Source organism: Melopsittacus undulatus, chromosome 1 (assembly GCF_012275295.1).
Source record: "Melopsittacus undulatus isolate bMelUnd1 chromosome 1, bMelUnd1.mat.Z, whole genome shotgun sequence".
NCBI classification, from domain to species: Eukaryota; Metazoa; Chordata; class Aves; order Psittaciformes; family Psittaculidae; genus Melopsittacus; species Melopsittacus undulatus.
In genome coordinates, this window is record NC_047527.1 from 112,034,052 (window position 1) to 112,178,230 (window position 144,179).

General features: G+C 39.9%; 1 protein-coding gene across 5 annotated transcripts; it reads left to right on the plus strand.

The window, feature by feature from the left end:
* The first annotated feature begins 1,404 nt into the window (after positions 1 to 1,404).
* Positions 1,405 to 116,843, plus strand: NRP1 (neuropilin 1). Of its 5 annotated transcripts, none has more exons than XM_034068387.1 (18): positions 1,405 to 1,519; positions 1,687 to 2,187; positions 5,431 to 5,605; positions 48,012 to 48,193; positions 54,414 to 54,641; positions 62,520 to 62,675; positions 65,371 to 65,537; positions 82,865 to 83,020; positions 85,920 to 86,064; positions 87,503 to 87,834; positions 92,402 to 92,546; positions 95,485 to 95,589; positions 98,212 to 98,271; positions 105,386 to 105,523; positions 109,295 to 109,569; positions 110,072 to 110,165; positions 111,744 to 111,803; positions 113,051 to 116,843. In XM_034068387.1, the coding sequence occupies exons 2-18, from the start codon at positions 2,121 to 2,123 to the stop codon at positions 113,338 to 113,340; spliced, it is 2,775 nt and encodes a 924-aa protein (XP_033924278.1). In that variant the 5' UTR covers positions 1,405 to 1,519; positions 1,687 to 2,120; the 3' UTR covers positions 113,341 to 116,843. The 5 variants fall into 5 exon arrangements, with proteins under 5 accessions (XP_033924278.1, XP_033924285.1, XP_033924290.1 ...); XM_034068394.1 differs by having other exon boundaries at positions 109,298 to 109,569; XM_034068399.1 differs by having other exon boundaries at positions 95,485 to 95,568.
* Positions 116,844 to 144,179: the final 27,336 nt, after the last annotated feature.

Here is a 144,179-nt window from a genome sequence, read left to right on the forward strand (position 1 = left end):
GAGGATGACCCTGCCCCCAGCAAAGCCAAACTCTTCCCTCTGCATCCTTCAGAGAGATTCCCTGTGCTCCAACAGGCCTTTTTCCTGATAAAGCGTTAACAGTGTTTGCCTTGCTATGCACCAGTAACAGATTGTTTTCAAACTCTGCTCTGGGAGATGAGAGTGGCTGACATACACTGTTGGCTGCAGGTCATTTTCCTAGCTCAGACCCATCTTTGGGGACCATTTAATAGTGTTTCAGCTTTCAGCCTTTGAGCTTTTCCTTTAACTCCTGCTCCAGTGACTGGATTTTCTCCACACAAAGGAAGCTCAAAGCCATCCACATAAAAAAATGGTTGGGTTCATCTAGGTAACCACTTCTCAGTACAAGGATAGGTGGTATGGCAGGACAATGGGGCAAGGAAAGGACAGACCCCATAGCTGGTGAGCATCACACTGTTCAGCCAAAAAGCAGGATTCAGAGCTCACTGTGTCCCTGCTTTATGCCTGTCCCCTGGTGCTGGGAAAATGGGGATAGAGGGACTGTTCAGAAGACACACACCCCCCAGCAGGGATTTCATGCCACATAGCCTCCATGGAGGGCAGAGCTGGCCCAGGGGGACCCCAGCAGCTCCTCAACCCCTCAAGAGGCTTCATGAGAGGCAGACTGGGTGGCAAAGCCACAAGGGAAGCTGAGAGAGGCAGGAATGACAGAGGGGTTAGGAAGGGTGGTAGAAAGAGGGTCTGGAAGGAGAGGGTTCAGGAAGGTGCCCCAGAGATGCAGAAATGCAAAGGGAACAAGGGTGGTGGGTCCGGGTGACCTGCCCCCTGGGGTGTCTCCACGGATCATCCTCACAGCCCACACCAGCACAGCCAGCAGCCCCTAGGATCACAGGGGACGGTGGTGTCCCACTGAGGGACAGCTGGGACTCTGAGGGACACGCGTGGGGCTTGGCTGCATATTCGCACTAAACAAAAAGAGTGGTTGCGGAAGAGCCAGGAGGGGATGGGGTAGGGTGCTCGCGGGACACCGCGGAGCGAGCAAGCCGGGACGCGGGCATGGTGCCTGTGTGCCGTTCAGCCTGCGGAACCGGGACGGTGGGGGCGGCCTGGCCGGGCCGGGCCGGGCCGGGCTGCGCGGGCCCTGCGGGGCGCAGGTGGGTGCCTCCGCCCGGATCGGCTCTACCTGCCGTGGCTGGGGACGCTACATCTCCAGACCCGTTTCCCCCTCCGAGTGCCCCAGAGCCAGCCCCGCCTCGGCTGGGTGTCAGGGCTGGGGATCGCCGTGTTTGTTTGTTGGTTCTTCCGCGCTGCCGATGTCTTGGGGGGCTGAGGAGGAGGAGGAGGAGAAGGAGGAGGGCGTGGAGGGGGAGGGGACTGGGGCTTGGGAGACGGCGGCTCCTCGGCCTCTCTTATTGCCGCTGAGTTGCGCTCCTCTTCCTCAGGCTGCGAGCAGGAGCTGCCTGGGCGCTTCCCCGTTCCCCGTCCGGCCGGGAGTCCCTGCGGCGGCAGCGCGCTCGCTCGCCTCTCGCCGGGGCAGGTGAGTGCCGGGTGCCGGGCACCGCCGGGCAGTGCCCGTTACCGCCGCCCCGGGGCTGCCGTCCCCGAAGGAGAGCGGGGCAGGCGGGGGGCGACGCAGTTTACCAAACTTCAGCGGCCGGCTGGTCCACGCTCACGGCCGCTTCCCTTCCTTATCTCCTCTCGCAGAGCACCCCCGCCCCGTCTCCCGGAGCCCGCCCCGGCAGAGCGCTCCCGAGGTGCCAGCAGCCGCGAGGATTTTTGTCTGTCTTGTTTGTGTGTTTGTTGGTTTTCGTTGGGTGTTTTTTGTTTTCCCCCTCGTTTTCATTTGGCTTTCTAGTCTCGCTGGGAATGGCAGGGGCAGCGGCGCCTGGAGAAGAAACAAGTGTGGGGAAAGGGAAAGGGAACCGGAGCTAAATGACAGGATGCGGGCGACTTGAGGCGCAGAAAGAAACCAGCCTGCCCTGCCCCCGAGACTGCCCTTGCGGGCCGTGCCTTCTGCTCCTGACTCCGGCCGGAGGATTTAAGACCTAGGAAGAGTTGTGCCTGGAAGGCTTTCTTCTTTCTTTTTTTTTTTCCATTTTTTATTTTTCTGCCTCCTTCCCCTGCTGTCGGAAGGGAAAATGGATTGGGGACTTCTCCTGCACTGTGCAGCCCTCACCTTCACCCTCGCCAGGGCTCTGCGAAGCGGTGAGTGTCACGGGGACGTCTGGTCTCAGCTTGGGCAGGCAGCTGCAAGGCTGGTCTCGGGGCTACCTTTGGGGTCGGGCAGCGGGTACGGAGGGGGCTGGCACGGCACAGGCACTGGCCCGGGCCCGGAGGGGGGAACTTTCCTCCGGGGGTGGCAACAGCACGTCTCTCGCCCCAGGATCGCCCGCCTGGTAGCGCCTTCCGACTTTATTTTCTGTTCTTTTCGGTAGTGGCATAAAGCAGGCTGCTCTCTCTCACTACATCAGGACAGCCAATTATCTTAATAATGTTTCCTCCCATTGCAATTAAATAAGTGTCGCCTTCGGTATTTGAAAGCTAAGGAACACTTTAAAGGGAAGGCTACCCCCACCGCCCTTTCTTTTTTTTAAAGCTTAAAATTTCAGATTCCTGTGCCTTTTATAAGCTGTGCGTGTACCTGCGGGTACTCTTTAAATGGAGAGCTCTCTACGCTACCCCTTCCCTAAGTCTGCAGTTTACATGTAACTTGTACAGTGCCAAGAGAGAAGCTGAGCTTCCCTGTGAAGGCTCAAGACTCCCTTCCAAGAGAAGTAATCCCTTGGCAAATTACTGATGTAGCTAGTTTACTATCAGGCAGTCCTTGAAAACACAACTAATTAAAAGCAGCACGCTCCTCCTTCCCTGAACAATGCCAGGGCACCGTGCATATTTCACTGCATGATGCATTTTTAAAGATGGTCTAATTGTGGGACTGCTTGACGTTTAGCTCTCACACATGAAACAGATCATGTGAGTTTTCCTTCCCCGACAAATCCTGAGCAATTATTATTAAGTAATTATCAAATATTTACTTTTGCCTGACTGGGTTTTCAATCAAAGTAATTAAAAGAAGAGAGCACCCTCCACTTACTCTGGTATATTGTTTTAATAAGGGACCGCAAGTGGAGTGTCGTGGAAGAGAGAGTATTAAAATTGCATGTTTTATGATGGAAGTTAATCTCTTTACCAATATGTTTTGAGGAGGCAGCTTAATTTAATCAGGACGAGCTGCCTCCTCCAGTGCTGTGGCGCAGGAGTGAAAGCACTGGAGGTGTGTGCCAAGCCTGCCTTGGGGATGCTCCGAGACGTGCGCTTTGCTCATCCCCAAGCCCCACATGTGGCTCCCACATAAACCAGGACTGCCCCTAGTCCTGCATCCGCTGCTCTTGTTGATCATTTCTCCCCAGTAAAAGAAAGGGTGTAGGGTGGGTTGCTGGGCAGAAGCCTTCTTTCACAGTTAGCAGTTAATGTGTGGCCCTGCTGGAGTCACCAAGGCCATTAACCTCCTCTGAAACCTACCAGACCTACTAATGCCACCCTCACCTGCATGCAGTACTAGTGTCCGCTAAATTAATTCATTAACCCTATTTAGAACTAATGGTCCAAAGTCATTAGAAACTGCTCTTCTTAATCAAGTGAGAGAGAGATTGCACAGAGCCAGGGAGTCTAGCAGACCGTATTATCTTATTACACTGTCACTTTCCCAGAAGTCACAGATTAAGGAGTGCTGGTGGTAGTGAGTCCACCTCAGCGTCCTCTGAAGTGACTCTGTCAAGTGACTGGAAGCAGCACTGCTTTATTTCAGGCATTTAACAGATGCCAGACTCTGCCATGTTGTTTGCAGGGCTGGAGTGGGCTTAATGATATGGGATCACTTTCCGAGTGTGCTTACACAGGGAGGAAAAGGCAAGATTCCCTGAGAGCCCCAGACAACGGATTAGCAAGATCACCACTGACAGCTTTTGGGCTTTGAGTCGCAACACCTTTTGTTCTGGTCAGAGAAAAACAGCCCTTTTTGCAAACACAAGGCAGAAATAAGTAATAAGATAGCCTTTCCCAGCAACATGTTTAGCAATATCTGGGTTTTGACCATACAGCAGAGTATGTATCATCCTCTTCCCTCCTAATTTATGGAAAATAATTTCTATAAAGAGTGTAGCTTTATGCATTTTTGATGTGCATTTCCTCATTCATTTCCATTTGACCTGCTTTTCCTACAATAAAATCCTGTACACTTATAAATTCATGCTGAGAGCAAAGCATGCCGTTTTGCTTTCACAGGGAATGTTATTAGATACAGCACTGCAGCCTATGTATACTACTGTTGGGATGTAGTGATATACAGCCTTTCTTTTTAGTGTGGACATTTCTTCCTGTCTGCAGTTTACTGTTATATTTTATTGCTCAAAATTAAACGATCAATGTCTGGAGAAAGTTTTTTTCTCCCTGAAGGTCTATAGAAATAAATCCATAGTAGTAAAAAGTGGTAACACAAACCTGCACTGGACAGTGAAGTGAGTGACTGTGTAGGCTGGGTTTCTTGTCACTTTTTCTTTTCCTGTAAACCTTAAAATGCAACTCTGACAATGCTGGCCAAAGGAGCAAGATGCAGCATACCACATTTTACAGTCACACTTGGTGATTCTGGAAACTTTTACAACTATTTAGCTATTAAAAATAGATCTTTGTTGTTGTTGGGGGGAGGGAGGGAAAAGGATGTTGTTCTGCTCCATTACTTTGATGCAGTCTTCAAGCATGAACAAACTTCCTTGAAGAAAAACATAGTGAATGATTTCTGCTTCACTAAAACCACTTTGTTCTCTGCTACCCTGGGTTTGAAGAGCACAGATAGTTTCAGCCTACTTAGATTTATGGACTGATAAAACAAAGGGAGGGTCTGCCACAAATGAGATTGGATCCACCAAGGCAATCCCAGTGGTCAGTGAGTGACACAGACCAGGCTTATCTCATAGCTGGGCAGGGGGTCAAATAGCATCCTGTTAGCTCTCCTCCCAGCTTTCCTTAAAACTTCATACTTCAGAAGATTATACTTCTTAGAGACAATTGTGTCCCAGATACCCTTCTCAGGCAACATTAGCGCTGTTGTGAGGATGCAAGGTTTTAACGCTGTAAGGGACACTGTTAGCTCAGGGCAGGAGACTTTTTGAAAGAATGCTGTTTAGAAATGAGGTATCTTCTGCTACTTGCTGTCTGTCCAGCTGCTGGACACGATGGGCACCGAGAGGCAGGCCTCACCCTGGCGGTAATATGTAGTAAGGACGCCTTTGTGTTAAAAGCAGATGGATGAAGCAAAAGTTTGCTTGAAGAAGGCTGCAGCATCCCCCAGCACTGCCACAGCGGTTGGCTGGTTCACTGCTGCAGGCTGAAACCAGGTGCCTGCCGGAGGGAACTGAGAAAAGCCAATCTGTTTGCTTCCACTTGCAGATAAGTGCGGAGACACGATCAAAATTGTCAACCCCGGGTACCTCACGTCTCCCGGCTACCCCCAGTCCTACCACCCCAGCCAAAAATGCGAGTGGCTGATCCAGGCCCCGGAACCCTACCAGAGGATCATGATCAACTTCAACCCCCACTTCGACCTGGAGGACCGCGACTGCAAGTAAGTGCTGGCGCCGCGCTGAGGAGCGCCACGGCGCCACCTGCCGGCCCGACATTGCCGCCGCCGCTCGGGGCTCCGCGCCGCGCCCGGGGCCGCGCTGCTGGCAGCTGTTGGTGTGGGAAGACGCAGGAGGCGCTCAGCGGAATATCCTGCGGGTCTGGGAGGGGGGTTGGTTTGGTTTGGGGGGTGTGTGTTGAAAGGATCTTTGCAGCTTTTTGAGCTTTATAAAGTATATTTGAATCCTGTCTGCCTGATGGGCATGCGGGTGGGTGATGGCGATGACACACGTTATGGGGGTGCGATTCATTCTGTGTTTGCTGGCCTGCTTGCTCTTTTGAGTAAGTCTCCAGAATTTTTTAAAAATAGTTCCCTTTCTTTTGAATCTCCACCGCTACAAATACCCTATAGCAGAAACAGGCAATTATAAATTGCCAAATCCTCTTAATGCAGAGTCAGTTTGGCTTTACTCTCACTCATTACAGCGCAGTAGACTGCAGGACTAACTGTCATATTTCCCCCTTTCTCCCTTTGCTGCTGATTTATAGCCAGTAGCTCTTTTCCCCTCTCCTCCTACTCTACAGTAATGCCCTGAGAGGATGAAGGGGATCACTGAGGCTCCCTTTGCTCCCCTCTGCTTCTATTCCCTTTTACCAGGAGTAAGAGGGGACTCCGAGTCTCCCAGAAGCTGTTCTCCACTTTCCCCCAATTCTGTAAACCACATAGCATAGCTTGCACAAGGCAACACATGGTCAGGTCATTGCCCTCTTCAACATGCCCTCTAAATTTAGCCACTGGCTTCATGAAGAAAATATTTTAGTGATTCATTATTAAAAAAATTCTTGAGTATCATGGATTTCTCATCCCCTTCTGACAACTGCAAGAGAGAGTTATTGTTCACTAATGCTACCAGTCAGGGTTTTCTCTGCATGTCAGAAAGATTAAACTCAATAGCCACTGGTGTTTGGCATTTCATGGGAGTATTTGGGATTTTACAGGATTTGGTCGTGTAAAATGACGCTCAGCATCATCAGGAGTGGTTGTAACAAACCATGAGGTTAGAGTGTTGGCCTTAGAGAAAGAGGGCAACTGTACTCTAGCACTTCATTTTTACTAGGCACATCTCTGTTCCTGTTATCTAATAAATCATTTACTTAGACCACAGTTATTGATTTCCCTTAAAAATGAAATTCTTTAATGATGCAGTATGGTGCTTAGTTGTTTGGTTTGTTTTTATAATCTCTTCTATATCAGCATTTCAGTATCACAGTTGAGTGATAATGCAGGAAAACCCTATGCTCATAAAACTAAACTGACTCTTCATTAAAATGAGGTTTTACTGTGGTGTTGGAGCCACAGCTCATATTCACACCATATGTTCACACGCTGACTTCCCGTTCTTTAATTTTTAATTTGTCATGCTTAGGCAGTGATTCACTTCCTTGTGTCTTCTTGATACAGGTTTTGCTTTCATTCTGTGGGACAGTCCTAATGCTTTAAAATGTTTGTCTGTCTCTCCTTGTCTCTTAGATAGAGATTGGGAAATTGAATCAAGCATATTTCAGTGTCAAGTCCTTTTTGTTCCTGGATAGAATACGTGTTTTTCCAATGCTGTAAAACCAACATGGTCTTTGACAGCAGTGAAATGGTGTAGAGCATACAATTATTTCAGGAACAAGTAATCTTTGTGGCATAGTGTTGTGCTAAACAGTGCTAGACTGAGCTGAACTGAGTCCAGGGAAGGGATTCACTCCCTCCCTCCATTGCTCCCTTCTCAATATTCATTGTCCACTGTTCCCCCCTGCATTATTTCTTCCTCTGAAAGGGGACCCAGTGCAGTAATGAGATGGTAGTGGGTAGAAGGGAGTCTCTAAACAGGGTTGTTTGCACTGTCTTTGCAGTGCACAGTGGTGATGATTTCACTGTTATTTGGTCTATACTGAAATACTGATCTTCTAGATTATGCTAAATTACTCAATTGCTACTTCACTTATATTGAATATTGCTCTTTTGAACATGGGAGGGATTGTATTTGTGCCAAAAATCTTAGGATCAGAGTAATAGAAGATTATTTCAGCAACAGGAATTTGTCAGCCATCTCTGTGGTTTGAAATTTCAGCGTCTACTTACAAAATTCACATTCCTCGTACCAAATATTGGATACAACAGGAGATTAATGAAATAAAGCATATCACAAGATTTTTTGGTTTTGCAGCTAAGTAGTCAGATTTCCTAACATACTTAGTTAATAGCAACTCAGTCTGAAATCTAGAAGTGTGCAATTTAGGTTACACTCTGGTTTATTGAAAGGTTTAGCACTGGAAATTAATAAGCACTTAAATATGAAATGCAGATAGAAAAAGAGAGATAGGGGAATTCATGTCTGGGAACAAAAAATGCCCCATACAATTAGAGTAGACTGGAGGAGAAGATTAGCTTTCTGGCATAACTCCCAAAATCTTCTTTATAATGCTGTTCATTGCATCTTGGACCTTAGTTAGCGTTGAAAACAACATTAATAACAAGGATCCCCTGAGCCCAGGGAGGGAAAGTATGTGACTTTGGAAAGGTTACCTTCTTGTTCTGTAGTGCCAACAAGAAAATCAAGTAGCCTTATCTAACTTTAAAAAATGTTATTCTGTGTAGAGGGGTAGGAGTATTGAAATGTAAAACTGGTGAAAGGTTGATTCTCTGAGGAGAATCAAAAGCAGCAAATTTAAGCATTAGCTGTACTGAAGCTGTTCCCAGTTAGTCTCTTTGTATGTTAGGGTTTGGAATTAATTTTAAAAATATGCCCTTGATTCCTACTTATTATGCTATGCTTTAATGAATAAGTATTTCTCAAATGACTGCTAATATAATTCATATATGTATGATTTTCTGACAATCAGAACCATTTGAGTTGTTTTAAATTTCAAGCAAACATGGTAAAAATTCTTGCTTCTCTGGAGCTATTCCAAAGGTCTCAACTTACACAGTTTTGAAGAATAAAGATACGCAAATAATTAAAAATATGTTCACACAAGCTAGGTTCAGCTCATAAAAAACAATCTAGCCAGAAATACTGAACCAGCATAATGGAAATGCTGGGTCTCGACGGGAAGTAAATAGTCATATCAACCACAGATTGTTATCAAGGACATACATAATGAAAAAATACATAGTTTCTTTTTAACTTTTAACTTTAATGAGTGCTCTGTCTCCTCTTCAGAAAGCCAAGAAAGAGAAATAATGTTTGTACTTTAAGGGAAAAATAATTCCTGTTTGCCGTTTTGTCTTTTCTCAAGCAAGCCCCAGTAATAGTCATGCATTTTTTTGAGTCAGGAACATGGTTCAAATGAATAGAAGAGGCAAAACATATGGCTACATATTAGTTAAAATGCTCCAGTGTTTGCTGCATGTGGTAAATGCTTTTCAGCACTTAGTGCAAGCTGTACGAGTCTTGTGTTGCTGAAGTATCCTAATGTGTAAATGTAGCCATCTTGAATCTAGTAAAACTTTATACTGAGATAATAAACACGAATGTCACTGATACAGTACTTTGAATTTATGGAACTTTTCCGGTTTCCCAGCAATGCACACTATCAGCATGATAATTTATAATGGTTTGTGACAAATGTTGCTGAGCAAAGAGGTGTGTAGTTACATTCAGATCAGATGTCATTATCTAGGGAGCAATAAAAATTTCACAGACACTAGGTTAAAAACATTAAGAAAATGAATGTGAAGCTTCACAAGGAAAGGGCTTAAGAAAGGTGGAGGACTGAGTAGAGAAAGACCAATACTGATTTCCTTACTGACAAATTATTGACTTTGTTGCCAGACTTGACTATATTGTTTTACAGGGTTTTCACAGATACACCACACAGCACAATTGGTTTATTGTCCAACATTTATGGTTGTAGAGAGTAAATATCATCCTTGCTTAACAATTGTAGAGTATATACAAGAATGTTGTCAAATCACCTGGAATGGAAAAATCACCCATTTTGGAAACATTCTACTTGTAGAAGGAGAAATATCATAGATAATTATTCTTTATATTGCATTTACTAGGGATTAGTTACAAGATGATATTAGAGCTGTATAGAAATTGCAGTATGTTGTAGAATATGGATTGAAAATACCTATGATTTTTTATACAGAAGAAAACAAATCTTTAGATCCCAGAGTAAGGAAGAAGTCATACCTGTCCAGACCTACAGAATGAAACTGTAACCCCATGGAATATAGACCCTAATGATGTTAGAAAGTCATCCATCCATTTTATTTCTAAATAATATCAGTGGGTTTATGCTATAAATCTGTAGGTATAACAAACTGAGGCTGGTAAAATAAACAGAAGCAAGGCAAGCCATGGCACAGCCTTTCTTTAGTTTCTGCAAAGTTAAGATTTCATTTGCTTTTGTCTGAATCCTGAGTCCTACTCTTCCATGAGGTGAGGGCTGCTTTGTGTAGGCCTTATGCCTTGATTTTCTCTTGTTCAGGGGCAGTTTGAGCCCTTTGGTTTGAGCCAATGGAGGTAAGGGTGCACGTGTTCTTTCTTCCTGCCTAGAGAACTGCCTGTAAAGGACATTACTGGGCTGTATGTCAAGCCCTGCCTGTCAGAAGGGTCCTGTCAAAGGCTGCACACGTGGTAAATGCTTTCTGACTGCCCAGAGGTGCAGCTAGAGTCTGGCTTCAGGCTTACCAGTCCTGAACTGCTCCCACAAACTGCACCAAGGGCATCTCAGATGTAATGGAGGGTCCAGCCCCAATATTGTTGGAAGTAATGGGGATTTTGCCCTGTGCTTCCACAGAGTTGTCTCCTGTTACACTTTAAGGCTGTGAGGAAGGGTGCAGCACGGGCCCAGTAGGGCTGGTTTAAGACTGTATCAGTCATTTTGATGGTAAATGTCAGTGAGAGCTTCCCAGTTCCCTGTCCCTCCACCACTGTTGAGCTCAATAGGTAGTGAGATGTGGGCAGCTGACAACATGGGGTAAGCAGCAGAGCTACCAAAGGAGCAGATTCAAAGGAGCAGGCCTGTGAGACCATATTTGCCTGTAGCTGAACAGAGAAGTCTGAAGAAGCCAAGGCCTCTCAGCTTTCAAATATGGTATTAATGGCCAAGCCCTGCTCCTCTAAGCATCAGCATTGGGCTTTTAATGGGTTGGCTGGGGATGAGGTACCCAGGAGAGGCGGGCATGCCTACTGTTCACTGCTGAGGGCAGCTGTTTGCTCTCATTTAATTAATTCAATTGCCCAGCCCACACACCTTAGCCACCCCACTGTGTACTTCACTGCAGGAGCCTGGCAAAGGCATGAAGCCAGGCTTGACACAGCTATGAGTGGTATATGGGGTCCAGCACCAACCTGCTGGAAAGGCTGTACCTACGCTGAAGGAGAGACACCTCCACCCCACTGTCTCCCTCAAAACTCTGCCCCTCAGAAACTGTTTGGGGTTAATGACTATTTGGGAGTACTAAAGGGAAGAAAGGATCATCCTCCATTCTGTCCCCAAACCAAGAAACAAATGCTTTTAGCATAGCTTAGAGGATGAGTCATTGCAGTGGATTTGGGGACCATGTGATATCTCATGTTTCTGGGTGCACTTCAAGGGCATTTCTCTGATTTACATGAAGCACACAAAAGGCTTTCTCAGAGAGTATGCTGCTAGATTCCAGGCAGCCCTGATGGTGACCACTGCTATTTGATACCTTCTGGAAAGCTACAGTAAACCTTGTCAAGGAGGGGAATCAGCCCAGGACCTGGGTAGAGTCAGGGAAGCAGAAAACACTTGTTGCAGTAGACATGGAGCGTGTTACCTCTCCTACGCACACACACACACATATACACACACTCAAACAAAACAGAAAACCCGCAACTTTTTTCCTTAACTTAAACATTCTGGATCATAAAAGTATATATGTGTCCTTTGCCGCAGGATTCAGCATGTATCCACACACAAGTATCAAAACATAATGCTGTTATTTTATTGTGCTTTAGAGAGTAAAGAAGAGTAGAAATAAGTTGGAAATTATATTGTTTTTCTGCTTACACAGTGTAATAAACCAATTCTTTTGTTGTTCATCCAAGCACTTAACTTGCGAAAGTCTCTATTGTCAAACTGTTTTAACAATTCTTTCTTTTAGAGTAGCGGTTTGAGTTTGAGTTTTCTCAGGAAGAGGTGTTAGGGAAACCATTACCAAACTGCCTGATCACAGCTAGCAAGTCTGTACTGGCCAGCATTCATGGCCATTCATTGCCCTCTGTGTATAGTGCATTCCCTGGCAAAGCAGAGTCTTGACTTGGATCTCTGTACAGTAGCGCATTAAAATTACAATAACAATGAGTTGCAGGTGTTTCTGTTAATCCAGACAGTTAACTGTGAGCAGAATTCTGTCTTGATGTGTTACAACCAGATGCTCTTCAAACAGAAAAAAAATTGAGGGTCAATTATGGATTCTCATAAGCCTGTCCTTCAATCTTTCTGTGGACAGAGAGACACAAATTCAGAACAGAGGGCTGAGTCCTTTCTAAACTGAAACCCATGGTGGTTGGCATTAGCTCCATGAAAATCTCAGTATGTCTTCAGTCAACCCCACAGTGCTGTCCTTTCCACACACACCCCTCCTGTGCTAATGTAATTAAACAAAAAAAACTATGTGTTGCTGACAATTGTTTTTTAATTATATCTTATTGCAAGCTATAACACTGGATCATAATTTGATAATTAGAATATAGAGGGGTTTATACATGCTGATGTAAAACCAACACAATTATTTTCTTCTGTAGTGTTTCCAAAGAATGAAATTATGTCTAAACCCAAGATATACATGGTCTCACATGTATGTGTCTAGACTTACATATCACGCAGAACTATTTAGATACAGGCGTAAATGTTATATGCACATCTTTAAGACCATGCATATATAGACACATTTATGTAGATACTATAGATTTCTTAGTTTATTTAGAAGTTCCTAAAGTAAATCTACCCAATAAAGCACTAATACCCATCTTAAAGCTGATAATTAGGTATAAAGAGAAAAAAGAGACAGGATTAGTGTTCAGATCATGTTCCAAATGCCTCTTAATTGGGTGTTTGTAATCAATCCTGATTGCAAGAGGCAGTGGCTTGGCAGAATAAAGAATGAAAAAGGCTTAGCCCTACTATTTTCCTGTTAGTTGACTTGGCTATAGTATTTAGGTCAGGATTTAGCATCAAATAAGGTAATTTTGTCAGCCTTAGTGGTCCTCATAAAACATATAAAAATATTTTCTAATGATATTTTTTCAAGCTAAAAACTCTCTCAAGCTAGAGTGTTATGTTTATCCAGAATATTAGAAAATGTTTTCAAGTGAACCACAGAAAAGACTTTGTTCTCCTGGCCTCCATCCACCACTGACTTCTGAAATCAGGTCTGAGTTCACTGTGGGTCTTTCATTGCATTGACCTTGGCACTTTTCTCGCCAAGCCATAGTTTTCCATCACAAAACCACACAGCTTGGTATAATGATTATTTCTTTATCCCAAGTAACCAAACAATTTTTTAAACAGGGTGACAGATTTCCTTCTTGCACTGTGGGAAGCAAGCACCTGGCTATTTCCAAATAGAGTTTTAATGAACTTCCTGAAGGAGATTTGAGAGAAGTTTAATAAGTCACCTGCCAACTTCTTGGGAGCACAGGTCATTTGCTTTTCTGTAGGAATTCACAAAAATGTGAGAGTAACCCCCTACCCAAGGCATAAACTTCCATGGAGGAAATTGATTTTCATGGGCAGTATCAAAGGTTTTTAGAAACGTAACCTCAAAAAATAAATTTCTGGTTGTTTCTCACATGTAAGGTACTGTGAAACTCTGTGATACATAAAGCTGGTTCTGAACTGCCTGAGCTTTATAATAATTCATTGAAACAGGAAAGTATTGTGCATATTAAGACTCATCTTGCATGTTAATAGTATTAGAAATATTTTACGTAATGCTATAAAATGAAGAATTTAAATGGCACAAAAGGACCATTGAGAAAATATCTCCATATGTGGAAGAGACACCCATTTGACGTGATGATTTCTTCCAGAAGAAACTATGAACATCCCCAAAGCACAATAACCAGCTGTTGTACAGGAGAAACTGGGCAGTTATCTGCTGCCTTCCATGCTGATGTAGAGCTGCAGTAGCCACATGCCCCATGCTTCCCCTAAACAGAGACAGGCCGAGCCTCCCACTGAATGAGAGTCTGGTTTAATGCCTTTCTTACATTTCCAGCAGCTTGGGCTCTGTTGCATGTTTGCACTGTGGGCTGCTCCATGCCCCCGTGAAAGACACAGCCCATCAGACCTGTGGAGTGGGAAAGGGTTGGAGCACGCCACTGTGGGTGGGGATACTCACTGCCATTACATCTCAGCCCTGTGCTGGGGCCATGCCCTACTGCTTTTCATGTTGGAAAAGATGATACAGGTAGTCCTTTTTGTTTCTTTTTCTTCTTTTTCTTTTTTCTTTTTCTTTCTTTTTCTTTTTCCTTTTTCGTTTTTGCAACACTTTTGAAATTGGAAGTTGGTAACCTAAAGAAGGATAGAGAGGTCTGTTCATACCCATGTGATTATTCTGTCTCAGACTTTGAGAAATGCGCCCTCACAGCCAAAGTTTTGATCATTCATATATACAGTCCCACTGAAGTCAATTAAAACAACAGACTCACTTGTGCAGGGCTAATAGCTAGAACGTACATTTATGGCACTACACAAATTAATAAGTACATTTTATAACAATGTATTTTAGATGCTTGCTGAGTAATTTGCAATAGAGTAGAAAAATAAGCTGCATTCTTTTTTGTGCCCTCAATTCATAAATCACCATAAATAAGTTATCGTTCATTCTCCAAAATCTTAGCTCATAATAGTGAATCTTTGGGTTGAGTTGGTAAGTACATGGGTGAGAATCAAAGTTTGTCTTGCTGTAGGATCTTGTTCCAATCTGTCATTAAGCCAGACAACTTCTACTGACTTTCCCCAATGTATTCATCTGTAACAAGGGAAGCAGATCAGCAATTTAGAAATGCTTTAGCTTGATCACCATGCAGAAACGTAGGCTATGCTGCCTATTTCCATAGCTATCACTCCACTTTGCCAGATGCAAAATGAGAGGCTTACATCCCTTATGCTAAAAACCCTTCTTAGAGGAAATCCTAGGCTGTCGCTCCATTTGAATGGCTTTAGTTAAGTTTGGAAAAATATGCAAAGATAGCTCTTAAATAAAAGCTCTTTTTTTCCTCTATTTCACAGCCATCTCCATAATCTGTTTTGGAGATAGAGGCATAAGGTGTATTAACATGGCAGGCAAATGTTCTGATAGCTGAACATTTTTTGACATTCCCACAAAATCCTTGAGACTTTGTGTCACAATTCTATAAACTATATCTATTTGTATATTAATATCTGGGCTTAAATCCAGAACTTATTTACATGCATTTACAGCAGACAATTTAGGTTCATCTCCTTGTATTTTGGATGGCAAACAGTCAGACCAGATGTACATACTAATGCATTTCAAAAGTTTTCTGTTGTGTTTCAATAGCACATATGCTATATAATATAGTTATATAACATAGATACAGGATGACACTGAGCTGTGAAGCAGTGAAGACAGCTCCACTGGTGTCAGTAGTGTTGCACCTGCTCATAGCTCAAACATCCAATGCCATAAACATATCATATTATGTTCCTTACTGGTTTCCATTTTCATTTATCCTCGACTGCTATATGAGATGATGGCCTTCAAACAACATAATAGTCTTCTTTATCTCATTTCTCTGACACCGTTTTCAAGCTCCTTATTACTTTTGAACACTGCAGCTACTAGTGCCCATGTTGCTTCTCATTCTTCCCATCACAGCATGTCATTATTCAAAAAACCAGTGCTCTTCAGCCTTTCCCACATAAATAGGTCCCTCCCAAACTAAATTTAAAACTTACTTCCAAGAGGCAGTCTCACATTTCCTGGGCAATTTGGCTTCTTCTACTGGCTATTACAATTTTACTTTGCAGATTTTTACCCTTTTTAATTAAATGTACCTGTTGTACTCAAGACTTGAATCTTTGTTTTCTGAAGCCTACTGATACTGATTCATACATTGATTTTTGTACCAATTTAATGATTTAAGTTAAGGTTTTGTTTGTGTACAGTTAAAACAATTCAGCGTGCACTGGGGGATACATGTGTTCTAGTATAAATATGTCCTATGTCAGTACTTTTGCAGAAATAAACCTCATTAGTGCCAGCGGTTTGTAGCAGGGACTGTACTGCCTTTTCTGTAATGGTTTCTAAACTGGTATAGCTAAAGTGGCTGTTAAAGCAATGCATAGACCTACTTCTGCCTTACATGACTAGTCAGAAATGCTAGGAGAGGTTTTTGGATACCATGTTAGCTAAAGTTGTTAGCAGAAATTAATTAGATTGCTTTCCTGATTGCAAGCTGCAAATTGCAACATAAACACACATACATATATATATATATATATGCATACTGTGGGACTTACTGACACATCCATTTTCTCTCAGCTTTTACTCTTCAAACAAAAGCTTAGGCTAAGTGTCAAAGCTAAGCAGTTCCTCTGCCTGCTTTCCAGGAAGTTTTTTTTGAACTTGCCTTGCTAGGCAGCTGCATAAATTACTGTGGGGTGACCTTCAAGCTCCCTGCATACTCCACGGAACTTTTCTATATGCACACTGCCACTCCATGATATTCTGTATAATGCTTATTCCTTTTCTTAGTTATTCCTCCCCACACCTCCAACATTACAAAGTAAAAACCTTCTTATAGGTGTAACCAAAGCTCAGATGATCAAACTCTGAGTGCTCTGAAAATAAACGTCTGATCACTGGATAACTTTTGCATGTCCCCATATGCTCAGCATAGAAAAGAAAATATATCCTTCCTTGCCACATCCCAGCTTCTGTTCTTTCTCATCCAAAAGTTATCAGGTAATTTTGATTTAAATACCTGAAAAAAAAAGAAGCTGTTTTTCATGGGCCATATTCTTAATTTGTCCAGAGATCATTGCACTATAGTGAAGCACCAGGGATTTATATCAGATGAGTGAGGAGTTAATTCTACATTTCTGCAGTTCCCTAGAAATTCTCAGAAGAAAGGCCCATATTGTAGCTGAAATGGCAAAAATTCAGGGTGAAGTCAGTCAAAGTTTTGCCATTCAGCAAGAACAAACTTCAGTACTCATGCAGAATGGGTAGGGGCTTCTTAAAAGTGGGTAGAATAAAGATCAGTGTCCTTCTGTCATGTGTACAAACCTTTCCTTCCACTAACAGCTGAAAAGAAGTACACAGAATTGCTGTTTACAGTGCTAACTCTCTCATGCTTCTTGATCTTGAGCCAGGCCATCATCATCCTTGTGCCTCAGTTTCCTTAGAGGGGATAATATTTCTCTGGTTTGCAAATATCTGAGGATGCACTTACTAGTGTTTGTGAAGTCCTTAGAGACTATTGGGTGGAAATGTAGTGCAGTGTAATAGTTATTTCCTATTGTTTTCTGTTTATTCATCTTCTAGCTGTTAATTTTTTTTAACAATATACTGCTGTGTAAAAATGCATGTGGCAATCTTTTGACATTCAGAGAGAACTGTTATCCAAACAAAAATAAAAAATAGGACTCATGCTCACAAGAGACGCATTATCCGTGATGAGAAGAATCTATAACAGACAAGGCACTAACTCAAAACTGAGCACCAAATAGCATCCAAATGCAAGCAATTTCGAATGTGTGCATATTGCCAGTACAAAACCAGGCCATTCTGCAAGCGTAGCATCCCCTAAGGAGTAGTGAACCTAGCAGCAGCAATGCTAATGGCTGTCTTCTCATGTGCAGTGAGGGAAAACAGCACTTCAGAGACGCCTTCAGCAGCTGTTAAGTTATTCATTCTTAACTTACTTCTATAAAGCTGTTACTGGGTGGAAGCAGATGACACAAAGATCTTGGGCCTGCACTGTCTGCTGTGGGGGGAGCATTCCCCACCCTTACACACAGGGTGAAATTCTGGCTTCCTTCTAGTCAATGGTAAAATTTCTCCCCAGTCTCCCTTGGACTGAAATAAATTATTTTTAGGCTCCAGAAATCTCTTTTTTTTTTTGAAGAGCCAGTGTATCCCATAGAAATTTTCTCAGTTTGGACATTACTTTCCTTTTGGTGCACACAGTGCTTGTAGAGGAACAGAGGGCCATGAGTTTCCAAATGCCTTTGTACTGCTAGAATAATGATGAAATAAACAAATAAAAAAATTAGAAAATAATTTTTTTATTGTTAGAGTACACACAATGCAGGAAGTACTGTGCTAGGTCATCTACCTTGATTCTTAATGTCCTTTCAGAACATTGCAGGCTCTTTTGTGGATCACTTGTTCCACCTTATGGAATGGCTTTCCCTATCTTCACTCTATACATATGAAAACTCACATTCTCCTGAGTACAACACAGCAGTTTTCTTTCTGAATGTTGTCCACTCCAAGTTTTGGACTTCATAAGTCAAGCCTCAGAAAATTGAGAAACTTTATAAAAATCCATGTGTATCAAAATTACTGTTGATTTCACCCCCATTTTCTATATAGTATGTCTTCGGGAATTCCCTCTGTTATAATAATAGAAAACTCCTTCACCTCAAATGAGAAGTTTAGCAATACTATGGTGTCAGCAGCTGACACTTTAAAACATGCAATCAAACTTCATGATACTCATGATAAAAATCATGAGAGCTGGCAAAGCTGGATTCTTGCTAAAGTCCTAACTTCCCATTGCTGTTTCTGTTCTCAGTCACAGCAGACTTATAGAAGAAAAGTAGAATTGAAAATAAAATCAAAAGGAAACAGAGGTATTACTTTATATTGATTTCATTGCTTGGCTATATTTCTTTGCACCTTACTGCATGATCAAAACTTTCAGAAAGCAAAACTCATCCCAGAAAAAAAATCCTTCTGAGTTTTACCATCCTTTTCTCTGAGTACACATAAAATAGCACTAGGAGTCCTATTGCTATGGAAGCTACATGTCTTCTTGGCTTTAAAACAAACACCAATGAGATGAAAATTGATTGAAACCCATTGAACACAAGGACATGTGGACTTTTGGCTCAGGAAGATCCTGATCTGCAAACTGTTGTCATGTTTGGGACAAAGATCATGTTGGCTGCAGTCAGGATCCTTACAATGTCCCACTGCTGTACACTGGCAGGCATGTTGGAGATAAATGAGGTGGACTGACACAGGAAAAATCTTTCTTATGCCATGTTATTTTGTGTGTTGTGCAGGCTTATGTTTTTAGATAAGTATCATAAGATAGTATGTTTAGATACTACATAGAATTACTGTGCAAAGCAGCTAACATTGGCACTAAGCATTCCATGCTCCACCTAACTACACCATTTTTATGTCTACATGTTTCTAGTGAAGTCAATAAAGTTGTGATTGACTGTTTTGCATTTCCTTTACTATTTGAATCCTTCCCTGCTGCAGTTACAGTAACTGCAGTGGGTCTACTTTAATGTGCACAAGCTGAGAAGTGGCCATGTAGCTCTAAACTCAGGGGCTGTTCTGAGGACAAAACTAATTTTGAAAACATTTTTATAAACTCATGGAAAACTTAATGTCTTTATTCTGTTATTACTTTAAAATAATAATCCCAAAGTGACCTGGGAGCTATTACTCAGTGAGCACTGGCCCCTTGGAAGGATTCAACTTGTCAAGTTTAGCTATTTTTTGAACGCACAGAGGAAGTCATTAAGACACATTGGGCTGCTGATTGCTATTAAACTCTGCAGAGAGTTCTGTGTAAAAATCAATGCCATAACAGGGCTACAAGAATCTGAGAGGCAGGAAAAGAATTTCTTTACCCTCTCATAACTCAAAAATGGATTAATAGATTTTTGTGAAGCTGAAAAAAAATCATCTATGAGCTAGGGGCCAAATGCAAACCTCTGTGACAAAATAATACAGCTCAGAAAGGTCCTAGTGCTTGAAAATGGGATTATAATGGAACTCTCACTGCTGTAACCTCAGTTGTATGTTTCTGTGCTGCAGAAATCTCACACATCTGCACATATACGCATGCATGTGCTTATTTATTGTGTCCAAGGAACATCTTTTTTTACTCTATTGCCACTAAGGAACCTGGAGAGAAAATGCTTCTTTAGTAAAGTACAATGTTATATAGCTTCTACCAGAAAAGTACTACAAAAATTTTCCAGATGGGTTCAGTCTTGGCACCAGAGAAAGTGTTTCTTAGGTGGCTGGTGGGTTTTGCTTGTGTGGGAACTGCACTCAAAACTGCAGGACAGTTTGCACTAGTTGAAGGCCTTTGTGGAAAATTAATTTTTTCCATAGGAAAAAGTAGTTTAAATCATATTAGGAAGTTTTATTGTAAACATGTATGTAAACCAGGAAAAATCCATTGTCTTAGCTCTGATGCCAATTGCTTGAATTCAAACCCGTCCAGTTCTTTTCTTCTGAAAGCAAAGGGGCAGCATTCAATTCAAGTTTTGGCATGAATTTCATTTAATTTTTGCTGATAAAATGTTGAAACGTCTTTTTAATTTGGTTGTTTTTCTTTGACTCCTATATGAAAATGGAAGTTTTACTGAGCTGTATTAAATTTGCTTCATTCTACCATGGGATCATTTGGATTGGAAGGGACCTCAGGAAATCACCTCATCCAACTTACTGCTCAGAGGAATTGTGTTTTATATAATACAAAAGCTAAAATGAAGCAATTCATGGAAAAACAAATGTTTCCATAAAACCAAAGAAGAAATAGTTAAGGTGCTTCAGAACTTTTATTTCACAACCTATCCCACCCTTTCTGCTCAAGTAATATTCATTTCTCACCAGCTCTCCTTATTCATTTAGAGATTTTAGATTCTGTGCTTCTATTGAAAAGAAGGTTCCCTTCTGTGTTTCCATTGTAAGATGGATGGAAATATGTATGGTTGACCCACTGTAGAAGGAGGGCTGAAGGACAGGGCCCCAAGCATGTCCCTGCATGGTGGTTGCAAGGCCCCACTGGGTCATGGTCTCCCATCTCAGCAGAACACAGAAAAGACCTTTTAAAGAAAGAGCATGAAGTTGAGCTGTCTCAGTATCAGGGCACAGAGCAGGCAGAACTTAAGACCAAAATAGGCAGGTTTGGTCCAGGTGGAGGCAAATTTTGCCCAAAGCTCACCGATGCTGAGGATGTCTTGACAGTTTCCACCATGTAGAGGAAGCACCACTGTGTAACCCCCCAGGTCCATGGAGAGAGCATGTGATCATGGCTACAGCCAGTATGGCAAACCTTCCCAGAGTATATGGGCCCAAGACTGAGATCTGGAGGAAAGGATCAAAAATAGGCTTTCTGTTAAAGGACCATATAAGTTGCAAGCTTTTAACAAATGAGTTGTTAAAGCCTGTTTTAGTGCGTATGGTCTGGATAAAAGATGTAGTGAGGGGACAGATTGCAGACCATTTCCTCAGCACAGTGTTGGGGAAGGAGGCTGCTATACTCTCATTATAGGGAGGAAGATCCACTTTTCTTGCATGGATAATTTGGAGGCTATGAATCAGCCTGTTGTTTTTATTTCAGTGGAGTACAGACAAGAGTTGTGTAAAATGAGGCTGCTGCCTGTCTGTCAGGCAGCTGTAGTTTTTTGCCCTGCAGCCTCTTTTAATGTGCATTCTTGGTGAATTCTGAAGAGAAGCAGTCACAACTGTGTGCTCAGATGTTAGAGCAGATCTTATACCCTAGTCATTGAGCCAGGAACTTTACTCATACGTCTTCCTGCATTTGATACAACCATTGAGCATCTTGATCCAGTAACCAGAAAACTGAATTGGTGTCTAAATAAAACTGTAAAAATATGCTCTTGAATTGTCTGGTTTTGAACAGAGATTAGTATTTCCTGCAGTGTATCTACTTTTCCCAGGTGTTAAATAGACTGTTTGCCTAGTCTGCTGGTTTCTAGGGTTTTTTAAAGAAGGGGTTAGAGGTTATTCCAGCCTAACTCTCTACAGGGTTTTAAGGCATGAGAGACAGTTATCTGCAGAAAAATGCCCATCACTTTCAAATAATTAGGAATTATCTGTCAAAAAAGTTTCTGAGCCAACTAAAGTAAGAAAAACACTTTCCATCTTTGCTTTTTTTTTGTCTCCCTCTTTCCCCCTCCTCTTCACTTCCCTCCCACCTTTCCCCCAGCATTTTCTGAGCAGCTTTTGCCAAAGGAAACACTGATGAAAGTAACTTTCAGTGACTGAGCAGTTCCCTCTGTCACCTCCTCCCTGTCCACCCCCTCTATTGCAACAGACATCTGCCTTCGTACACACCATGTCAGAGTCCAGAGGAGATATTTTATATTCATCATTTCTCCAAAATAAATAAAAGCAGCACAGAATATGCGAACTGGCTGTAGACATCCCATTGCTAATAATGGAGCTATGTTGGTAATTGCCAATAATGATTCAATTTTTCAGCAGGGGAACACTGTAATGTGGATTGGGCTTGAATAAAGTGACACAGATGGTAACATTACTGCATATTTCTTTGTAGCAGAAGCTGAAATTTTACTGTGGGGGAAAAAAAAAGAATCAAACATTCCTACATTTCCTTCCAGTTACTTCTTTAGCATTAGCAGCACTGACATGCTTGATCTGTGAACTGTGTCCGTGCCACCCAAGGAACTTAAAGAGGAGTCTGTGAAGTGAGGAGAAGCAATTGTTTCCACTTAGCAAAGGAAGCACTTAGATGCTGTTTGACAGAATTACATTTGCCTCCCTTGGCAGGGATGACCCATTTTGATCACACGCAATGACCAAACAACAAACAGCCAATTTGCAGTAAATCAGACTTTAAACATCTCTGTAGCTGCTCTCTGAAAGACTGGTTCTTGAGTCCTCTATCATGAACCAGAGCTCCCACATCTGTACCTCAGTCATCTGGGAGTGCTTCACTGCCTTTTTGCAGGCTACAGACAGCAGGAGCACATGGTTTGTGGGCTAGCTCCTGGGCTTCAGCTTCCTTCAATGCACACAAAGCACATGCTTCTCCAGGAGCGCCCAGCATCCTCCGTGCTTAAGTGCACAATCACTTCAGCATCCTGGTGAGCCAAAACCAGTGGAAGCACACACTGCTACTTTGGCCCAACTACAACATTTTCTTTGAAAGGTGTTTGTAAAGCTGTGGCAGCATGTCAAAGATAAGAGAGGCAGGAATTGGTTGTATTTGCCAAGCGCCTGCTTTGTTGGCTCTGTCCACAAGAGCAGCTACTCTCACTTTTGAACTCTGAATTTGCTGCATGTTCATCTACAGAAATTGCTAGCTCACCCAGACCTAGAGTGTCAAGGCCAGAGTTTTCCTTCCTGCAAGATTAGGTCACAGCATTAGATCAAAGTCCTACTGTGCCATTTTACACCACGTGCATGCTGCAACCAGCCAATTTCAAGTCTCAGGCACAGGTGTCTAGTAACTGTATGACGCACACATGAAAGTTAGAGCCAGAACCCAAACTTACAAGCTAAATTACATCTTTTCCCACAAGATTACACCTTTCTCATCCACCCTAATAACTACATTCTGAATTAAATTTCAGAAGATCACTGCTAATGTCTAAAATTTTCTAAAAACCTGAAACTAACTTTTCCTTTGCAATTTCCTCTCTTCATCTGGCAATTCAAAACTGAGCTTGATAATGCTCTTTTAGACAGTTGAGGAAGAGTGATCCACCAAAGAGACTTCTTTCTGGCAGAAGAAGTGCTGCACAATGTTAATTACCATGTGGAGGGAGCATGCAGCAAAAAGCAGTCTTGGCAAGTGTGTAGGAAATAATGTAGGTGCAGAGTTGCCATGTAGCTGGTAGTGCAAAGCATAAGCAGGAGTGGTAAGCAAGAGACATTTAGAAATAATTATGAGAAAAACAGTGAGAAAGTACAGAAAGAGCACCTAATTTTGCCTTATTCATGCTCCAAAACTGGATGTCTCCTCTAAACTGGATATGTGGGCTTCTCCTGTGGCTTATGGTGAGGGAGATAACTCCAGCAAAAATATATGCCACCTTAAGCTGATCACCAGGATAAATCATTCTTTCAAGGTACCTTTATCTCTCTCCCCAGGCTACCAAGGGATAACTAGCTCTGGGTATCTCCCTTGGTTTTGCACATATACTGTAAGGTGAAATAAATTCCACCCAAAGTCCTCAGAAATGGCTGGCCAAAGTGAACAGGAAAGCTGGAACATTTAGCTAGCTGCAGAAGCTCATTTTTGTCATAGTGGACACAGAGCTGATTGCCAGGGTTAGTACAGTATTGACCATGTCAATGAGGTAAAATATCTTGCAACTGTTTAGAAATTGTTTGCCATGTCCCAGGCTTAATGCAACGAGCTGTATAATTGGTTTACAAGTAAAAATGAAACCAGAAAATGAGCCCAAGACCTTAATGTTCTGTTCATACAGAAGTAAGCATTTTCTTTGAGAATGGAAACTGTTGTCTAAAATATACCACATGTTGATGTATTTACAATGTAAAATTACATTTGCTTGGGCAGAGTTACCTGCAGTTTCTGTGGCTTGGCTCAAAGCCTTTTTGGGTCTCGGTGGGGCAGCCTGACAGACCTGTGCTTGCTGGTTTGTGTCATTCAAAGTCACCCCTGCAGAGCACATGCACTGCGGGAGCACACTGGTCAGCAGTTAGAGGTCTTCTGTAGCAAAGAAGATACTTGATAGGACATAAGGATATGAGTAACATCCTTAACATGGAAGGGAATGGAAAAGAAAATACCAGAGTATAAATGCACACAATGTAGACTGCCTAATTCAGCAAATGCAATTCATTCAGTTGAGCTTCATCACTCTTTTCTCAGTACACACTCAGCCCTGTTTAACATGTGCTTGAACCCTGCTTAATTTAATGTAACCAACAGATGCTTACGATTAGGCACATGCTTAGTAACGTGACTGAAATAAGGCCCAAATATTCCTGCTTCAACATATGAACAAGACTGTTTCTGTTAAGATGGAGCGTTGCACGCTAGGATGTGTGATTACTGCAGACCACACCACATGGATGATGAGGCACTACGAAATGCTTCTGTTCAGAAGACTGTTCTCATACTTCCATTTTGGTTCAAGTTAAAAACTTTTTCTTAATCAAGGTCAAAGCAATGCCTGTCTTAGACCAAGTTATGAAACCCAAATCCTGAAGTTCCTGTTGCTGCAAAACTCCCACAGACTTGAAACATGCAAATCGGATGCAGTTCATAGACTCCTGGCAGATTGTCAGGGCAGTGTCTTTAAGTTTCTGATGTTTTGCTAAATTATAACATGTAGTTCTGTAGTTTAAAATTCATAGGACATAGAGGACACTGCATTTTTACTTACAATCTGATTTGTGTCTGTACTATATGTAACTAAAATAGGATGGACTTCGGCAGCAGTAGGCTAAGCGGTAATGATGCCAGCATTTTCTTTTGCTGAGGCATTAGCCAAGCTAAGGACACAATGCTGATATAGAGTTGTTTCTCTTTTTCCTTAAATAATATTTTTATTGAGCAACAAATGGATGCCAGAATGGCCTTTTGATCAGCTAAAAACAACGTCTCCAAGGGGATCTTTCCTGTTTATTGTGTGCTGCTGCATTTGAAAAATGCTAGCCTACAGTAGAGCTAGACTCCTTAACATACAAGAAGCAGGGCAAAACAGGATGAGGCCAAAACGGGAACTGTATATCACAGGAACTCAGAAAGGCAGGAAGTAACAAAAGAAGTAGAAATTCTTGATTAAAAGTCTAATTGTACCAGCTTGTGCAAGAGGATAATGACTTTCAAATGTCAGCCTTTGTGCCTGTTCATAATGATAAAACTATTAAACCATATGTACTGTTCTTAATTCTATTTCTCATAGCAAGTCGTTTAAGATCCATAACCATTCTGTCCACTAAAATCTAAAGTATTTCTTCAGCAGTGTATTAAAACAGTAGATTAAAAGGAATGCTAACTAGAGCAGTACCAGCCAGGGCTGCTGCACAGTAGCCTAAGACATTTTGGAGATGCTGTTATAAGCCCCTACTTTAAAGGATTTAAATGTCAGCCATAAAAAAATCACTCCCAGGATAAAAGTCAGCCAAAGAATGAATATTTAAACCTAATTCATTAAAATAAAATGGCATAATTTTTGTAGTTTACAAGTTTTATGTGTAAAAAGGAATAAGGTCTTAAAACATATTTTGTATCTCTGTAACTGAAAAGTGAATTTATTTCAGAATTTATCTCAGTAAGATATTAACTGTTAAAGCAGTAAATGGCTGTTATTTCAGAAAACTAGTTATAGCAGTGATAGTCCCAAACAAGCTACCAAGTTGTAAAACCACTGCTGCACAGCTGACTTGGTCCAGCGCTGCATTGCTAGTGGAAAAAAACCATTTGCTTCAGTAATAATTAGATCAAATGCTAACTTCCTCATCAGGAAGTTAGATTCTGGAAGAAGAAGTAAAAGCTGAGTTTGGCAATACTTAGTAAAATGTCTGCTTATAATGTCAGTAAATTTGACTCCAAGGACAGGAAGACAAATGTTGTGCTGGCGTCACTATGGGTGCTTTAGCCTTTGGTCAGAAGGCCTTTAGCATTTTGGTCTGAATGTTAGTGCCTCTGATCCTAGGCCGTGGGATGGTGTTGCTTCCAGGCTGAAGCTGGTAATAACATGTTTTATAATTACAGACACATGACAACATGAAAGCTATAAAATAAATTGTCATTAACAGATGTTTTAATGTTTCGGGGGGGAAGATATTAGCAGAGAATTCTGCAGCAGCTTTCACAAGTCCCAACCAGCAGGTGATATTTATGGACAGTTTACAAGGTTTTCACATACGGCATTCCAAAGAGGTTTGTAACTTTTATGCTCTGCCATCCAGCTTATTTATTTTACAAAAATTCCGCTCCAAAGGTCATCCATGCTCTGTCTGTCTCAGCAGCTCCAGGCCTAGGGTAAAATGCTGAATATAGTCTCAGCATGGAGTAGTGAAACAAATGTGCTTTAAACATGGTGGAGATGGTTTTGTACCTTGTTCTCATATATCTTAGGCCCTGTGTCTCTTGGCTTTAGGCATCATTTAAATGAGAGCACTGTTTAGCACCTCTTTCACATTCAAATGATACATTTATGTTCTTTTGTGTGGAAATGTCTATATTTCCAACACTGCTCAGTTCATATGAAAGCAGATAGGAACAAACCAAGGAGGCAAAGATTATGTCAAAGTGGGTGAATAATAGTGAAGTGATCACGATGCATCTATTCTTCTTTTCAAAATCTTCTGAAGAAACCCTTCTTTCCTTTTTCAGCTTCCAAGCAGCACAAGGAAGCTCATTTCAATCCCTTCCAGCCTGAGTCTCTGCTCTTGGTGTTGGGTCTTTGAGCCTCCTATTGTTCTTCAGATACAGACATGAAGTCCAGACCCAGCACTGACTTCCCTCTTTACCTGGCAACAAAGCAGAATACCCTTTATTTTTCTTATCACACCTTATCCATGTGCCTGAATGGATCCCATGCTAAGTAATGAATTGCTGGTAAAATTAGAATAATGTAAATGCCACTACTCTTGTCTGGTCAGTTCATTTGGCTCGTGCAAAACATGCTTGTATATAGGGAAGACACAGATCAGCCTTTTGATTTGTATTCGAAATATCACCACAGCTGGGACGCATTAGTAACTCAAAGTTATATTTACTGTATGTCATAGTTTAACCTGGCAGGTAGCTAAACACCACAAAGCCACTCTCTCATTTCTCCCCCCACCTCAACTAGGATGGGAAAGAGAGTTGGGGAAAAAAAGTAAAATTCATGGCTTGAGATAAAGATAGTTTAATAGAACAGAAAGAAAATGGAAAATAATAATAATAATAACAATAATACTAGAATTGGAATACACAAAACAAGTGATGCACAATGCAATTGCTCACCATCAACTGACCAATGATCAGCCAGTTTCTGAGCAGCTGCCCCTGGCTGGCATTCTCCCTAGTTTATATGGTGAGTGTGATGCCATATAGTATGTAATATCCCCTTTGGCCAGTTGAGGTTAGCCTGGTTGTGTTCCCTCCCAACTTCGTGTGCTGGTTGGGTGGTGTGACTTTTCATCTTTGAAAAGTCCTTGACTTAGTGTAAGCACTGCTCAGCAATAACTAAAACATCAGTGTGTTATCAACATTATTTTCATCCTAAATCCAAAACGCAGCACTATGTATCAGCTGCTACAAAGAAAACTAGCTGTATCCCTGCCAAAACCAGGACACTGTAGAAGAACAGTGATAAAATTTCAACAATTGATTGAATAGTTGAATCCCTGATTCACAAAAGGAGTATGATTACAGGGCAACTATTATTTATACAATGCTGATTTGTGATATATGTATATGATCAATTTCAAATTATGTGCTTTTCAAACATCAGCTGTATTTTATTGTGAGTTTATTAGAGGATATCTAATAGCCAGTAAGAAATGATGTGTAAGAAATCCATCATTTCTTTTCTGGCAGGCAGGCCTCATAATTCAAACAAAGTCTGCCTACTATATGGACCCTTTGGATCTGATAATCCGAAGCTTTCTGCTGAACCATGAAAACATTCATGATATTTTCATGTCTGCCATAATTAGCCTCTTTTCTGACCAAAAGTACAAAGCAGCCATACAGTATGCAAAAATGGGCACAGCTGTAAAATGTGTCTTAGTTCCAAGACATGAAATAGTGCTGTTAAAAAAAAAAAACAAAATCCATGTTTTCAAATGGAAAATCACAAAATTTTTATTTTCATTAGCTGATAATATCACAACTGCTATTTCTTTTAAGAATACTACCTGGGAGTATAGATTCCCTTTGCTCTTAGGAGTCTGATGTGCAGACTTTGGAAGCAGGATGTGCAGCTGCTCATAGGATACATAGGGAGGTTTGCAATTTCTGGTCTGATTCAAGTTTTGTCAAACCACCACAGTACAAATTCCACATTCTTCACTGGAGGAAGTACACTTGAAACCACATCTCAGCTGCAAGGTATAAAAGCAGCTATATACCTACTACTACATGTTTATAGGGGCATTAATAAGGACTTTCCTTGGGATAGGCCTCAGCAGGTAAAATTGCATCCACTTAAATTAATAGAGCCATGTCAGTTTTCAGCTTTAGCAAAGCTGGAGCAGCAGGACAGGGCACCATGCAGGTCCTGCAAGCATGGAACTATGGGAGAAAGACTTGAACAAATTTTCAAATAGCAAATTTCAAATTGCTCTTTAAGAGCTGAGATTCTTCAATCGGTTACAACTTTTCTTCTCCTGAGAATATTTAGCTCTACCAGCAGAACCTGCATACTGCAGTCCACTCCATACTGCAGTCCCCTCCACTACCAAAGTCTGCAGCTTCACAAATGCCAGGGCAGAGAGTGCAATTGCTGAGTGTAGGTTTTTCGGGTTCCTTTTTGGGTGAGGTGTCTGCCATGGTCCTGTGTACACGATGGCTGCTGTGCAGCTCCCTTGGAGCTGCTGGTTCAGCCTCTTGGAAGGCCATTATGGGCATGGTTTTCCCTCTTATTTCCTCTCAGTCTGGAAAGGGTTCTATTATCTCTGAGAATTTAACTTATGCAGAGGCCGTGGGATCAGGACCATGGCTTACCCCTATTACACTTAATTAACCCTGGGAATTCATTTCCACAACACAGAACTAGGCCAAGAACATTGGTAGCTGTACAGAAGAATATTAAGGATTTGCAATGAAGATGTGGAATATCCACAACTACATTATACATGATAAAAAATAATTAAGGGATATAAGCTATAATGGTTCATAGCACAATCCAAGTTCTAACAGATGGGGATACGATGAAACTTCCTCATGGGAAAGTGATTTTGTAATTGTAGAGGTGGGTGTATTCCATTTATTTCTGTATTTATTTTAACTGTGTATTTATATTTGTATAAACATTAAGAAAAGCCATCAATCTATAACCTCTGGGTATTTTTAACATTTCTTTAAAATACACAAGTAATTGCTGCATAAAAGGAGAAAAAAAAATTAAACCCCTTGTTTTTTCCCACCCACACATTTCTTTTCACTTCATACATCGCAACCCTCAGATTGCCCCTCCCTCTGCAAAAGCCTGGGAAAAGATTCACAAGCACATGTGAAAAATGATAGTTTCACATGGCTGTAGTAGGTTCACATCCTTATTATGTAAATGAGTGGTTTTGGTTTGGGCGTCTCTTTTGTGGTTTTTGTGCAGATGGTTAAATACTTAAACACAGTGGGCCAAATTGTTCCTACTGGAATTTCACTGGCTTTGGCTAAACTACACCAGGAATCGAAATAGGCCGTGGAACCAAAATCTACTTCTGCATGTAATGAAATAGCCAAATGGGTAATAGAATTGCTGCACAGTAGCAGAAAGGAAGAAGCAGCCACACACAGATTTCCCTTTGTCTGCTCTGTAATTAATGAAGTACCTGGTGAATGATAGATCTCAGAAAAGTTGCTTTGCTCCTGTGATCTGCACTTCCTCCAGACAGGTAAGTGCAGAGATGTGTGTGCTGGAGACTGATTAATTAGCCCAAGCCAGTTGTAAAATCTTTAGGAAACAAGTGGTGTCTGTTTTCTTTTGCGCAGGATGCCATGAGATGTATTTAAAGTGTGAGAGTCAAAGGTCAGTTTGACAACACGTACTCTAAGAAAGAGCCCACGCTTGTATCCCTGTTTCATGTTAGAAATACCGTCTAAAGCCACAAAGCTATTGTACTTGATGAGAGAAGGAGTGGGATTAATCTGCAGCAAGGAACATTTAGGTTAAATATTATGAAAAATGTTGTAACTGTGAGATCACTTAAGCAAAGTAGCAGGCTGTCAAGGGAGACAGTCAAGACTAGAAGTGACACTTTTCTATCAGAGCTGGTTTGGAGAATCATAGAATAATTAATAAGCATTTCTCTTTGAACAGGGGGAGGGGCACTGACTCTGCTAGAGGCCTCTGCCAAATCAGATGAGCTTCCAAATCTCATAGGCACTACGGGAGTTAATGCCTATATGCAGATAAAATGGAGCTCTCTGAAAGGACTTTTCCAGCCTCCTCTCAGCTTGTGTTACTTATTCTAAATGTAAATGGAATGCAAATACTTTGAGCTGTTTGCCACAAAGCAGTCTGCAGTGTCCTACGCTAAATCTGATCCACTGGAAATTTAAGGGGCTATAGTGGTGGCTCATAGAATTATCCCAAAACTAACTGGATTGCAAGAGCAAAAAAAATGTCTTCTCCAATCTCTGTGATTTCTTATGCTTGTTTCATATTTATTATCACAAATTTCTTGTAATAGTTTAATATTTCTAAGTTTGAACCAATCTTTTCCACTGTCAAAGTGAATGAATGAGTTAACATGGCATTCAGTGAGAAAATGCCTAAGCTAGATGTGTGGCTCAGGTTCTACATATTCTGCTAAGGTTTTTATCTTCAGATTGTTCAGGCTTATCCGCCTGCACTGAACCAGCAATAATAAGGTATCTTTCTTTCTGTCTTTGCTCTGGAAAGATAAAATTTGTCATTTCCTAGCATTATATTCAAGTGCAGCAAATTACAAAACAAATGCATTACCTCTATGTTATTTTGGGGTGCAGTGTGTGTTAAATTAATTTTCAAAATCAGATTACAGGAGGTTAAATCTCAGTTCCTAATTTGTGCCAACAAAATTGGCAAATCATTTTAACAGAAGGCCAAAGAATTATTGCCTTGATAATAACAGAAAAGTTGAATTTGGCAGTTTATGGATCGGTCTGTGTCTAAAAAGGTAAAAGATGTTCTCCACCATCTCCAGTAGACTAGTGCTTCATAAAAGCAAACATTCATTGTGCTCACTAACAGGGGTTTTCGCAATTTAAAGGGAGGCATAGGCACCACAAAATTTAATCCATAGCTTTCCACCTACTGCACCCTACAGAGTCACAGCCCAGGGAACCAGAAGAAAGAGATCAAAAGGCTTTAAAAATGTCAGGCAACAGGATCTTATTTAAATTATTAGGTGAGATGCCCTCTTGTTTTTAACAATAGCAAAACATATCATGTAGCCTGTTTTCTTCTCTCCCTTTATGCTGTTTTTGACAGGTTGGTGCAAATTGTGTGTAGAAATTGTATTTCTGCTTTCCAGCATTAATATGGACAACATTTGGAAACATGTTTTTGTAAAACAGTGTAATATTCAAATTTATTTGAATCACGTAAAAGCTGGAGGATTTGTAGCAGGTTCTTAACCAGTATTGACTGAAATAAAAGTAATTTGATTAAAAAAAACAAACAAAACAAAACCCAGAAATTTGCCTTAGGTGAGTCTGATAAACATTTAGGGAATATAAGAAGGCTTATCTGTAATTCTGTTAAGTGATTCAGCTTTAAGAACTGCACATTTCTATTTCACATACATATGCTAAAATGTTTTTTTTCAGTTTCCAACAATTGAGTTTCAATAGCTGAAATCGTTGTAGCCATATAAAAAGAGATTTGTTCTTGTTGTTTATGTTGGCTTTATTGCAGAAAGGTAGTTACTGTCCCAACCTGATATCATACTGCAGAACAGTAAAACCTTTCTCCCAAGCTCAATCTCAACCTCTATGCTGCTAAATCCTTATGCACAAGAAGTCTCACTAACATCATCAAAAGCAGGGCTGTACAATCTAATACTTAAAATGTGTTATGTACGTATCAGTCCTTGATGCTGTTGATTTTATCTCAGATTTTGTAAGGTGAAACATATGGCCTAAATATGAGCCCAACTGAATATTAAACTCCTCAAGCTTACTCAGTAATTCATATTTCTAAATCATACGAGTAGTGGATAGTACCAATTTAATAAAACACCAATCAGCATGGACTTATGTGCTTAAAATGAAATAAATGCAAATAGAAGATCATCAATATACACATGGTTAATGATCACACTTAAAAACAGTTTTCACCATGCCTCCTCATCATGGATTTGCATGTCTCTGTGTAGGAAGGGTGGGCTGAAATGAGAGAAAAGATCTCAGCACCATTCTGTCTTCCTTCCTTATGTTACTGCCTTTGTGAATCTTTCATAGAATAATGCAAATATTACAGATTAAGGAAAACAGGATGGGCTATTTTTAGGATTCATATGAAACCATTTTCACCTTGTAGCAAGTCCCTGATTTCCTTCTCACAATGTTGTCTTTAAGTTAGACAGGCCGGGACTGCAAAATTGAAGTGAGCGGGACTTGCAACTTTAAGGATTAAAAGCATCAGGAGACAAAGTACATGTTGGGGAGGAGCAAGCTTAAATTCTGGCTGTAAAAAAGCACTGGTCATACTGGACAAAAGGCATTTCACATTCAGAAAGACTTGCCTTAGTGAAGTGTTCGCTAATGTGCTTGCTTCTTTTCATGTTGCACCAGGTATCTAAAGAGGTTCCTGCATGGCAAACAGAGGGAGAGTCATTTATAAAGTGAGAGACTCATGCTAAGACTGGCAGGGAATATCGTTAACCTCACAAGCCTTGATGTGACTGAAGAGGCTTAAGATCTGTATGGGAGAAAACTCTGAAAATTAACAGCCTCGTTAATCAAATCACAATGTTTTGACAACTTCATGGTGTGTATGTAATCTATCCTGTATACCATTTAGCTAACGCTTTTATGCAATGAGATTTTTTTTTGCAATAACTTCATGTGAAAAGACTCTACCCCACAGTCCAATTGCTAGATTGTATGCTGATTATTAAATGGTGAAAAAGCATAATCAGCTGAGACTCAAATGAAAAATAGTGCCAGGATTATGAAGGAGCTAGTACATCTCATTTCCTATTCTGTTTTACTGACTGAAGTATAATCACCATCATCAATTATTTAAAAACTCTGGGGAAAGGTGGCCAACCTCTCATACCTGAGTTCAGGTACAGGAAAAACTTCCGCTCAAGGCAGAAATCCTTTGAATCCATTTACCCAGTGTGTTTAGTCAAGAGTGAAACAAGTGTGGATAACCTGCTGGGCATCCTACTGTGACACACCAGAGCATGTCCTTCAGATAACCAGTTGTCCACAGCAGCAGGTGCTCAGCACAGGCTAATCCAGAGTAATTCTCGGTCTCTCAGACATCAGATAATAATTTTCTGCTTAAAAACATACTCTCCCTCAAATCCCTTTTTCTTCAGGCTTCTTGTAAGTACCCATCTTAAGGAGCTTAGAGATACATGGTTACCTCTTTCCACACCTAGGGATTTATGTAGAAGGCTTATTAATACTTTTGAGTATTAATCATGTAAATCCCTGCACATGTAGGCATGACTACATCAGTGAGTATTTCTGTGTTACAAAGAAATGTTATAACTTCTTACAATGTGCTTAGGAGAATCAGGTTTGGTGTAGAGGCAAAAGTAGCAAAATACCATATTTCGCTATGAACATTTTGAAATGGAGATGCAGAAAAAATACGTAGCATTTTAAGTCTCTTTGTCCTTCTTGTTCATTGTCCATTTAAAAAGTTAAAAAAAAAAATAAATCAGAGCTAAGTTTGGATCAAGCCTTGGATGACATGGTTTAGTGGGAGGTGTCCGGGGGGGTGGGGGGGTTGGAACTAGATGATCTTAAGGTCCTTTCCAACTCTAACTATTCTATGACTCTATGAAAAAGGGAGTAAGAATAAAGAACTGTCAACTCAGCATATCTATTTACAAAAGATGTATTAAATCACAAGAGTGTGTCACTAGTACTGTAGTCATCTCAGTTCACCCAGTGCCTTTAAATTCTTTCAGGGAAATGTCAATATCTGATTTTCCAGGTGGGGAAACAGACATGGGGAAGTTAGCTGACACTTGGCTTCAATTTAATAACAATGGCACAGGAGCAGAGCCTGTACTTTCTGTCTTCCAGTTTAGTCTCTGCCCACTTTCTCCCATCATCTCCCTTAATGACCTAAGCAACATCATACAAAGAGCCATCTAGGCTCATATTTGCTGGACATCTGCATATGTGCTGCAGTCAAGGATGTGACTGCAACATCCATAATAGTGCCAAATCGTTTCCCAGTTAGTGGCAAAGCTGTGGTGGCACAGGTTTTATTGTGCCCAGTGGAAAAATTCAACACTGAGCAGAGTCTATGACATTATTAGTACCTCAGCCAGTTACGTAAAAATAGTTCAGATATGTGTCCCTGTGTTGTAATTACATCTCCAAATGCAAGAATAGCAATTTTTGTTGGGGTTTATCGCTGTTCTGAGCAGCACCGTTAATGAGCAATACTGGGATTTTCCCAGAGCATAATGCTGCATAGAAACCTTACTCAGGTTCCTTCCAGCTGATGCATACTTTTGCTCCTGGCATGAGAGGCTCTTCCATGATTTTTATCCCTATAGGGAAAAAAGAGAGAATCATTTATCAGTTTCTCTTATCCCTCTACTAGTTCTGATTTTTGTGAATTCTCACGTGGAATTTTCACAGGGAAAAGGGACAAAGGTTTGAAATATTTCTCAAAGTTGACTGCTGTGGTTGCTACAGTAGACATGTGGCAATCATGCAAGGGCAGGGGACACTTCATGGTATCTGCTTGAGAAGAAATGTGCAGTAATTGAGGAAAATCTGAAATACGGGATGTTAAATGCCAAATACATGAAAATTCAGTTCACTAGAGCTGTTTCAGAAATCTGTTCATCTCAACATGTGTTGGTACTGTGAGTCAGGCAGTATTTTGCCTCTCCAATAGTCTGTTAGTCTCTTAACATCCCTTTGTTCAGAGAGAGAAAGAAGGCCTGGCTTTACAGTGCCCATGAGACAAAATCCAGGTTAAAACTAATGAGGAATGTGTTCCTTTAAATTTGTTAAAGGGTTTTTCTGCATGTTTCAGGAAAAAGGGGGGATTATTACCATTTCACCCCTGTAATAAAAGCCAGGATCCTGTATCTTGGAAATGTTTACAATGTAACAAAATGAGGTCACCTTACATTGTAAAATTTTAAAGGGGACTACGCACTGACACCTATGCTCAACAGCATGAAACACGCAAGCTATTCGGACAGGAATGATATGCATTTTAATATTATGAAAATAACATTTCAGTTTAAGAAAAACAAGCACCTGTGGCAAAATGTTTGAGATTTCCCCAACTACAGATTCTTCTCCTGACAGGTACCAACTGTTTCGTTCAGACTAAGGGATGAGCACGATTCATACATCATCTTGCTCAAAGCTGGGTAGGATGTTGGTTATTTGGGTACCTTAGCACTAAGACAGTAAAACTGCAGGCTTCCCCTTTCACTAACATGCTAGAAGGTGACAGTGTCTGATGTACTGCTGGCAAGGGAGGATGGCTGCAGAAGTGCACCGTGCGACCTGCAGTGCACACCCCAGGAGCTGCATCACCCTGCACACAGCACAATGAGGGTATGCAACATCAGGGTGGAGGCCGTGCTGCCAAAAGGAGTCCCTGGCTCCTGTGCAAGCCAGACATCTCTGTGAGCCAGCTCACGGGGCTCGAAGTGAGGAAAAGGATGGGGCATTATCTCATTTCCTTCCCAGACTTCCTACTACTGTTTTGGGCAATTTATACCTTTAAGAATGCATAAGGCAAACAAACCTTGTTCTCCCTAGTGTGTGAAAGCCCGTCTTTTGCATTATTAAACTGCAAAGGAAAGCATGGTGTTATCTCGCTCAGATTCTCTGCACGTACAAGAGAATCCGGTCCAAATATATTTCACAGCTTGTCTGTCTGGGTTAGTGTGCTGCTTGCCATGAGTGAAGGAGAGAAGAGAATCAATGCTTAATACCACAGAGTCTTATACAGATTGTTCTTGTATGCTTATCACTACCAAATAGACAAACAAAAGTAAAAGCATTAATAGATACCTGACTAGAAGTATAAATGAAACAAAAGCCTTCAAATTAGGATTTTATCCATTTAATTGCAGAGTAGATGTTTTCGTCAGCCATCTAATAGTTTATTGCCTTTCAAGGCTTATTTATTGTAACCCATTAATGAAGACTTAGAGCACCACTCTTTTATGGGTAACAAAGGGAAAGAAACTGCAGCACCATTTATGCTTTCAATGCATTGAGTTACTACATGTCCCCTTGATATATCAGCTAATACATTATTATAGCTCCATGTCACACTGTCCATTTCCCTGAGTAGAAAGCAAGGACAGAAGCCTGACCCATGCAATACAGAAGACAAATCAACATCATTATCCCATGCTTTCTCAGACCCAGTAATAGCTCTTTCCTGAAGACTGTGTTTTTCTGGATCACAGCTGTTGAAGCAGCTGGGAAAAGAATGGGGAAGAGTGGTACTAGGAGAGCATTACTGCTGACCTCAAAAGCATCAATTTCTGTGTGTGTTAGTCCTGACTTAGGTTTTTCACTGCCCTGATTCCAAAGGCAGGGGTCACAGCCATGTGGTTCCAAACAAGATTTAGCCTTCAGTGAGTATAGGTCCAAATGCTCAGCAGATTTAAGAGTATCTCTCAACTAGCTGCACTGATGAGGAAGAAAAGGAAGCAGAAAGAAGACAAACTGGGTCCTATTAAATGAATAATTCCTTGACATTTGTGGAGCTCCTGCTGGGGATTTGAGCTGGTGCACATGTATGCAGTATGGTCCCAATTACTGAAGCCCAAGAGCTGTATATGTATTTGTGTTGTGTGTATGTTCATTACCCTGCTTGCTTTCACAAGTAAGGAAAGTACCAGAAGAAAACTGTGCAAAATTCTTTACCAAACACTTGTGAATTCTGGCAGGTTTTAAACTTATTTTTCCATTTTAAAGTAGCGTGCAGTAGTGCAACTCCACTAAACTGTAAATTTGTACCAGGGATGATACTGATCTGCTGTGCACATTGTCCTTCCTGTAAGTCATTATCACATGCCTCTCTTTCTAAGAAAGACATTTTTATGAGAGGTGGATCACTGGGGTGGGTTTTTTGTATAGCTGGTTTGCCCCAAACTCCAGCTATAACAATGCAGTTTCACTAGGCACTGGGTCATATGGCTGACCTCAGCTAACAAGCTGTTCCTGTTTTCCAGCTACTGGGAATGTTTATTGGCCACTGTTTTCCTCTATTCCAAACACAGTTATTTCTCAAGACCCGCATAAATCATAAGGTCACAAAACTCATAAAAACTGTGACATTCACTGTGATATAGGATACAAATGAACTAACTTCAGGCTTAGCAGCTTTAAACATCTATGGTATATTTTATCATAATATAAATACATTCCTTGAAATTACATATGCTTTTTAGTTCAAGGATACACACCAAATGGTTATAAAATTGCTCAATGGGACAAACTTTTATATACTGATGTTTCAATATACTGGTACAGTTTAACTGTGAGCTCTATTACAAAAATAATGTATCATAACTCTATATGAAAGTGAGTTTAAGAGAAATAGTAATCTGTTTGCAATAAATCTTAAGTATTCATGGGCTTTCTAAGAAAATGATGCTGAGGATGCTATTGAATTTCCTAGTGTAGATTTAAAGAGCAGAAACTCATGGAGAGATCTGTACTAACATGCTGGATTGACACACTGATGTATGCAAAATTCAACTATGCCTATAAGGAAACACACTGAATTATCAGTGGGAATTTTATTCATAATGTCTGTACTGGAATTGGACAACAATTAATAGAAAAGGATTGGTAGCAATTACTACAGTGAAATTTGCATAGAAGTTTCCACTCTGCTTCTCTGTTCTCATTTGCTTTAGTTGTATTGAAATGCACATTTTCCAGGCTGAAAGTTTCCCAGGCTGCTCCTCTGCTTGAGAATAAACTTTGGAAAGAGACAGCTAAAATGATTCATGTCTTTTTGTTGTACAAAGAGTATAAAAACATACACAGAGAAACACGCACACACACGTGCATACACATGTCCCTGTTGCAAAACAGAAGAACCGTGGGACCTTTTTCAGGCAGCTCTTCAACCACACTAAGATCAGAAGGTTGAAATTTGAAAGCACCATCCACGAGTAAATGTTCCTTGCACTTCTCTTATGAAATACCGTTTAGATTTCACAAAGCCAGGGCTTCTTTAATGTTGCCGGCTATGCATATTACTTATGTTGCTTAAGGGTTGTTTGTTAAAGTTGCAATATACACAACCAAATGATTTTGTGCTGAGATAACAGTCAGCCAGGAAACATGCTAACATTGTAAGTAGGTTGATTTCTGAACTAAAAATGCTTCTTATTCAGCTTTGTGTGCTTCCTGTGGCAGAGAGCATTTCTAGATGTTATGGCCAGTCACTTTGTCTTTCCAAGTTCTTATATTAAAGAAGTAAAGAGAGATGGTTTTCATCTTTAAGTGTTACAATGGACTGCTAAAGGTCTTCTCAGCATTATAAGAATATTTAGCTAATAGTGTTACACATTTCACACACTTTAGGACTCCATTTTCAATCCAGAAAAACCTCAGAAGTTTTTATGTTCTTTATGTAATTCAAACTCATTTTTTCCTTGGTGAGACTTTAAGAGAGTCTCCCCCCCCTCTCAAAAACAACAAAAGGAAAAGCTGTAATACATGTACATAACTAAACATTGACATATCAAATGTTTCAACAACAAAGTGGTATTTTTTCTATAACTCCTGTTGTTTGTACCTATGCCCAGTTGTTACATACAGGTTATAGATGCCGTCTCAGCAAAAATCAATCCACTCATTTACATGTGTCACACTTTCAGGCAAGGAAGACGCATAGCAATCATTTATATCAATACAGACTAGGTATGTGAAGACACTAATCCCATAGTGGATTTTTCACTTGGCTGGCAGTCTGCCCAAAGGGAATGTGGTGCAGAAATAAGAACAAAAGGAACAACATTGAGAAATATTGAGTTCCAAGTGCATAACGCTGCATCCTTGATACTCTTTTAATATAGTTCCTAACTGGAAATAAATGAAAATACACATAATTTTACTTCATTTATAGAGCTTCAGGACATGGCTGCCATGGAAGAAAATTGCCATAACTTGTGTTCTACAGCTAATACGTATGCCTGCAATTTCCTCTCTCTTTAGCCTCTTTTAGTTTCATTAATTATGGGTGTTGCTCAGAGAGGTTGTAGACAGCCCACAAGGGACAAATATTAGAGTTTCAAAAGCGTGGAACTTATTTTATGTTCTGAACTTTCACAGTTTCTGTGAAAAGCTAATATCTACCTAGTACTTTCAAAAGTCAAGTTCCCAAGGTTATGATTAATATAACACATAGATCCCAACAGGATAATTACAAATTAATCAGCAGTTCAAAATTCCTAAATGGAGTACTCTAAGGTTGCCATCACTTTTAAGCATTCCTTTTCTACTTTCATGGAAAGAAAAATCACAAAAGATTCTGATCATCATTTGTTACAACTCTTTCTCTGTTCTTTAGGCATTTGAGGAAGCAAACCTGAAGCTTCTGTAACTCACCAATTAAGCAGGCTTTTTAGTGAATTCAACAGTACATGCTAACAGCACTAATTGAACCACAAACCATTAATCTAGTTGGGCTCATGAAAACAATGTTTAATGGATATAGGGGCATGCAGATAGTGTTTGACTCCTTGCAGCAGTGTGACTGTACATACATGCATGAGTCTCTATATGCAAGTAATATAGTTCTTCTACAGAAAGCACAGAAATGTATTTGTGAGACTGTGTGAGACTTTGCAGCCCCTTCTTCCCATCGTTCTGTGGCTTAAGAAAACTTCCAGGTTTCAAGTCTCAGTTAAGAAGCTTTATTCAAGACCACAGAAGCCACTAGGAATCTTTCCCTTATTTCAGGAGTAGCTAGACTGGGCTTTTATATTTAGAACACAGTATCAGGCTATCCAGGCTTTGTTACTTGCTGTTTGCAATATTTCTGGGAGACTGTTGGCACTCACTTTCTCTCTTCTGTCTCCACATATGTAAAATGAGAATGACAACTTTACCTTAGAGGAATGTTGCAAAGCTTCATTTATAAACAGATTGGCATACTTGGATGAAGTTGCTCAACTAACGAGAAGTTTTCTGATTGATGGATGTCTCTTGGGAGGTCATAAAAACAAAACTCTGTAATTGGGTTTTTGGGCTCTTATACAACATGACTGTGCCATCTTTTTTCTCTATCACCTAGAATTTCTTTCGAAATCTAACCGTGTCAAATTAGTGTCTAAATATCAAACTAAGCCAAGGCATAATCCCACACCTGAAATATCCATATGAAATAATATAAAGCTTGACATGCAGACAGAGAGTGAGTAATAAGAAAATTACTTTAACTTCCCCCCTCCCCCTGTTTATTAATCCCGTAGCTGGCTTAATGTAAATAAAGTAACTATGAAACAACTAGTAAAAATTAGACTACATTTTATTTTGTAGAGAACACTGAAAAGTTATCAAGAGGTAAGGTTTTGCAGTGAAACAGGAAGGTGAACAAGTTGTAAATGACCCTAATATATTCCAGATGGCATATTTTACTTGGGAACTGAGTTTAGAGTAATTAGAGGCATGTGAATTTCCTATAAATGCTAAACTTCACCAATTTGACACTGGAAAGCTCCTTAGTCTCTGAAGTCCTTAAGCTGCTAAGTGTTTCTTTTTCCCCCACTTAAAGTGGAAGTCATGGATTTGTAAATTGTCTTATGTGACAGACAGAAACCTTTCTTCATTAAAAGATAGCATTTTTCTGTTCCAGAAAGTTATGAACTCTAATTCCTCAAATAAGAGGTTTAAAATTGAATGTTTCTTCCCAGAAGAGGTTTTAATTTTTATATACCAGGAACATTATAATATAATTTATTGCAGTATGTGGTGAGCAGAGAAATCAGTGGAATTTGACCTAACTTCAAGATCAAACCTTTTCATTTGTAAAATGCTTTTTGCAGATAGATATGCTGAAGACCTTAGCAGATAATTTTTGCTTTTACTTCTCCTAGGACATTGCAATACTAAAATAGCAAAGCCCAGTCCGCAACCTCTGATTCTCCTTTTTCTGCATGACATTGTTACATTCTTTCCCAAAATGAATCCTGGCCTTCACATTTCTGATGAAGGATTTTCCAAGGTTTATTTGCTGCAAATAGAGTAGAAACAAGTAAATATAAGTTAAGATATTCTGTCACCGCTTGCACCCTCTTTAGCCGTTTATCAGTGTAAACTGGCTTAGATCCATGACAGAAAGGGGCTAATTTCATTTGCAGCAGCTAAAGATCTGTCTACTGTTCTCAGAGGAGCTGTATAGATAAAAGTGCAGATAAAATCTTGCTCATTTAGTTCAGATCTTCAGTTCTGTCAGTCCCAGGTATTCCAAAGGCATGAGTCAAACAACCAGAAGCATGTGATAAGATGAAGGATAATCAGATTTTAAAATAGTAGTGAATATTTTTATTGCTTCTGGGTTTTTAACTTTTATTATTTGAGACATGTTGTATTTCAGATTCTTCTGCTCAGCAGAGAATTAAAAGTTTAATTTTAAAATGAAAGGACAAATCCCAACACATTAAGTGATTCCAGAAAACAGTTTAATAACAAAACTGTTGCTAATATTAGTCACAATCAAACTGTTACAGTGGGTAACTGTAGATCTTCATCATGTCTTTGTTACATCTTTTCTCTTTTTCACTACAGCATTGTCTGGCACTAAAATAAACCCTCACTAGTTCATTCTTAATGGACACCCACTGTCAGTTAGTGGCATTAGTAAATTACTGAACAGTGGCCAAATCCCAATGGCCTTATTCCCAGAAATCTCTTAGTTTGACAGGACTTTGTATTAGTAGCTTCAGTGAATTTTGGCCCTGAGTGAAAACCATAAAAACATTAGCTCACAAAAGACCAATGGGAACCAAGGCCCCCCAGACTGATAGGGATTTCGGTAAATTGCAAATTGTTAATTGATTGCAAATTATGTATTTAAATATCCAGCACTTTGGAGAACTGTGGGATTCAGGTTATATGTTGTCTACATTAGGGGGCTTCATCTGCACCACGAATCCAGTACAAGTAAAACCAGTTTAAAAGCCTCCTGCTATGGGCACTCATGCCCACCTCCCACTTTCTCATACAGTTTGCACTGCTTGTCTGATGCTAATACACCTGTATGTGCGTCCACACTCAAATAAATGATCTGTTGGTCTGAAAAGTCGAAAAGACTTCTCCATTAAGAAGAATGTGCTGTGCAGTAGGAGCAAGCAGCCCAGCAGGAATGCATCACACAGGACTCCAAACACACTGGGAAGGGAATAAAAAAGAAAAACCACACACACCTCCCATGCCTTCCAGTGTTCAGGGAGTACCTGCAGACACAGAAGTCACCCTCAATCCTCCATGCTGCTTTCATCTCCATCAAGGTGTGTTTTGAGGCCCATGCGTGAGGAGTTATATACCCCCTCCATGTGGATACCTGCACTGACAGCCCCAGCTGCCTGGGAAGGCTGATGTGTCTTCACAGGAAGGGGCTGCCCATCCAATGCCTATTAGACAGGTCACATTTAGAGATGTCACCTTGCCAAGGTAGGGCACAGGAAGCCCCAGAGAGCTGTCAGGTTGCACAGATGCTCAAATGGAGAGTAACCCAGCAAATGCTGAGATTGCAGGCAGAAAAACAGCTCGTTTGGGGCTGTGATTATTTTTTTATTTTTAACAGGATGTACTTCTTTTTCTTGCTGCTCATAAACTGGGATTAAGGTTGGTGTCCCTTGAGTGCCTGCAGTTCTTAAGCTTTTAGCTCAGGGATACAGACTGCCTTGTGCCACAAGCACTGCAGTAAATCCCCCACCTCTAACCCTCAGCCACTAATGGGGCACAACTCCATGGTGCAGAACAACTTGAAATCTTTTATTTAGATTTCCTCTTTCAATGCTTTCTGTTCAGCTAAAATGGAACCTTGCAAGGAATAATAATAATAAAAAATATTTTAAAAATAAAGGCAAAAGAAAGATACATACTAAGAAGCAATTTCCCATAACAAAAAACAGTCTGTCCAGGGTGGATAATTTGTGTCAGCAAGAGATTTAGCTGCTTGGTGAAAGTGGAATCAGAGTGATAAAAGAAACAGAGAGCTGGAAAATACTTTTATTCCAACAGGTGAATAACTGAAATACTCATAACCACCCTATAAATGCATATCATAGTAGGCTTCAGAAAAATATGGCATATTCAGAGGTAGATTACAGTTGTATATGCTTCGCTGATTGTTTCAAAAGGTTAAATGGCAGACATTTCAATTTCAGCTCAGTTCTGCAGATGTCTTCAGAAAGAATTTTTTTAGGCGAAAGGCGTAAGATCTCACTGCCCTATTAATAGGGAATTGTGTAGATGAAGAGCGTGGCTTGGCAAAGTGGCTGGCTTCAGCAGCAGGCAGGGCTTTCCAGTATTTTCACTTCACTTTCTGCAGTAGAATGTGCTATGGTGCATTTCAGGGGTCGCCAACATATTCAGAACTGAAACCAGACGTAAGCACTGTTATCACCTACTAGAAACTGGAAATAGAAAATTCGACAAAACCTGTATTCTGCAGCTGTTTATGTTTTTCATTGTCCAGAACTCATTTTATATGTATTACTTGGCCTTTTCTTCAAATCCATAACTTACACTCTCCAAAAAAGAGGGCAAGCTTTTTGCAATTCATACAAGAATTTATAGAGGAATTCTAGATTCCCTCATCTTTCCAATGGGAGTCTGTCCCAGACATTGTTTTACTGAACCATAAAATTAGGACCATCTAGCAATGGCATGTTCAGGCGTCAGCTGAAAGGAGCAGGGAGAGTGTGAACTCTGCAGTGCATTTCAGCAGGCTCCCACCTGCGAGCAGTGCACCCAGAAAGCAAACAAAAATGGGATATGGAAAGACCCAGACAAGCAAAAAGGAAATGTTTTTTGCATCGTGGCGTAGTGGATCCATGAACGTATCTGATGGTTAACCCTTCTTTTGCACAGGCATCTCCTATTTTCACACAAGAACACATGCTCTAGTCTTTCACCTTAAACTGCACTCAGTGGTTAGCACCATGTTTATATTTACATCTCTGTGCCATAAACCCTAAAGGACTATAACATTACCAGAAATATTTGCCACACCATTGACAGCAGTAACTGAGTGAAGAATTGCCAAGTGGGAAATCCAAATTTGCAAACTCAGTACTCCGGGCTGTATGCCAAGACTGTCTGGGTGCTGCAGAGGTGACACATTCAGTCTCCTCACAGGGATGTCAATGTGCCAACTGCATCCCTGGCACAGCATCTTCTCCTGACAAACTTATGGAGAACTGCTACCAAGTCCAGAGGGAGATGCAAGCTGCTTCCTAATCTTCCTTGGCAGCAACTACGTTTTCAAGTTGTGACTGTACTTTCTCCTATTTACAAGAACTGTTGTTTGTGATACACAGTGGTCTCTGGTAGGATTTTGAAAAGTGCAAAAATGAAAACAGGACATTGGTTTCCAAGTATGAACTATTCAAATTCAAAATAATGTCACCTCCCTAAGAAAAAAAATGATACAGATACTCTTTTTCTGCAGCCCATATATCAGATGTTGCCACCAGTGTGGGAGAATCCAAATCCATTTGTTAGCTGCCAAGTGAAAGACATAATCCTTAGAATGTGAAAGTTGTAGGCCTGATTTCTAAAGCTTCCCCTTTACAAACTGTACTTCGTACTTATTGTCTCACAGCTAAACTTCTTTTCTGTCTGTCAGTAATGTTTTAAAGCAAAATTTAAAAAATTGGAAAATACTTCAATCTTCCACAGGGCTGCATGACCTATAGCTTGCAAAATCTATTAGAAGACAGCTTTTTAGTAACCAAATTGTGTCATTTGCAACTGCATAGCAGGCAGAAAGAGCCCCATAAATTACAAATCTGTCACTATAAGGGACAATGGAAAGGTGTGGGCAGGCTACTGCTATGAAGAAGAAAACCTAGGAGAATGATAGAATTTAATTTGAATAGGTTTTGCTGAATTTACTTTGTATAATAGCAAAATTGCTACTTGCAGGTTAATTTGTGGGTTAGGATGTATACAGAATGCTTAGAAAGACTACAGAATATTGTTTATTTTTAAAGTATACCAGGACAAAAATAGCTAATTTAAATTTTTTGGGGTATTTTTTCTTCTCTATACATGAAGCAAATGAGCATGTAAAAATTTGCTTTTCATTTTTAGTCACAATTTTTCATATAATTTAATAATTCAGAAATATGGATCTTCATATTCGTTTGAAAATTTATCTACTGTTGAGGCTTGAGCAATTAATGGTGCCTGCAACACTAGTGAAATAACGTCATCATGGGTAGAGGAGCAAAGGCTGTCACTCAGACACTGTGGTTTTGTGTGGTTACTCTTCCTCTTTAATGGGCAGTTAATTACTTGGAGAAAGGTTGTCTTGTTAAAACTACTCAACATTCATTCTTTTTTCCAAAGTGTTAAGACTAGCAGCCTGTATCCCTGAGTACTTCCAATAGGTTTTGCAGGGAACCTACAACCAGTATTCTTAAGGATATTTCTAAACCAAAGAAAAAAGCAAACCCCAATTCTGAGGTCTTTTCACAGCTCTTTTCCTAAATTTCAAACCCTGTTGTACATATATCATAAAGAAACTATAGAAAAAGGTTTACTTTTTTTAAATAAAGGCTACTTAAAAAATATCTGTAAGATATCTCAGAAATGCACATTTCTGCTTTATATTTCCACCAATCTGAAATGGGACAGTGAAGCTAAATAGCTGAGCAATTGCTACTAGAAAAATCAAATGCATAAGAGAAAATGCAGTTAACACAATATTTCACATATGTTAATGCTTACAGTTCCATCAGTGTCAGCTTTATTTTCTACTTGATATACACCAAAGCTGGCACACAATTTTAACTGATGATGTAATGTCATTTTTAATTTAAGGAGCCTTAAGCCATCTTCTTTAACTAGTGATATCATCTTTGCAGTTGTCTCACGGGATTTCATGTAAACATAAGTAATGTGCCCTGGATAGTTTGGAGCAGAGCTGTTAAAAATGACATTGGTCATCATGAAGACATTTTTTTCCTTTGATCTCTTTAAAAATGTCAGACACACTTTATTGTCCTGTCATTTTTAGCTCTTCCTTGTATATTAATATTCTCAGAACATTTCAGTGAACGTAACAGTAGATTAAAGGTCTAAACAAATTAATGGCAACATTTTAATGTCAGTCATAGTAGGATAATGAAAAGTAAATGAGATTGTCTGGCTAACAGCAACTTGTTAAATAAAATGGCTGCATGGCTGAGACACAAAGACACAGGGGCAGAGAAAAGTCTTTCGCTGTAGTCCAAAGAGGCCCAGAGCATAACCCAGGGTTCAAAAGCCACCACTTTTTAGAAGATTAAACTGATTCTACAGGTTGTGTTTCCTTCTTCTTCCTGTCTGGGACTGAGAGAAATAATCTGAAATGAAATGCAGCTTCTGCCTCTTCATGACTTCATTCTGATGTCTATTCTCCCAGCTGGCTCAGTACACCAAGCTGCCCTCTTAAACCAAACCCATCAGAGCAGGCTCTACATCTTTGTAACAAGGCTGAGGAACCTCAACATGACTGTTGCCCTCAGGAAAACTTTCACTACCAATCATTATTGCATTATTGTATGGTTTTCCTTATGAAGTCCTTAGGAATGAAGCAACTACCTAGGGGAGAATTTAGCCCAGCCTGTTCAGTAATCACATGCTGTACAAGTATGAATATTATAACATGCACTTCTTGATTCAAATACCTAAGCAAAGATGATTTGTAATGCAACAAGTTTTGTCTGAGAAAAACCAAGTGCTGTGACTGATATGTGGATTTTGTGACTTACTCTAAAGTATTTGTCCAGTTAACAAGGAAAATAACAGATTTTTCTACCGCTGCTCTGAAACATGGTGGAGTTTTGAACTAAATCTAATGTTTAGGGATTTATTTATTATTCTGTGAACATATGTTTGGAGGACAGCATATGGAAATCAAAGTATTGTTCATAAAGAGCTCCAGCCAAAAAGACATTTTTGAATTCATAACAGAACTTCACAGTTTGAAAAGAATGCTATGCATTATGTATTGATAACAACACTACACAGACAAAGGAACACAATTTAATAATACAGAATTGTGCTCATGAGATTTCCTCTTTTTTTTTTTGTTAATTGGTTACTTTAGCTGACATTGTCTGCAAGCATAATGGACACTATTCTTCCTAATAGTTCCATGTTGCCAGATGATGTCTACAGACATAATGTAGTCCATTTTAATTATTTCATTTTGCTTACATCTTTCAGCATAATACATTTTCCAAGCAAGCTAGCATTTTTCTTGATTATCTATGTTGTGTTATGGTTTCTAAATTAATTAGGTCTCCTTCTTTCCTGGAAGTTAAAAGTTTCTTCCTTCCATTTATCTACCAGGTATGATTATGTTGAAGTGATTGATGGAGATAATGCTGAAGGACGCTTATGGGGAAAGTACTGTGGAAAAATTGCTCCCCCTCCTTTGGTGTCTTCAGGCCCATATCTTTTTATTAAATTTGTTTCCGACTATGAGACACATGGAGCAGGATTTTCCATCCGTTATGAAGTTTTCAAAAGAGGTGAGAATTCATTGTTATATAGCTTGTAACCTGTGATTTTTGCTTGCATCAGAAAGTTCACCATAGTTCTTTGGAATGGTGGGAATGCACGAAAATGCTTAAAGTTAAAAACTGTATTACCTTATCATTCCAAGGTTGGGCATATATTCAATGGGTGCAAATTATTATGAATCCAATGAGTCAGCTCCATCTGAAGACTGACTCCTCTGGGTGTAACATGATAGTTTTCATCAGCTGTTAGTTTCAACCATCTTAAAACCATTAGCTTTCTTCTTTCTTTTTTTTTTCTTTTTTCTTTTTTTTTTTGTGTGTGTGTGATAATTACTGTATGATTTACAATGTTACTGCCCTAACAGCACTGTAACCTTCTGAGTCCCTGACTAATTTTTGTTAGTGCTTTGCTCTGCATTCCCAAGAGATGGCTGTGGGCTCAGAAAGGACCAGAGTACACATGGGCAGCAGATGATGTTGCTGTTGCTTTCACAAATCATGTTTGGGAGGTATAGGAGGGAAGGGGCTCACACTATTCACAGACATGACCTGCTGGAAGACTGTGCCAGGAGTTCTGTACCAGTGAGCACAGACAGCTGTTTGGGGAACATAGAAAGCCCAGAGAAGCAAACAGTCCAGGATTAACCAGACCTATAGCAGTCCCTCTGTGATAACTCTGAGTCAGTAGCTAGAAAGGCAATAAGATCATTCCCCTATAGTTGGATGGAGATAAAGAATTCATATATTATATGCCTGCACCAAAACTCATAATACATAAAAAAACAGTAAGCTGATCTTTATTAAAAGAAAATAATAATATTGACTTCAACAACGTTTAGCAGCTCAAAATCCCCAGTTTCCAATATATGCCACTTCCAGACAGTGCCCCATTTTCAAAACCAGTTCAAGTCCTTTTTGCACACCTAAACCAGAGCCAAATTTTCAGCTGTGTTCAGCACACAGGCTTGGTGGAAGCTATACTGTTAATGAGGCAACACAGTAGTGAAGTCTCTTTTTCTGTTACATGCTATTGCTGCTCTGCAGAGTCCTAATTGGGGCCACAGACCTCTTGTTCACCATCTTCCCTGTCTGTAAATCCACTCTTGGCTCCCAGAAATTCTTTTGGTGACCTTCAGGGTCACATATTTTGAAAGAACTCAGCATCCAAATGACACCAAGCTTTCCTGAAAAAATATCTCTATTTATTTTGATGTCTTTAGGAGGCTGAACTCTTGAAATTGTCTCCTGAAGTTTCTCAGTGCTTGTATATACAAGTACCATCTTTCATGAAGAACAAGGTTGAAACCCAAGAACTGAAAGAATGACCCATGAAACAATATATTTTAGCAACAGGGCATTTTCAAGGAAAAAAAAAAAAAAAGCTTTTATTTGCTTCCTAATAGTGTAGAGCTTCAACTCAGAGCTCTGACAGGAACGTTGTGTTTATTTCATTGTGTGGTCATTTGCATCTCTCGATGATACACATTAAGCATGTTAAGATAGCATTATGAATATGATTTTATGCACACAGAAGCAAGGAAACTCAAAATTATGGCTCCAAGAGCAGCTTTAACTCTAGTTCATTACACATAAACTGTATATTAATGCAGGAAAGTTATCCTCAGGTATTGTGTGAGAAAATGCTGTGTGTACACAAAGAATAGAAGTTACTGTGGGAATGTAGCCCTTTTTAAATTCTGACTTAATGCATATATGCTATTCCAAATCTACATTTTAATATCTGTACCAAATAAAGCTGACCCGCTCACCCTGTTATGCAGGTGAACCTCAGTTGCTCACACCAAACCAATATGTTTCATTTTAGCATATTCACACTTTGCTCATCATTTTCCAGGTATGAGAAGTATTAAAATGATCCCAAGGTACTATGATGCTGAGCTGCATTCCAGCACACAGTGTATTTTCACCCATTATTCCTGTGAGAAGTATCCTTAGGGGTTTTGATTTATTTTTGATTTTGCTTTTGTTTAAAAACAGACCTGCATTATGCTATATGTGTCCTAAGCTGAATTCAAAATCTGACGCTTAAAAACTTACATGCAATAGAAATGGTAAGAAGAGACTAGCACATATAGTGACTGTAATAAATTAAGTATGGGGTTTAAGAGTAGGAGTTGCCTTTACTTCTTATCCAGCACCTTAGCCAGAAAGACACTGAGGCTGAATTGCAGACTAAACCATGAAATGCATATCACCCAAAGTTTAGGCCATCTGAAATGTCCATCATTTTGGCTTCTGCAGCCAGCCTATCCTAGGACGTGGCCTATTGACTGGAAGAGGTTATATATGATTCACATTCAACATTATAAACTATAGTCAACTAAATTTAGGGTGTAAACTGAAAGAAAAGACAGTGTCAACCAAGCAAGCAAATTATTTTCTGGATTAGTGACACCTACAGAGAGCAAATTAAATTATCCCCAATGTCATCTCTTTCTTTGATCTATCACCTCCTCTCTCTCTTTCCTTCAGCTCTTATCTCCTCCTTTACTTCATACACATGCAAACATGTAGTTTCTTCACCTCAGAAGTATCTATTATCTCTGCTAGAACCTTTCTTACCAGTTTTCCGTTATGATTGCCGATGTTGTTCCTCGTAACTTCAGTGCTGGTTTAATTCCTGGAATTTCTTCACAGTGTCAGTAAAGGGTCAATTTGATAGAGAGCATTTCAGCGAGGCAGCTTTTCTGAAAACAGTTTTTGTTTCTTGCACCAGATTGACATTAACATGTTTAAAATAAAGCAAGCTGGTATTGAGATACCATGTGTGAGTGTAAGGAGTCTAACGATTGTGCACTCACAGAGGCAGGATCTGGCTGTATTTAATAAGGCAATAATGATCCTGGTTTACATGTTATATTGCATCTTTTATTGGATTCCAAAAGGAGTACAGAGCACTTTATGCTATGAATGGCATAGCAAACCTATTTTATTCTGGAACAGCAGCTACTGGTGGGAGTGAGGAGCAACAACCATAGTATAACCCTCCCATACATGACAAGGAGACAAGGGAATGACTGGGAGAGAAGAGAAATATCTGACTAATGTATAAGGGGGTGATTTAATTATAGGCAAAATGTAATTTCCCAAATTGGAATGGGTCAAGTTACACGAGCAGTAATATCCCCATCTTCCAAAATATGCCATGAAGTGTTTGGAATATTGATGTGATAGCTCAACTGTTTCCTATCAATGGCTGTAGAAGGACAAAAATACCTGAACTGCATAAATTCATTCAGACCTCTCTCTTGCATACTGAATTTAGCTGGGAGGTGGCCAGATCTCTGGGGGGGAATATGTTTGGCACATTCACAAGGAAAGCATCTTCTATGGTGAAATAAGAGTTTTCATATATGCAACAAGCCACACTGTTATCCTTGAATGATCTTTGTTAAGCACTAGAAATCCTCTAAGGCTCCTGACTATAGTCTCTAAGGATTCTGCACATCCTCATCCAAACTGAAACCTCATACTCACTCATCCTACAGCACAGACCCGCCTGTTGCAATCAAACTGTGTTGATTGTGTTCTTCCTCTACCTGATGTCCAAAGACCCTCATCTGAATCATAGAGTCATAGAATAGTTAGGGTTGGAAAGGACCCTAAGATCATCTAGTTCCAACCCCTCTGCCATGGGCAGGGACCCCTCACACTAAACCATGTCACCCAAGACTCTGTCCAGCCTGGCCTTGTACACTGCATTCACAACTTCCCTGGGCAACACATTCCAGCACCTCACCACCCTTACAGTAAAGAACTTCCTCTTTATATCCAGTCTAAACTTCCCCTGTTTAAGTTTTAACCCATTAGCCCTTGTCCTATCACTACAGTCCCTAATGAAGAGTCCCTCACCAGCATCCCTGTAGGCCCCCTTCAGATACTGGAAGGCTGCTATGAGGTCTCCACGCAGCCTTCTCTTCTCCAGGCTGAACAGCCCCAACTTTCTCAGCCTGTCTTCATATGGGAGGTGCTCCAGTCCCCTCATCATCCTCATGGCCCTCCTCTGGACTTGTTCTAACAGTTCCATGTCCTTTTTATGTTGAGGACACCAGAACTACACACAATACTACAAGTGAGGTCTCATGAGAGCAGAGTAGAGGGGCAGGATCACCTCCTTTGACCTGCTGGTCACGCTCCTTTTGATGCAGTCCAGGATATGGTTGGCTTTCTGGGCTGTGAGCACACACTGAAGCTGGCTCATGTTCATTTTCTCATCAATCAACACCTCCAAGTCCTTCTCAGCAGGGCTGCTCTGAGTTTCTTCTCTACCCAACCTGTAGCTGTGCCTGGGATTGCTCCAACCCAGGTGTAGGACCTTGCACTTGTCATGGTTAAACTTCATAAGGTTGGCATCAGCCCACCTCACAAGTGTGTCAAGGTCCCTCTGGATGCCATTCCTTCCCTCCAGCATATCAACTGAACCACACAGCTTGGTGTCACTGGCAAGCTTGCTGAGGGTGCACTCAATCCCATTGTCCATGTCAACGACAAAGATGTTGAACAAGACCAGTCCCAACACTGCTCCCTGAGGGACACCACTTGTTACTGGTCTCCAGACGGATATTGAGCCATTGACCACAGCTCTTTGTATGCTGCCATCCAGCCAGTTCTTTACCCACCAAGTGGTTCACCTATCAAATTGATGTCTCTCCAATTTAGAGACAAGGATATCATGTGGGACAGTGTTGAATGCTTTGCACAAGTCCAGGTAGATGACATCAACTGCTCTACTCCTGTCCATCAGTTCTGTAGCCCCATCATAGAAGGCCACCAGATTGGTCAGGCAGGATTTCCCCTTAGTGAAGCCATGCTGGCTGTCACCAAGCATCTTGGTTTTCATGTGCCTTAGCATGCCTTCCAGGAGAATCTGCTCCAAGATTTTGCCAGGCACAGAGGTGAGACTGACTGGTCTGTAGCTCCCTGGGTCATCCATTTTCCCCTTCTTGAAAATAGGAGTTATATTTCCCTTTTTCCAGTTGTTGGGAACTTCACCTGACTGCCATGATTTTTCAAGTATGAAGGACAGTGGCTTTGCAACTTCATTTGCCAGCTCCTTCAGCACCCACGGATGGATTTCATCAGATCCTACGGACTTGTGTATGATCTGAGTGACTTACAATGACCTGAATTATCCTACTCAAACTCCCCAGGGCAGCTGCTATACACCAATGCCCCAAATCCTGTAAATCACTTAAATCCCTTAAATTTGGAGTGTCAAAAGTCAGAGAGGATACCTGTGCTGACCTTGTGGGAGGATGTGTGGACAGTGCCTGCAGCTGACTTCTGAGCACACCTGCAGATGTGGGATCCACAGAGAGAATTCCTGAGGGATTTAAACAGAAGGGATATGCAATCTGTCAACAAGAAAAGGACTCCAGTTCTCGTCCCCTGTATTCTCAAAGGCAGATCCAGCTACCTGGCCTTTTATACCCTTGCATCTTTACTGCCACTTTCCTGCTCCTCCAAAAGCATTGTTTGGAGCATCCCATTATGCAATAGTGGGGACATCGGGGAAAGCTGGTATGTCAACATTGACATTAGGTGACTTCTAGCAACACAGCCTGTGTGATTACACAGTTTATCATGCCTGCACTAACAGTAACATTTTACTGGTGCACCTGTGTCAACACCACTCAGAATGAGTCACTCACCCTTGGTACATGTACGAATTACCTTCCACATTTAGTTTGTCAAGGAGGCATAGGTCACATCTGGCAGAGTTACTGAGTCAGTGCTCCAGGAATCTGAAACCACTACTCCCTCTACTGAACTCATTCACCCGCTTTTGTAAAAAATTCTATTTCACCAATAAAAGGCTGTCAGCTGTAAGCTTTAAAGATTTGAGCTTGAAGGAGCTGTAATTATTTCTCTAGGGCTCTGTCGAGATTTCTGCAGCTTACACTTTCATTGTTCCCACATGACTTTGTATTTGTCATAATTTTTTCTAGAGCTGGTACAAGTTTTCATATTGTTCCATACAAACTGAAAATTGGAGATCAGACAGTATATGTGAATTGTGCTTTAAAATCTGACTGTCAATAATAGGAACAAGCTGGCTGAATGATTAATGTAGTGATTAAAATGAGGTGTTTCCTTGAAAAGCCACCTTTGCTTCTGGAGAGACAACGCGACCTAATTTGTTCTCCAGTTAACTACTTTGCTTAGTAGCATAGTGTTAACCCAGGTGATTTTGTTTTCTCTCTTACAGGACCTGAATGTTCCAGAAACTTTACTTCATCAAGTGGAGTGATAAAGTCCCCTGGATTCCCTGAAAAATATCCCAATAGCCTTGAATGCACTTATATTATCTTTGCACCAAAGATGTCAGAGATTATACTGGAATTTGAAAGCTTTGAGCTAGAACCTGATTCAAATACTCCAGGGGGAGTGTTCTGTCGCTATGACCGATTGGAAATCTGGGATGGATTCCCTGATGGTAAGAGAAAAATGGACTGTGATATGCATAACCATTATGCTGTATGGGCTGCAGAAGGCATGTGCTCATTTTTTTAAATGTCACTGTAGAGAGGTCCTTGCTTGATTTATGTGAAACGAGTTGAATTAAAGAGAAATAGGGAAAATGTTCTGTAAATTCATTCAGTAAAGCATATCACAGTGTGAGCAATATTTTTTAATGAAATATGTTAAATTTTGAACGGTTAGCTTGAGGGAAACCTCTGTTTTTAGAGGGAATATGTAATGGACTTCCTACACTAAAATAAATTCAATATGAAGCCTCATAATGTGTCCCCAAACTTTCACAGCTAATATATGAGTATTGTCCAGAAATTTCCAGCTTGCACAAACTGGACGTCAGGTACTAACCGTCCAAGCTGTGGAGGATCTGGGTTACAGACCAGCTGTCAAAGCAGAGAATTTCATTGCCAGAGAAAACGTGGTGTCCATACAATTGGAATCATAGTGACTAAATGATTACCCAGGTCAGTAAACAGCCATGAGTTATTCATTCTGGCATTTTCAGTGATTGGGCACTGCAGGGTTCCTCCCTCTTCGTGCTCTGTCTTCCAGCAGTACAAGCAAATCCAAAGGTTTTATCTTAAATAGATTAATTTATAATCTTTGGTTAGCTGGGCACATGTGTGAGGGTGGGTGTAATGGGTACCCTTCTGGAGCTTATTTCTCTGCCACATCAGTAATTTTCCACTTAGTTGTTGAACACACTTGACCCTGTGCAAATACACTAAGTACATAGCTGGATATTAGCTAAAAACAATAGTGTCAGTGAGCCATCATTTCACCCTGTGCCCAATCTCATATCCCTATTTTACATTGAGACTGATGAGCAAAATAGCTGCATGGTTTCTCTAGCAGTGGTTTTCCTAGCAATGGGTCCACAAGGTCCATGTCCCCTGTAGGTAGGGCAGCCATGTACTAGATCTCCAAGAACCTCAGCTACATAGGCTGTGGCTCTAGCGTAAAAGGGACTATTCCAGCTGAGTGCCTAACCTTTGGTGTGACCAAACACCAGTATGAATTGTGCAAACAGCTATGTATCCAACATCTGCAGGGGGCCTACAAGGATGCCATGGGGAGACTCTTTGTCAGGAACTGTAGTGACAGAGCAAGGGGGAATGGGTTTAAACTTAAACAGGGAAAGTTCAGGTTAGATATAAGGAAGAAGCTCTTTACTGTGAGGGTGGTGAGGCACTGGAATGGGTTGCCCAAAGAAGTGGTAAATGCTCCTTTCTTGAAGTATTCAAAGTCAGGTTGGACAGAGACTTGGACAACATGGTCTCGTGTGAGGCGTCCCTGCCCATGGCAGGGGGATTAGAACTAGATCATCCTAAGGTCCTTCCCAACCCTAACCACTATGACTCTATGAAAACCTGATTGTTTGTGATGCCTTTTTCACTTGTTTCTATTTGTGGCATAAGCTGATAAAGAGAAGCATCTTGAAGCTGACTTCTTAATTTTGTAACTGGCAGTAAATTTCAACAACTGAATATTTATGTTGTTTGTGTTAGGCACTAATTACAACTATTTCAGTTTTCCACTGGTATGATAACCCATATTTATAGACATTTTCTTTGCTTTTATGAGCAGCAGTGGCAGTTCCTACAAATTGGTAATCCTATATTAATATTTCATTTAAATAAAAACATATAACTTAAGGAACATATTTTATTAATGCAGTTAAACTTGTCTGTTTTCCTACATAAATCCCCAATATAATTTTAATTAAAGCTTTTATTGATGCTGCAGTAAATAGGTATGTGCTTTTTAATTTATATTTGGTTTTCTTTTTGGTTTATGTTCAATGGGTTTATCACAGCTCTCTTCAATCCATTCCAATAAACAATGAAGAAAGAGCCATAACAGTATCTGAAAGACTATTTAGTATTTAATGTCTCAGTTAGGAAAACAGTATTGTAACATTGCAATAATGATGTCTGGAGCATTTAATAATAGGTTTATTTGTATATAGGCCAAATCTGTCCAAGCTGAATTCCTGTAGAACTTCCATTTAATCTGACATGTGAAAAGATGATCCAATCAATCAATTTATGGGTAATATTACCAAAGAGATGTGCATTCTTTTTAGTGTCAGAGAGTTTCAAAGCCATAATTTCCTTGTTCAAGATAGTGACTGAGCCATCCTGAAGAGCAATTAACAACAGGCATTATCAGCCTTCCAATTCCCTCACAAACTGTCTAAACCCAAAATGATGCTGACATCCAACAAGAGTGTTTACATGTTTGTAAATATTCACTGAATTTGTAGACTAGAAATAAATGTTCCCTTAGTTACAAACTATTGGAGGTTGTGGCAGTTGTTGGGAAATGTTTGCTGCATCACTTCATGTAGGACAATCCTTAGCCAGCAGTCAGGCTTTCTTGTTTAACTTAACACTACATAGGCAGAAAGAATGTGATTGCTCCTCTATAACTGCATCACAGAATGAGTGGGAATTCTTCTCTCTGACAGGGAGATCTATTTCAGCTGAAGGGCGAAGCTGACACAGGAAACCACTCATATGACCCAGGCATAAACTGAAGATAGGAATTAAAAATGTCTAGATATCAGAAAGAGAGTATCCAGATAATCAGGGGAGGGCAGAGGGGGGAAGGAGAAAGGAAGGCAAAATAAATCTAATTTGCATCCACATGGAAGTAGTAAATTTCTGAAAATATTAGACAGTATGGTTACCTTTGATGAAAGGAGGCTCCCCCAGGGAGTCTTTCAACAGTTTGTCCATTTCCCATTGATCCATGAAAAAATATTCTGAAGCTATATTCACACTACTAAATAAAACAGGGCCAAGGCATGATTGTATGTACTTCTTAATTGCTGGCATACTCTCATGCATCATTTTAGCCTATATCAGTTTTCACTTTCTCAAGCAATTCCTAAGGACAGTTTGGAGGACAACAAAAGCCAGGGGTCATTCCCAACAGGCACTGTGGACACAGGCACATTCAGATGGAAGAGCTCTTTGAGAGTGAGATGTGTCACACCATTAGTTTGGTCCCAAGAACAGCCCTGGCTACTGGCTGCAAGTCCAGAGGGTGGTCCCTGGCCTGCTCTGTTTAGTGATGTAGGAAGCTATTTTGCTTTGTTATACTGCTTTGCTATTCACATGCCCAGCTGTGCTAGAGGTTAAAGCCACCATTGCACTACACTGATACAAACATGAAGTAGAATGAGTTTTTAAATGTTTGGAAAAAGAAATGCCCTGCTCCACAGCAATACAGCTGTGATTTGCTAGGATGATGGCAGTATTTTAATAGGACACAGAAAACAGTTTGATGGAAAACAGTTGTGGCTGCAACCAGGGCAGAATTAGTTGGACAGCCCTCTGAACATGTTGCTCTCACCCAACTCTGGAAACCAGGCATCAATGTTTGAGCTAGGTACTGTCAGTCCCTCTGTTCTCAGCAGAGAACAGCACCCCACTCTGATCTGTCTCAGACATTTAAGGTGCAGTTAATGGAGCTCTGGAGGTTCTTATCTCATTGATTGTGCTGGGAGCTATGAATCACTAACTCAAACATAAACTTTAGATACCTAAGTTAGAGCAAATGAAACCCAACATAAGTGGAAAATTATTTAACTGGAAGATTTGATCAGCTACAGTGAATAGTTAGATAGGAAATTAATTTGCTGGTTCTACATTTGGGGTTTTTTTCCCTTCCTTTCCCAAAAAAGGAAAAAACCAAAAAAAAGGCAAAATGTTCTCTTAAACAGATTTTCACAACAGTGTTTAAAAGGATATGTCAAAAACAGTATGTTTCCATTTACATTTTGCTTCTATGTAATTGCCATTTTTCTGATTTAAAACAATTTTCTGTTAGACAATTTGACAGCAACTGTAGCAGTCATTCACAAAGATGTTAATTCTGAAATGTTCTGTCACAGTCGTGGAGTCCTCAGCCTACCTGGTTGTCCTTTTAGTGGATTGACTCTGGCAAGTGCTGAGTACTTGCGGCTTGATTCTGCAAAACATGCTCTTATCTTTAAAGCATGTGAGCAGTTAGATTTACTTTGAAAGGAATTCACCAAGGACACATTCAGGTCTGAAGTTAAACACTGGGTTAAGTGTTTTGCTGGTTCAGGAGGGGAATGATAGGCATTTAGGAATGCCTCAAACCTGGCATTTTGTTTCTGCATCACTGTATGTCAAGAGCACCCTTCAGCCTCTTCTCTTGAGCAAAGCAGTAAGTGAAACAAACCCTGTTGGAACACATTTGGAAGCGACAGGTGCACGTTGCAAATATGGTACAGAAAAGGAACTATGGTTTGATGGACATAATAAGTGGAGTTAGAGCACAGGAGTGAGTAGATCACAGAATAGAACTATGTGATTTTGCATGAGTAAACTAGACACCAAAATATCTTTACCTAAGGCACAAATATACCTCAGCCAGCCTCAGCTGAAGCAGTCCATTAATGACTTTGAAGAAAAATAACCCACTCAAAATGAGGTCTAGCTTAAGTGATGAATTGCACATATTCATCATGCAACTCTCTTTGAAGGTCTATAGACTGTCTACTAGAGCTCAAAAGTAATTTAAAGAGGTTCACATATGGTTTGAGAACCACAGGCTAAGCGTTGCTGCTTCAGTCAATACCACAAGAGCTTCCACTGAATTACAGAGCACAACAGAACACTTTACTTCAGCCATTAACATCAGTGCAAATGAAGGTTGCTATCAGTCTAAGTGCGTTTCTCCTCCATTGTGGTTGCTTTCTGCAATCTTGTGAGAAGCTATTAAGATACAAGAGTACACACAGTCTCAGTGTAGGTGACTACTGGACTGTGATGATGGGATTCATTTTTCAGCTCTTTTCTCTTTAGCTTTCTAAATTGTGTTCAAACGTTTTGTCAATAACAGTCATACTGCTGTGAAAATGCTGTCCACAGCACACCAGCATACTTTGAAAGGCCAGCTTTAAAAATCAGTAAAATGGCTAGTTAACATAACATTTCTTTTTATGGAGTCTGGTTACCATTTTTTCTTTCTTGTATTTTGTTGACTTGAGTCTTTTTCATTGAATTCTAAAAGCTAAGATTGCAACTGGATAAGCAAATGTGTATTTCAATGAGTCTCAAAATTTCCTGGTGTGTATAATGTTTGTACAGTAGAAAGGAGTTAGTAAGGATAAGGTTCCTGTTTAGTCTTAAACCACCCGCCATATTCTAGATCTTCCAAACTCAGCTCTGTAAACCATCAAACATACATGTTAAAAATAATGAAAGATTCATTCAAGTTCTGGAACTAGATTTGCCATTTTGGGAAAAACTTTCAAAACAGGTTTCTTTGTTGCCCCTCTATCTTTTAACCTGAAAATTACTCAGTTTTCAACAATATCATACTATGCTAGTGGAAAGAGAAGCCAATGTCCCAGAAACAGCTACAGCATGGCCAGTCAAATGAAGTAGCTGGCTAACCAAAATGTCATTGTTCTAAGGGTAACTTAGAAACATCCTTGGGTGAGGACATCTCCAAGTGACTCTCACTTGAAGCCTTCCTGATGTATCCTGACAAAGCAAGATGATGGCCTACAGGTAGAGGCTGCAAAGATCTTTCTGGCCCAATGACTTTTCAGCACCTGGTTCCCTAAAATTCCCATTTGGGACTGTAGAAAATCTATTAAAAAAAAAAAAAAAAAAAAAGCAGTGGCATAATGTACCTAAGCAGACAGCAGTATCATCCCCCAAATGATTGCTTAGATGGTGTTCCCCACATAGCGCTTATTTGATGTGGTGATACCCAAAAGATTTGATAATTTATTGTCATTCAACTGTTTTCAAGACTTGAATGGAAAAAAGAACTTTGTGTAAGAAGAATAAGAACCTCTATTTCATCTGTTTCTGCTCGGATCAATATTGTATAAGCTCAGTAGGCTAAAGATTACATGTGTAAAAACAATTCAATATCACTTTGTGTCATATTCTAGAAGATTTTGCTTTTGCAATTGTAGCTAGCAAAGGGAATAGTACTGTGATAGCAGAGCCAATCTGCAGACTGAAACACAGAATCACTAAATCTGTCTTAAAAATTATAAACCAGTGAGTCATGGGGGACCTTAAAGCCTGTCTGCTTTAAACAAAGTTCTCTACTGTTTGTCATTTCAAAGAGGCTTCCCTACAGGAAATGGGAGGAGGGAGGTTCAGAATGCCGTAACATGGTGGCGTTATCCTCCTTATTTTCTTGCAGTTCGGAGCAACATTGGAAGCTATAATATTGAAAGCTGTCACAGGAATGAGCAAGATCAGAGTTGTTTGCACATAGAAAAGGCAAAAGAAAGAAGAAAAATGTAGCAATTGGAGTGGGGGCAGTATTTTGTGTTTTTAAGAAGCCATTAATAGCAACAGTCTAAACCAACTTACTCTAAATAACAACACTAAAACTTTAATGATTTCTAGGACAAGGAAGAACTCAAGTCATATCCTCTGTGGTGTGTTTCGTTCTGTTAATAGTGCACTGACCTACTCTCGTGAAAAAGGGCTGAACTGGCAGGTATTCTAAATGCCATGGGATTGCCAAGGCAACTGAAGACTGACTATGGCCAGAATAGGGATAGAAAAGCACATGCTGGCAGCAAGAGTTATAACATCTGAGTTCCTTCTTTCTGGCAGTTCTAGGGCTTTACAGAAATGTGTAGCTTACATAATAAAGTCATTCCAAGCTGGAACTGTTTTAGTAGCTGGAAAATGCCAGTAAATGACTACAAAATTACGTTAGCTGAAGATTTTATTTGAGTGGAGAATAATTAGAAAATATAAATATTTTACATTTTAAAATGAAAGTGAAATGGACTTCCTAGGGAAAAGACAAGGTGTTAATTTAAGCCTGGAAAGCCAGTGGTGTAAGCATTAGAACAATGTCTTATGATTATTTTCATGATTGACTCCATGGATGGGTTTTATCATTATCTTTTATATTGTTTGCAAGCACAGATGTACCACCATTCAACAGCCTAGGGACCTATATGTACGGAATGCTCGAGTGCTTGAAGGCCACATATGTCAGTAGTGAATTGAGTAGCTTAATTAAGGAAAAAGATTACCTCACTGCACAGGAAATCCAGAAAAATATCAGGAACTGGTTCTTGCATTATTAGCACTGAAAGAGATCATGCATGTGTGTATATATGCGTGTGTGCTGTAACATAGAGATATACTTAAGAAATCCTTGATCTTTTGAAAGGATTAGGATTTTTCTCTTGAATTATTTACAGTATTCTTTAATATTGAGCATACAGGCAAAAGATCTATATGGGTGTGCTGAAAGCCTAAATAGGAGGTGATAAGGAGTTATTAGTCATATCCTCAATACGAGTGCAAAAGTGTTTTTCTAAATTCGCTATAAAATGAACAGATTATCTGCAGTATTGAGCATGAAAACCTGGAAAGTGCTGTTTGAAATCCTATTCCCAGAGCATATTGTAGAATGGTGGGCAAATCGGGCCATTCAGATGTCCTTGTCATAAATAGGTGCTTCAATCACACTTTGGAAAATGTAATTTTGTGCACCGTTGCCCTTACTGTATACTTTAAAGGAACCTTTTTGAAATCCTAGTTCTTTATATTTTCAGAGGTTTATGGAGTTCCATTTCTGGAACATTTTAGAAGGGTAGGGTAAGCAATTACTAGGGTAGGCTAAGCAGTTACTAGGCTAGGCTAAGCAATTTATTGCTCACTGCTAAGTTATCGATGAAACTGTGATTTTGAAATGTTGCAGAGGTTCACTATTTCCTGCTGAGGGGCTCTCTTTTGGAAATGATTGCAGTAGCATCTATTGCTATACTAGAACTGGTAGTTTACTATTATATCCTGTCTTTTTGCAGTTGGTCCGCACATAGGACGTTATTGTGGGCAGAACAACCCAGGACGCGTCCGGTCTTCAACAGGGATTCTTTCAATGGTATTTTACACTGACAGTGCAATAGCAAAAGAAGGATTTTCAGCAAACTACAGTGTGTCACAGAGCAGTGTATCAGAAGGTCAGTATTTATGTATCCCACAGAGTTTCTTGGAAAATATTCTTTGCTATGTCTTCTTGCACTCCAGGTGTTACATAAAACTTTAAAGAGACCTTAAATAAATAAGATGGTGGGGAAGATTTGCTTCTGTTTTTCTTTTTTCTTACTTTTTTTTTCTTTTAAAGAACAGCAGCCCTTTGAAAAGCAGTGCAAGAAGCAGAATTCTCCTCAATTTTATTCCACAGTATTGCCAGGAAGTCAGGATAATTATTGTGACAAACTGTGCTGACCAAGGAAACACAGGAATGTAGAGCAATTGAACACTCACATTAAAACAATGAAACATTGAACAATGAATGCAAGATCCAAAGCCTCCTTTTATTACATAGAATAAGCTTTGATGATTGATTTCTTGAATAAACAGAACCCTTTTAATATATGTGCTCTTGTTAAACCATTTCATAAGCTATCTAAGCTTTGTTCTGTCTCATTTTTTTTTCCCAGTTGCCCTATTTTCATGCTTACCTTTTGGACAGAGAAGAAAATGAAGTGAGGGTGATGCAGGCAAATAATGGGCTTTGTTAAACGTGTCCTTGCAGATTTTCTTGCTTTGCTTGATGATAAAGTACACACTTCAAATAAAACTCTAGCTCTTTCGTCCAACTTACTGAGTTTTGAGCAGATTCACCCAGATTGGATGTACTTGTTTAGTCAAAGAAGTAACAATAGAAAAATTAGTAAACTGAATTTATCATCACCATTACTCTGAACCTCTGCCTCTTTAATAACTTCCCCATACACACATAGCCAGGAAGAGGGAACAGGAAATACCCTGCCTCTGTTGATATGAAGCATTCTTCATCCTCCATCTCCCTCGGATTGTACCTCCAGCTAGTTTGGCTTCTCCTTATATAGGTGATTCTCCTACCCCTCCTAGCACAGGCCACTTGGTCCCCCATAGTCATCCTCCCTGGGCTGTAGAAGGAACATCACACTGGAGCCAGAATTAACATCTGCTATGCTGGGATGCCTTCAGCTCTTAAACACAGTACAACAGAACACGAGAAGTTAGTGTGTGTGAAAACCTTTTTGGATTACAAGAGAAAACAATTTCTATGACACAGACTTAGACAGAGAAATTATTTACCTCAATTTCAGCCACATTTGCTCTTTGTGTTGTCAACACAGAGAGGGTGACCTCCAGAGGACAACTCAGCCTACTTGTCACAAAGATGTGAGGAGACCCCAGGAGGTACTTGTCCACCTCAGTGGGCTACAGGGAAAGTACACGTCTAGAACAAAACTAGACACCTACTTTTTAGATATTTTAATATGACTCCCATTTACCATGTCTTGCATTCTTTGTAGTGGCTTATAGCTCTCCTGATCCCAGGCAGAAGTTAATTTATTTTGAGACTTGCCCTTACATAATTCAGCTTCAGTACTTTACCCAAGGCCCATAATACATTGAAGCAGCACAGAAATGTGGGAAAGGGTGGTACGACATGGGAAATGCAGTTTGGCAGCAAGTTTAATAATTCAGTTATGGGGCACCCTGACTACTATTCCTATAAAGTACCCTGATAGCGTTTCTGAATAGAAGTTTTTGCATCCCACATAAAATATTTAAACAATTTTTTCAGAATATTTTAATTTTCATTGAAAAATCAGAATTTTCCTTATTAAAAGCTTATTTTTCACAGCTAAGGGATTTTGAAACCTTCAGCTCAGCACTCTTCCCTCTGTGAGAGATACATCAGCTCCAGAAAAGATGTGGTAAAAAGGAGTGTGCACTCCACACACTGGTATTTTACCTTGAACTGCTAAGAAAGGAATGGATTATATTTATATATTATGAAGTCACTAAAAAGAAGTGTAGGCACTTGTTATTTTCTCCGGCCTTTGCAGTGGGGTTGGTAAACTTTTGACAGCAGGGTTCATGAACAGCTGAGTGTGAGGGTCCACCTAAAGCCACTGACCTCGGTTGCTTCAGGCCAGTGCAAGGTTGAAGCCTTTCTTTTTGAAGACTTACAGAAGAATTTAGTCTCCATGCCCTACCAGCCTTTGGATTCACTATAGTGACTAGGATGTCAATTGATTCTGAATTGTCTGCATATATTTTGTATCAACAGAAAGACTGGATGGAGACGATCAGCATTACAGAAGACTTGTTAATTCCCTTAGGTCGTTCGTCTCCTGGCCCGGATTCCAATTTTGCTGATCAGTTTCTTTCCAGTGTCCAGGATCCAAAGAGAATTGCTAAAATTCTAATATTTTTAAAAGATTTTGTACTTTTTCTACTGGTGTAAATAGCTTTAAAATTAAATTATTTTATACAGTTGCCTGGTTTGTCTTTCCAGCCTTTATGCATAATTATGAGTTGAACATACATTGTTTTGTATCATGAACCCACAGAAGTGCCTGTGCCACCCTAGAAATGAGAATTCTATTGTCCTATATTGAAATGGCTACAATGCTGGGCTAAAAATATTTGTATAGCATTATTATTGCAGGAATTGCCATGGCAACTTGAATGACAGTATTAAGAATGCCACCATAAGCCCATATTGCCTCACTCAAAGTTGCTAAAGAATTCAGAGTCACATAAAAATAAATTCTTTAGATATTCATATTCAAAGCAGGAAAATGTTCTCATTATTCAAAGCCTAAATCAAAAAGCTGACCATAATAATGATGGTAATTTATTTTTCCTCAGATTTCCAGTGCATGGAACCACTAGGAATGGAGTCGGGAGAAATTCACTCTGATCAAATCACTGTCTCCTCCCAGTATAGTGCTATCTGGTCTTCAGAAAGGTCCCGGCTAAATTACCCTGAGAATGGATGGACTCCAGGGGAAGACTCTATCCGAGAATGGATACAGGTAAATAGATAACTTTAAAAAAATATTAATAATACTCTGTGGTGAATGCAAAAGAAAAGACAAAAATAACAAAGTAAAGGACTTCCACATAATCTGAGAATCACTGCAAGTGAATAGCTCACATTCCTATTAGACACACAGAAAAAGACTAACTCTCAAAGGTATGAAAAAAGAAAAGGTCAGGAAGATTAATTCTTCTGCTTCCCACGTCTATTGTTTTTTCAGTCTTCTGGGCACAAATAACAGAGATTTCGGTTTAGTGGAAAAGTCAATATTAGTTTAACATGCACTTAAAGTGGAATGTCCCAGTAAACTGAGCATGTGCTATGTCTCTAGCTGATTACAGTTAAGCATTAATACAGCACGGTGCTTTCATGCACTCAGATTTCACCTCAGAAGGCCTATGTTCCTTCTAGAATATGTTACACATCAAAAGAGTTCAATGGTTTCTGTCTTGTGCCTATTCTTCCACATCCTGAAGCACAACATTCATTAGCAACATTGGCTGCCTCAGCTTTGCTCTGTTAATACAGGAGAAATCATGCAATCATTTGTTGACAGAAAGAGACTCCTTGAGTTCAGTCAATCTACTTGGGCTTACTGTTTGCGATTTGTTATTAGGTCTATAGCTTACTGGCACATGACCAGGTTAAGTTTATTCATATGTATTACTATATACAAATAACTTATACCATCAGGCAAGTATTAGGTGGAAAAAAAAGTTGATTTGTCTCAGTTATAGGTTGACTTACATTCTTAGTTGTAACCAAGATTCTGTTTCTGTTGGCAAAAGCTAAGAGAAACACTTGAGCATATTAGATCAATACTGCTGATATTGAAAACTTGTTCATGTGCTTGAAACGTTCCTCCTGCTTCTGTTGTTTTCTATAGGAAATTACTAACTGACATGTAAAAACAATGCCTTATTAGCCATCCTTATGAATGTTCACATTGGTGTTTCCTGTGAGGTTTGCTGTCTGCAAGAAAGCTTAAAAACATGTTGAGTAGTAGTTAGCAAAGGGAAAAAAGAGGGGAAATCTTTCATTTCTGATCCTTGGCACGCAATGGGACTCTCAGGTGTCCTGCTTAGGGGTCCCTACACATCCTGAGCTCTTGGTAATCGCTAATCATACTTCAGAGTGGCAAAAATATTCTATTGATCCTTTTCCTTACTTTGGAATAAATGTAAAAATCCCTGCAGCCTTATCTAAGTGTAAAGCTTGTTATTAATCATTGCCACTTGCAATCCATGGAATGCACACAGAAAAAGGGTGGAATGCATCAGAATCAAATTCCACATGTTTCATCTGGTCAGAGGGCCACCCGCCACTTTTTCTTTATTTCCTTCTTTTCTGCTGTCATTTATACATTATGACTGGATAATGAAAACAAGAGAGCTACTCAAACTTTATTCATGTTTTCTGTGTGCTTATTAACTTTATTAATTTATGATGACTATGTACATATATATATATAGCTTAATCCCTTCACTTAGAACTAGATCTCTCTGAGAAAAAGTTTCAAAGGACTTTTTTTAACCAGTAACTTTTTTAATAACAAACACACAGGAGAATCCAAGCTACTCTGGGATTTATGCTTAACACAGCTCAGGGTACTTCGAGCCTCCTACCCATGAGTTTCCCAACCTCCTTAGCCTTCTGCCATAAACCAGGGTGCTCAGGGGCTGAAACAACCACTGAGCATAACTTTTAGCAGCTTTATGCTGCTTCTAGATACCACATCAGCCGAGAAGCTGGTGGTTGTTCATATGCTATACTCTCATGCCACAGCTCTCACTTACTTCACCCAGCCCCTGATTTTGAAAAGGAAGCATGAACCTTTTCCCTGAGCAACCTAGCCCCAAGGCATCTCCTCCATTGCCCATGGCCCATATGGAGGGACTGGCACCCCCAAGGCAGACTTTATGGCAGAACAACTAGACTGTAGCAGCCTTCTCTGCAGAGCTAGGTCTTCTTTGCATGACTGAGCCTGCAAAGTCTTGCCTGAAGATTCATTGCATTGAATAGGCATTAACAGAAGACCTGTTAATCATTTCTACTGGTCAATCCATGTAACAGAAGCAGCCAAGCTAGTTTGGAGATTGAGTATACCACCCTTGTCTTTTCACAGGGTACAACAGTTTATCTCATCTTTGATTCCATTTGTGTCAGGAGGATATTAATTCTTACACTTATTTCTCATGGCTTAATTCAATACTGACATTGCTAATTAAAACTTCCAAATGTGTTCTAAAACCTTTCCTGTTAGCTTTACTTGGTGATCTTTGAGAAGGGTGCTAAGCTTTTCAGACGAGCAGGCACCTCAACAACAGAGTCCTTGTGCATATGAACCTCCATCTTCTACAAAGTCTTGATGCCATTGGCAATAAGCACGTTGCAAGTTTGTATCTGGATGAAATATTGAAATCCCATATTTCCTCTGTACAAATATTCCCAGGAACAGATGTTCATCTCCAGGAGAGCTTACAAACAGCCAAGGACATGTAACTGATAAAACACTCTTAAATTACCTGTAAGAAAAAAAAAATCACGGTGTTTTATAGGAGGAAGGCTTTTGTATAGGAAGGACTGAGGTCACTTTGTTTTGTTCTACATGCTGTTGTAAACTAGACATTTATGTGAAGTATATGCTTTTGTGCAGTACAGCGTAAACAGTTTTTTGCTGCACAGTGCAAGAACTCAAGAACTCTAGAACATATTCCACAGCAAAAAAACAGGCTGGAGGATACAGCAATGCTGAACTTGTAACTTCACAAGTGAAAATTCCTGCCTACATGCCCTTGTCTCAGAGATTTTGTGTGTATCAATATTCATTAATTTCTTCACAATTGCAGGTTTCCAAACCTGCACACACACTGCAGCTGGTTAAGTAGTGATGTCTGCCTTCAAACTGCTAATATGCATATGAAACTAGGGCATATATATGAGATATGTGCTATCATACATGGGAAAAACAGCTTAAAAATTCAGCTCCAACTGCTAATTTCCTTTGTGCACCGATTTTTTATACAGGAGAAATATTATAGCTCTCCTTTCCTTTTACCCCTGCCTTCAAGGTTAATGTTTTTGCTAAGACAAACAGAAAACCTCAGTTACGTATCAGCAAAGGGAGATCAGCATTGATAAAGGACGCCTAGAGGGCATGTGATATGATTGTCTCCTTAGAGGTGTTGGCATTTCTTGGTCTATTTCACTGAAAATAGTTAGAAATATAGTGTTGGCTTGTTGTTAATAATGGATTTACATGAGTTCCATCTATGGACATGAAACCCATTCTTTGGTGGAAAAACGAGTTTGTTCCTTTCTGCTTGACAGGGTACTAACTCCTGACTTCATCTCAATGCTGCCTGCTTTCATCAGGTTCTGCTAAGTGAAAGCTGCTTTTCCATTCCTCTCCTTAGTTGTTGAAATGTTAAAGCTTATATTCAAAATATCCATAGCACAGTCACACCGTAAGTCTGCACAGTTCTTTCTCCATTTTAATTTTACTCTCAAACACACTTTTGAAAATTGCTCAACTAACATGAGATTTGGAGTGACTCAATAATCAGAAACAGTCACTTCAGATTGAATTTCTTCTTTAAAAACACATTAATAAACTTTGTGGATTTTCTAATATGAATGGAATAAAGATATGCATGAGGCAAGGGTTGCCAAAAATAAGCATGAAATTAGTTTTTTGTCATATGGGACGTTATTAGCTTCTCAACCTTAAGCTCAACCTACTTGTTTATTACACTCGTGTTTCACACACTCAACTGCCCTTCAGTGTGAAATAGCATAATTTGAAATAAAAAATAAAACCAGCCCTTGAATTTAATCAACAGCGGGGAACTGCCATTGCAATGTAAGTCATTGTCCCTCATTAACGTATCCTTTCACAGGAAAAATAGTATAGGGTTTCCATTTCTGTAATCTGAACAACAAACATGTTAATAGGTATCAGTTACCAGCCAGTTGCAGTACTTAGAACCAGTAAGAAGGCCCGTGCAAGGGTTTCACATCTGGTTTTAGTGAAACTGTTCCTGTCTGTGGTATTTAAAATTTAAAGAACTCCTGTTATTGTGCAATTGGGAATCCTAGGGGAGTACAATGTTAATGAAATCCATAACGTGCAGGGATTTTATGATTGCATTTTCAAGGCATTCCTTCAAAAGGGGTGACTGATTTCTGCCATGGCAGCAGTATTTTTATGGAGTAGGTTTAAAGTTTGTATTTAAGAACAGCAGTTACATTTACACTTATCTGAAAAAAAGTAACATGAAATCTTTATGTTTAGGGAACTTTTTTGCATTTTATTTCTGAAGCCACTGAGCCATGGGCTGCTGTGTATGAAAAGCCTTGCACCTCAGGGATGCTCCACTGGGTCATGGCCATCAGCCCTCCAGGGCAGCGCAGGAGCCAGGGGGAGCTCCAGGAGGAGTGCCTGGCTGGATAGGTGCCGTCAGCTACAGACGCTTGAGACCCACGCCACGTGTGTGTGGTTTTGAAGGGAGACTGATTGCCTATTACCAGGGTCACTGGGAACCTGTGCCATCATCAATCCTCATAATAGTGTGGGTTTTCAAACCCACAAGGAGCAACACCTTCTGGGTACTTTTATTGCAGAATCTGTATGTCTTCTATGAAAATGTTTCTTCTGATGCATATAACACAAACCTTTACACTCCCACCAAGCTGGATGATAGCTTCTGGGTGGCACAATTTTTCTCATATCCTATAACACTGAAAGAGACCTTCAGATTGCCCAGAAAGCAAAGCATGTTTGTTAATGACACAAGCTCCTCAGTTCATATTATGGCTGGGTTTGGACAAAACCATAAATCCAACTTTAAGAATCCCAGTCTCAGATCAAAACTTTGCAGCCATAAAACAAAAAAGCACTACTCTCGTGTAAACACACTCTGCCGGTTCAAATTTGTTCCAGAAAGGTTAACAGGGGGTTAACGTAAATAGACATAGTACTCTGGATTGGGTATTATCTGTCATTCTGCAGCTGACGTAAGGCCATACACTAAGATGAACTCCTTATTGTGTATTCTGCCTAAAATGACATAAATGGTTAAGTCAGTCCCAATGCATACTGCTGGGTTTTTCAGCGAGGCACAGATCTGGTATCACATGTAAACAAATCAAGTCAGATGTTAGCACACGGAGCAGGTTTGGTCTGCTCCCTTTTTCCTCTGCCTGCCCATCTCCACCTTGTCCCTCAGCCATCCCTTTGGCACCTATAACTCTTGCAGAGTAATTCTTTAGAACTCTAGATGAGTTGGCCCTAGGAATATCCACTGATCTGCTGCATAATTCTCCCTCTGCATCTTGCAGCATTTAGGGATCTGGAGAAAGGCCAGAGAGGTAAGAATAGGCCTCCTAAAAAAGCAGCCTGGGAGACCCCCCCCTTGCCTCCACTGATTGAAATATCAGTTGTTTATTTAACACTAACTCTCCCATGCAAGGAAAATATACTTCCATTGATTTAAAACACTTCTATGTATACACTACTTCATCAGAATGAGGGGGACCTCTGAGGTGGAATTTTCCTTCCACATTTGTCTTCATTCTTTTACATTTGCAGTAAGCTACATTCTTCATTATTCTCTCCTTTGTAAGCGAAACCCAGGAGCATGCCTTGTTGATGTGAACTGGTATATAGATTAGTACAGATTTATTCCTGTAGCACTTCTGAAAATAATTGCAGTTCATCATTTGATGTCTCTACCTTTCATCTGTGTCATAGCTTATTTCCTTATCAGGTATTCGCTTAAAAATAGTCAGTATTTATACATGCTGCTGCACAGCACATTTGTTTCATTAACAGGTTTATTCTTACATCAGGCAGCTGTCGAGGTTGACTTTACCGAGCAAACTTATCTAAATATTTCACATGAAAGCTCAAGGAAGTGAATGTCGACAATGCCTGTTATTTTTATTCTTATTATTTCTGTTTCTTTTGGAGTTTGATACGGCAGTGAAGTGCATCATATTACTGCATGGAAGAACATGGAACCTGGGAAACCTCATCCTCCCAGTCCTCCTAGCCTTTGAAGGTCTGCCTGAGACCTGAATTTCAGAGACTTTGTGGCAAGGCTTGCCCATTATTAGGGAGCACAGTGACATGAAAGCACAAAAACTGTTAATCCTTTGTCTTCTCTACCACTTTAGAATACAAGTCATGTATTTGGTTCATGTCATTTTACACTTTGTAACTGCACTCCAGAAATTACAACAAGCAGAATTGGCTTTGCATAGAAAAATGTTACAGTTACCTTACGGTCTTAACATGCTTTGCACATGGGCAAAGAATGACAAAAGAATATTCCTTTCTGGAAATCACAGCCGGTACAGACTGTGACACAGCGCAGAACTGGGGTTAATTGACCCAGCAGGATAGATTCGTACCTTTATTTACTGTGACATGGGAATAAATGGTAGAGTTTCACAAAGGCAAGTACTGAAATTAGACAAGAGGGAAAGGGAGAAATAAAAGGGCCCTGCAACCTATGAAGATCTTTTTGATTATTCAAAGTGCTTTAAGAGCTATTTTAGTACCAGAAAGTTCCCAGCCATAGATTTATCACTCTGGGGAGGCTGGAGGGATGCTCAGAGAAATGTGCAAAACCACTGGCAGCCTTATTGCTCCAGAAGTGCAGGTGCAAAATGCAGTTTAGAAGAAAATCCTGTCTACCTCCCCCTGACATGTTTCAGCATCAGCCCTATTACAGACGGGAGTCCTGTGTGGCTCCGAGCAATCCTGCACACAACATATGGAGGAGCAGCAGAAGCAGAGCCCCTCCAAGGCTCCACTACCAGCCTAATCATTATAATAGTTTCAGCTCTTTCAGGGGATCCATTATGCAGAGATCTGAGTAGTTTGTGTATAACTCTGTAATTACCTATGCATCCACTTCCCAGTCCAGGCCTACATCCCCTCAATGGCTGCAAGACAGATGGCCCTTTAGAACTGAGATAGTGAATTAAAAATGTGTCCAGTAAAAACACTGATTCAGCAACTCCTAAAATAATTTTGTAAATTTATCTCATTTTTACTAGCTGGTTCCAGAAGGGAAAGAAATTAAAACCTTTAAATACGGCTTTAAACACAAAATCACAGTTGTTGGGGCTTTTTTTTTAATTCAATCATCTTTTTCTTCTACTTTCACAGAAATTAAAGCCACTTGAAAAAACTCTGTACAAATTATTCCTCTCCCTCTAGTTTCTCTTTCCTTTCACCAGGTTCACGTTTGGCTTGACTCAAAATGTTTGTTAGAGTTTTCTGCTTTTTAAACTGCCATCAAGCCAAAAAATCAGTTGTTTGTGCCATTCTGCTTGGCAGGGTAACTCTCTCCCAGATGGCTTGCGAACCCCATGAAGGATGAGGCAGCCTTGCCCATCCAGCTACCAGGCACTGCAACACATCTGCTTCCACACAGCCAGGACTTTCTGCAGATGTGAAGAATGGTATCTCGGGAGGAGATTTTTCTGAGTCTAGCAGAAATAAATTAATCTACAAGATTAGGCCAGTGTCAAACTGCGGGTGAGGTAGAGCTCGAGGCTAGAAGTTAAGTGACTATGGGTAGTGGCTACAAACACAGCCTTGGGTAGGAACGCACAGCTGAGACAGGTTATAATAAGCAGAGTTGTTACTGAGCTAAAGGTCTCAGTTCTCATGGGGCTGACCCTGGGTTGGAGATGATAGGTGTACTGCTAAATGCTTTGCAGAGGTGATTGTGCATTTTTATTCACTTTTTCTGTGCCTGCACAGTAATATGAAACTGAGGAGTTCATGCATCCAGTGGGCCTTTCCCCACCCCAGCATCCATGATGCATATAACTGAGCTATTATTTACCTCCCCTGTCCTTGTGTCATCCTGATTTTCTATCCAAGTTTCATTCTGTTCTGCCCCTTAGGTGATGTTTTCACAGCAGTAGCAAAATAGGTAAAGTGGAAGGATAAATGAGATTTCTTCCAAGTGGTAAATACCTGTCCTTCAGAAAACAACTTGTCTTCTTCCCACATGAAAAAAAAAAATATATATATATATATCAGCAAGTAAATGCTTCTTGTTTTGCTTTATCTCTAATGTTTTCATTCAAGGTTTTCAAAAATGCTTTAAAAAGGCAGAATAAATGCCATAGCTGTCTAATAAACAAAGCCTACTAGGAGAGAAAATATAGCTGACCAAACATTAACCTGAGGTTTGGTTCCTCTGTTTTCAGGAATAACTGGCTTCTCGTCAGAGAAGCACTGTTTATACATAATTTCCACCAACCATCTGTACCTATGTAGTCTGGTCATTCTCTTTGTTGCAGCCTCCTCTGTGGAACACTTTGGGCCAAACTAATTTCATGTGTTGATCCTTTGAAGCTGTTGAAAATATCAATTTGTTCTATTGCATATAACACCAGGGCATATTTTAACTGGACATATTTAGGTTATAGATTATAGTACTGTAGACTAAGGTGGCTTTCAGCCTTAACAGAGACCGAGCCAGCTTCTCCATTGCAAATCCTGTTAAATTCAAGCCACAGGCTGAACAGGTGACATAGTGCAATTTTAAACTGCTCTTATCAGGCCCTAAAAATCAACTGTCCAAAGGAGTGTTTCCCCCTTTCATGACAAGCTTAACTAAGAAAATGCATTCTATGATTATTTTTAAAAGCCACAACACTTAAAAATCAATAGCTTTGCTCTTTACATAACTGGAGGTAGAGCAACTTTTAGGGAGGCAAAGTGCGGTTACACAAATCAGGCATCATTAGCTGGCCAAAGAAACCCTGGAAAAGAAATCCCTATGGTTGAACTTCGAGTAGAATGACAGAGCTGGGGAAAGGCAATCTCCCTCATTTGCTTTAGTACCAGGAGAAAGTTGTCAGGGCTTGGCAGCCCCCACAATCCTTTCTGCTGTCTCACTTTGTCCTCCAGCAAGGGACGAGAGCATCGCTCACAGCAGAGAGAAGGTCTCCCAAATCACAGACTCAGAAGTATTTCATCTACACATGTGCATTCAGGGAGCTATGAGGGACATAGCAAAGAAAAAGCAAAATGATCTTTGAAAGCATAGTCTTTGTCCCTCATTTTTCACTGCACATTTACAGTACCCTCACCATGCCATCTGACTGCAGCTACCTGACGCTTTTTTTGAAAGCAGCAGAAACTCATATTTTAAAAAAGCAGTGACTTGCTTGGTGACCCAGTAGTAAATTAAAATCATCATACACAATGTGTATGAAATAGAAAATCGAATTCTGGTGCAACAAAACTGACAGTTCCATTTAACAGAAAATAAATGAATGCAGGCTCCTGTGGATGAATGACTGATTTAAAGAGGCTGTGCCGATTTTCCAAGATGAGAAACCCAATTGCAAGAAAATACATGTATGTCTATGTGACACAGGTTATACACCTATTCTTATTGCCAGTGAAATTAGGCTTTAAAGGTTTAAAATCTTAGACACTGACACTTTTTTCCTCATTTTGTTGCTATTTTTTTAGAGAAAACCCAAAGCCTGAACCTTAAAAACACCTAAGTTTAGAAAATTCTAGTGATTTCAGTGGAACTCTCCCTGACATAGTCACTGCACAGTCAGATCTATCTACACCATCAAGGTGTGCTGTCTGAGACAGCAGAGGTTTAGTTCTACATAGTATATCATCCCACCTCCAGCTTCCTACACAATTAGCATAGGTATGCTGTGAAACAGGAAGAAGCAGAGGTTATTTCTGTATGTTTGCACATGTGTAATATTGTCTTTATATTCAAAATACCAAAAAGCATTGTAACTGAAGTCCTCCTGCCTGTGCCCTCTGATTTTAACAGAACAGCAGCTGGCAAAAAAAAAGCTACACAACTTTATAGGCAAAATTCACTGTTTTCCACCCAAAGCCCAGTTATTCACATGTGAACCAGTGTGGTAGAGAAGCTTTGGATTACTTGTTTCCCATTTGTGCATTAGCTGCTCAGTACACTTAGGGGAAAAGAGTCCTACAATTATGTCCTTCTCTCAGAATAGAGTGGTTCTGCAAGTATTGCTATAGAGTTTCTCTTTTCTATAGTTTCTAAGACAAACTGGGAAGGTTACATTCAAATTGTACTAAATAGTTGTCTTCATTCCAGATCAGAGGATTAAGCTCAGGTTTAAAATTAAATGTAAATTACAAATAAGTATTCAGCAAACGTTAATTAAAAGTATTACGTTCCTGATTCATTTCTTGCTCAGCAAGGGTTCCTAAGTATCTTAGCTGGAGAAAGGGGCCATTCACATTCCTCCTTTTTTTGACCAAGTCATTGTACGTGTCTTAGGTTATCCATTTGCAAGTTAATGTAGTGCAGAGCAAAGGTTTTCATTTTAAAGAAGTAATATTTCACAGCAAGATATGCTCCTGCAAGATGTAAAACATTCTTTTCTCTAAAGCACTGAGAGTTAATCAGCCTTTCTGTTCATTGCTACAGAGAGGGTTTGAATGACATAAGATGCTGATTACTTAGATCCCAGAGTCTATAGAAATCCCAATACGATTACATTTTCCTCCTTTTGTTATCAGAGTTTATTGTATCTTGGTGTTCAGGTTTTAAGTAGTTTTCAAGCAAAAAAAAAGAAATTAAGAAGAAGGTATTTTCTGAGTCTTCTGAACAACGATCATGTTACATCAGAGCACCACATGAATGCATAAGGTGGAGCTGTGCAAACGAAGAGCAGAAGGATCATTCCCTATCACTGCATGTGCACTGGTTGCATTTCATACAGTAGTGAGCCCATTTCAGGGGAGCACTGCAGTGCTCTTGCATTTAAATCCAACTCCTTCAAAGACACTAAAAATATCACACAAAGCTAATGTCTACCAGTGGCAGTGCTTCTCCGGGCCCACTCACAGCATTTCTCTTTCACATTTGATCTTTATAGTTTCCATACTGGAGTGATTTGGTTTGCTGAATTCTGGAAATGTCTCAAGTTGAAATGCTAGTGTATTAACCTGCTGTACTGAGTCTCTTTTGTTTCTCTTTACCAGTGTGCTGCTTGCCAATTTTTACAACTACAGCAGATTTTACTATTCAAACAGAACCAGATGGAACACCAGTTCAAAGAACATGTCAGAATTAAATATTTCTTTTTTAATTAGTTGCTTCTGATTTATGCAAAAAAAAATTAACATAAGAGTGGGAGAATGTGCCATGAATCCAGATGCAACACAGCCCACACAAGCATTATCTTTCCTCTGTCAGAGACACAGAGGTCTTTTCTTTCATTTCTTCCTATTCTTTTTTTCCTTTTTGTTTCTGGATTTCATTTTTTCTTACACTTTCTGCATCTTTTCCTTATTGAACAGCCCCATAATGTTGACTATGGTTCTCCTATGTTTATCATTTCTCATCATTATCTTAAATTTTCTCTTGTAGAAACTGGCAGATCTTCCTCTAAAAACATTACTGTACTCAATACAGCAATCCCAGCACTAGTATCTTAATGTGATAGCATCCTTTGAGTCTATTCTTTGTTGTCAGTTGGAGGAATCTTTATACTTACATTTTTTTTCTGCTGCAGAGAAACATTTGGGCAGAAGATGAAGATTGTGAGGAATATTTCAATTGCTAAAGAAAGTTTATTTCCTTTTTGCTGCCAAGCATTCCTATTTCTTTGGCATGAATGTTTGTTCATCTTCTCTTTCACGCTTCCCCATTTTTGCCAAGTCACATAACCATTGATTCAACAAAGCATACTGACTAAGGGCAGTTGTTAGGCACAAACTAAAAGTTGAGCATGTGATTAGCTGCTTTCTCTTCTGGGGCTTTCAGGATGCTGCTGTCAAGGTCAATGAGAAAGACTTCAGTGATTCAGGAGAGATCTTACTAACATCAATGTCTCCTCTTTTTTTTTATGGAGCTGCCACAGTATCACTGAGAATTTTGCACAAGGATCTAGAACAGTTTACAGCCTTAACTATTTTCACTAAAACCCAGGATGAATATTTACACCCTGTCATTAAGCAAGGACTTGTGCTTTTGTAACTCATTTCAAGGACAAAGGCTTTTGAAAGTAATTTTCCAGCCAAATTAATTATACTGTTTTCATAATTTCTAGTAAAGCTTGTGCCATTTCTGCTTAGCATTATAATCTTCTTTACTTAAAGCTCAGTAAATAAAGGAATTGACTGATAATTGTATATACATCATGGAAGAGCATGATTGGTCAAATCAACAGCAACAACTAATAAAAAAGATCAACTCTTGCTTAATTAAATATTTGACAGAAGAACGGTGAAGCATCACAACAGTTAATCTGACTCAGAGCACTGTATGCTATCTAGGGAAATGACACAGTTCTCTGAAAATATTTACTTTGGTATGTTGTGTCAAGTGATGGATTATACAGCTTTTCAAGCCACAAGAGATGCCCACAACAAAAAGCTTCCTGTTGTTAATCAAACTCCAGCACTTTGTCCTTTATTTTCTCAGGCTGTTAAACAGACAGACCTACAGTAGGAGTGTTAAAAGCTGGTAAAACTGCTCCCTTGCTACAGCTCCCTCAATGACTGTGTTTTATTTTATGAGGCAGACTTTCATTCTGAAAATAAGGTCTTCCATACTATGACATGGTTATGCATGATGATAGGAAGCAGCAATATTAATTTCAAGTCTTGTATGTTGTGTGTTGTTCTTTAGCCAGCAGTTCTCTAAGACTTGCTACATGATTCATTGTGCAGAGCTAACTGTTATTGGTTTTCCTTCTCTTTAACCGCTGTCTAATAAAATGAGTATGTGCCTGCCACCCCTTGTATATGTATGCCTTAAAAGTGCGTCACCCACCCACTGTCTTTGGAGACAGTAAGACAGCAGTAAAAATATTTTTCCTGGATGCTGAAAGATATTGCAGAATAAATAATGAGGAAGTAATTCGTATCTAGGAACAGCCAGTGTCTTGCAATATGCTCTGGCAAGAAAAAAGTTGATTTCAGAAACAGGAACAACCATGGCTTTTTTTACATGAACATTTCTCTCCTGGAAAAAAAAATAAAAACACACACGAGATATTCTTCATTTCTTGTAAGTTAGGGGCCCATTCTTATAGGCAAATCCACTCCTAGTCTTGTACTTGCTCATGAAGGCAGTTACATTGCTGCACTAGCAATTATCAAAGGCTGTGGTTTTGGATAAGGTCCTAAGGCATCATTTTCCAAGACAGATATGCTTTTTTATCTGAATGAAAGTGAACAAATTTTGAAAAAAACCCAACAATTAACAACATCCTGCAGTTAGTCAAAGCTGAAACTGGTCATGGAAATGAAATGTCAAGATTCCAGGTTTGGAGACAGCTGCCTATCTCGGATCACAGCCATACAGCATGCAAAAACTTCTAAAATTGCTTGCATCCTCTAAAATAAATACCAGATGTTTGTTTATCATATGTGCAGAAAGTTAAGTGTCAAATAATTGTAGGGAAATGCATTTGATGTTCATCTTCAAAAGTACTGTATTTCATCACCACCTCTCTTCACAGTTCATTTTAATGTGAAACACAAGTTCTTGAAACAAAAAGGCCAAAACAAAAGAATAGTTGTTAAAGATTTGTATTACTACCTCAGCTGGAGGAGACTGAATCTGAGAAAAATAGGTTACTTCTGGTAATGTTAACACTTCAAGACCTCTGTGGAGATGACATAAAAGTTAATTGGAAATCACATAGTGTACTCTATAAGCATAAGCCTCCAAAAAGCCTAAGAACTTCTATCTGTTTGGTAACACAGCTGTACTAGAGATACTACCCTCTGCAATAATTCCTCTGGCTAACATCATTCAGAACCATGTCTTACCACAGCTACATTTTGGTACCTTTAGATGCCAATTGTTAATAGCAGTTCATATGGTTGAACTTCAGCTCTGCAACATTTAGAATGTGCATTTTACACACAATTTTGCATTTTACAGAAAGTAAAGTTTAAAAAATCATTGGAAAGAAAACAAAATACATCACAAAGCGGTTAATGAAAGTGAGCTTAATAGCTCATTAAAATATCATGCAGTTTCTGAGGGTAGTTCTCTGAATAATTTATTTCTCTCACCTTACTTGGAGAAGAAGACTGGTACATTTAGAGCTTGATTTACAAACATACTTAGGCACCACAGAGGGGTGCTCAGTGTTGCAATTGTGTTTGCACACACCTGGAAAGGAGCGGTTCCTCTCTGGAGGCCACTGCAAAGAACTGTCAAAGGGAAGAAAATGCCTTAAACTCTGCCTCTTTCCTGGACCTCTGCATTACACAGCGTTAGTACTAAAAATGCCAGTCCTTCTGCTCCTCTTCTGCTTAGCCCCACCTTTCTTATTTGCACTTCTTCTTTTTCACAAAACACTAATGGAGAAAGGTTATTCTTTTTTCTTATACCAGCTTGTGAGCAAACACACCCTGGTATGTGGCAGGCCTGGGGTCGCAGCTTGCTTTTCCAAGAGGTTTAAAACTGTGGCACACAGCTAAACACTCAACCCATCAACCTCCAGGTGTTCCAGGAGAGGACTATTGTTGACATAGTTCCTGGTTTTTAGAAGCACATTAGATTTGCTTATCTGGATAGAGCGCACCTATAAGAAGGGATGTTCTCACTAACCAGGGATGCCTTCCTACTCCTGTACCATATTACACAGTTATTGGAGCCATGAACACTAATGAGGTTTCCCCTTCCCTATCTAGAGGCAACAAATTAAAGGTCTTCTCAGAGTCCTTCTCGCCCAGTATGCTGAGATGCTGACTTCTGGCAGGAGGATTTCTGCTTGCCTTTTAAATTCCAACAGACTTCAGGCTATATTCTTTGTGTGTCTAGGGCTTAGACCTAGGCAGTGGGATAGGTGCTGTGGGATATTCAGTGCCCTGGGAGTTAAAGAAGTATATTGAATACCAGCATTTGGGACCAAGCATAATCTGGGGAACTGAAATTTTTTGATGGAATAAGCCTGAGTTGCCTTAACAGTCAGTGACTGGTAGCTGTAATTGTTAGTTCAGGCATCAACTAATCAAACCTTCCCCTAAACCCCCAATGTTAAATTTTAGCTTGCCTTCAAATACCTAGAACTCTTGTAATAGGCCATCGCTTGACTTTATTCACAATGAAGTACTTACTGTATATTAAAAAGCCCCTACTAGAATCATTTCAAATCAGTTGGAACAGTACAGGCTTGGGACCCTAATCATTTCAAAACTGAAGAGCTGTTTCAAATTGTAAGAGAAGCAGATCATTTAAATAACTTAGCTCTGCACTCCCTCAGACTTCCAGATTTTCAAGTGCACTTCAGCCTGGAAGTGAATGTGGTATTGGACATAACTCAGTGCAGCACACTTTACAATCAGCAGAGTACAGTTTGGAGAGCATTTCAAGTTAAGCTGAGATTGCTCAGTGCAATGATGCCCACATTCCCCCATTAACTTTCAGATTGCAACAATCTAACATCTGACACTCTCCAGTTACTTTAAATCACTTGATTGTTTTTGTAAGGTGGTGCTGGGATTTTTTTTTTTAAGACTAAAATCTTTTATCATGACAAAAAAATATGTTGCAGCATTTCACCCCTAAAGACAAGGGCTAAAATGTTACATATTGAATTTACCAGCCTTAAAAACTGGGGCAGGGGCTTTGCCCTGAGAGCTAGTTCTATCTGTCACACACAAGGCTCCTATTCTTCTGCTGGAAGACTTCAAAATGCTTCGCATATGACATGAGCATTGAAAGAGCAACCAGTCTTTCCTCAAGCGCTTCCTCCAGCCTTTTGAGAGAGCATGTTGATTTAACTGCTCCAGCGCCTTTGGATATATGACACACATCCAGGAAAAAGGATGCCTGTGGAACACAGAGGTCATATATTCTGCATCCTGGAACTTGGGAAATAATAAAAAGCCTAAGACATTCATGGGACATTCACTTGGGAAGAGTTAATTAACCTATTATTATCCTACTAAGGTCTGAACAACTGAAGTTTAGAGGAATAAATTATTCCAATTAATATTTTATGGGTAGTGTCATTTTATAGTGAATTAAGTGGTTTGCTTTAGGAAACAAAGAGAAGGTTCTAGCTGCAGAGAAAGAGGGTGATGACTTTGATTTTCATTGGCTTGTTGTTATGGTTAAAGAAAGGCTGTAAGCCATTTCAAAGCGGTGTCACCAACCTGGCTGTGAGAAAGTTTTGTGCCTAGTTTCATCCATTTAGCACCTGGAGCTGTACACTGGGACAAAGGTTTTGTTTGCCAGCAGAACTGACTTTGAGTAGCTGCACTCCTGCACCCCACACCATCCTTCCAGCTATGTCAATACATCTTCTGTCGTACCACATGATGAACTAGATAAGTAAACAGATCTGTCTGACAAACAAATAAACAAATGGGGGAAGGGAAACTTAACCTAAATCACTTGTCCATTTGGCTGCAATGTAACTTCATGAGAGAAGAAGAATGAGTGAAGAAGAGAGGGCTCTAACACGCATTCGTGTGCACACCATAGCATTCATTTCTCCTGCAAGTTCAAAATGCCATCATTTCCTAATGCTCATTACATTTGACAGTTGGAACAGAATTATTGCATCTGTGCTAATGCTTCTTTCTGTTTTCTTCAAATACTTATACAGTACAAGGAACTCATTTGCTTTTTCCTCAGCAAAATCCCACAGTGATTCAAAAGTATCTTGTGACTCACTAATACACCATGGGTTTCTTTTCTCCTCTTCTGTTTGCAAATGATGAGCCCCTGGGTTTTAGCAGAATTCTTGTTATCATTCCCTAAGTGCACAACTTTGATATTGAGCTATTAAATTTCATCTCATTTTTAATACTGCAGTCCTTAAGGTCGTTCAGCTCTCACTGCATGAGTCTCCCCTGTATTGACAATGCCTTGCAGCTTCGTGTCCTTAGCAAATTTCATTAGCATCTATTCAAGGTAGTTAATGAAAGTATTAAGTAAGATTGTACACGAGACTGATCCTTGAGGAGCTCCTCTAGTAACTTCTCTGCAGCCTGGTGTTTTCCATTTGCACTGATGGGATCTCTTGTTCCTCCACCACAGAGGAAATTTAATTCTCTGGCATGTGAATAACACTTCTGGGTAATTAGGCAAATGTTCCCATCTCTTGTGCTGACACTATTTACCAAAAGAGGGCATTATGGCTATTGTGGCTATATTATTATCAACAATATTTTGCAATTTCCTTTATATGAAATCCTTATTATCTTTGTAAAACTTGGTGGGGGGAGGGGAACAGAGTAGGTGTCACTTCTGCTGTGTTGTTATGCTCTGAACTGATTGTCCTTCTGTCTCAATTCATTTGTTACCACAGGTAGATCTAGGCCTTCTTCGCTTTGTTTCTGGAATTGGGACTCAAGGAGCCATCTCAAAAGAAACAAAGAAAGAATATTATCTGAAAACATACCGCGTAGATGTCAGCTCCAATGGAGAGGACTGGATTACACTGAAGGAGGGAAACAAGCCTGTTGTAAGTCTATTCTCCTGTACCTCTCTTTGGCCAAGAACTGTTTAGCTACTATGAGTTATTTAAAAAAAAACAGGAATAAGGTATCACAGTTTTCATCAGGTTGTTCAGGGTTAATAACATCCCAAATCCAAAACACAGCTATTGTCTCAGTAGTAATGAACTACAAAAATTGTTTATCCAAAGCACAGAGCAACTGAAAAAAAATGGTGCAAGGCGCAGCCCTGTCTGTTGTACCCAACATAATGTGAGTGGTTCAGGTCTTTTCCCTGGAGTGTGCTGCTGTTTCCTAGTTTGCCAGAGATTTTCTATGTGACCTTAAAAAAAAAAACTGTGGGCAACCTTTTAGAAAATATGTAGCTCCCTTATCTGCAGTGAAGATGTGGGTATGCAGTGTGTCAGTGCCTCAGATCCCCATGCATAGCCACGCTGTCTTGCAGGAAGGCTAGCAAGTGATTAGTAGTTTGTCAGACTTCCAAGCATTTCAGTGATGGAGGTCATGCAGACAGATAATTAGGCACATCTTTCCATCCTTATAGATTTTTAGCACCTTTCCATTTATCAGCAGATTTGCTCTCTGTGACCTCCAATGAAACAGCTTTAGACACTCCTCTAAGAAAAAACTTCATTATGTGCTACCATGAGCATAGAGCTCATTACTGAGAAGTCAATTCTGCTCCAACTCTCACATGAATAGTCTCAGTGAGGCTGTGCTTCCCTTCCCACCTCACTCAGGATGAGACACTGAAGTTGGGTTTTAAACCACAACAGCCTGGGAGCAGCATCCCTCGAGGCTGCCAGTGGCTGATGCAACTGGAAAGATTTTTTGGTACCTCCCTTCAAAACAGCTTTTTTGTGACCCTTCTGTGAAGACCCAGAAGAGCTGTACAATATTAAACTCTATCAGTGTAACCATATCTAGCTCTAAATATTTGGTTACTGATATTTGTCCCTGATTCATCTGTAAGTGCTATGCCAAGTCCACTGTATTTGTCTAAGCAAAATGATAGCAGCGTTTAACACATACATCTTTCTTCCTTAAATCACTTTGTAAAACAACAAAAAAAATGAATCCTGAAAGCTTCTCTTTGACAGGTATTATCCTGTTTTTACAGAGAAGGAACTTTAGAAGGTCAAATGCTACAATACGGGTACTGTATAATGATGTATAGAGGTACAATAATTGACTTGCCCAAAGTCGTAAGAGGAGCAAACGCTGTGCCTGGTCTCCTGAAACACAGGATCTCCTGGCTCTGGTTTCTATAATCTGAACAAATGCCTCTTTCAGAATCAGACCATTCTTGACTTTCAATACCATCTTCTATTTGTAAACTCTTCAAGAGTGTAATTTACATGAGTTTCTCTTGTACATGATGTCCTTAGTGAGAACTCTTACTAAACCTGTATTATTTGTTCAAAGGGTTTATAAAAGTATTGGTTTTCTAAAATGGCTATATTTTACCATTGATCAGGTCAAGAAAAAAGCTATGCACCAGTCTTCCTCTGATATCTTTAAACAAATGAAAAGTTAAGTAGTCTTGGCTACTGAAGAAACAACAAAAGCAGGCAGCCGCAGATCTCTTCAAGCCAGCTTCACACAAGAGCTGGGACACGAGTGTTCACTAGCTGCATGTGAGAAGCTGTGTACTTTTGAGAAAAGACTCATTTTTTTCTGTCAGAGTCAGACCTTGACAAAACTACAGCAGGTTCTCCCAGAGAAAAAAAAAAGTTGCTGAAAAGTAGCTCCATCTAAAATCTTTTGCTAGATATGAAACTCCTATGTTAAATTACTTGAGGTATAACTGAGCCTGATGAGTTGACAGCTGTGCGCTGCTGGCCTCTGCTCTACAAGTACATTTATTGCAAGTAACAAACAGGAAAGTGGACAGTGTATGTATCTCCCATAAAAGGAGAGAGGTTTATATCTATGGAAAACAGGAAATTGTTCCTCTCTACGTGAGGAAGAAGCAGGAAGCTGAATCACCTTCTTTGGGCTAGAACATTGCAAGGTTTCAGCTCTGCTAGGAAGGAGCGTGTCTGCAGGATCCTCAACATGAAAGCACAGCACAATCTTGACTCTTCTTGTGGAAGTCTCATTGTTCATATAATTTGACTGCTAGCCTCAGGGGACATAGACAAAATCTTAGAGCCTGCTATGTACATTTTAAATAGACTTCCATCTCAATATGCAAGAAAAACTGAGTATGTTTATCCTTGTTAAAAATTATTTAAAAACAGCAGGTTAACAAAGCAAGCTTTGCAAAATACACTCTGCAAAACTCCTTTAAGTCCAAGGGTAACAAAATAATGTGTGTTTTTATCCTAACTCCATATGGGATATTTACGGTCTGACATCCAAACTTTGAATTTGGCCCAGAGGTTCTGAAGATTTTTGCATCATTCTATAAATGTACAAGGAATAAAACCACCTAATGGCACATAGAGGGATTCTTCCAGGACATGGCAGTCCTTGTGTGAGAAAGACCATCATATGTCATTCCTGCATATAGATCTGGCCATTAGGAACACTTGAAAATAGGCAGGGAGTGGACAGAACCTTGTGGTACTCAGTTGAGCTCTTGCTCTCAAGATGGTCCTGAGCTCTCCTGATTTGCTCTGCAGTGTTATGGTGAGTTATGGGACTCTGCAGCTGGCAAGTATTTTTTAATATTATTGAACAAGTTGAATCCTCTTTTTTCCTCTCCAAGGAAAGCTTATCTGTCTCCAAAAATTGGCTTAGAGTTTAATGAAATAATTCCCCATGCAAGTCTTCTGTCGCAAACCTCCCTTCCCTAGATAACCGTGGTTAGACCTTGAATCATAACTACCTGTAAAACACAGAATTATAAACACCATTTCAGAGAAAGCCTAACAAATATATATTTTTTCTTTCCACACAAAGGTGTTTCAAGGGAATAGCAATCCCACTGATGTTGTTTACAGACCTTTTGCCAAACCAGTTTTAACACGGTTTGTGCGAATTAGACCTGTGTCTTGGGAAAATGGAGTATCGCTAAGATTTGAAGTTTACGGCTGCAAGATAACAGGTATGTCTTGGGAAGGATTTTAAAACCAAGGGAACTCATTTTGCCTGTGCTGTGGGTTTTATTTTTATGAGTGAAATGCATCTTCACTATTTCCGCTGTGGTCTGAGTGGATAAATAATAAAAGAAAACCCTGAAGATGACAAAACACCACAACCCAAACATACAGGGTTGTCTGAATGTTGTTGTGGCATTGCTTCTTAGGTGTTCAGTTTAATTATTTTATAGATCCATGCAGAATACCTGAAATACACAGACACTTTGCAAATTCCTATCTTGTTTTTCCTTCCTAAACCTCCAGTGTCTCTCCCTCATGCCTGCTATTTATAGATAGTTCTCAGCAGGTTTCCCAAGAAACAAACATACATAGCTTGAATTGCAAGGTACAAACACTTAGATCTGAAACCTATTCAAGCGTTATCCACAAAATACTATCTTGGATTAAAAAGAAACCAAAAAACAAAAACCAAAAAGCAAACCAGTCACAAGCAAGAATGTTTTCTGAAGTCTTTTTTCCACCTAGTTTTAGTATTTCTATGACTTCTACAAAACAGAAGCATTTTTATATGTAAAGTAATAATACAAATTATATTTAAAGAAAATGTTACTGATTTAATAGATTTACAAAGTTGATTTTTCTAAAAAATACATACCTCCATTTTACAGCATTTATTACAGTTCATTGGCACTGATTTTAAATAGCTCTAGAGGTTATCTTTTTTTTTAAGTGTTTCTTTAGTCTTGAAAATGTTTCTTAGGAATTGTTTCCATAAAGCAGGAAAACAAGATCACTGATTACTATGTTATAGAATACTAAGTCATTCTATGAAATATTTTCAGGTTAGATGAAGATAATATCAGCTGAACTGCTGTTACATTCTATATTGGAAACCTCTAATTCTTGTTAGCAGGAACTCTGAACTTATATTTAGCTGGAACCATAAAAGAAGCAACTATTTAGCTTCTGTGTCATTTGAAAAAGCCTGAAGACCAAAGAAACACAAGATGAAAATCTCAAGTACAGCAATAAATTATAAATTACAGAATGTATAAAAGACTTCTATTTCCAGTGTCACCAAAATGAAGGATTCTACAACCAGGTGTTTGCTGATTTGGGAAGTTTTCTCTAGGGAAATATTCACAAATTCATACGTGACCCTGCACTCTTTGCCTTAGCAAGAAGAATAGAAAACAAGAATAGAATACAATTTTCTGATCCTTTTGGTTCCCATCAAGCCAGAAATACTTGTGGTATTTTGGTACTTCCTGCCAAAACTAGGATGCACAAGTCTGAACAAATGAAAATTGTACACAAATCCAGAAAGATTATTTTGGATGTAAGAAAGAAATAAGTAATTGCTGATGATAGCTAAATTGTTGTGTGCTGTTTCTGTTTTGGTGCTTGTTCAGATTAACTATTTATTTGTTTGTTTCTCTGTAGATTATCCTTGCTCTGGGATGCTGGGTATGGTGTCTGGGCTCATTCCTGACTCTCAGATTACTGCATCTACTCAAGTTGATCGAAACTGGATCCCAGAAAATGCTCGCCTCATAACAAGCCGTTCAGGTTGGGCGCTGCCACCAACTACTCATCCATATACAAATGAATGGCTTCAGATAGACCTTGGAGAAGAAAAGAAAGTGAGGGGAATAATTGTCCAAGGAGGCAAACACCGAGAAAACAAAGTATTCATGAAAAAATTCAAAATTGGCTACAGCAACAATGGGTCGGATTGGAAAATGATCATGGATTCCAGCAAGAAAAAGATAAAGGTAAGGAGGAAAGCTCTGCACTAAAAAAAAAAAAAAAAAAAAAAAAAAAAAAAAAAAAAAAAAAAAAAAGAGTTACATTTAAAATAAAAAAGAAAAAAAATTTTCATTAAATTTGTACACATATATCTCTGACCTTAGAAAAGGGATGAAGCCTGGGACAGCTGGGATGAAGCCAAGCAGGGGGACTTCTGGAGCAGCAACCCTGAAGGGATGCTGTGGGAACCGTCCCATGCCTGAGGGCAGGAGCTAGCCTTAGGACATTTGCCTCTCTGCGGCAATGGTTTTGTTTATTCACAGCTAGTTCAAACTTTGGGTCTGACAAGGGTGGTGTGACTCTGTGGCCCCTAGGTTACTTGAAAAATACCATGTGATTGTAATATGTGACACTGCCAGAAAAAGTTTCCTCTGCAGTTTTTCCACTGATAGTGAACAAATTCATTTGAAACACTGAATCACTTTTCTTTTACTTCTTTTTTGTCTGTGCAGTAGAATGAGAACAGTGTTATTTAACTCAGTGGGGTATGTGCTGGATTTCTGAACTGCCTATAGACTACTTTGGGAGCTTCACAGACTCTTTGTAATGGTCTGATCCAAGCCTCACCAAAAGTGCTGGAGTTTTTGACTTTTTATTCCATCCCAAGTGAAAAGTATAATTGTACTGTCACAAGTGAAGCATCTTTGAGATTGTTTGGGAATAAAGAGTAGCTGCTTCATAGGTTCAAGCAGAAACCTCATGACATTTACAGAGGAAGGCTTGCTGAGTTAGATTCAAAGGAGAAGAAAATGAGTGTGGCCCAGAAAAGTTTCTGGGAATGTACCCATTTTGGTTTGGTTTCGAATGTATGCTTTTCAAGACGTAAGTTCACCAAGAGTTTATCTTATTTACCCTAAATCCCATTCATCAGGTCTCCCATCCCATTTTGCCATCATTCGCACAAAGTGCATTGTTGCCTCAAAGGGCACAATCCTTTTTCAGTCTTCCTACCCTGTTGCTTGAGGAAACAAGTGGGCACACAGTCCTCTTCACCAACTGCTGCTGCAATACTGGGATGATCAAGAAATCATATATCACGCTGTACCTTCAAAAGGCAAATTGGTGTGGTTCTTGGCAGATGAGAACCAAGAGTTGATCTGTATCTCATCTGTGTAAGCCTGAAAATTGGATGCAAAAGCTGTTTTGCTATATAGACTAGTCCATTGGACAAACCTGTCTTTCCTGAAAGGAAAAGCTGAGTGCGTCCGTGGATATAGTTTTTCCAGGCACATTTAGTAAATATTGGACTTCATTCTCTCCTGTTTTAATCTCACTGAATATGTCTGCATTTTCTCACTTTTCATCATTTGTTTTGGGGATTAAAACTAAACGAATTCAGCCCTTGCAGTCAGCTCCTTTCTCTTGTTACCATGAGTTTTGACTTCATCATAAAGTGTGAAGAGAGTGTAAATCAACAATGGGATCTAACCATTTTCTTTCTAAAATAGATGTTGTTTTGACATGTACTTCTACACTGTGGCTCAACGAGGGAAAAAAATAATGCCATATGCTTTCAAAGCAGTGCGCCGTCTGCTGCATGGCTTTCTGTTTTCTAATACAAGCACTTGCCATCATTGTCAGAAGTTAGCAGTATGACAAGAAAACTAGTGTGCTAACTAATGCACCGAGCCCATCCTCGGCTTTCATCACTACCAGAAATGAACTTTCAAGATTAACGGAATGGGGAGGGTTGGAATTCAAATCTCTGTGGCAAAATTATAATCCTTCCCAAAAATTCAAGACATTCGATAAACTTTCTTCCAAAGCACAAGTTTTCTTTAAAGAGTATCAGATAAATCCCACTATTTGGGAGTCTGAGGGATTTAAAATGTTAATACTGAAATGTAGTATTTTTAAATGTAAGTGGAGCTGTATGGGACAACATGCTATAATGAGTCACAGCAGGAATGTGAATTAGAAACAGCCCTGTTATATGAAATGAAACACATCGTTTCACTTGCTTAAAATCTTGACTTTCAATAAAAAACAACTGCATTTTAAGAAAGAAAAAGCAGTGACAAGCTAAAATAACAACAGAGTATGTCCAAAGGCTGAAATTTTACCATGTTTCTCAACAACGATCTTGTCATCCATGCCTGCAGCTCCTTTCACTAGGACTACTGCAACTCCTTCCTCTTTGACTGACCTGATTTCTGCTGCTTTTGAATGTGTAGAATGTTTCCCCCTTTAGCACTCAAGGAGTGAACATCACAAACCCTCAAACATCCATACAGAACCCCATTTTCATTTCAAGATCCAATTAGTATTTTTGTCCATAGTCTTACTCAAGCTTACTCCATAAAGTCATCTTTTTCTTTCATACTTCTTTCCTCCTTTCACTTTTTCTGGGTTTCTTTAAAACTTGTCTCTTAATTTCTGGTTAAAGAAACTTCTGAATATCATGCTATTTGGAACAACCTTGTTAGATTTTTATGCAATGTTTATTTTCATTTTTAAAGATGTTAGGAAGAATTTTTTTCCTCTCACCTGTTTTGCTTCTCTTTTGTTTAGTTATTATTTATTATTTATTATAACTTATCTCTGTAGTGAAGTAAAGCAATTTGTGACATAGCCTATATAAAAGACACTCACAAAGGGAAGTTTTACTGTATATTCCTCTCTCCTCCCCCACAAAAAATATCAGTATGTGTTTTAAATGAACAGTCAAAATCAAATCACAAGCAGCTCTGCACTACAGAGGACAATGATTCAATATCATTCTAGATGCCTTTTGAATTTTAATGTCTATGTGTCAGTACTCCAATACTGATGTCTTTTATAAAACAGTTTTCATTATTATATGTTGCTATTAAGACTACTATTAGAAAAGAAGCAAGGATTCCTCAGATATACGTGTCTGTCTACTTTTTACATATAAAGTAGTATTCATTCTTTCTCACATGCTAGGTAGCTTTTCTGATCATTTGCACTATATTGGTGTTCAAACATAATAATATGTAATTCCATGTTAATTACATCTGACAGGCCATCTCCTTGTGAATTCTTGACATATGTCTTCCAAGCACTGGCAGAGCACCAGGTCAACAACCAGTGTCCCTTGAAGCCATCTTGGGAGTGCAATCTTCTCTAGAAAGTAGGAACAGAAGCATTAATGTTGAAATTATTTTTTTAATTTAGTTGTTTATAATCTCCCATCATCATTGGCTTTTGAGATTGGCAATGTAGCCAACTGCCAGAAGGGGCTCTGGGCCGTTGGTCCGTAGTACAGAGGTGTACAGTAAAACTAAGCCAGGCTTTTAGGACTGCTTTGAAAATACCACTAGCAATCAGGTTTACCTATGCTGGTTTTGTGCAAATACATATTTTAGGAAATACAGACAGCTTTTCCCCATGGTCTCTGTTTCCTCTGCCCCAAATCAATTGGAGGAGTTCATTGCATCTTAGGTTTTCTTCTCCTTCAAAAAGAAGAGGATCTGGTGGTTTCTTCCTGCAGAAGTCTTCATGCTACACAGCTATGAGTTGGAAATATCTTATAATAGTGCTTCTAATCTTGAATTTGAACTGTAGTTCAAAGACAAATCTTTTTCATGCTTTGCCATTTTAACTAATTCATAGGAAAAACAAAAATACTTTAACTTCTCTGTTACATACATTTCCATATTTTGCATTTAAGATCACCCAAGTAATTATTTACCATAAAATAAGGCAAAAATAACCCCTTTTGCCTCTCTGGGGTTATAAATTCTTCATGGCAAGGACTGTTTCTTTGTACAGTTAATTCATTCTAAGGACCAATAGTCTCCATGGAGGCACCCGAGGTGTTGCTGTAAGTACAAACTATAACTTGTTCTATATGCAAAAGATCACTGACAAGAGAAGCCTAAGGTATCAAACAAATGCCATTGAGAGCTGCATTATAGCTAAAAAACCTGGAGTGCAACGCAGAGAAGAGATTTTCCTCTGAAATGTACATTTGCCGACCCTGCCTGGCCCGTTGGATTATATTGCAGTTTTGTCAGGAGGCAGCTTTCTTCTTTCTTTCTTTCTTTTTATTCTTATTCAATAGCAGGCTCACTGGAAGAACTCTTGCAGCTACTGGAGTTTAATTTATGCCTTTTGAAATAACTACAACTTGTGAAACTCTGTCACTGGGGGAAATCAGATTGAAATTTTCTCTTGAATAGTTGGATTATTATTGTAACCACTTAAAAAGTGACAGGATCTTCACCTCAGCCTTTTTTTTTCCCTGAGAAGTGTTGAAAATGTCACCCAGTTAAACCCCAGATCAGAGTGTCATTTAAAAACATGTCTCATTAAACAGTCAGCTCTTGTTATGACCCTGATGGATTGGTTGCTACTGAGTTTATGAAAAATGAAATACGTTACTTTTCTGAGAAGCTTTAACTATGTATTTTCCATTCCTATTTAGGACAGGAATGCCTGACACTTATTAAGCGGTTAGAATCTAGCCTACTGCTCACCTAATTCAAAGACTAGAGAATGAAGGAAAAAAGACGATTGTTCAATGTAGCTTTTTTTTTTCTAACAAGTAGCATTTGCCATGCTTTGTAGACTTTTGAAGGCAACACCAACTATGACACGCCTGAACTGCGGACTTTTGAACCTGTAACAACGAGATTCATCCGTGTCTATCCTGAGAGAGCCACACACGGAGGACTGGGGCTGCGAATGGAGCTGCTGGGCTGTGAACTCGAAGGTAATTGCTCTGCCAGAGATGAATACACCCTATTATTTTCATAAATACATTCTCTACTTGGACTGCTGCTGAACAGTGCTGTGTCTGCACACTCAGCGTATCGGACTTTCACTTCTGCGGCTGCCATTAGTGCTGTTTCTTGGCCTAATCAGTTTGTTCTCTTCAGACATCTGAATATGCAAAGGCACAAATGTTATTCTTTCTCCCATACCTTGCTTGAATCACAGTGATAGTCTCCACATGGTTCTCTGTTGCCTTAAGCAGATTTATGATTATACTTTCAAGAAGCATAGAGCTATTAGGAAAGAATAAAGACGGGAAGTTAAATTTTATGTTACCATGATACAACCCTGGAAGAGATGTTTTCTGAGAATGCAGAGCTTTGCACTAAATATAGCAATTATGTCTGTTATTCCTTCAAAGGCTGTGAAAATCATACCAGACATTATGGTAGCCAATGATTACTTGGCTAGACAGTGTCTGTGCTGTTCCTTTAGGGGTGTAATGGAGACCTCTTTATTCCTTACCGAGCTTTACTTTTGCAACAGTGTAGGAGATGGAAGACCAGGAAAAGCAAAGTTTAGACATTTATCTTTGGACTGTGACATGAAGTCAAGCTTTAATTCTTGTTCTATAAACAATAATTATTTAACTTCATAGATGACTACAGATAACACTAAGTGAATTTCACAGTTTCATCTGGTGGATGATGGTATAGTGGCATGGCTTATAAACAACACAGCTTAACAATACACAGAACAACAAACAATGTTATGCAGTGTTTTGTATGATAGCTTGTATAGAAGTAGTTGAACAGGCTCCCAAGATGAATGGAACTGATTGCTCTGCCTCCATTTCTTTCTCACCATTTCTCTCTCAAGGTAGCAAAGTGGGAGGCATTTGCTGTGAGAATTTGAGTTCTGTGTTGATTTTTTAGTGAAGGCCAGATTGGATAATTATGCTTTTTACTTGGCCCGGAAAGTGGGGAGGTTGGAAATACTTCTTAATTCCTGCAGGAAGCCCTCATTTCCTGTGGGAATACTTAGTTCCTGCAGACTATTGTGCTACTTGCTCAGAAAAAAGAAAACCCATCGCTTGCCTTATATAAAGTCACAACCTGCTGATAAAGTCCTTCAGCCACAGAGTTTCTGTAGCCACCTAGATATTAAAAGTGAGTCCATGGACCACCTTACAAAAACATGCTGCTCAATGAGATGGAGGAACCAAAGAGGAGATTGACCAGGCAAAACACCTTTGCTTCTAGGCACACTGCAACAGCAAGTACAGTTTTTCAGTGGGACACATCTTCCTGCATTTATCTTTCTGCTATAGTATACTTTTAAAGCTGCTCACCTGTAGGTCACCCATAGAGAGGTGAGGTCAAATCCCATTTACCTGTGGGAGAAACATAATAAGAAATCTTTGTTGTATAACTGTATCTTAAGGAGGGAGTTGAATGAAGATAAGTCACTTGAGATTTATTGAGCAAGAAAGGAGCTGAGATGAGAAAAGAAGCATAGAAGTAGGCACAGACAGGAGCAGAAATCAGCTCTCCAACAGTAATGAGCAAGGGGAAGTTTTGTGTGCTTGAAGCATCCCATGGGGCTTATATGAAATGATGGCAGAGATGTAGGCAAGCTTCAGGCTATGCAGGGGCACGAAGATCAAAATAAGAAACTCAACTGGATGTGGAAAGCTAGAAGAAGGTCCCAGAGGGGTTTTCAAAGCAATGTGGGGAACAAATGCTCTCTGCATAATTCATAATACGTACAGAACTGCTTCTGTAACTAGGGATAGATTGCACCTGTAAAGCATAGGTCCAGGTCCTAAAGAGCCATGTTTCATTCCAGAATATAGCTACTAAAGAAACTACAGTCCCTCCTGACATTTTCAGGCCAAAAAGTCATTGCATGTGATTTTATGTGGCCAGGAGGCTCTGGGGGACTTGGTAAAAGGCAAAGAAGAATGTGAAAAAGGGATGCATTATTTCATAGCTTATAATGAGAGGAAAAGATTGTTAATGAAAATAACAGTAGGTTAGAATAGACAAAAGCCTGGATCACACTCCCAGAGTGATTATAATAAGCCAAGGAACTATACGTGCAGCATGAAACATAAACCTAAACATAACACCAAGTATCTTCATTCAGATTTTCCAGATGTGGTATATTTTGCAGATACTGAGGTATAGATATATTTGCTCAAGCTTTTAACTCTAATAACAAAGGTCAGACTTTTATTGGTTATACAGCAGCTACCGGAAAGTCATCACCAGTGAGATGCAGGCAGGTGGCCAGGAGGGATAACTGACATCACTGGTGTCTTATTTATAACTTCAATGAAAACAAAAGACACTCCTTCTAGATCTCCTTATTGAGCACAAAGTGATTCTACATCACACTGCCTTCCTGCCACTGTTACTGGGACTCTACTCAGATGTTTCCTCTCTCACATGTGCTCTGCAGAGAGGTCTTCAGCAATGTGGTGAATGCTGGAAAATTGCCACTTTAGGCATGCACCCCCCCTGGCTCTTCTGTACAGGCCTAATCACAGAGATTTTGGTCTGCAACAAAATGATGGGGTTTCTACCTCACCACACCTCCAAAAACTCCCATTCTGCCTTGCCAGGCTTTCACCTGTTGTTAGCTCCTTTGTTGGTAGGAACAACAAATACTCATCAGCCAGTTGAGAGGCCATCAGGCTCTTTTACTGCCCAACTCTGCTCAGCCCTTGAGCTCAGACATTGCAGAGTACCTCAGTGCAAGGAGGCAGAACAGATATATCCCATTGCAAAGAAATACTAACTAACCTGCAAAGTAAAGTTCCTTCGTTCCTGAGATATAGGTGAAGACAGCACATGGTGCTCATCAGAATTTTCTTGCCAATTGTGTGGGGATTCTCTAGCACGTTTTAACTGAATGACTCGATTTTGTTTCAGCTCCCACCGCTGTCCCTACCATTTCTGAAGGCAAACCCGTGGATGAATGTGATGATGACCAGGCAAACTGTCACAGTGGCACAGGTGATGACTACCAACTGACAGGTGCAGAAACCATCCTCATTTCATTGCAGCTTCACTGTAGCTCATATCCATCACCAGTTACCAGCTAAATGTTTGCACTGATTTAATCACTCAACATAAATGGACATTGGTATGCAGTTCATATTGTCAGTGCTGTCAAAACATAGGCATCTGCCTTTTACATATGACAATACTTTTGATTGTTTTCTCAGCTATGTAATTTTTGAAGCAAATAATAGTGCCTAGCTGGAAGAGAGGGCAATTTTTTTAAGTAGGAATTGTGTCTAATCAAATGTCCTAATCAAACTTTCTCTTATTAAGCAAAAAGCTGGACAAACCTTTTTAGGTTTCTTGTCTGAGACTGAAGAACTAGAAATGAAATATTGTTAAGGTTCAAGATATGTGTATGCTTCCAAACCTAAAATTTAGGATAGGACTCAAATCTCAGTGCCAAACCTTTCCCAGGAAAAAAAAAAGAATAAAATAAAATAGAATTAGTTCATCAAAGCATACTCACACACAGAGTGCCAGATGCATTTCCATGAGCTTCCCCACTAACACTGCATTACAGCCACAGAGAGAGTGATGTTCTCCAAGCTGCCATCAGTAGCAGAAAGATCAGAGGGAGACACACAACACATTGCACAGAATCACTGTCCTTCTGAGAGACCTGACAATGCAGCACTAAATTTTTGATCTCTTCTTGGAGGTCACTTGCTCCACAAAGCTCTGGGCCTGTTTGATGAGATCTTCCTGTAGCAGATCTATACACCTACAGTAATTGAGCTTATTTTTGGACACAGTGACACAAGTTATTTCATCACTGCACCTTAGTATGCTTATCTAATAAATGTTTATTGCTTCTTATGTCCATGATATAAAATAGCATTAAAATCTGGCAATAGCTGTCCAAGAGGATATTGGGAAAACTTAGGTAAGAGATTGGCTTTTTAAAGGTGCCAAGTAGACCATCCAACAGCAGACATAAATGAAAGTGCTGTTTCAGCATCAAACCCTTTCTGGGCTTTGTCAATGTCTTCTGTAAATTCATGTTGCAAATCACAAACTGAAAAACAGTTCTTGAGTGGAAAAGGCACTGCACGGTCACTGGCCCTGCTTTTCAAATCAGTGTCCCACATGAATCTTATTCTTTTTGAAAACATCCATTCAGGGAGTCTGATAAAATTGTCAGTATTGTGTTAAGGCAGCTCAGAAAGCTTTCAATGTTACTAAGCATTGTAATTTATTCATTTTTCTGAAAGGCAAGAAAGTCAGGAAACACTGGGGCTTCTTGCAAAGCCCTACACTGTGAGGGCTGGCTTGCAAAGCCAAGTAAGTAGAGAAGTATTTCACATAGATGGAGGCTTGTATAGATCTGTCTCCTTCCCCTGACACAGCCTGGACACTGCAGGAACACTGCATTGTGCTTATGGTGTTACTTGTAACACTAAAATGCACAGAAGTGCTTTTACCGATAATTTCTATGCAGATATTCTTTTATTCCTCCAAAATGCTTGGAAGGGAAGTATGCAAATCTCAGGCCCCATTAAGAATAGCAGGGCAGGGCAGAGAGGGTTTTGTCAGTGCTTTACCCTTTTTTATCCTCTCCTGGTGCAAGTGTGGCAGCCGTGTTCTCATGGGTGAGACAGTTAAGAGTTGCTTCCCTGACAGCACTTGCACATATGTGAGTATCACAATGAAGACTCCCTTGCAATTAACTGTAATTGTGCTATAGGCCGGATTCCTTCCTGCTCTATTTGGACCCCATACAGAGCTACTCTATTTGTGTGGCTTATAGCATTTCGCATCAGATCATTCTCACCAACATAAAGCTGATATAGCTTGGGCATTCATTCTCATTGGAAGCCATCATAGTCATCCTTTCTATAATGCTTTAAGCATTTGCTTCCTGTAGAAAAGAAAAGCCATTGACTGGTAATCAGCAGCCCGCTGTGCGTTTATAATTGTGCTAATTTACTTTTTGTTTCCTTTATCAATATGAAGCTTGCTTTAAAAAGTCAAGTATTTTAAAAATACCAGCTAGTGAGCTTAGGAGAGGTTTATGACCCCACTCACCTCCTGTTCATTTGCCTGAAGAAGAAGACAAAGGAGAAATCCTCAATTCCTCCTGCTTTTTGAGACAGAAGTGAAACCTGCCTTTGACTATAGCCTGAAGTTTGGCAATTCCCAAGCTTGTGAGCTGGTCTCACAGTGGAGCTATGAAACAACACACAGGGAGGACCCAACATGCAGGAGCTAGAGGACCTCATGTCTCTGATACGAGAAACATGTCAAGGGTGAATGCACAAACTGGTGACTGTTAGGAGTCCCTGACTTCCCATGTAATCTGGAGCAAATCAGTGTCTATAAAACAAGGATGGCCACTGGGACATGGCGAGGATTGATTAGTTGGCATTTGCAAGGACTCCTAAGATATACAACTTTATTAATGATGAGTTCTTGTTTTTTGGTAAAGGAAACCAGATCTTCAATGTCATATTTTCATGCCTAAGCTCACATACTCAGTTACCTATATGTCTAATACAGACAGTAATATTTCAGATTTATATATAGGATATTCCCAATGACTGCTGTGTCCTTGTTGTGTCCCATGTATCATGATACACATAATTTCTTTTCCAGGTGGTACTACATTGCTGAATACAGAAAAGCCAACAGTAATAGACAATACATTACAACCAGGTAAAAAAATAGATTTTCTTATTAAAAAACATAATAAATTCCGTACCTAAATTTCATGCCAGAGAAAAAATAATGAATTGCAGCACTTCCTGACTTCCCATTCCATAGAAGTCTCTGAAGTAAAGAAGCATCTGGTCTCTCAGCTCTGTACAGTAAATATTTTATTCCTTTCATCCACATGTAGAAACAGCAGAGAACAAGATTTCCTTTTGCATCAGCAAATGCCAAATGCTGACAAAATTAAACTAACTTAATCACACTGCGCTTAACATGCCATGTTTAAATGTGGCTTGTCAGTGACACAAAGTATGTTTGCAAACACCAGGAAAACAAAAACAGAGCCACACAGGCCCCTTACTATTAATGTCCATGGTTTTACAAAACTGAGGCAAGTAAAGTTTGCCAGTTTCCTTCACCAGGGAGCTGGCAGTTTTACAATATTGTTTTCTAGCAAGTTTTTTCAAAATGGGGTTACATGAACTGCTACCATGAGCTTGAAAAGGAAAATAGAAGTTGTCACTGGCAGCAAGTCATTTTTATTTAATCAATACAATAACTAGCAGCTTTTAAAATCCTTGGTTTGCTGCTTCCACAGATTTCATACCACTTTTTAATATTCTGTACAATTTACTGTGACTGGGGGAAAGATTAGATTTGGGCAGAAAACCCAAACTCCAAAAACTGTGAGCACTGTTTTAAAATGCTTTGCATTCATAATTGTGGAGCAATAAAGAGGTCAGTTTTCAGTTACTCCCATTCCCTCCATTAAAGCACAGGCAGGCACAGTCTTGCAAGTGATTTATTAACAGGGTGGCTAAGTGTTTATCATTGTTTCCTCAACCATATGACACAATCCTCTCACTTCAAGTGAAAAAAAGGCACTAATAATGAAAAAGTTTCCTAACGGACACTGATGTTTTTGACCTGATTAAGAGATAGACCTGATTTATCTCAAGCACTGTTCTCAGCTTCTGCGTTCTGATATTGCAGAGGCAAATGCTTTTACTTCCCTCAAAATTTGTCTCCAGGGTCATCCAGTTGGCTTAGTCAGCACACACTATATCTAGCTCTGCCCTGCTTTATGAGCAGAGGGAGATCATGGAGTACTGGTGTAGTGAGAAATGTGATGGCAGACTGGCCCACCCTTGTGGGACACCTCTCCTCCACACAGCTCTTCCATAGCCAGCATTGCTGAAGGGCTGGAGGGCTGCTGGTGGGCCACAGTTTGGAAAGGTGTGGGGGATGCAAAGGAAGAAAGGGTTCTGTGCAGTGGTTTTAGAGTAAAACATTTTAAGTTTATGTCTGAAATGATCTTTCAGCTTTCTAATTGCTAAAATGAAGGATTTTTTCACAGGCTTTTTTTACTGTCTTCTTGCATTTAAACAAATTACACATTCATAAAGTACCTCTGTGCAATGCAGTTTTCATCCCTCCTCCCCAGTGCCAGTTTCATTTGCAGGTTTTGTTTAATCCCCTTGGCATGGGTGGGACTCTCCTGTAACAGACAGACTATTTCTGCCAGAGATTAAGATCCTCATTTTCTCTCCTTACTTCCCTTCTGCACCACCTTTGCCTGTGATGAGCCAAGTTTTTTTCTCTGCTAAAGGAGTCTCTGAGGTTCCCTTCAGAGCATGCCAATATTACTTCCCTGCATTGTGCTGGTAGGAACTGTTTCCTTCCAGGGAATAAGGGACAAGTTCACATCCCAGACTCCAGGCTCCCACATGGCAGCGCATTACAAAGATCATAGATAGGGATCAGTCAGATGCTAATAAATAGGAATAAGATTTCCAGAATTCCCAGTTTAAGACATAAAGGTTTCCAGCTGCTTCATAATCCCTCAATGAAAATCAGCCAGAATACTCCCAAAAAGGGACAAGACAGAAATTGCTCTCAACATGGGAAAACCCTCACCGCATGAAAGTGGTGTAAGCATTTCCTTCTGCTGAAGGGGCATGGCTGGACCTGGCTGGCACGATGAAGCACATCAGAGCCAGGGGGCATGCAGCTGGGAGCAAGAGTCTGCTATGGCAGTCATGGATAGCTTAGTTTAAACTGGCCTTGAAGTTACACAGCTGATCAGGGTTTCCCCTGGCCCTCAGCTTTCTGAAGGTAAGTGCACTCCAGATCTTTCAGCTATTCTAAAGCTGAATAAAGTACAAATTTAACATGCCAAGCACTAAGCCTTCAGCTTCAGCCTTAATTCCTTCTAAGGGCTGGTTTACCTTAAGATGCTAGTACACCTCAAGGTAAATGACAAACTCCAAGCTAAAGAGCTATTCCAGATCACTTGCCAATTGCAGACTTCAGCAGGTAGCACTGCACAAGCTACCGCGTGCTGGTGCTGGCCACATCAGCTTGTCCCACAGTGACTAGGGACAGAGATTTACCAGCCCTTTCAGTAACAGCACAGGTACTTCCACAAGAGTTGCTAACACCATGTATCACTGCCTTTCTTCCTGCATTTAAGCCTGCAAACACCCCTAATCTTGTTATTCCAGACTAACAGCTTGTGTGTGTCAAAGCCTGAGATTATCCTATTCCAACCAGCTTTCATACGCTACAGAAACAGTTAAAAGCAAATAGCTGGAAAGCCTTGATGTATAAGCAAGCTTTCCATCAAGGAGACTTTTACAGTTCATTTCAAGGGGAGTGAATTGTAAGAAAATAAAGAAGAATCATGATTTCAAACTGTTAAAAATGTTTAGAGGTTTGGAATTTTTTTAAGATAGGGTCTACTTTCCTCCTCAAAGCTAAAAAGATGCCTTTAACAAGTCAGTCAAGGTAAATAACCTTCAGGCCTCAATCCTAAAACTCACCAACATCTGATCTTTACAAATGCATCTTTTTCTGTTCCAAAGGACTATTTGAAATGCTTGGCTCTTAGCCGTTTACATACAGAGTAAGCTGTTCATTTACGTTATGTGCTCTCAGCATGTAAGCTCAGTCCTTTTGTAAAGCAGACTCTTAGAAAAGTATTTTGTTTTTCACACATGTAATAGCTATTGCAGAAAAATGTAACTAAGACATAGTGAGGTTAAAATGTATGCTAAGAAATCATTTAAAGGTATAAGTATGATTCTCATTTATGGCAGGACAACTTTGCATCAATAAGGGGATATTAAAGCAGTTATAATTTACTATCATTTAAGACAATTCTGTGCTGCCAGCGTAAGTCACATAGGAAGGTGAAATGCAAATATGTATCAGACCAAATATATTACTTTGAAGTGATCCAAATTATGTTTGTAATTTCCCATTTTAATGTTGATTTACCCTTTGGCAAAACCATCCTATAGAGAATTTTCATAGCATCTTTAATGCCATCATGCTCCTTCTTGCCTCTTGTTGGAGGAGTTATAAAAATATGTCAAAGTCTGTGGGCCATGAAAGATTAATGGACTTGGAAGAAACTCACTCAACTAGATTTTCGAATTACTTTCTTGTTCATGTGCAGTAATGGCTCCAGATGTGAGCAAGATGTGGTCAAGAAATACAGCTGTTGGTTATTGTTTGAGAGGATAAATCTGTTTTAATTCAGTATCACGTACCCTACATTTTGAAAAAGGCATATGGGTTTTCATCATGCCTCTCTCTCAAATTCTCATCTGAGCTGCTGCTATTTGATTACATAATAGCTGGTTTTCTTCATCTCTCAATACACACAAATACAGAGATCAATCACCTACAGGCAGGACAATTATCCTAGCAGGGTAATGGGCCAGTGCTGCAGAGGGAGCCCACCAAATGCTAGTCTCCCTACTTTCCTTCCGCCAGGGCTGCCAAGCTATAGTTTAAGGACAAAGAAGAGGACAGATTGCTTGTAGCTTACAGTGAGCTACTGTAACAGCACCCTGGGAATTTTAATAGAAATTTTGAACGCTTTGTCTTTTGCTGGAGCAGATCCATTGTCCAGACGACTAATGAACCTACCCTGATGCTACAAGTGTCTATTATTAATTGGCTAGCAGGTCTATTTTTTAGTTTTTATGGGTCCCTGGGTGGAGCATTGGAAGAGACATAAGAATAGACAATAAGAGATGGCATATTTAAGGAGCCCATAAAATAAGAGCACTCTGAAATTCCTTGCCTTCGACCTTCAATCCCATGGCTGTGATTGTCTAAGGAATATATTGACGCAAACACTTTTAAGAAAACAATAGAAACCAAGCAAGAAATAGCTAACTGAGAGCAGGTGAGTGCTCAAATTCTGCTCAGTTTCAGGGGATTCTCATGAACTTCTGCATGGAAAAGTTCACTTCTATGCTACAGCATGCTATCTCTCAGTCCAAAGCCAAAGAACACTGGCATGGTCAAAGCATACCGGACCTAGGCTCTTTGCCAGTTTCCTGAACTAGATATATTTCAAATGGAAGTGTAAGAAATTCCTGATTAGATGGTGCTGTGAAATTTATCCCTGTTTTAAAACTATCCTTCTAATCCCAATGTGCAGAGCTGGCTTCAGACCATGAACCAAAAGACTTGTCATTCCCTCCATTTTAGAATTAACAATTTAATTCTGGATTTTTTCTTTATCCATTTCAGTGTCCAGTTCTCTTTGAATTGTGTTCAGCCTTAGCAGCATTTGAGGGAGGGAAATATCAGTCACATCATATGACTTTTTTTTCTCCTTTGATCCACATTGAACTTCACTGGATATCTCACAGTTTTATGAAATGGAGAAAACAGAATAGTGTAATCTTCCTTCTCTGGATTCTTCACCCATTTACATACTTCTGCTGTGTCTTCTGCTATTTATTTTTATTCAGAGTTGAACAATACCAGTCCTTTCAATCTCTTTGTACTATGTGCTCATTTATGCTGTGTGATATCTTCAGATTTATGTGATCTGTCTACCACTGTTCTCCTTTCTTGTGGTTTGAATACCACAAAGGTTATCACTAGCATTGCATGATATAATCCTTTGGGATTAACAAGATTAATTTTGTTTTACGCTTTCTAAGACCTTTTCTAAAGTTCTGTTTCATGGCTCTGATGTCAAAGCCATGCAATATAGCTCTCCTAGGCCTCCTTGACAATGAAAGACTATTTTTCACAAACTTAAAAACCTTTAATTCTTTTCAATGTCATTCTGGTTCTTTAAAATATCCCCTTGATTTTCAGATGTCCCCTTTTGGGCAAGATGCCTTTGATCATGGCCCCATTGTCTAGAAAAAAATACACTGAAGAAAGAAACATAATGGATTGCCTTTCTGCACTCATGTGTGCACAGGCGGAGTTCTGCCTCTTCAGCGTTTTGAGGCCAAAGAGAGATTATTCACCATGATCTGCCCTTTTCCTAGAGAGGGCCAGGTCCTCCAGGAAACATGTTTTCTCCATATTGAATTCCCTTTCCAGACATTATCTGTTTAATTCATTTGTTTCCAGCTAGCATTCCATATTTGTGACAATGTGGAGTAGACCCCACTGGAGGCCAGCGGGAGGGAGGGGGGAGGCAGGCAGGATGGGGTAGATGAAAGGAAGGAACAAAGAATGAGTGCTTAGTGAGGAGAAATGCCACAGCACAGCCACGGAACTAACAGGCAGAGGAGAAGGGCAGGAGATGCTGTGGGCTCAGACCTCTCTGATGACAGAAAGACGTTTTGTAGGGGCCAGAGGGGAGAGGTCATAGCAGATGCAATGCACAAATCCAGTGAGTGGAGCTAAAACAGTGACCAGGAGCAAGAAGTCACCAAACAAGGACACAATAGGCAAGGAGAGAAGGATAGATGAACTCTTTTTACAGTCATTCTGTCTCAACCTCCTCACCTGAGGTTTTGTTTGTGTTGATAAAATGATCATTCTAGTTTACTTTTCATTAAAATCTGGGTTGTGAGTTCAAAAGCCTTTCCAGTTTTCCCTGCAGAGCTCACTATGTAGCGGAGGTCTTTGCCTCTTCAGACCATAAGAGCTCCACCTCAAAGCCACAGGTCCCAACACATTTCCCATATTTCTCCGTATTTTCCCACAATAAACAAAACACATTCTAAGGCTGCATTATCTTTCCTGGCTTTTTTTTTTTTTTTAATTTTAGTAATGGGCAAGAAACAGTTCTTCCCTCAGAGCTGATACTGGTGGGAGCACAAAGTCCTTTGTTCTTAGTCCATACTTGCACAAAGCATCTCATTAAAGTAAACCTAAGTTATTCCTTTAATAAGGCATGATTAATGCCTGAGAAAAGACTTAGGGATTTGGTCACATTGCTGTGGTAAGGGTATTGCTCTCCTGGGAATTGTCCTTGATCAAGGTGAGGTAAAAGTTCATACCAACAGGGTAGGAACCAAAAGCCCAAAAGATTTCAAACTGCTTCTGAAAACAAGAAGTGCAAGGGATTTATGTGATATCTTTGTATAATCTTTCCATTCAAATTCCAAGTTCTACTGAAGAAAATAAGCTACTATGTATTAAACCTTTGGGCAGAATTGAAGAGAAGCTGAAAACAAGATATGATCTCATTCTGACCATAATACCAGACTTCCCTTGTTTTACGTGAAGCTTGTTTTGAAGTTTATTTTGAGTTCATTTGGCAATCAGCCACATTTGCCCCTTTTCTGTCTCAATTTGTTCATTTCAATGCTGCCATCTTGTGGACTTACTTAACTGTCTAAGATGCTGAAATAAGTTCCTTGCTGAAGCCACATGCTATGTATTTAACCAGAAATCGTTTTCTGACAAGGACATTCCATTAGTGTTTCTTCCCTTTCTTATTATTGTCCAGATCTTATGTTGAGTTGTTGCAAAATGTTGCATTGTTATGGTACAAATAAATATTGACAATCAGAAAATTCATGTGATAAGAAAGCCAGAGCTTTCTTTTTGAGTCATTTATGTTACAGCACAGTTATCAGCTAATGTGGCGAAATCAGAAGAACTAATCTAGCCACAAAAATCCCAAAATATGGGTCATAAAGAAACAAGAAACAAGCATATAATTTACTAGAAATAGTCATTCTTCATCTGTTTCCCAGCACAGCTAGTCTTATTGTGGCTTCTCAATTCCAACAAGGAACAGTTCTGTTAATGGTCAAATGCATGCATTTAGTTTTGAAGTACAAAATCCAAATTATGCAATTAATAACTGCATTTCATCTCTTCTTTAACTCTTTCCTTGTAGAGCTGCCACTATACAACTTCAACTGTGCCTTTGGCTGGGGATCCCAAAAGACTTTGTGCCACTGGGAACATGACAACCAGGTGGATTTAAAGTGGGCAATCCTGACCAGCAAAACTGGGCCAATTCAAGACCACACAGGTAATCATGAGTTCATGATTTAGATGGTTTACGTGGGAAGAGGTTGTTCTGTTTAATACCAACATGCCCTCCAAAACCACAGGCATTTGAATTATACCTAAGACATGTAGAATCACGAGGATGATTCTCTAGGCAACCTCATCTGTTATATGTAGTCACAACTGACCATAACTGTATTCTGTGATTCTGTGATTCTGTTTTCTGTTGTGAAATAGAGATCATTTATTGTCAGCAATTGAAGATATTCCCTTGCCTATGGATAACTATCAGTCTGAGGCAGAAAAAAAATCTGAATGACCAATATTCTGCCAAAATCACTTATCAAGTGATACAGTCATGAACAGACCTCACATTATTCCTGTTTGTGGTTACAAGAACTGTCCACTACAGAAAGGTACTATAAGTGAAATTTCCCAGATGGACAAATTTCCATGCCCTCCTCCTCTCCAGCAGGAGTTATAGCTTGCAGGGTTATAGCCTGCTATCCCTTCGCTCATGCACAGTTTTTCCAGAAATATCACCCTGGGAAATCGGTTGGTTTTGTGGTATCTAACTCATGGCTCTGCATAATTAGGCAATAAATACGCTGCTGGCTAGTGGAGAAGGAAGGGCATTATGTGACCTGCACAGCTTCTTGCTTTAGTGCTCTCACTTGCATATGTGCAGATTAATCAAATGTGTTGAGATGAATCTCCCTTCCCACTTCTGCAATCCTTTTGCCTAATGAGAATGACAAGGAAATTAGACAAAATTGGACTTTTTAAATTCTGAGACACTTTCAATTGAATCTTAAGACAAGTACAGTAGTTTCAGGAAAAAAAAAAACACCTTATAATACTTTGACTATAAATGGCATTGTACAAATAAATGGCATCAAATTAACTAAATGCAGTTAGCTGGAGTGAAGGCTGTAATGGTGGAAAAATTGATGTAGAGTAAAGTGAAATGGCTCAGTAGGATCTGACATTGAAAGGAGGTTAAAAGCTATGTTAGCCAGAGACTGACAAAATCTAAAAGGCATGCATAAGTAAAGCCCTAATTAAGACAATGAAGACAGAGTCCCTGACCCAGCACTGCAATAATATTCTGGAAATGAGAGCTATCTGCACTTTGCCATGAAGGATTATAGAAAGGCTGAACCTGTCTTCAATCAAGAGATGAAGAAATTATATTCTTCAAATGAGTTTTTGTTGTTTCCACTGAGCCCTGCTAGTGCAGACTTACTTGTTCCATTAGCTGTAGCTTCAGTAAATCTTACAGGCAGCCTCTTTTTCTCCCTATTGCACTAACTTCCAATATTTTCCAAAATTTTCCTTCAACGCTAAGGGTATCTGCACCTGCCAGGTTTGCCATTCACCTGCCAGCAGGTACAGAATGAATGGGGGTGGGTGTGAATGCAGACCATGAGCAGTTTGGATGGCACTGATGTCTCAAACAAGCCCCTCAATGTCATTGCTATGCAGCAAGGCTACCCTATATATTGGGAGAATGAGCAACTCCTAGGCACACCTTTCTCTCAGTTGTACATGCATAAAACTGAAGTGCCACGGAACTGATCTTCAACAGCAATTGCTTTAAGGCAGCAGGGTACACTGTATGTCACTTCAAATTATACGTGTTATGATTAAATCTGACCAGAGTTAGGTCTTCCAACTGAGACAGCCATCCTAATGCTGTGATTATCTTCATTTTTAACTCCCTTTGGATTTCCCTATCACTACTCTCTGAGGATATTTGCAGGTGTTGTGCTGCTCTCTGCATAGTCATAAAGCTGGAAACAACACATAGGCATAAGCACTCCGGGCAAAGAATATGGACAAGTTATTACTGCAGTAAGATAAAAAAAAGGGAAAAAAAATGCAAGCATATTTTTTGGGACAGTTTAACATCATCTTCCCCTATACAATTTTTATCAAAGAACAGACACTTCCACACACGTATTGGCCAGGATACCTGTTACACCTCTGACAGCCCACAGAAAAATCAAAACAAAAGTCCTTGTGTCATGTTAGAAGAAATATTTGTCTTTCACACTTGTTAGGCTCATTCTTTCCAGTTCCTATGTTTAAGCCACTCCTCTTTGTTCCTGGTTCACCTTTACTACCCTGTCCTTGTTATGCTTCCCAGAGTAGAAGTGCTCATCTTCCATTCTTCCGTGGCACATTGCAATCCAGCAAGTCTCAATTCAAGAATATCTTGTATAAGCAAAGATCAATGGTGAAAACACACCTTCCAAAATATTTTATTTTGCCTCTTTGTACTTTTAAAGATCGGTATAAACAGATATATGTATACTTATTTCACCAGTTGAGGAACAGTATTTCTTATTCTCCTTCCTGCTTTCAAAATAACTTTGTACCAATGCCAGTAAATGCTGTCTCCATCCTTTTGTATGAGTGCATTCCACACACAATCTATTCTTACACATACTGGGATGACCTTCATATTTTTCCACCATAATTGTCTGCAAAGAAGCTGTTCAAAAGCTGACGGGAACAGTTGTCTGGCTGGTGTAAATCAGAAGCACTTCTCTGTAGTCAGTACTTTACATAGAAATTTTCTGTTACCAAACTAATCACACTCCCATGTGCTTCTGTTCCCGCATGATTAAGCAAGTCATTTTCCAAGTGTACTAGGTGTTCAGATTTCAACCTGTATAAATCCATTACACTCTTCAAAAAATATGAGCCGTAATCTCACTCTTTCAAGAAATGGCTCATAAATAAACAGACCCTAATATATTATTACAAAAATCAAGGGAACAACCATGACACCATTCGTGACTCTATCTAGGAGCCCTGTTTAGAACTCATTTCCTGATCTCTGACAATGACAGTTCAAAGCTATTTTATCCTCCAGTGTTCTTCCCATTCTAATTTCACCTTCTCACAGATTAAACAGAGATTAAAAATAGCTCTTTGCACAATTAGTATAGAGTAGGCCCCAGGGAGTTCTGTCTAGCCCACTGAACTAGGGCTGGCTGTCTTTAGGAGGTGCATGCTGACTAATGGAGCATATCCTGTCGCATCAAACATGCTTTTGCCTTCTTCCCTGAGCAAAAGCAGATGTCTTGTGTGTGCCACATAGTGAACATGTTACAGTTCGCTCTCTGCACAAATCATCCCAGTGAACAACAATGGAGACTGCCAGAAGAAATCATAAAATCACAGAATCATAGAATGGTTTGTGTTGGAAGGGACTTTTAAATTAAAGGTCATCTAAGTCCAACCCCCCTGCAGTGAGCAGAGACATATTCAAATAGATCAGGTTGCTCAGAGCCCCTTTAAACCTGACCTTGAATGTTTCCAGGGATGGGGTATCCACCACCTCTCTGGGCAACCTGTTGCAGTGTTTCATCACCCTCATTGTAATAAATTTCTTCAATCTCCCCTCTTTTAGTTTAAAACCATTACCCCTTCTCCTATTGCGACAAGCCCTGCTAGAAAGTTTGTCCCCACCTTTCTTATGAGCCTCTTTAACTTCTGAAGGATTGCAATAAGGTCTCCCCTTCTCCAGGCTGAACAACGCCAACTCTGTCAGCCTTTCCTCACAGGAGAGGTGCTCCATCCCTTGATCATTTTTTCTTTTTTGGCCCTCTCCTTATAGCACATCAACTTTCCTGAGCTTCCAAACCAACATACTTCAACTCTTGGTTTTGAGGCTTGACCCATCGGCATGGAAAGAAAGCAAAATGATTGGGGATGGTTGGGGCTTCTTAGGCAAACAAAATAAAAACTAGTGGCTGTTCCTAACACAGTCCTTCTGTCACAGTAGGAGATGGCAATTTCATTTACTCACAAGCTGACGAAAGCCAGAAAGGCAAAGTTGCCCGACTGCTCAGTCCCGTGATCTACTCACAGAACTCTGCCCACTGCATGACTTTCTGGTACCACATGTCTGGTGCACATGTCGGCACTCTGAAGATCAAGCTGCGGTATCAAAAGCCAGATGAATACGAACAGATACTCTGGACCCTGAGTGGGCATCAGGCAAACTTCTGGAAGGAAGGACGCGTTCTTCTTCACAAGTCTGTGAAACACTACCAGGTAAGTTTGGTTGGTCCTCACTGAGCTACCACAGCTGAGGCCAGTAAGACCTTGCTGGCCATGTTTTGCACACTGTAGAGGAAGATGTCACTGAAGGATTTATGTAGACAGTATTGTACCTACAGATGAGGTGCTGTTCTTATGACAGTAATAATAGTGTCATATTTCATGGTCTCTCAGCTGACAGTGATACAAGCAATTTGTTATTGAAGACCAAGTAAATAGTTTAGAAATCATTTCTCATCTGTCACAAAACTGCATTCCTGCCACAGTTTTTCTCCTGATGTAAAAGTCTTTAATGAAGTCTGACATTTTATATAAATTTACGTTTGCATATATAAGTTTATAAAGGCACGCAGTGCGGATTGGCAGGTCGCAATCAAGGTACATGTAGATGTGGCATCATGACAAGTGAAGATACGTGTTAATAAATAATTAAGATATCCTGAATGCTGCAATTGTGTGTTAACATGAAAATGGGAACATTGTCTTACTTTGCCAGGTGGTTATTGAGGGAGAAATCGGAAAAGGAACTGGAGGAATTGCTGTGGATGATATAAAAATTGACAATCATGTGGCACAAGAGGACTGCCGAAGTAAGTATGGATAGCAAGAACATCTCATCCAAACCATTTTTTGTTTTGTTTTGATTGCTGGTTTTATCTGTGAGAACGTGATAGATGACTATTGGCTATATAAGAGGTTTTGCGCTGAAAACATCCTGATCTGACCCATAACTTTGTTAACAGTAAGTGCCACTGGTGTCATCTCCGCAATCCACCAACTACAGTATTTTGGATCAGAACAAGCATCCTACTGACTTGGGTTACAGCATGTTCACGTTCTTATATCTCTCCCTGTATTTTATATTGCTGTAGTCTTTAAATTTCTCTGCTTTTCCTAAGGCTCTTTCCTGTTTTAACTGATGTTCAGAATCCAATTTAATTTCTTTGTCTCTGTTAGAATACTTAGTACCAAGCTTACTTGAATTCTGTTTTAAAGGACCAAACCCTTACAGGATACACAGATAGGGTGAAAAAGTCCCTACACTGTCCTCTGATGTCCTGCAATTCTGAGTTTGCTATGCCTCATTTGCTGTGTTCACTAGCTCCCAGACATTTGGGACCCGAAGTAGTGTTAGAACATGGCCTTTTCTACATCTGAGCCAGGCTATTCCTCAGATGCTATTTGAGTCCTTTTATTTCTGGATGGTCTTGAGTTATTCCAGTCACTGCTGATCATAGGTACATTGCATACTGCACATAATTTGGCAGCAGCAACCCCAGATAAACAAAAGCAACTGAACCCTATCCTTCGTGATGGAGATGAAGCAATGACTTTTATGTAGGAGAGGGAATAGAACTGAGAGCCCTCAGCATTAGGAAGATAAACTTATGCCATGCAAGTTGGCAATACAACTGAGAGCAATAATAGAGGGTGTTCCTCACCTTTTGTAGCTAATATCTTTTTGAGGGTAACATGACACACTTCAGCTACGTTGTAATTTCACTGCAGGGTGAGAAAACTGTACAATATCTTTTTATCACACATTCCGTCCTCTGTGGTTCATCGTATGCCACCAGAGTGAGAGCTGCCAGGAAAGAGAGGCAGGGCATCCTGCAATGTCCTCAGTGCCAAGAAGGGTGCTGGGACCACAGTGATTGTGTTTACCTGACTCCAAAATGAGAGAGGGAAGTAACTTCTTTCTTATCTCCACATGTTTTGGTTGTTCGCACCAAGTGCTGCACAAAGATTTTGGCCTGTGTGATCTGAAGCCAAATCTTGGTCTAAAGCCCAAACACAAGTGGTCTCACTGTAGTCAGTGAAACTATTCTTGTGATTAGCTATGCCTATGCTGATGAAGTGTTATGGAATTGGGCTCCAGAATTGTAAATACAATGAATGAGATGCTAATTCATCACACTGATTCTTCTTTCCCAGTCATGGAAAGTCCCTGCTGATAATTAAAACTGTGCCAAGACTGGGTGAAGAGGATTTTTAAATCTTTCTTTTTTCTCTGTTAATTTTCAGAGTCCATCATAATGAACAGTTCTGTCAAGCTGACATAATGATGCTCTGACACGGGAAAATCTGCTATACTATTTTTGCCAGCATGATAGTCAATCAGTGTTTGTAACCCTAATAATCAGTGTCAATTCTCTTTGCTTCATTAGAATCAACCGATGTGGAGAATGAAATAGATGAAGAAGATGACCCAGAAAGTAATCAAATAGGTAAAAATTGTGTTATTGTTAAAACCAAACGAATTTTTAAAGCATATTTTCATGCAAATTTGTGTATTCTATTAATCTATTTATAGATTAGTTTCCTGTGTATTATTTTAAGGGGTTTTTATTTATCTAGATCAGATGCTAAGGAAGCTTACGTTCATTTGAAGGATGTAATATTTTCATTCTTCTATGTCATATAATTATATGGACTTTGTATTATTTATACGTATCACCAAAGCTGATATACATAATTTGTTACTTTGTATAGGTATATGAGCATACACACTTAGAACTCCTTAATATTTTGTTATATAGAAGGCTTCTCCACAGCTGAAGAAACAGCTATTATTATACCTTACAATTTATGATTCGTGCAGTGCCTATGTAATTAGGCTCAAAACTCTTCAGGCTAATTGCTTCACAGACCTGGCTGAAAAAGTCATTTTATGACCACCCTACCACAGCATTATCATTTTCACTGATGATAGTTGTAAATGGATCATTAAATGGATCATAATTGTCATATTGCCCCAATAATAAAATATACTTGCATTTTTAAAGTGAGGAGCTTCATATTTTTTTTTCTGTTACAGTCACCAGCATTACTATCATTGATTTCAGCGAAAGCAGGGTTTGCCCAAAAACATTCTTTGTCTTTTCCTGCAAAAACTGGCAGGGTTTGCAAGCTTATTGGAAGCTTTTCATAAGCTGAAAGGGCTGAGAGAAAACAATACGATACCCAGTGGATATTTTACACAAGGTGCAGAATGCTTTTCTGTGCTAGTTCTGTCACTATTTCCATTTCAAGGTCCAGTCCTGAAGTCAGGGAAGTGGAGATACGTACAAAATGTCTGCAGATTCCCAACTGATATCTAAGGCTATAAAGATTCAAACTGAGCTGAGTGCATTTTAATTAACATTTTTGAGCTAAACAGTGCAGGCTGCAAAATATAATTAAAAGGTCTGGTTATTCATTCCCAAGACTCCCACTTAATTTAGGGTAGACTCACACCCCTACTAACATGCAGCAGACTCAAGTTTTGGAGAACAATCTGAAAAAAAATCAGCAGCTAATTGGACCATATTACATTATTCAGCTATTTGTGACTACCTCCAAGAAGCGAGGCTTTCAGATTATGTAGCAATTTATGTCAAAAACTTAACATCCTTTCTCCAAATTTCCAACTCATCAAACAAAGTTCTAACTGGAATTGGTTCTGAATAATTTGCAATTCTTTACTCCGTTTCAGGGATTACACCTCCATACCACACAGGCGAGGACTACGATGATAACATCTCCAGGAAACCAGGCAATGTTCTGAAGACCCTAGATCCAATCCTTATCACTATCATAGCCATGAGTGCACTTGGGGTGCTTTTAGGAGCCATCTGTGGAGTTGTCCTGTACTGTGCCTGTTGGCACAATGGGATGTCAGAGAGGAACTTGTCTGCACTGGAGAATTACAATTTTGAACTGGTTGATGGTGTAAAACTGAAAAAAGATAAACTAAACACACAGAATTCATACTCGGAAGCATGAAGGTATAAAGCGACTGGAGAAGTTTCAGAGAATTGGAATGGAAGGACATAACTCAGTCATGCTGGGGAACTGACGATCTTCTTTTACTGTACAGGCGGAAAAGTGCATTGATGACACTGAGCCAAGCTTTTCTCAGGAGCTTCAATGAGTGTGTAACCGATAAACATGGACAACAATCTGTGTTAACAATCTGAATCATGTACAGTCTGCTTTTTCTGTTGGTTTTATTTGAAATAATCAAATGCTGGTGTTGAGACCAAGTATGATTGACTTATAGTTCATTTTGTCTTTCTTTCTCTCCCTCTCTTTTGTTTTCCGTTAATAGATGATTTTGGTTTTACTGCGCAAAATCCAAGATGCTGTCACAAAATGTATTCAGTGGGGTCCTTTAGATGGACATGCTGTCTGTAGCTCAGTGCCCAGAAAATATTGGAGTAACAGCAATTTAGTGAACTCCTGCACCTGTATTTGTGTATAATTGCTCGTGTTGTGCATAGGCAAAGAAGGGTTAGGATGTTTTTGAAAGTACTGCTGCATCAGTACTGATATAGTGTGTCAGCTCTGTTTATGAAGCAATACAGTCAAATTTTATTGATGTTTTTCAGTGTTGTACTAAATTTTGTGCTTGTGAACTCCATAAAAAAGTACGTGCCATCATCAGACACAACTGGTAACCAAGTGTACTGCCTAAAAAGTAAACAAAAAAGTCCTTGGCACTGGCTAGTGTATGTCCTCTCAAGTGCCTTTTTGTTTGTACTGCTTCTCATTGTGTTAACATTAACTACAGCTGTGCTTCTCTGCAGTTGTGCCCTTGTCTTTAGTCATATTCTGATGGCTCACCCCCTAAAAAAAAAGTATATTCTAGTGTAAGAAAGTAGCCTCAGCAAAGCAAGGGCAAACCAGATTTGACAACCTGGCTCGATTGTTCTGCTTTCTGTATTTCAACTTCATGTCTCTTGACCCTTTTGTATAAAGCTGCAATATCCCCTTTTATTGTTCTTTCATATAGAATGTATTTTCAAATGTAAAACCTCTCTCCCTGTCTCTTCTCTTTCTCGCTCTTCTTCTCTCTCTGAGTAGATTGCATAAGCATTTGCCATTGCCAAGGAAAGAAAACTGCAGCTTTAACTTGCTGGTAATGGCAAAGGATTTTATTAGAGTTTGTGTTAAAAAATAAGGGAAATTCTTAACTTTACCCTCCAAAGTCGAACTTTGGGTTTCTTCTTAACAGCATAAAGTGACAGTATCTTTTTTCCTGAAGTCATGAAACACGTCTTTTATCCTGAGCAGCTTGCTTCTTAATTACACTGGGGAAAACAACTCCCTTATTGAAAAGATTGCCTTTACAATGAGAAACTTCCCTCCTCCTGCCCCTACCTAAACCCAAAGTTCTGTTCTCTCAGTAAGCATGTATTTTCATGCTAATAAATGCTAATTGGGCTTACACAGGAGTACTGAGGGCAGAATAAAATCCCACAGTGTATGTAGGGTCTGTTCTTACCATCCTGTTATATCCAATTGGCATTTCATACGAGGAACTTTTTGTCTGACCAGAAGTGCAGATAGTGACCTATTCACCGAGTTGAGTAATGTAACCTGTTGGGAAAATCTGTTTGACAATTATGTGGCCATTTTTTCATATTTTTGGACAAATATTATTGGACAAATAATATTCAGCAGCCTATGCAGCTGGTCCAGCAGGGTAAAAAGAAACAAGAATATGTTTCCCATGGGGGTGCGTAGTGGGCGATGATGGATCAGAGGGATCACTCCCCTTCTACAGGTGCAAGGGAGCCCCGTGGTTTTCTGCAGTGAAAACAGCACAGCACACAGTACAGCCATAACTGAGGAAGCAGTGGAACAAGGCAGCTTTAACCTTCCCCTGGGTATCTATCAGCCAGCAGATAAAACCAGTGCAAAAATGGGGAAAGGGATGTCCTGCAAAGCGCTGAACTCATGTTTTTTCTAACTGAATTCCACAAGTAGCATCAGGGAAGTGATTGTGACTTTCTGAGTTAGTCTTTTCCAAAATTGCTTTCGTAGTAGAGCAATGAAGTATTCTGTCCAGGATTAGGACTAAAGAAGGGCTAATTCAGCCTTCAATTACATAAAGCAAAAGGATCCATCTCTATTTATTAATTAAAAGCTTTGAAGCATATAATATCACCAATGTGAACTACGAAATAGAAAAATGTTGAAAATCCACCAGTAACCTGGAAATTGAAGAAAAGGGAGAGAGACTGGATGCAAAAATATGAGTTTTGAAGTTGAAAATATTTTAAGGGAAGACCCAATAGAAAAAACAGCGGGTAGCTGCAACTTCAAAAGAGTCCTAAAGGCAAAGACTATAGTGAAAATTAAACCACCCACTTCAGGTCACCAAACCTTAGATGCCTAAACTGGAAGAATTACCTCCCCAGGCTCTAGACCTTGGGCCCTCCAGAAGGTCAGAAGAGCACCTAAGGCCTGAAAGTTTTGCCTAAAAGTCCATGAAATGTTCCAAGGGACAAACTCACTTTGGCAGAAACAGAATGTTCATTTGTATCTAATACTGCAATTTGACCATAATGGTATCGCAGCAGCTAGTTAATTAACCCAAAGAAATAAAGGAATTTTCAAATCTATTTTCAGCACACCACCACTATCTGATTCAGGTGTTAGGGTCTGCTCTCCTTAGCTGAAAAAACTTCTAGTCCACTAACTTGACTGAGAGTTACAAGCATCTGTTGCCTTGAAGAGAAAAATCCCACTGGGGAGCCGAAGCCCAAAATGTTTTGAAATATTCCCACAGATTTCAATCAGTTCTGGACCAGCTCTTGGTCCTGATTTATTTGAACAGAAAACCGGTAGTTGGTGGGTTTTTTTCTTCTTTAAACATACTGAGAATAGTAAACATAAAAAGAAATATATATCCTTTGTGGTCTTCAGACCTTACCATGATAATGAGGATCTAGCACTGAAGATCTGATTTTTCTGAACGTAATAGAATAAAAGTTGCCCTTCAATAAAGGAAAAATGATACTGCAACTTTACATTGAAAAGTATCTTGCACTGATAAATATATTTAAAAAAATTATATGTTTATAAAGTTATTAATTTGTAAAGGCAGTGTTACAAAATGTTCAGTTTATATTGTTTTAGATTGTTTCATAATTTTTAAAGTGTAAAATAACATATTTTTTTCTTTATTGAAAAACTATAAAAATCCTCTGTAGTAAAATGATTTCATTTTACTGGTATATTATTGCTTCATGTTTTGTACCATCATAAAACTTTGTGCAAATTTTTTTTACAGAAATTTTTATTTTCTATGACAATATGACACTTGTAAATTGTTGTTTCAAAATGAACAGCGAAGCCTTAATTTTAAATGACATTTGTATTCTCAGACACTGAATAGCATAAAAAAAACACGTAGAACTGAACTGTAACTTAAATTTCCAAACTATGACTACTACATTCCAAAGAAACAGTTGAATTAAACATTTTCATAAAATATCTCATACCTGATGTATTTTATTATACTAGAATGGACTGGGTTTATTAAATGACTGCTTCTATTTAGCTTCTTCCAACAAGCACAACGTTTTAGTCATGGTTACATTTGTTGGTAGGAAATTCCAACAAACACACACCTTGGTGGGACCTTTAAGGTTAGGATGGAGGTTAAGGTTAATGGTTTAGGATGGAGGAATTCACTCTGCACAGTTCTCTCTCACTGCTGGAAGATACTCCCACTACCTGCCTAACTTTTAGTCAAACAGCAGGGATTTAAGAGGACAAATCTGCCACCACTGTTTTAAGTTGTAATTCACTTCACTGCAATGGGAAGCCCAAGGCGCACACTCTGTGTCAGTCATACAAGCCCCTTGTGGCCTGCTGTTACGGTGAGATTTACTGTGAAGTAACGTCCATTTTTGGCAAGTTGCTCCACTAAGTCTCTGCTCCAGTAGTAAGGTGTGAACAGATAAGCTCCCTGCAAATTTCCACTGAAATCATCAGGACTTACCCAACCGTGGCCAAATCTCCCAGGGCAGAGCACAAGCTGCTGATGGCAGCAGATGTTGCCAAAGGCAGCTGATGGGGCCTAATTCATCATTCAGTTGGATGTTGAACTCAGTTGTAGAACATAATGAGCATGTAGGGAGATCTTCAAGAAACTCTTCTGGTTTGCATCCGAATCAGAAGCTTTAGATTGCACATTTCTTGGTTTATGCAATACTTACCTATTTGTCTCTTTCTAATACTGAGCACTTTGCACATTCAAGTTTGTCAAATCCTTTCTTTACATTGCACACATGAGCAATGCACATACTGTAAGTATGTCATTTGGATGAGTACTTGTGGACAAACTATTTGTTTCAGGAACTTTAGTACTCCAGAGGAAAAGCACTGCACTTTTTACCACATACTGGATATTTCTCACTTGAAGTATCAAATCTTGTCTCCTCAAGAGAGACTTGTTGTGGCTACATGTGTAAAATATGAGATGGAACTGCAGCAAGGTACCTGAGCAAAATTTTGCTTTGTGGTCAGGGTAAGAATTACTCTCAAAAGATAGTTACGAAGGTTGATGTCCGTATAATCACTAAATCTAAATTCCTTAGAAATGTACTGCATTGCACTCTGCTTCTGTGATAACCAGCCACAGGGCTCTTCGAGGGAAAATAAATATCAATGGAAATAATTAACACAAAAAGAGATCTGTAAAGTGAATCCATTGAGGACAAAGTTCAGAAAGGAGAGACAAGCATTTTAAATTGAGAAAATTCTTCTTTCATTTAGGGGAAATAAATTAGTCTAGAAGCTAACAACTACTAACTGAGCACTGAACTCAGTTTTCCACACTACATAGGCTGCATAAAGGAAAGACAAAAATGGTGCAATGGGATCTGAATTATATTTCAGAACATAACTTGTAAACCTTTCTTGTAAAAGAAAAGGAGTAGATGGAAATAACACATGAGTCAGCGACAGAGAGCTAGTGCCGGGAGTGCATAGCTCTGGTGTGCAGATATTAGGGTCACAGTCTGTAAAAAGAATCTTTGGCAGATAATGACAAGAAAACCCTATTATTTTTTCACCAGTCAAACATACCAGCCCTGAACCAGCAGCAATAGAGCCTCAGTGTACATTTCCTTGCCTTTTGGCAGGATGTACAATTACACAGCAAAATGCAGATGTGCAGGAGAGGCAGGGGCAGCACAGCTGACATATGGTTGGGTAAGGCCCATTGGCACCATGCAAATGGCAGCAGTGCCTCCCTGTACAAACCTGCCTGCTGGACTGAACCTGCTGTCCCAGTAGAGATGAAGCCTCCTCAGACCTCATAAAATACCTTTTATGAGGCATACAAAGACTTAACAGGTATATACTAATATAGTACTAAACTTGCCCCCATAGGTGTTTTCTTATGTACAATTAGCCGATTTCTAAGTCAATTCTCCTAATCTGTTTTGTCAAAGTCAGATGTCAAAGTTAGTTTTGATTTTTAGATCAATCAATTTTAGATCCCAGAAGTCATTTCCTTCCCATTCCTTAATTGTCCTGTCCTTTGTAACGCATTATACCTAACAGCACATTGGTTCAAGCAACATTAATTTATTAGAGCTTTAATTTCTTCTTTTATACCATTTTATGCCTCAAGTCACCCATAACCACAATTTTATCTACAAGTGTTTGTTAAATTATAACAGACTGCATCTAATTTTTTTTGCTCTAGGATACTTTGTAGAGCAGTTTTATTTGCTGATTAGTCCCCCTGTAGACCCTAATTGCTTTTCCACAGTAGGTCAGCTCTCTATACACACTTCTACCCTCATAGCTACACACAATCAAATTCTAATCTTATCACCTCAGGACTGATGGTTTCTCAACATTTATAACTGAAAATCTCATTAAAAAGTCTTCTGGCATTTTTCACAGGTGAATGGAGTCTTATCATGTGTCCAAACCTAATTCCACCTTCAGTAACCATATTGTCCTATTTCAATTTACATTGTCTTTATTCATCTCTCAAAGATTTGATTCATGTCCCTGTCATTGTACAGCATCAATGTGCACTGTGCGCTGTGTTTTATTACAGTTGTTTCCATAATGGGTGAGATCCAATTGAAACAGGAATTGCAGTCTTACTGGAGCACCTTTGGTACCAGAGAGAGGTCAGGTGGTGCTCTCAAAGGGGCAAGGTAAGCAAAAGGCTTGGCAGGTGTTGCCATGGCAAAGACTGAGGGATTTAACAATGAAAGGCTGGAGGATGAAGAGGTTGCCTGAGGAAACAAGTATTTCACGTGACATGAGCTGCAAAGAGAATTATCAGAAAAATCAGGGAAAAAAATATAGCCAACCTTCACAATTCTCAATAAATGTGTGCATTACAGAAGTATTTCCGGCAGCTGTCGTGCACTTTTAAATCCTGAGGCTTGGAAGAAGGGAATGGGGGTACCAACCCATCTGTTAGCTGAACCTAAATGGTGGATTTCTACACTCAAGGAGGCAACAGGTGTGGATGTGTCTTTGGAGACCCCGGCAGCATCTCACTCTATAAGATTAACATTCTTCATGCATCATTTTCGTCTTGAACACCTTTATTCCCTGTGTTCTGTAACATGTTAGTTTATGCCGTTTGTTCAGAAGTAGATTGCCTGGGCTGATCTACTGTTTTTTATTATTTCCTACTGTTAATATATTTTTCTATAGTGCAGTTTATGCTTCCCTCACTGCTCAAATACTATTATAAAAATCTCTCTATGCTTTACTAAATTATGCTTAGCATGAAAAAGTCCCATCCCATGCCACACATATCCCATGTCAGAAGACAGAAAAGCACACCTTGTCACACCCCTTCTCTTCCACATCCCTGCCAAGGCAGTGTTCTCCATGTCAGGGACCTTAGACACCATGCCTTTAATAAATAACCTACCTTTCAGGGAGTGTCAATGTTTTCTGTATCAGGCCTGATACCTTTACATGAATTCATTAATTAAATATTCATACCAATCTTCCTATTAAATATTGATTTACCAGCTTCATAACTGTTAGCATACCATTTCTATTCTTTGTCTTACCTTTTCTTATTATTAATGATCCCAATCCTATTTTGCCTTTTGAGACTACTAAGTAGACATCAGTGTCTTATCTTTCTCTGCTTTTAGCTTCCTAAAGTGACTCTTTTCCTGTAGCTCTATCAGCAAAGAAAAAAATGAAAAAAACTAAAAGGAAGGCATAGCTGTATCTGCTTTCTATCTATGTGACTGAGAAAAAAAAATTGAATATGTAATAAAAAATAATGATAATTTTCTTTTTATTTTTTACTGTGATTTTTGAGGAGTAAAGAGAAAAGACAAACTGGTTGGAGATGTTAATCGAGATGTCTGGGAAGCTGCAAGGAGACAGCCACAGGAGCCTTCGGAAAACTATCCTTCAACATCTGGAAACTCTTAACAACTCCATGAAGTGATGGGAGCACAGGATTATCAAAGTAGGCATGCTGTGAAGGTATTAGTTTACCCCAAGCATGGTTCACAAAACAGAAAAAAAAGCAGGAAAATACTTAATGTTAGAGTAGATTAGAAAGGATCTCCTTATTATATGTTCTACTAGTTTCTTTTTTAATCAGTCCTCAGAAGATGGCAGGCAAAAGGAAGGAATGAACTTAACTACAATTCAGTCCCACCTACAGCTCATTTTGACTAATTCCTACCCCACAACTATCATATGGTTCTGAGACTGAGGCAAGGAGAAGTTGGTTGCCACCACTTTGTGTGAAAGATCTCTGAGCCTAAACACCAACTCTGAACAGTTACACACAGGAAGCAATACCACTTTGTACCCATTACCCACATATTCAAATGTATATTTTCTTGCTGTAGGCCATATTATTTTCCTTTTGCATTTCTTTGGCCTTTCTTCTTCATCATGTAAGGCCTGCCAAATAAGCCACATTTCTCCAGACTCTCTGTCTTTCATGGTGCAGGGCACCCCAGTTCCCACTATCAGCATGGGAAGGACAAAACCTTCTTTCACTCAGGTGATGCTGCTCTGGTAACCCAGCTACTCATGGCCTGCTGGTTGTTTTGCATCACTATCTTGTTTGCAACACAAGGTCTTTGAAAGTTCACTTGAAATCTAGACTCTTATTTCAATGCCATAATCTGTAGGTGACTAACGAAGAATCATCTTAGCTACCTTCAACAAGTCTTTTCACAAACTATTCCCTTTTTTTTCATGCACACCAAGGTCTTAAAATGGTCAACTTAAATCCATATATCTTGATAAAGTGGCTGAATTATTGCTGCTGAATGGTAGGCCATTATCTACAATTAGTTTATGGCTCTTAATAGCTATTATTGCAAAAGATGGATTTCCCTATAGCAAAAGGGTCTTACTGAAGATGCTGTCAGTACTCTTGCTTATGAAAAGTTAAGTCGTAGCTGCATTTTTGGAAAAGATCATGTTATTCTTCAAGCTGAAATAAACTGGTACCAGATTATTACTATAGGTAATAAATAGGTTATATGCATTATATTTGATTCTTCTTTGCTATGCACTGTATACAATAATGAAAATGTGCACATTATATAGACAGACTGAAGAAATGCTGTGAGGATGTCACCAACCAGTTTAAGAGAAAAATACCAAACATTTGTCAGTCACAAGCAGAGGATGTAGAAATTTACCTCAGAGTAGCAGGGTTTTTTTGTCTGTTTATAAAAGTATGGTGGGTAGAACAGTTATAGTAAGTGTGTGCCAGTTCATTTGAGAAAACTGTGGATTTATGAATCTCCTTGAGGAAGTGCCTTCTGATGAAGGACATAAAGGAGCAAAGAGTAGAATCAGAGTAGATGGGGTCATGAACTTCATTTCACTTCTCATCATGACTAATAGTGCTAAACTGATAGTCAGTCAGATCTCCCATTTTCTTTAATTTAACGCTGTTCTTCTTGCTTCTTGCATTACTTGACCCCACATTATAACTGAACCATGTGTTTTATTACAATGCTAAGCACTACTTTAAATGCACGTGAGAAGATTTCAGTGCTCTTTTTACTGCACAGTTACGTATGGTGAGTTTTGTTCTTTTCACATAAAGAACCACCCCAGAGCGAACAACTTGTATTATTTTAATCAAGTTTTATTTCAGACAGGTTGTGAACCTTAATACAGATTGCCATTTCTTCTGGGCTTCAGATGTAATGCACAGCTCAGCACAAGTCTGACCTTTGTGGTTTCATATTGGCACATACTTGCTAAAGGCACTTAATTAGACAGCAATGGTGATAGAGCTTTCAGCCTTTTTACTAGCTTTCTTTGGAGCTGTTGGTGATTAACAATATATACATTTTAACCAACAACATATTGTGTGTATACTAAATATAGTAAGCACACCTATATACATATCTCCTGAGATCCACAGCTCTACAATAGAAGGTGAAGAAGCACTAGAAGTGCTAGAATAGAGGGTTTGCCTAAAGGTAAAGGTCTGTGTGATTATTAAACATCTGAAGGTTTTAGTCAGGTTTGGGGATTCCTTGTCACAGTGTAATGCACTTAGAAATGCAAAGAGCATCTTTGCAAGCAGAAATATTTTCAGGCTGCTCTCATGTTTTTCTTCTAGCTCACTTTCTAGCTCAGACTGTTCAGGACAAAGAAAGTCTTTAATATTCAGCAAATATTTTCCCCTACTACTTTATGCATATAATATTCTTTGAAATAAAGGAATTCATATTTAATGTTTATATTGTGATATACAAACCTTTGTATAACAAACAAACTGGATTACAAACTGTGGTCCCCTAGTGCAAAACAACGTGAAAAGATACAGAAAATGTACATTCTTACCTCACAGTCTGGAGCTGTAATGTGACTGGCATGAGTGCAGATGGTTCTGAACCCAGTGTCTTTGTCAAGTGCCCTTATTGCCAACTCTGGTCTTCATGTTTTCCAAAGCTGGTGTTGGTTTTTATGATCAATACATCAAAAGTATGGAATGCTACTACAGATGTGGTCAGTTAGCCCTCAAGGCTAGCACTCACCTTATCTGCCACTGCCTAAGTTGTACATCATTTCCAAAGTGCAAGGTATATGCACTGTTTCAAACACCTACCTGAGAATGGGGAGAATTTTCCTCTTATGGTACCCATTTCACTTGTCCATAGAATAGTTTAGATTAATAGCTCATATTTAAAGATTTTAGATGGGTAAAATTAAATTAATAAAATTCACTATTTATTTCTAATTATGAAAAACTAGTGGTAGTTTTGTTTGGTTTTCTCAGGGACATAGATCTAAACTGCTTTTACTGATTTTTTTCATAGTTTGTTTTGACATCTGAAAGTATTGGTCCACCTGCTAATCAGAGAGCAGAAGCAAAACTTAATCATTTAGGCTACAGTAGGACTCTCAAACCCACTGGTTTTATTTCAGTAATGGAGGCAGATACGTAGTGTGAAGGTAGGAAGAACATTGGCTCCTTTATCACTGGATTTTCTGCTGCTTCCTATAGAATTGCGATGTGCCTTGAAGAAGCTTTATCCTACCCTTACACTTAGTCAGACTCAGGTCCAGACATGCCTTTATTCAATGTAGAGCTAAGACTTAAACCTGGATTTTTTATAGGCTCGTTAAATTTGCTTCTTAAATTGGTTTTGCTTTGGCTGCTACGAGCTAATTATACTGTATTCCTGCAGTGCTGCAGTTTAGACTGATCATTGTCGACCTCACAGTCATCTATTCATTTTCTCACTTCTTTACCTTGCGATTTGGTTTCATTCTAATCTACAGGAATAACTTCGCATAAAGCTGGGGTTTGGTTTTTTGTTTTTTTTTCTTAGAGCTTTGATCCATCTACAGTTTTATTCCATGGTACTCCTTGTGACTCCATGAATAAAAAGCTTATAATTCAGCACTGCAGGTCTCTGTTCTTTCTCAGAAGTCTCAAACTTCTGCAACTTATAGCCGTATTTCATAACTTCCCATGCATTTCAAACATTATTTTAGGTGGTTTGTTAAGTATTTTTCTTAGCAAGAAACACACTTACATCCATGACAGGCAGCAGCAAGGATGACCCAAAAATCACTGTCTGCTTTTGATACAGGAGTCCTAGGGAATGGATTAATGAAACCTGACAGAACCTTGAAATGACCTGGAAGAAATTATCAGAAGTGTTAGTAAGCATTATTGCAGATACTGTTGTTGACACTATTGTGCTTTGCAGTGAACCTCAAGATCTTTTCTGATTAGCTTTTATTAGGAAAACTCATTATATCTTATCTGAATATTCATTTTAACAAGAGTCATGACATGTCTTCCTTCTTTTCCAATTTATGTGGGCAAACAGGACAGGTCCCAGTATATCCCATGTAAATCACCATCTTGGTGAAGTTTGTTCTGATTTTTCAGTGTTTGCTACACCAAAGAGACAGAGGCATCCATATTAACTTCATGTCATCCTTTAATATGTTTGAGAATCTCCATGGTTTAGATGCTTTGATTTTCATCTCTTCCAAGCTATTAATTTTCTGCTTCTCCATTTTCACTGTGCAGAATGAAGATACAGATTTTCTGAGTCTCTCTTCACCTATTCTAAAAAAATACCTTTTTTCTATTACGATTATTGCCTTGGGTCAGTGCATGTTCTGAAACAAATATAAATGCATACAAGAGACAGCTGTGATCCCTTAGGTGAATATATTATCAAATCAAATGGCTGGAAGATACTGTATAAACAAAATGCTCAAATGATAGAGAGATAGGAAATGGCTCATCATTTCCAAGCCCTTTAAATGGGAGTAATCAGACATCCCAAAATCTGCAAGGCTATGCTGAACCTGCAGAAAGCACCGAGCAATGAAAATGTCCCTGTCTTCCTCCTTATGGTGCTGCCAGACCCAGTTCTGCGGGCCTTAAGTAAAACAGCACAGAAACTTAGATGAAGCTTTGTATGAAGGAGAAATATTTAGGGCCACTGTCCGCTGTTGTCAGCTGAAAAACAATGCCAGTGTCTTAAACAACTATTAGTAGACAAGTAGTAAGTGCCATAGCAAAAAATTGTAGAAAACCTTGAAAAAATGTAAAGTTAATGTTAGCGAATTGCAGAAGCAGAGAAAACTGGACATTAGTAATTCACTCAGGCTTTCAAACACGAAATAATCATTATCATCTTTTGCACAGAACACAATTTTAGCTTTTCTCATTATGGCTTAGATATAGCTCCAACCACTGAAACTACTTTTTACATTAAATGCAGTTATAGTAGCTGATGTTATCATATGAAACCAGGACCTGTAAGTTCATAATGTATATTCAGAATGTAAGAAATCCCCAACTGACAAGTTTCAAACAACTACTGTTACTAACATATTTATAAAGACACTTTTTACATCATTTCCTAAACTTAGTAGCTCCTCATTCCTCAAGCAGTTGAAACAACTTCTGATCCCTACACTTTTGGTGCATAATAGCATGCAGACACTGGCTCACTTCAAGCATCTAGCTCACAGAATTCATTAAACGTCCAATTTAGTTCTTCTGAATTACTGTCTGTGGGAGCTTATTTTTCTCAATAGAAAAGAAATACTAGAAGACAAGTCTCCTTTTCTCCTCTTCCCCAGAACAGTTCCAAAGCAAAATGCCTGCTCTAAATTACTATTCGGTGTAAGCCAAAGTCTCAAGAACTTGCTGGCTTGTTTGTGCTATTGGCAAACATGTTGTGATCATTCAGCAGCTTTTCAGCTTTTTGCCTTTTTCTAATTCTTCTGCTCTTAGTTTTACTAGGAAGAATGAAAACAGAGGCAACTGATTAACATGCACATAGGCTCTGTCCAATATTTTTGACCCAAGAACCTGGTGGCCATCATGTGCAGCAGCATAAACAAGTAATACTTTAAGATCCATCTGTGAGATTTGGCATCATCTCAATGTTCCACATACAACAAAATTATATGACTGTAAAATGTATTTGATGGTCATTGCTAGTGACAGGACTTGTCTTTTTAAATTCCATCTCATCTCTAGAGTAACTGAACTCTGGTGCAGCTGCTGGAAGCTCAAGTTCCGCCTTCCAATTCATCATTATCATTTGATTGTAAAGACTTCACTGTATTTCAAATATTGAAAAGCAGCACAAGTCCAACTCTGAGAATTAATATTACAAAGATCATAGACATTTTTAGACCTTTAAAACAAACTATGCCTGTGGACTGAATAAAAACATACATTTTCAGACCATGAAGATAAAATTATCCCCTGAAGCAGGGGTTTGACATTGCGAGAACTTGTTTTGAAACCTGCTTGAATACAAATTCAATTCTATTGAAAGAGTTGCTGAAGAGTATTTAATATACTAGGTATTTAATATGTAACCCTAGATTCTACATGGACAGAATAATTAAATAAAAGTTAAGAGAAGTCGTTTATTAAGCAGAGTGTGACTGCAGTTTCTTAATATATGTCTTCATCTCTGTACAGACAAAGGTTTCTATTGTTTTCTTTAGCTTGTGATATATAACCATATGTCACCAACGTTGTTGCCTTTTCAGTGAAACAGATCATTTGGCTGTGGTAAATTGTCCAGTTTTTCTAACTATTTCATGTATAGGTTCAGCTGTCTCTTTTCTGAAGATTTTGCACTGAAGGCATAACAAGAAGATACAGAGCTTAGTCATATTACTGCCTTCAGCACTTAATTAAAGAGGGTGCTACTAGAAAAGTGGGTTTAATCCCAGTGTTTTAATTAAATTCTAGCTTGGCACAAGTCCACCTGTGTGGATTCAATTGGATATAGCTCTCTTTCCTTCTTGCTCCAGACATTACCATTGCCTGCTTCCATTGAACTGCTTCAGTGATTCTCCCACTGCCTGTGAGTGCAAATAAAGGCAGTCCTAGAATACAGAAAACCTATTGTATAAAAGGAATGTAACATCAAAGCTACTATTTAAGGCTAAAATGATGCACCATTTACATGTTTAAATTGTCTGAGGCAGGCAGTTGTGTTCACACTCTGATCCCATACTGAGTGTAATGGTCTAGCCATGCATATAGCTTAGCACAGAGTACTAAAATTAGTTTGGAAAGGCATCATCTGTACTGCAAGCAAGAGCCAAGTTATCACTCCAAAATTGTACTCAACAAATTTATATAAGGTGCAGTGACTTCATTATGAATTAGAGAGAGGACAGATATTTCCCACTCAGAGAGTCAGAGAGGGTGAAGTCAAAACAATGAATGTATTGAAGGTGGGCAGTATTTTGCAGTTTCGTTTTACTCATCTTTGAAAAGCCTAACTACTTACATACAAAAGCTTTCAGAGAAGCAGATTTCATGGGGGCAGAACTGTAACAAGGAAGTTAAAAATTTCTGTTATTAAAACTCTTGTGTCAGTAGCCTGCAGGTGGTAAACCTTCTAGTAGTAGAGAGGAACTGAGTATGATCTAAGATCACAGTTCAGTTGATCTTATGGTGGAAAGGACTCTGAATCATGCAGGTAAGTATAGCCACCAGGCTATCATTCCTTCACCAAACTGAAAACAAAGCAACACAAAATTGAGGCCTCATCTTTTTCCACTGCATACAACAAATTTTAAACTTTAACACGATTCTTGAAACAAAAACCTCGGCCATTTGCTGTTTCTTGCCAAAGGGTTGCTCAGGCATATGATGGGAAAGAGGAGAGGATAAGGGTGGAAGGAAGCAAGGAAACAGGCTTGGAAGTAGGGATCTTGAAAGGAGTGAGTTAACATCCTCCTGCAAAACACCAGAGAAAGATCAAGTGCTGAGTTACAGCAATGTGATCCAGCTTCATCCTCTGTAAGTCATCCAAAAGTAAGGTCTAAGCCAGCCATCCAGTTTACATCTGTGAGTAGAGATGGGCACCTCCAGGTGGCAATTCAGCTCACAATTCTTGGATGTATACCTTAAGAAAAGATGAATCCCTGGTGTGCTCCAACAGTCATGTAGCTACATGCCATCACTGACTCAAGGGTTCTTAGTTAATTACAGTTGAAATGTCAACAGATGCATCACTCACCACTCCCCCAGCCTTAATCCTCACTCACATCTAAATGTTACTGCTCATCTTTTTACTCCCTTCTTCAGGCACAGGAAACAACTGCTGAAAGATATTTGAACTTTTAGAGGGAATACTGCTGGCAGGGAGAAAGCACAGAGCATATGATTCGTTATATTTTAGAACTACTGGAAAACAGACTAGTTTTAGCACAGATACCAGTCTCTACCAGTATGATGGCTCTGTTTCCCCTTAGGTAACATGTGAAATACTGAGACTACATTTCTTTCTCACATGAAAGCGAATACTAAGAAGTGCACACGTTAGCCAGCCTGAAAGTCATGGCACATAGTACCGTTATGACCTGTCAGGCACTTGCCAGTTTCACTCTCTGAAGAGAGCATGTTGCCACTCTCAGTTTGCCTACCCATTCTGCTGCTAAAAGAAGACTTTTTGTCAAGCAAAAACACCCAATAAGGAGTTACTGGGGGGGGGGGGGGGGGGGAAGGGAGGCAGAAGGGTGGTGGTGGAGAAGAAAAGACATTTCTTACTGAAAATAACTGCATAATTGAAGAGCACACCATACCACAGAGTGCATTGTTAGGCTTGTTGAATGCATGTGACTCCGGCACATTATGAAACTAAATGCATTCAGGTACCTGGCAGGAGGCAAATATCTAACTCCAAGTTGCTTGTGCCCAGCTTCATCTCTGTGGAAAATTATGAAATAGCCACAGGCATATTTTGTTCTGTTGTTTTAATTTAGGATTTTCAAAAGCTGATAGATTCACAAGGCTTCATACTGAGTAAATCCTGGAGATTAAAAAGCACTTTCTAAACTCACCTGAGCCTCAAATGAATAATAACTCAATGCTGCTAGGAAACACCCTGATTTCACTATTCAACCAAGTGGTCCAGAGAGATGTTAGCTTGCTGCTCCCTTCTGCACAGAGCCAGCAGAGGCATCTTCCTAAAGCTGAAGCAATGAACTATGTCTGTATTTTTGCCATACTTCTCTCTTTCATGACTTCTAGCTTTAAGAAACACCTCTGCCATTATCAGGCAATTTTCTTTTCCTCAGTGAGGCAGTTCCCTCCTCTATATCATGTTGTAGACACCTTGTTACTCTGTGAGTTACTTTATTGTTGTGATTAGTCTTCAGCCTCTTGAAAGGCTGGAATAGGGTCTGGCTGCTCTTAAAGATAAATGATTGAAAAGTATTTTTACGTTCTAACCTTGTTTAAGATTAGTTACACTATTAGTTGGGCTATTTTTCATTTTACAGTGATAAGGGAAGGTGTCACGAAAGAGAAACTGCTAGCCCCAATCAAATGGAGACCTAAGAAGTGTCTGTGATCTTTCAGCCACCAAGACCAAGGAACAAGTTACAGACACTAAACATGAGTCCTGTCAAGCTTTCATCGGTTGTTTTTCCCTTGCTCTTGGAATAACTATGCAGTTTTTCCACTCCTTCCCTGCCTACCAATCCCGCCAGGCCTGCAGGAGACTCAGGTTTTGTCCCACTCCTTCTGTGGCACTACTAAGGCCACAAGAGGACTGGGAATGAGAGAAGCTGTCAATATCCAGGTTCCCTGCCTGTGCCTAACACAGAGATTATGCTAGCTGCACATGAAGATGAAAGCACTTTGCAAAGGGCAAATAGCCTCCTCTCTTTTAAATTAACCTGCCACAGTAGAGGCATCACATTGCAGTCCCAACACTTTGGGACCACAACACAGGGTGGCCAAGCTACTCTGTGATCCACATGCAGCTTGACAGCAACATAGACCACTCTCATTTTCTTACACCAGATGTGTCAGAGCTGGGGGTAGAACAGCGGGTCAAAACACAAGATAGGGAAAGCCAAGTCTGGTAAGGAAGTCCCCTTGCTCATGGAGGCCTGCTGGAAGCAGGAGGGATGATTCATGCATGCCTGCCTCTCTCCAGTTTGGTGAGCTACATGAGACATGGAAGGAGCCAGCAGAATGCAAAACATGCCTGTTCTGTGCAGCACCCAGAGGGAGGCAGCATCTGGTACTGCCAGTGCTGGAGATGCTGCTATTGCCAAAGCCAAAGCCACTGGTGGACCAAGCAGCCATCAACAGGGAGATGGTGTGCTGGCAGCTGCAAGGTGTGACCTCCCAGGCTGTTTGGAGAGGTCTGGGAGAGCAGGGAGGGGTTTGGCTTGCCTGGAGGGAGACAGCAGGGAGACAGAGGGCTATAGTGGCAGGGTCTGGGGGGACATAGGATTTAGGGTAGTGGGACTCACAGGGTGGCTGAGGGAGACACTGGGGAGGGAAAGGCTCTCAGCCAGATGAAAATTTTAGACTGTGGCTTGTAGGACCTGGCAATCTGGGCACCCCTGTCATAAGCATTTAGAGGCACTTTGGGTTCTGTCTTTCCCAAATGAGTACTTGTAACTCGCCTTGATGTTAATGAGTATTACATGCACACATCAGGGAAAGAATAGTCCCTCTACAATGGGCATGTGACAGCTAAAGTGCATCAGTCAGCAGGGAAACAAAAGAGGTCATAATTTATGTAAAAGGTTCATTTTTAATGTAAATTCTGCCCCCAAATGCTCTGCTTACCAGCCTGAATCTGTGGTATTTGGCAGTGGAAAATGAAAGGGGTGAGAAACTCACTGCTGGCAGGTAAATGCATAATGTGATAGATTGATTTAAAATCCTTGTCATCTTTCTTTTTCACCTGCATACATAACGATCCTCTGTTAGTCATTAGGGCTCCTTGTACCTCAGCACTCTAAAAAAATATTGGCTTTGAAATGGTACTTCATTGTTAAGGAATTTTTGTCAGCTAGCTCCATTTATCGATGTATCAAAGCCATTTTACAAGAGATAGGCTCCACTTTGGCACCAATAGCGCATACATTACGTGCCTTGCGAGGACTTGCATCTCATTCCAGCACTGAATGGAAGAGCCAATTGCCACCGTGATGTATAATGAGACGTGTCACCTGCATTGGGGACAGCAGGGACACACGAATGAATTTGCCCCCGATGTCCTCTCATGGCCAGAGATGAGAGGAGAAGAGACATGAGGGGTCAGAGCAGACACATGCTCAGGGTGCAACTCTGCACAGAGTAGCTGAAGACTCTGCTGCCAGAGCCCCCAGGATGGGGTAACATATGCCACCAAGCTGCATTTTTCTGTTGATCTATTTACACCTCCTCCCCAGACAGCAAGAGCCAAGCCAGCCAGGAAACACTCTTTTCTGTAGCCATATGTGTGTCTGCAACAAGGGTTTTTTCAGTGTACCGGTGATAACAGGGGGTGTCACACTGTTTTGTGAGCAAAATTTTGTAGTGCGAGCCAAACCACAGAAAGACTATTACCAAGCAACTACCTCCAAAGCTGTTCAGGCTGTCTTGTGAATTAAATCATTTTTCTTTGTCCTTTTGTTTAGATCTTTACCTTGTGTTGCCAAGCAACTGCATGGGGAAAGTTAATGGCAATGTGTTAGACCAGGCAGGTAGGAGGTCTTTGAACTGAGGCAATCAGGTACGGAAAAGACAGGAACTCAGAGAGAAGAAAAAGCCCACTGTCATTTCAATCCTTTTGTATTTTCCATGCATCCTAGAACCTAAGGATACTGCAGCAGAGATAGCCAAAGACAAGTCTTTTGTGTGCATAGATTATTACCATGTCAGTTCAAGGAAACTAAACAAAAGTGCAAGCTATATGCAGAAAGATGTTAAAAATAAAATCCTTTGCACCATTTATTTCCACTCCAAATTATTCTACCAACAGGATTCTTCCCTCAAAAGGAAAATCTTGACCCAATTTGCTGTCACTTAAACCCTCATAACCTGAGCCTTTGTAGCCCAAGAAGAAATTTCTGCCTGAATGAAATTATGGAATCATAGAATCATGGAAGAGTTAGGGTTGGAAAGGACCTTAAGGGCAGGGACACCTCACACTAAATCCTATCACCCAAGGATTCATTCAACCTGGCCTTGAACACTGCCAGGGATAGAGCATTCACTACCTCCCTGGGCAACCCATTCCAGTCCCTCACCACCCTAACAGGAAAGAATTTCTTCCTTATATCGAATCTAAACTTCCCCTGCTTAAGTTTTAACCCATTAGCCCTTGTCCTATCACTACAGTCCCTAATGAAGAGTCCCTTCCCAGCATCCCTGTAGGCCCCCTTCAGATACTATGAGGTCTCCATGCAGCCTTCTCTTCTCCAGGCTGAACAGCCCCAACTTTCTCAGTCTGTCTTCATATGGGAGGTGCTCCAGTCCCCTGATCATCCTCGTGGCCTCCTCTGGACTTGTTCCAACAGTTCCATGTCCTTTTTATGTTGAGGACACCAGAACTGCACACAATACTCCAGGTGAGGTCTCACGAGAGCAGAGTAGAGGGGCAGGATCACCTCCTTTGACCTGCTGGTCACACTCCTCTTGATGCAGCCCAGGATACACTTGGCTTTCTGGGCTGCGAGAGCACACTGAAGCCAGTTCACGTTCATTTTCCTATCAACCAACACCCCAAGTCCTTCTCTGCAGGGCTGCTCTGAATCTCTTCTCTGCCCAACCTGTAGCTGTGCCTGGGATTGCTCCCACCCAGGTGTAGGACCTTGTACTTGGCATGGTTAAACTTCATGAGGTTGGCATCAGCCCATCTCACAAGCGTGGCAAGGTCCCTCTGGATGGCATTCCTTCCCTCCAGCATATCAACGGAACCACACAGCTTGGTGTCATCGGCAAACTTGCTGAGGGCACACTCAATCCCACTCTCCATGTCACCAACAAGGATGCTGGACAAGACCAGTCCCAACACCGATCCCTGAGGGACACCACTCATTACTGGTCTCCAGCTGGACCTTGAGCCATTGACCACAACTCTCTGTGTGCAGTCATCCAGTCAGTTCTTTATCCACGGAGTGGTCCACCTATCAAATTGATGTCTCTCCAATTTAGAGACAAGGATGTCATGTGGGACAGTGTTGAATGCTTTGCACAAGTCCAGGTAGATGACATCAACTGCTCTACCCCTGTCCATCAGTTCTGTAGCCCCATCATAGAAGGTCACCAAATTGGCCAAGCAGGATTTCCCCTTAGTGAAGCCATGCTGGCTGTCACCAAGCACCTTGCTGTTTTTCATGTGCCTTGTATGCCTTCCAGGAGAATCTGCTCCAAGATTTTGCCAGGCCCAGAGGTGAGACTGACTGGTCTGTAATTCCCTGGGTCATCCATTTTCCCCTTCTTGAAAATGGGGGTTATATTTCCCTTTTTCCAGTCATTGGGAGCTTCATCTGACTGCTATGAATTTTCAAGTATGATGGACAGTGGCATTGCAACTTCATTTGCTATCTCCTTCAGCACCTGCAGATGGATTTCATCAGGTCCCATGAGCCTGTGTACATTCAGGTTCTTAAGACGGTCTCGAACCAGATCCTCTCCTGCAGTGAGCCCAAGGTCTTCATTCTCACAGTCCCTGCATCTGCCTTCCAAGACTTGGGTGGTGTGGTCAGAGCCTTTGCCAGTGAAGACCGAGGCAAAGAAGTCATTCAGAGCATCAGCCTTCTCCAAATCCAGGGTAGCCAGTTCTCCTGATACCTCCTGGAGGGGGCCTACATCGTTCCTAGTGTGTCTTTTATTCGCTACATAACTATAGAATCCCTTCCTGTTATCCTTAACATCCCTAGCCAAGTTTAATTCTAACTGGGCCTTAGCTTTCCTAACCTGATCCCTAGCTTCCTGGACAACATCCCTGTATTCTTCCAGGCCACCTGTCCTTGTTTCCATCTTTTATAAGCATCTTTTTTCCTGTGAATTTTTCTCAGCAGCTCCTTATCCATCCAAGAAGGTCTCCTGGCCCTCCTGCTACACTTCCTTCTAGTTGGGATGCAACACCCCTGAGCTTGTAGCAAGTGATCCTTGAATATCAACCAACAGTCTTGGGCCCCCCTTCCCTCTAGGGCTATATCCCATGGAACCTTACTAAGCAGGTTCCTGAAGAGGCCAAAGTCTGCTCTCTTGAAGTCCAGGGCAGTGAGCTTACTGCACGCTCTTCTCACTGTATTGAGAAGTTCGAATTCCACCATCTCATGATTGCTGCAACCAAGGCTGCCCTGGAGCATCACATTTCCAACCAGGCCTTCCCTGTTGGTGACCACAAGGTCAGACATTGCACCTCTGTTTGCCAGCTCCTCCATTACTTGCAGAAGGAAGTTGTCTTCCACACAAATGAGGAACCTCCTGGACTGTTTGTGCCGGGCCGTAACGTCACTCCAACAGATGTCAGGGTGGTTAAGTCCCCCATGAGAATGAGGGCCTGCGAGCATGAGGCTGTTCCTAACTGTCTGTAGAGTGCTTCATTCACAGGTTCCTCTTGATCAGGCAGTCTGTAACATATCCCCACAGTAATGTGTCCTGTCACCGATTTCCCCTTAACCCTGACCCACAAACTTTCTGTTAACTGATCACCTGTCTCCAGACAGAGTTCCATACTCTCCAGCCTATCCCTAACATAAATAGAACTCCCTCTCCCCGTCTGCTGGGCCTGTCTTTTCTTAAGTGCCTGTAATCTTCCATTCTAACACCCCAGTCATAGGAGGTATCCCACAATGTTTCTGTGATGCCTATTATATCATACCCCAGTAGATGTGCACACATCTCTAATTCCTCTTATTTGTTCCCCATGCTATGGCCATTTGTATAGAGGCATCTGAGCCAAGCTCCAAATGAAGCTGGCTCATTGGCTGGAGTGGCTGGAATATCTTTACATTGCTTCAAGTATTATAAGTGCTGGCAACTGACTGGGAGTGTTGGGATGGAATGATGCCCCCCACCCCCAACACATCTAGTTTAAAGCATCCTTGACAGTCTGGCAAGCCTCCTACCAAAACAGCTCTTTCCCTTCTTTGTCAGGCCAGTTCCACCAGCCCCCAGTAGACCTGGCCTACTAACTTGGGTCCCATGTTCAAGACACCCAAACCCCTGACTATGGCACCACCCTTCCAAACATTTATTAACCTGGCCAATGCTCCTAGCCTTTTTAGGGTCCTCCTCTGTGTCCTGGAGAATTGACAGAAAGACTATCTGAGCTCATGAAGCCCCTAATCACCTCTCCCAGGGATGTGAATCATACTGAAGCTATAAAGGATGCCACAGCTTTCTGCCAGAAATACCTACTGTACCTTCCAGATGATAAAGCCTACAGGATTCCTGTGAAATGGGACATGCATTTTTCAGGATGAAGGTTCATAGCTTGAATAGTAAAAATGGGGCACAAGACACAAGGAAACTGCTGCCTCATAGTGGCTCCCACACTTCATCTGCACAACCCAGGGAACACAGTCACAGGACTCAAAGAGCCCTGATCATTAGGCACTTCCACCTGCAGACACCAAAGACTCCTGTGCCTGGTCCTTTCCATTCATTGCCTGGCCTTTTCTTTCAGGAACATTATTAATGATCCCAATCCTGTTTTCTAGTTATACCACATAACATCCATACCCTCTCAAGGCCAGGATTTCAAAGGACTGGTATTACTTCTAATTACATGCTTAATTTTGTAAATTCTTGTGTTTAGAAGGTATTAATTAGATTGGCCTAGTTAGTAGCATTTTCAATTCATGACTCTACCATGCTTTGTACATTTGGCATTTCTCCCAGGAGCTCAGCTGCTGGACTAAGGACACTGCATGGGGACACTTCCAGCTCTTTTTGCAGAGAAGAAACCCTGGGAAAGTTGAAGCTTTTTCTCCTGAAGACTCAGAAGAGCACAAAAAAAGTGCTAGTTGAAAAAAAGCCTCTTGAGTTTTTAAACTAATCAAATCAGTACAGTGACATTAGAAGCCCTGTTCAACTTCTTTTAATACCAGTAATACTAAGTTGATTCAGTGAGAGCTCAAACATTTGAACCCTGGTCTAGACAGAGACAAAATATAGAAATTAATCTCCAAAAGCTGTATGTGCTACTTGTGCCTCATTTAATCTCTGAAGGCAAATAAATGCATTAATAGGAGCATGCAAGAAGTGTGCATGGAAGCCAAAATCAATAAGAAGATTATTTCCTAGGTCTGCTGCATGTTTATGGAAACCAGCTGGAGCATGGAAACAGATATGGGAAAGACAGAGATTTGGTGAGGGCTCATGGGATTAATTTAGCAGTACTGAGCAGAGCATGAGCAAAGTCATGCCTCAGAAGGGTGCAAAGCTGGAAGCAACCTCCCTTTCCCTAAGTGGCAAATCTGTATTGCAGTGAGCATTATTCTATGTTCATCATTCTCCACATTTGAAAAAAAAAAAACTATTTACTATTGCAGGTGAAAAGCTGTATCATGGCAAATGGAAACTGCATTCAAGCCTAATTTTTGTCACACAGTATTATGGGTGCAGTTGTGAGAGTTATGCTCAATAAAGACATTCCTACAATATTTTTTAGTTTATGGACTGATTTGACCTGGCAGTTCCTGTGTTTCTATCTAGCCTAGCATAATTTCTCTGAGAAATTCTAACACCAGCAGCTTCAGAGGACAAGAGACAAAACCTCTCACAATCAGGTGGCACATTCTACAATATAAAAATATTATACAGAGGTGTAACAGCAAAAGATTGATTACTGAAGACAAACTAGTTCAGTTCTGTGACAAATATGCAAGAATAGCATGCTCTTTACAGCTGATATGCATCAAAAAATCAAAAAGTCTTTATCATGAGCAGCATCATGCACTTTTAGCCATAGAACTGAATATAGAGACAACAGTCTTATCCACAAGCTGTCAACTCTCTCTCACTAACTTTTTCTGAGCACAGTAAAGACTGAGTTATGTAACCTAGCAAAGTAAATTCAGTTGTGAGCTATAAGAAGTAGGAAATGCTCCTGTAGGGTTAAAATCAAGGAGATCCAAATTTAAGATCTCAGCTGAACATTTAGAAAGTCATCAGTGTGCCAACATTCTAATGTAATTCTACACAGGCCAACTCACATTACTAATATGCTCTAACATTTCCTGCAAATATTGTCTGAAATTACCAAAAGCTTTATTTTAGTTTGATAATGTTTGATTCATTTTAATTGAAAGTATTTGTGTGCATATATACCATATCTGACTGATAGCCCTGGTTCTCTTACTTCTAAACAGGAAATTACACTGTAGATTTTTCTTCTAAGATCACTGATAAGTTTAACACATACGTGTACATATGCATATATATATGTATGTGTATATACAATTGCTGTTAACTTGTTTTTCTGTGTGACAAGATGAGTTCACACCTGATAAGCCCCTTTAGCAGGAAAGACAATAATAAATTTCTCTTTGCACATATTCTGCTTCTTCAGAATCACCTAAACACCATTAAAGCCTTCCTGGTTCTTTGCTGACCTACCTTATTAATATCAATTATATATTAATATATATATATAAATATTACAGGTTGCCCAGGGGGGCTGTGGAGTCTCCTACGTTGGAGATATTCAAGGCCCGCCTGGATAAGTTCCTGTGTGATGTACTCTAGGTTACCCTGCTCTCGCATGGGGGTTGGACTAGATGATCTTTTGAGGTCACTCCCAACCCTTAGGATTCTGTGATTTTGTGATTAATAAAAAGATATGATCTTAAGATCCTTTTCCAATCCAAATGATTTTATGATTCTATATTCTGTCGCAATCATAATGGTTCTAGACAGACCATAGACAGACCAAACAGGATCTTTAATTGTATTTTTAAACATGCAAACTATAAATTCTATATAACTCTATTGAGGACTAGGAGTATGTTGCACTGGTCTCTATCCTCCCTAAGACACACGAGACAGCACACTGACAGGAAACCACCAGGTAAATATATACAATGAGCTCAAGGAATGTGCCTCATGAGTTTCATGGTAATTACTGTCTCACCTCCTGCATAATGGTTCTTAGTAGGCAAACAGATCAATGTGGATGACCATATTTCAGGTACGTGTAAGTTGTTTGCCTAGAAGCACCAAAGATCAACTCTGAAGACATCAGACTTGGCCTAAGAGAGGCCTCTGCATTGGGGCCAGCTGCCAAAAAAATGTGGAAAAGACAACAGGCCACCTCCAAAGATACTTGTAGAATAAAACAGGAAAAAGTCCTTGTAAAGGCTGCCATGCTCCTGCTTTTCTCCCAGCTGGCAGGCAGAACTGGCAGCCTGTGTTGCTGGAATTAAGAGCTGCAGAGACTTCTTCTGCTTAGGAGATAAGGACAGCTAGTGAGCCTCTGAAAAAAACAAGATGCACATTCTAAGGATTTATACCGAGCAATCATGTACATGCATCAACTATATTACACTCTCTGTACCTAGCATATTGCAAGACACTGCTTGTAACTCATTGTCTCCTCTGATGAATAAGACAGTTTCTTCAGGTGGTATTTGGAGATGAGACTTCAGGGCGTGGGAGGTATTGGGAGCACAGGGATGAGCTGTGGAAGAGTGTCTGTAGCCATGTGAGCCATATCTGTGTGCCTGAAGAGAAGGATTTTATCCCCCTCTGAAATTCTGTGCAGATGGCTGAACACTCAGTCCCCCGATATTTCTCCCACTGGCTTCTCATGCTATTAATTTTAAATTTATTAGAGTCCACTGATTTTGCTATTTTACCCTCCCAATTATCTCTGTGTCATTTTTTTCCCCAAGAAAGGTAGTTGGTTAATGCAAAACTCCATAGCCAGGAAACCAAGAGCTATTCTTTCTGTTCCCAGTTCTGGCACTGCCTCCCTCATGACACTGGCATCAGCACATGCATGTGTAAGTTGAAAACACTTGTACAATTGAAGGAACTTGCTGGTTACATTTGACCAGCTCCATATAAACACTAGGAATTTTAAAGAGCAGGGAACTCTCAATATGCCATATGGCATTGATATTAATATATCAATACATTCCTCCCTAACTGCAACAGATGCTCAAGTCAGTAGTTTCACCATACAATACAATGCACTGTTGTGTCCTTTTCTGTGAGCAAGAATAAGCCAGATGCCTTTCCAGAACATATTGGCAGAAATATGGAGCTATACAGCCAGAGAAAGCAACCTTTACCTCCACTACAGATGGGCCTTTACAGAGCAGCTTTTTAAATGCTGCTTTCCTGAAGTTGATTAATTTTGACAGAGGATTTACCTACTGATAGCTATCCAGATGATCAAATACTGCTGGAATTGAGACTGATATATCATCAATGAAATGAAACTCCCCTAATGTCACAATTACATTTTTCTTATTTCTTTTTATAACACCATTAGACAAAGGAAACAAATTAGTGATTTTCATTTTTCCTTCATTAACTATTTTTTCCTTTTTTAATCTTCTTTATTTACACTCATTTATCTTCCTTCTAATTTCCTCATAGAGTAGTGTTAACCTGCTTTCCTGATTCCGTCATTAAATATAACTTTGATTATTTTTACTTCACCCTTACCCATTAGTTCTCTAAAGTTCTCTTCCAGATACATATCATATAATCATACAATGTTTTGGGTTGGAAGAGATGTTAAACATTATCCAGTTCCAACCCCCCTCCCATGGGCAGGCATACCTTCCGCTAGACTCAAAGCCCTGTTCAACCTGGTCTTGAATACTGCCAGGGATGGGGCATCCACAGCTTCTCTCAGCAACTTGTTCCAGTGCCCCACCACTCTCATAGTGAAATATTTCTTCCTTATATCTGATCTAAATCTACCCTCTTTCAGTTTAATGTCATTCTCTCTTATCCTATCACTACATGCCCTTGTGAAAACTCACTCTCTAGATTCCTTGTAGGCCCCATTTAGGTACTGGAAGGCTGCTGTAAGGTCTCCCTGGAGCCTTCTCCAGGCTGGACAAGACCAACTCTCTCAGACTGTCTTCACAAGAGAGGTGCTCCAGCCCCCTGATCATCTTCATGGACCTTCTCTGGACTCACTTGAGCAAGCTCACATCCCTTTTGTGTTGGGAGACCCAGAGCTGAACACAGTACTGTGGATGGGTCTCATGAGAGCAGAGTAGAGGGGAAGAATCACCTCCCTCTACCTGCTGGTCATGTTCTTTTTGATGCAGCCCAGCATAAGGCTGGCTTTCTGGTCTTCAAGCACACATTGCCAGATGATGTTGAACTTACTGTCAACCAGCACCTCCAAGTCCTTCTCAGAACTGCCCCCCAGTCCATTTTCCGCCCAGCCTGTATTTGTGCTTGGGATTGCCTTGACCATGGTGCAGGACTTTGCACTTGGCCTTGTTGAACTTCATGAGGTTCACACTGGCCCACCTCTCAAGATCCCTTTGTATGGCATCCCTACTCTCCAGACTGTCAACCATACCACACAGCTTGGTGCCATCAGCAAGTACATCAACCCCATTGTCCATGTCACCAACAAAGATGTTAGTGCTGGTCCCACCATTGACCCCTGAGGGACACCACTCCCTCCATTTGAGCCATTCGATCATAACTTTTTGAGTGTGAGTGTGACCATCCAGACAATTCTTTGTTCACCAAGTGGTCTATCTGTCCAATCTGTATCTCTCCAACTTAGAGACAAGGATGTTGTGTGGAACAGTGTCAAATACTTTTCATAAGTCCAGGTAGATGACATCAATTAGTCTTCCCTTACCCACCAACACTGCTTAACACATTCTAGCTGATCTCTGTTACAAATATCATCACCTGATTTTGTCACTTGCATCTCTGCCCTTTGATCCTTTAATTGACATCTGCAATTCTAAGTCTCCTTACCTGATTATTTCAGGATGTGCTTTCACAAATGGTCTAAGCCACCTGAAAACTATGTGGCCACCAAGAGTTATCCCGCTGTCCCAGGATGCATGTTCCCACCCCATTGCTGGCACTGACGTTACTACGTGTGCAATCACATGGTCAGCCAGATTACAACTGTTCTTTCAGTTCTTTGTAGTTTTTTTGGTGGGGTAGATTTTCTTGCAGAGCTGTTAATGCCTGCCGAAGAGAGGAAGCAGGGCTACAGGCAGAGAGAGAAAAGCAGGACTGCCACTTTGGGCTTCAGGGCACACGGATGGATTTACAGCATGCAGGAAACTGCTGGCTGGTAAGTGCAAAAAATGCAGTGACAGGAAGAAATGTGCATTTATATTCTTTCCAGCTACCACTTTTCTGTTTTAATCACCATCACAGTTTTATATGGGCAGTGCATTACCCTGTTGGAGAGGTGGTTGCTATTTGCCTCACTGAACTGTTGAACTTCTCTAGGCCTTCAGTTCAGCCAAAAGCAAAACACAGAACAAGAAACGGGCAGGTCTGGCAGTCCTTAGTCGCCCACTTCAACAGGAGTTTGACCGGAGGGGAGGAGGGAAAACCACTAACGAATAGGTCTAAAAATAAATGTAAGGGTTTCCTGACATTGTTTTCTGGTCTTCTGTATTCCCCTTATGAGGAAAAAAGAACAGTGAGATTCAAACTGCATTTTAATTTGTTGCTAAAATTCGGAACCCAAGAAATCATGTAAGTAGTAGCACAACTTAGAAATGAGAATGGGTCTTCATCATAGCCATGATGACCTTGACTTCTATTATTCTTGGGGTTTGTGAGAGAGAAATCATTCACCATTACCGGTACCCAATGAAATAATTTGTTGCAAGTTTTGATATTGAAAGACTTAAGGCTTGAAGGATTACTTTTCCTCCAGAACATAGATCACTTTTATAAAAGAAAAGCAGGGTACATTTATAGGTAACATCTTAAGCTCCTGAATGTCAGAGAATATAATGAAAGCTCTAATTGTTTCTTTCCATATCATCAGGGAACCTGTCAGAAATTCTCTCATATCTGCAGCAGCCAAATACACAAATTTTCTAGCGATGTATCTATCTATGTCATAGGACAGGCTTAAAAAAGAAGCAGCAATATTGATCTTCTAGAAATCTATACAAAAACTATTTAGGGTCATCTATCTTGGATACAATAATTACAGAGCACAACTCTGGCTCTTAGATTCCTTGATACATGCTGAAAGCTAGTGGTTTGAGTATTTATTTTCTCCTTCAAAGTATTTCAATGCAAACTGCCCTAAAGATGTTCAAAGAAATATACATGTTTTCTTGCTGGTTTACAAAAGTGAAAAGGCCCATTTCTTAGGGATTTATTTTTGTTATGCAAGATATATATAACAGCCAAACTCCATTGGGGTCTGGAGGTATCTGGGGTCTGTTGTGCTGATGTAGCAGTGTAGAAGTGCTCTTGTTTTTGTCCTTCTGACTCTCTCCCCATGCTACTGCTGGGGAGTGAATGACTGCCTGTTTGGAGCTGAGCTGCCTACCATGCCTACCAGCATCAGCTTGTAACAATTGATTCCACTAGTTTTGCTGTCCTAGTCAGCTTTAACTTCATTTTACAGAGTTTAAGATCCCAAAGGATTGTTGGTACACCCCATATGACCTTCGGTACACAGAAAGAAAGTATAATTCACTCACAGCATTAGGTCAAAGATATTTTCTTAACTAAAGGTTTCCAGCATGAGGAACAAGGGTCAGTTTAACTGGTGTGATTTGCTATAGGGATGGCTCTTCAACTGGCTTGATGTTTGCCAGGTGCTCATCCTACTCCTTTGGCCCTTTAACACCCACAGCTGCTCCAGCTGTTCCCCAGAGTGCTCCCAGGCACTTCTCTACACCTTGCACATCTTCTGGGGTCCTGCATCCTTTTGGTCTGGGTGAGCAACTATTCACCACCACACTGACTTCTGCTACAGAGGCCCAGGACCACTATGCTGCATTACCTGCTACTCTTCTATCCTTTAGTTCCTACCCATCAAGTCACACTGCTTTTGTTTGTTAGGGGGCAGCGTGCCTTGAACACAAGATGAAGATGCTACCAGCATTATTTATGTGTACATATCCTGTTTTGGTCCCTTTTTCTTTAAGTTTCTGCCCTCCTTGTGACTTCTCAATGACCTTACCACTTGCTCTGTGTGAGTGCCTCTGGTTATTGTGCATCTACGCTCAGATGCTTTCCTGTTATTGCTTTACCTTGATCTGCTGTGTGTGCTCCCTGCAGACAAAATACAAGCGAGAGAAGGCTGAAGCTGTCTTCAAAAAATGCATTAATTTGGAAGTATAATATATCTATCTGAGGACCAGTGGAATGGAAGATATCTCAAAACCAAAAAAGAGAGTATATGAGAGAATATCCACCAGTTCCCATTTTTTACATTTTTAACATTTTCATTTTTCACATTTCTGATGTAGTTTAATGTGACAGTTCAGCTTACAGAAATGATTTGGGTGCTGTCCTTCATCACTCTGTTCAGTGAACATTAGCTCAGGAAAGCGACTGAACATTACATAAACAGTTGTTATTAGATACAACTTGGAAAATAATAATCTACAGAGCTAGGGCTGCCTCCTTTTGTTTGAATTTTCACTCTACATCTCACTAGCTCAAAGCTTTTGTTTTGCTGCAGGGTAGTGTGTGCTGGACTGGTTGGAGAAGTTAATGCATCCTTGAAGGGAAGCAGAACACAGAGAGGAGCCAGCCAGGCCAGGCTGCAGCTGTCTCATCTACACTGATACAGAGACCAGTCATCAGCTCAGATCCCTTCTCCAGCTCCAGCTCATCTCCTGATAATAGAATTACTTGATCAAGTCCCAACTACATCAAAGACAAATTTGATCTCTGAACCATGACATGCTCCTGGGATAGTGAAATTTTGACAGTCAGGACAAAGCACACAACAGGAGCATTTACAGTCAGGACAGAGCTGGGAACAGAACATTTTTGGATGCTGAGAATTGACTACAGATATTTTTCTCTAGGAGAAAAGACCAGTATGAAGTCTGATTCATTCTATAAAAATAAAAATCCTACATGAATGTACAACTGGCAGATA

What these genes read in the sequence shown, in the direction of transcription:
- NRP1 (XM_034068387.1), top strand. Translation starts at nt 2,121, where the DNA reads ATGGATTGGGGACTTCTCCTGCACTGTGCAGCCCTCACCTTCACCCTC. An exon ending in CTGGGATGGATTCCCTGATG is followed by an intron (nt 54,642 to 62,519) that starts GTAAGAGAAAAA and finishes GTCTTTTTGCAG; the next exon opens with TTGGTCCGCACATAGGACGT. An exon ending in CTATCCGAGAATGGATACAG is followed by an intron (nt 65,538 to 82,864) that starts GTAAATAGATAA and finishes TTGTTACCACAG; the next exon opens with GTAGATCTAGGCCTTCTTCG.